This window comes from Lichenostomus cassidix, chromosome 5 (genome assembly GCF_008360975.1).
Source record: "Lichenostomus cassidix isolate B80296 chromosome 5, HeHo_3.0, whole genome shotgun sequence".
NCBI classification, from domain to species: Eukaryota; Metazoa; Chordata; class Aves; order Passeriformes; family Meliphagidae; genus Lichenostomus; species Lichenostomus cassidix.
Genome location: NC_139486.1, coordinates 18,326,160 through 18,470,338, shown reverse-complemented (window position 1 = coordinate 18,470,338; position 144,179 = coordinate 18,326,160). Strand labels below are relative to the sequence as shown.

At 37.6% G+C, this 144,179-nt stretch overlaps 1 protein-coding gene across 8 annotated transcripts; it reads left to right on the top strand.

Annotated features, from left to right (window-relative positions):
* The first annotated feature begins 46,908 nt into the window (after nt 1–46,908).
* FLRT2 (fibronectin leucine rich transmembrane protein 2) lies at nt 46,909–109,741 on the top strand. Of its 8 annotated transcripts, XM_085061608.1 has the most exons (3): nt 46,909–47,041; nt 47,460–48,380; nt 101,973–109,741. In XM_085061608.1, exon 3 carries the CDS (start codon nt 102,378–102,380, stop codon nt 104,361–104,363), a length of 1,986 nt encoding a protein of 661 aa, XP_084917734.1. In that variant the 5' UTR covers nt 46,909–47,041; nt 47,460–48,380; nt 101,973–102,377; the 3' UTR covers nt 104,364–109,741. The 8 variants fall into 8 exon arrangements, with proteins under 8 accessions (XP_084917734.1, XP_084917738.1, XP_084917733.1 ...); XM_085061612.1 differs by having other exon boundaries at nt 46,917–48,131; XM_085061607.1 differs by having other exon boundaries at nt 46,917–48,380.
* The last annotated feature ends 34,438 nt before the right edge of the window (nt 109,742–144,179 follow it).

The window sequence follows — 144,179 nt, the reverse complement described above, 5'->3', positions numbered from 1 at the left end:
AAAGACACTCGTAAAATGCTTTCCAGGAAGCTAGGCTACAGTGAGTGTTTTGTGATAAAAAAATCATCAAACAATATCTTGAAGCATGGAATTTGATTATTCTCTAACACAGAAGTAAACTGATATTACACACCCAATATAATCTATGCAACTACCTTATCTATGCTTTGATTTATGCATAATTCCAAAGCAGGAAGACCACAAAGGAGCAAAAACTTTAATTTAGGATCAGTCTGATCACTGGCACATTGCAAAAATAAAGCTTCAGGACTTGATCTTGGGGGACATTTGAAACATTAACTGCAATGTGAATCAGGCCTTCCTTTGAACAGAATTCAACTATGTTTGTCACATATTTATTCATTATATGCAATTTATAAGTTTTTTCCTCATTTAAAAGAAACATCTTTTTCTCCAAGCATCTTAGTGACCGAAATTTCATATCAAGGGCCTCAAGCACATGACGTGTGTAATAGGTGTCTCCAAACACCATTTATAAACCTCCACTTGATAACAAAATACTGAGTACACTTGGTAGTTCTGTGCTATACCTAGTCAACAGTGGTATGTCAGTAAAAACCACAACAATTAAAATACAGGCCCAGAAATGCTTTGCATTGGGAAATTTTTTCCAGTTCCAAGTCAGGACTAAAATAATTACTGGATATTTTAATAATCAAGCTATACTCCTTATTGAGCAGGGCAGCTATAAATAAATAATATCTTGTACATTTTATTATTTATTTTATGCAGTAAGAAAAATTTTATCAAAGTAACTAGGCTGTTATTGTTGATTTCTCTTCTTAAATGAAGGAGAGAATTTTTCCTGAGAATATAACATAGAAAATCAACAATAGCTCCATCACTTCTCAAAGTCTCTGAGCTGGATCTCAACTTAGAAGCTTTTATCCTCTTCCTGTGAGGCCACCTCTGGACAGTCCTGGATTTTTGCTTCTCTGGATCTATTTGATTCCTCTGATTTCTCCCACAAATATATTCACCTCCCTACTCAAAATACTGTCTTTCAAAACTCCCAGACCTTATAGTTTCAATACCCCAGGAGCTTTTCATGTTGCTGTTTTAGTGGTCCTGTGCTATGTTTGGACGGGTTGTTTGTTGTTGAGGTTGTTTTGGTTTTTGTTTGGGTTTTTTTGTTTGTTTGTTTTTTTTAATTAGCCTCCTTGTTTTCTCACATTTATCTAAAAGAAGTTTCCATTTGCATCTGCATTTGGTATAGCTTAGAGTGTTTATAGTACTATATCATCATGGACAAAAGGAGCTAACAGAGACCTGAGGAGGCATTTCTTTGTGCAGTTCAGATGTGTTACTGCTTGCTTCACCCACCATGTAAACAAATAACAGCTTACACCCTCCTTCTTACTCCAGTTTTGTAGGTTTTGCCCTGAGTTGTTTCCTTGACTCTCTTCAATTGGGCTAGCAATCACTCAAGCAATGAGCTCAAAAGTACTCATGGCTGAAAGCCTAACCCCTGCAGTTTACCCTTGTGCCTTCCAAACCACAGCTTTGTTCATATGTCTGATTGGATGCTTGCTTTTTTAGCAACAGCATGTGTGCTTTTGACTCAGTTTGTGATCTATATTATTTACTTTTTCTGCTGACCTTGCATATGCCTGAAGGTTTCCAGATCTTATATTTAGCAGCTGATTGTTTTCACCTAGATTTTTCCATGTAAAACAGTTTAAAAAATGTTTCAGACATTTATACATTCAAAGTATCAGAGAAAATCTACTCTCTAAACCCAAGTATTTTCTAGAAGACTTGAAATTGATGTTTTCCTTACAATTCCTAAAATTAAATCCATCACTTATCTCAAGACTCACAATTAAGAATTAATTGATTTATTGACCAAAAATAACAAAAAAAAAGAAAGTATTAAGGAACAATGATATACATTGCTTGTCCAACCAAACTGAACAGAGAAAATGCTGAGTCGCAGTTTCTTCACAGGGACCCAGTCTTGGTCACTATGGATATAATACTCAATACCCAAAGTGTCCAGTCCTTGCTCAGAGTAAGTATCATGTGACAGTGATATCCACCTGCCTTTACATTAAGGAACTTTCTGGAGTAATAAACAGTGTCAGTTGTTACAGAATTGTTCATTGGCCAGACAGTTATTCTCTACCTCCCCTGTCATAAAAGCACAATTCAGATGAAACATGCCTTGGGTCTGTTCCTGCTTAGAGAGTGCCTTTAGGACTATATTGTGTTGATGAACTAGATTTTAATCTTAATTGTAGCCCTCAAACTCAAAACAATCTCATGAGATTTCAGGGATGTCAGCATTCACAGCAGCAGCAACATAGAAACCAAATCACTCCTCCCCTCCCCCAGGTACAATCTGGCTATGGCACTCTCAATTCTATTATCACTTCTGTTCTGGCCAAAAAAATGCCAAAAAATCTTTAAAAAAAATCACAGACATTAGTTCTCAGATACTTCCAGATGGAGTTTTGGCTCAACATCTGAAATATTTATTAACTGACCAAAAATTTTCTCCTGCAAGACAAACATTTTTATTTTTCAATTGTAAAATCAAGTATTGAAGAAGTTTGAGATTAATGCTATGTGCTGTCACAGGTTAATGAAGCAGACAAGGTTTAAAATCAATCATCCTTACTGTGAAAATATATTCATTAGTACATCTAAAGAAAGCACATCATCTTTAATTCAGAAGTCAATTTAAATTAAATTGGCATAATAGTTAGATAAAAGATTTCAGGCCTTAGAGGACACTGTTCAATGGTAGGGGTAGTAAAGAATAATTTTTACGGCAATGGAACATTCCCTACAATGTCTGGGTTTGCAACATCGGAAAAGCAAACATGATCCAATCAGTTTTGACAGGGTGCTTGCTACGTGTGCACAAACTTCACTTTACTAATACTGATCATCAGGTTGATCCCATACAAGCCATCCTGGAATCTGGAGAAGGCAATTCTGTTCACTGCAGAAAACTGCCAGCTGAAAACTCTGGAGATACCCTGTTCTATTAGCAAACAAGTTCAACCTTACTTGAGATTAATGAAATTACAGTAAGCAAAGACACAGAAAGCATCAAGGCCAAACGGGAGTAACAGTCTGTTAGTCCAGGATCCCAAAGAATCCACAATAACATTAGCTGGGTTTATGTTTTTAGTTCAGAAAATTCATGATCAGCTTTTCAGCCTTCATACAGAAAGGTGTGGAAGGAAAGGACCTGTTCAGCAAAACATGTTAGAAACAATTCTCACCTGGCCCTGCCTGGTCACTCTGATTCACAGTCACATCACCCTATTTTTCAGCTCAGAGGAATGCAACAGGAAAGGAGGCTCCTTAATAGCTACAAACTATTAAACTATAAAAAAACTATATATTATAAGACTCTAACAAGCCCTTTAGGCAAAGCAGCATCCTATCTACTTCACAGGTAACAATTCATCTTAAGAGGAAATCCAGGGGAAATGTGTCAACCTACAGGTTAATCGTGTGACATTTTAGCACATTCCTAATAATTCTTCCCAAAACTGGTCCTTCTTACTCTTGATTAATCACATTTCTCATAAATGTAGCTAAAATCAGGGTGAATGCTGGGCTTTCTGTTGACCTTGAGGGAATCCCAGGAAATCACAATGGATTTCTTTTTGGATGTGAAAACATAGATAAAATGCATATCTCACTCAAGAAACCCTTTTTTAAAAAAAGAATATTAAACCAAAAAACTACACTTTACTCCTTTAAAATAGCCCAATTGAGTGAGAGGAAAAAAAACAAACACGTTATAACTACTCAGACAAGATGTGACAAACACAACTAGGAATGAAAACATCCTTAAGTGGAGCCTTTTTCTGAAGTAACTCCAGTTGTAGATTTTTTAAAGAACAAGTACTACTGAGCATCTCTTAAATAGATGGCAGGAAAATCATTCTGGTAAAGAATTTTAAATCCTGCAAGTGATCCTTTAATGACATTAGATTATCCCTCCATTTATGCTTAATAATCCATAAAACAGTGGATAATTTACACCGCTGAAACCTCAACCTGCCATAATTTCCTTTGCAGTCCTTAGTGAGTCAATTACACAAATTCTTTCTTACTTTTTTCTTTAACTGACTGTCTCTAATGCATATTGATCTGATGATATACAGTACATAAATCTGTCTTTCATCTGTGGAGAGGGAATGAAACAAAGTTTACAATTGACAAGACAAACTTGAGTAGTTTAACCTAATCAATCTATCTAATCAAATGTCACTCACACTTACTGTCAAAGTGTTGAAGCACCTCCTGCATTTAATTCATGAGCAGTATTAACAGTCACCCCAAAACTTCTGAGGATAAAAGGTGGGCCTCAGGTCCAAACTAAAAATTCAAAAGGCATGCAACAACATAAATCAACATAAATACAAGTGTATAATAAAAAAAGAGTTTCACTCTTTTTCATGTGCACATATGCAGAAAAACCTTTTAGATAATACAAATTAAATTAAAATCAATATAGTAGTTTCTGAATAACATGGAACAATTGAATGAATACAACTAATGCTTCTTTTCTGATCCAAGCTGATTAAGACTAAAGACAATTATTGTCTCATGAATATTTGACAACTTGTAGGAATACCCTGTATTTTGCTTAGATTTCCTCCTATTCATCTACCTACATTAGGCTGCAATTTATTGTCAATGTCAGAGGTGTGATCAACGAATAAATGGGCAGGAAAGTCAATTCCATTTTGTCGAATTATTAAGTTTGGGATCAAAAACTCTGAAGATACTTTTGTTACTAAATATGCTTGTCCTGGTTTTTTTTAAACTTTTCTTAGAAACTGACACTTTTCATATGCATTTAGAAAAGCCTCCTTGAAATGAAATGTTCTCTACATTTGCTTTCTAACTATGTTTCTGCTGGGATGGATCACAAGTACGAAGAATGCATGCAGTAAGTATTTGTGTCAGATGCAAACTAAATTACTCACAAATAATTCTTGACATTGTTCAAGTAGTGTTAAGTCTGCATAATGACAAAGACTGGAAAGGACTTTGTTTTTAGCTGTCATGATCCATTACTACAGCATGTATCTTTCCAAGGTGTTTAAGATTATGAACATCTCCTCTTCAGCAGCTGCACTGGGCTTGATTTGAGCCATTAGATATTTCCTGGATGTGTATTAACACAGCCAAGAGACATTTCATACCCTGTTCATGCAGTTCTGAGAAATAATCTGAAAATATTTTAGCTTTTTGAATAAAACAGGGGCTTAGATTAGCTTTCAGGGAAAGTAAACAGCCTCAAAGCAAAAGTTAACTCAGACGCCTTAAAAAGCAATTCCACAAATAGCAAAACAGTAAATTATTTAGGATTCATTAATTTAATTTGAAGGCTACACTTTCTCCAGAATGTTCAGGGTTTCAGAAGAAATTCCCAACATAAAAATGTTTTTATTAGTAGCTTTTGTCCCAAGGCATCTCTGAACTTCTGAACTCATCTTACTGGTGTTTTGGTACTCAGAGACACACTTCATGCTACTGTCTAGAGGCAGCTCATACCTTTCTCTTAGTGCCTTAATCTTCCCAGCTTCTTCCACTGTAGAGTAGATATAACAATGTCTTATTAAAAACCTTGTACCTCCACAAACCTGGGCCATGATCTCCAGCAGCCTCAACAGGTACTACTTTATTTGTAGGGGTCATGTCTCTCCATCAAAAAAACCAGGTCAAATCAAAGGACTCAATTCTGTCGTCAAATTTGTAATCTGTCACTGAAATCAGCTTCAAGCATCTCACTAAGAGGAATTCAAAGCATTGCACACTTTGTAATAATTGCAGAATGACTCTACCAGATAAAGAAATAACAAAATGTCAAAATAAACAACTAAACCACCATAAGGACTAATATCAACTCAGCTGCAGATATTTTTCTGCCCCATCCGGTGCCAGAGGAAGCAGGTTTCCTCTTCATGCTGAGTACATAGACTTTTGACTCATATTACCAGGAAGGCTGGAAGGAGAGGCCTCCCCTAAGCTTCTGAACTCATCTGGTATCTACTCACACAAAGACATCAATGTTCTGAGATAAATTAGCCCCTGGAATGTTTTTGTTTTCAAAACACTGTTCTGAAAAGGCAGTGTTTGCCACACATCTGGAAAAAGTGCTCATAGGTTAAGGATTAAAATGGGAAAGTCTTGAGAAAATAAAACATGAAAAGGGGCAGACTGGGTGGGAAAATTGCTGCAGACTAAGTGAGGGGATGAAAGAGAACTATCCTATCAGGAGGATGTCTTGCAGAGAAGCTTACAAAGATAGCATTTTTTTCTGGGGCTTGGAGATGCTCTGCTTAACACACATCACTCCCCAGCAGAGTGGGAGGACAGCTAACTTGAGATTTTATATGAAAGTGAAATCTTTGAGATATAAATACATAGAGAGGATCACAGAAATTTTACACAGGGTTGTTTGGGTGTTTTGGGTTTTTTTAAGACATCCCTTTTTGCTAGAGAAATGCCTTACTATGTTCTGGCTGCAGGTCATAAGGGGTGAGAGAACAGAAAGATACAGAGACCTTAAGTGCCATTTTCTTCTGGCCTGCTTTTTGTCTGTGGTCTTCCTAACTGTACTTAGTAGTAAACTGTGAGTGTAAACAAACAATATGTGAGGTGTACTGTAGTACATTGTTTTCCCATAATCAACAATGCAACGTCTGCTGCAGCCTTTTCTCCAGCCTATCACCAGACCTTAAGCCTATATCTGAAATTCAGCTGATGGTTATGAATGCCTTTACAGTCCTTGTAGTCCTTCCAAAGAATAGTCAAATGCACTTTACTAAAAATGAAGTTGAAGCTCATTTCTAATAAGCATAATATTACCATTGCTAGAAAAATCATCTCACTTACATTTCCAACATGGCCTTCACAATTGATTTCATACAATCTGATCATTCCCAGCTGCAAAGACATGTATGATCTTTCTGTTATTTCTGTACATACCGAAAAATAAAACGAGGATGCCATCCAGCATTTGTATAAATATGCTCTGTAATGAAGTGGAGGGAAAAAACATGCTAGTGCTATACAAATACAAAACCAATAGGTTGTCTGGTAAGGCATTAATTAATAACCAGTAAGCTCAAGGATATTTACCAGCTTGCAGATATTACTGCAATGCAAGAAAAAAATTTCATGCATGAGCAAGACTGAAAAGAAAGAAAAGGTCAGAAAAACAATCTCCTTCCATCACAATTATGCCAGACAAGTTATCAATATATGAAAAGGACTCCAAGTGCAATGGTAAATCTCAAGAACAGTTCTACCCATTCTGTGAAATGATAAATTTCCATCAGGAAAACAACTTAAAGCATGTATCAATACAATGTAAATAGAGAAAATAAAATGAAGGTGAAATCATAGTCTATTGAAAACTTTAGTAGAGATTAGTGGTTGTTCTACAAGTGAACAAAAGACTTTAGGGCAGAGGTAAGTATTAGATTGTCTGCATGCTATAATCTAAGGATTTTAATTACCTATCATTGACAGAGAGCCCATCATTTCAGTAAAACATGCATTTGATTTGAAAGTAGCAAGATACAGTCTACCATTTTTCTTAACAATTTGTTCTCGAAGTATGCTGGAAAATGCTGATCTGGATATCCACAGAATGGCAAAAACTTGAATTTCAGTCTACCATATATGACAGATATTTCCAGATAATTTCATTATATGCACATTTTTAGCTTATGAAATCAAATATATGTTCTGTATACTTCTTGAAACTTAGAAAAGAGCATAAGAGGTGTAAATTTTCTGGAAACTGGTCAACACTTACATGTTCTCTTTACATTACATTTCACACAGCTTTTTCTTCTGGTTGTGTGTTTACCTAATAGTGCTTTTTTATCAGAAATTTATCATATGATACAGTGTACACCAACCACAACTCACTGAAAATCAAGGAGCAGCAAAAAATGATTGAAATTCATTGCATATCTGTCACATGTATGTGTTCATATTAAGGGTCCTTCACACATAAATCTCTTATTTTATGAAAGAAGGGAAATGTTACTGAGCTCAAATGTTTATGATACAGAGAGAAATTCTGTTTTGAGCTGTTTCCCCCTCTTAATTTTATTTGTTTTACAGACCCAGTCAAGATCTGGTCTGAAGATGAGGACAATGTATGAAAAAGTTGTTCCTTGTAAGCATTGCTAGCAGAGATTAAACACCAGCTGACAAGCCAGAGAAAAAGACCATTTCCATAAGTCTAATTCCAGTGTGAACAAGTGGTTCACTGTGAACTATGAAAACCTGAGATATTCCTTCTTTCACGTGCAGAATAGCTTTTTGCAGAATGAAAACTAACATGTTAGTGGTTTTAAACCTCTGCTAATAAGTAAACCTCAAAGATTTTCCTCAGCTGTGTTAGACTAGTATAGTATATTTCACTTCAACCAAGTGCATAATATGGATAAATTAATCTCTTTTTCATGCTACCACAGAAAAATGCAAAGGACTTAAATCCATTCCCTAGCTTTATCTGCACTGAGATGCAATGTATTCTGGTGACTGCCTCAAACTCTCTTTCAGTATTAGTAGAGATTCAGACACAACAGGACTGACACAAGCAAGGATACCCTGTTTTGAGACATACATATTCACTCCACCCCCTTTTCACTGCTGTGAAGGCAGAAATTGGATTAAAGTCAATCTGTCCTGCACCTCCAGAAAAAATATTTGTCTCCTGGCTGGCAGACATGGAACATACCTCTTAATCATCTGTTTCTTGCCTCTGTTATAGAAACTGGTTAAGAGCATAGGCCAAATACTCCATGCTTTAGTTACCTCCAAAAGGTACAAATCATTCCACAGAGCAACCAGAAAAACTAGAGTTATTGAAACTTTTCCAAGGCTTAAGCCAGGGCCTTACCATATAGGGGGTTGAGTTGCAGAAATGCTGAACACCATCTGCCCCATCCACACCAGCAGAAACAGCTTTTGCTCACTGTATTGAGAATTAGGTCACTGCATTGTAATCCTTGATTATTTAGGAAAAATAATTTTTCCTTTCTTGCCCAAGAAAAAGTGATGCACCAAACAATGACCTGAAGGAAAACATTTTCCAGAACATAAGAAGAAAGGCATCAAGATTGTTTTCCAGAGCACTGCATGGGGACAAGTGACATATATGCACATCAGGGACAGCTGTCACTGTAGAGCAAGGACCACTGTCCCCTCAGCAGTGCCAAGGAGACAGGAGCCTAACACATAGGTAGACCCACTGCTGGCAACAGGAGCCACCTGCATGACAAGGAGAAAACTCAGTCAGTGACAAAAAAAATCTGGGGACAGAGAAAGGGCTAGAGACAGCACAGCATGCCTAAAAAATGGGGTCATACAGGACTAACAGGGTGACCTCAGGAAAAGACTAAATTCACAAACCTGAGCTTAAATGGTAATATTGAGACGATTTCAGGGATGGATGCCTCAGAGGAGGTGGGTCAGGGCCAGTAAAACCCATTAGCATGCTCTGAGCCCTGCTAGTGTAAGATAGTGTTGCTGTTCTTACTGCAGTGGGAAGGGAGGGATCTGGGGGGGAAAAAATTAACCCAAAAACCTCATTTCTGTGTCTACCTCCTCTTAAGCTTAAGGTTTTGTATTGTTCATCTTCTCTCTGCTGAGGGCACAAGATCTACAGCTCTTCTTAGAGAAATTAAAAGGAAAACACAGATTTAGCCCTTTAAAAGAGAAAAGCTCAAATGAAAATAGTCCTGCAGCTCATCTCCCTAATGCCTAAATTATTTGAACAGCTGTATATCAAAGCTAACAGAATTGTCTTCTTTAGTTAGCTGTGAACCATTTTAAGTAAAAGTCTGAAAAGGTCAAAACATATTATATTTAGTCTATACAAGTGCAGATTCAATGACACGTGTGGGGGAAATATTATTTAATCTCTCTCTATTTACAGTGAACAACTGCATGCACAGCAGCTTTTCCTGTACTTGGATTGTTTGACAATTAATTCCCAGAAAGTATACTTTAACTGGTGATAACATCAATGGGAATGGCATTGTTGTCAAGGGTTCAGGAGCTTACAGTCTCATTTCATGTCTGACTGGGTATGAGCAGTCTCAGGTTACAGTTTAACTGTAATTATGGACTGTAGACCTTCAGTGTTTTCGGCATGAGCAGACGCCACTACAGTTCAGGCCATTGCTAATTTTTCCCAGTGCCATCATTACTGCAATGTGACTGCATGGGATTGTTGGAAGAAAACAGAGAACATGAGGCAGTTCCCCATTATTATACTGTAAAGGCCAAAAATATTATCACAGGTGCTAAGATCTAAAAGAAGTTTCAGTTGTGTTTTGATTTTGAGGTCTTTTCCTCTCCTAAAATTCCATTTACAGCCCAGATCAGATGAGAAATATTGGCCATAACCCATGATTGAAATCAAAGAAACAAATATAATGATTATGCCTTTTAAAGGAGGGATCTTGGCGCTGTGCTGTGTTCTCCTCTTCATGAAAAACAACTGAATGATGCCAAATCCCTGGCGATGGATCTGTAAGAGAAACTGATTGCCAGAGAGAGATGGAAGAAGTGCCTGCCACCTTCCCTGAGGATCACAACTAGTTTCTTGGTTGGCACTGAAGCAGAAAAAGGCAAAATTATATTTGCCATATTTACTTGGAGGATTTTGACATACCCAAAGAAGGAATTCACTTGCTTCTCTTTTAGCCATTCTTTGAATAACAAGAAAATTTCCACCACTTTCTCACTTCCACAGTTAAATCCAGTTGTGCTCTGGTGTTACAGAATCACAGACTCACAAAATATCCTGAGTTCGCAAGGGACTCACAAGGACCATCGAAGTCCAACTTCCGCACAGGACAGTCCAAAGAATACCACCACATCCCTGATAACATTGGCCAAATGCTTCTTAAGCCTTGTCAGGCTGTGACCACTTCCCTGGGAAACCTATTCCAATGCCCAGCCACCCTCTGGGTGAGGAGCCTTTTCCCAATATCCAGCCTAAACCTCCTCAGACCCAAGTTCAGGCCATTACCTCAGGTCCTGTCACCGGTCATCACAGAGAAGAGATCAGTGTCTGCCCCTACTCTTCCCCTCACAAGGAAGTTGTAACTACAATGAGGTCTCTCCTCAGCCTCCTCCAGGCTGAACAGACCAAGCGACCTCAGCTGTATGCTCTCTAATAGTTTACTGTCTTTCTTATATTGTGGTGCACAAAACTGTACACAGAACTTGATGTGAGGCCTCACCAGGTCAGAGCAGAGCAGGACAATCCCCTCCCTTGCCCAGCTGGCCATGCTGTGCCTGATGCACCCCAGGACACAATTGGCCCTCCTGGCTGCCAGGGCACTGCTGACTCATATTCAGCTCGCCATCGACCAGGACCCCCAGGTCCCTTCCCACAGTGCTGCTCTCCAGCTTCTCATGCCCCAGTCTGTACATCCAGCATTCCCCAGGTGCAGAATCTGTCACTTGTCTTTGTTAAGCTTCATACAGTTGGTAATTGCTGAGACCTCTGATTTGTTGAGGTCTGCTTGAAGGGCATCTCTTTAAGGGAGTCAACAGCTTCTCCTAATTTTGTATCATCTACAAACTTGCTCAGTATCCCTTTGAGTCCTGCATTCAAGTTGTTAATGAAGATGTTGAAGAGGATTTGGCCTAAGATGGAGCCCTGCAGAACCCCACTGGTGCCTGGATGGCAGCAGCACCCATTCAGTGTAACCCTTTCTGCCCAACCCGTGAGCCACTTGCTCACCCATCACATGATGCTTTTATGCAGCTGAAGGCTGGACATTTTGTCCAGAAGGGACAAAGGGTATCATGAGACACAGTATCAAAAGCTTTGCTGAAACTCAAGATTGCATCAACCGGTTTCCCTCGATCAGCTAGGTGGGTTACCTTGTCTTAAACGGAAATCAGGTTTGATAAGCAGGACTTTCCCCTCATGAAGCTGATGAGTGTGTTGTCCTTTGGGTGTTTTCCAATACCCCCCAGAATAATCTTTTCCATAACTTTACCAGGCACCGAAGTGAGACTAACAGGCCTGTAAAAATTAAAGCCATCTGAGTTTTTCCTGAATCTGCTGTGCACTATGTCTCAGAAGTCAACCCCTGAAATATTTCAGAGAATCAGAGAAAAAGATTTAGGCTGCAGTTTGAAGGAAATGTAAATATAATACTTCATTACCTTTATTCACACAAAATTATCTGTTTATAATGAAATAACAGAAAGAAAGAGCAATGAATAAAAAGTAACAAGATAGAAATACTTGTATCACTTCCCTTCCCTGTTTTAGGACCTGACAGGATTCTCAAACTTTTCCTGTAGATGCTTTTCCCCTCCTAAGAAAGCTGCAACTCATAAGATTTAGTATGACTCCAGAAGCTTTTAGGACAAATAGTAGATATCAAAAAATCTTGAGGGTGTGTTAGTGGATTCATGATAATCCAAGTAGCTATAGGGAAGGATTTTCCTACCTGAGCAGAAGATGGTACAGGGACATGAGGTCCAGCATGCTGGTGGGCAGCCACACTTCAGAGGAAGGAGGCTTGAATCAAATAAGGCAAGGACACATTGATTCTGAAATGAACTGACAGAAATTCATCTTGCCTTGAAGATCATCTTAACAGTTTTCCTAAATTTTTAATACATACTGTATTCACACCACTTTCATGTTACTTTTATGACAAACACAAGTGATAAACTTGTTTTATTGCTCTTCAGAGGTACTTTTGTGTCCAATTAGTTGGTACTACAGTTTGTTCTAATTAGCCTGGAAATACGCATCATAGTTAATTATACTGTACACCATTCGAGAGGCTGGAAATAATTAAATATGTTTTCATTATTCAACTGGCCTGGAAAAAGCATATACATTTCAAGCACTAGTCCTGAAATGCTCTTTCAGATGCTAGCAATCAGTTACATTAAAACTTTCAAAAAAGCCTGAATATGCTGAATACACAGCAACAATCAAAACAATGAGCCCTATGAATTAATGTAAAATATACTCTTCCCTTTAAGGAACTATATATCTCTGTGGAACATCAAACAAAGCAAAACAAAAAACCCCAAAAAACACAGAGACTGTATGAAAAATATAAATATAATAGCAATGAAGAATACTTTACATAAACAATCGTATATAAGCAGTGAAGTTAATTGAAACTACAAATACAGAAATCTTTGAAAATCAATCCAGCAAATTTTTTTTTCAGGTTCGTCAAGTAATTAAAATTCAACAGTTTCACTACAAAATAGTGCACTGTGATATATGAACAGGAGAATATCTTTATTAAACAATTTCTTTTTTGATATTTCTGCCCTAAATGTTCTCTTGATTCAGTTTTACTTTTACCAAAGGCCTGTGTCTACAAAGGATTTAGGTGACTTTAAAAAAGGGGTGCACAAGCTCCCTGCAGAGAGCATTCACAGAGCCAGAGCCCTCACAGCAGCACACTAAAAGCTAGTCATGGGGTCTGGAATAACTCACTGTCCCCCAGCCCAGCAATCACTAGATAATAATTAGCCAAGAGGGAGACTCTGTGGTCAGGAAGAAATCAGAAATATCACCCACACCTAGGTGCCAGTGGAATGTACCTGCCATATCTCACCTCCAGCCCTGAGCATTCTCCTGGAGGGAAAATCAGTTTGTTCCTTTCACTGAATTACATGACGGGTAAGGTTGGAAGGGACCATGTTGGGGTCATCTGGTCCAACCTCACTTTCCTTATGCTGAAGTGGGCAGAAGTCATATTTTACTTTAAAAATAACCCACAGAACCAGGTCATCACTATGGAAGTGTAAGCTTTTCATTTTGGACAGCCAGGTCTGTCCTGAATTGTCTGAAATCTATATCATATATCTGAGATATATCATATCTATATATATATATATAGTATATCCACGACCTCCTCAGTTGGGCTGCTCACCTCTACTGCAGGTGCACCAAGCATTGGACACTCTGAGACAGTTTCTTGTGGAATTATCACTCTTTGACATGAAATCTGAATTGAACAGTAAAGAGCTTTTAGGAAATCAGCTCTTAGAGCTGTGGAGGAACTGGAAGTTACATTTTGGGAAAATTTTCAATGTACAACAAATCTTCCAGATTCCAAACCCTCCAGGCAGGTAAGTTTTAACAGGGGTGACATAAGGGAGGGAAAATTGCTGTGGCTGGTTAAACTTTTAAAGTGTAATTTACAGAGTAGGAAAAAAACCCCACAATAGAAACAGAAAATGAAAGTAGTAAAGTCAAAAGAAAAACTTGTGAAAATGGTAAAATGAGATTTTTTAACATTGTGGTGATTTTTTTCCCCCTCAAAATGAAACTGCAAATTGCACCCCATATAAGAAATGTAGTTTTGGAAGAATAATTAATTTCAACTGAATATGATCCTCTCAAGTTTTCTTTGACCTGGACTATTTCTTAGCTCTTTTAAGAGATTCATTCTGAACAGACACAAAATTCACATTTAAGCCTGCTTGTTGTCAGAGCATTTAGAAAGGTTATCAGGTGAAACAGACAACTAGAAGAAAAGTTGTTTCTTCATCAGGTACTTCAAACTAGCTCTTACAACCTATTATCTCCAGTGGTTTGGGAAACCAGGGATATGCTTACTGTGAACATCAGCAGGAAATAATTTGCTTTGGCTTGTCTTTACAAATGAAGCAAAACAGATACAAAGTTTGTTGCTCATGAATTTGCAAATTTGAAATAACCCATTCCTTTTTGAAGCTAAGACAAATGAAATTTAACCACCTTATAAGATATTTTTCTATTTAAAAATGTCATTTGTATGATCTGACTTTTTCTTATAACTTGACAGCTATATTAAAAAAAAGAGAACTTTAAACTTGAAACAAATATGCTTTCACTGTTGTAATTTGAACTTCAACCAGTAACAAATTCAAATGTCAACAGTTAAATGTATTCAACCTAAAACAATATCAAGATTAAAAGAGGCATTTTCTCCTGTTCATTATGTTAATTTGAATTTCTAAACATGATTGTTTCAAATTATTGACTTACACAAATTAAACATATTTTTACTTAACTGAAAACATTCATGAACCACAACACTCTTTTCTAAAATTATGCAAGGATGTAAAAAAAGTTTTAAGTACATTTTTGTTTTTATTTTACTGCAATGAGAGTGAAGCTGTGCAAAAGCCTCCTAAACCAAACCAAGCAAGTTTTGGTTAGTAAGGGAAAACAAAATAGTCATGCCTTAAGGATGATACCTTTAGCTTTAAATACTTTTATTTGCTATTGCAGTAGAAAGACACATCTCAGGTGAATAGGTGTCTATTCAGAATCTAACTGAAAAGCCCACTGAAACATTAATATTATTTTCACTGACCTCAGAGGCTCAGTGTAGTCTGATGGCCTAACCTGCTGATATGCAACTGTGTGTGCTTTCACTTGCCCATTTATAGCTCTAGGAACATGCAACAGATTGTACTGAAGCTGCTTTACTTTTAAGTGGAATGTCTAGAGCCCACAAACTCATTTATATGAACTGTTATTTCTGTGCCCATTGATATGTAGGAGAAACATTCTAGAATTAATAGAAAAAATAGAGATGATAGTATTATTTTTGTAGAGTTTCTATCTGAATAATGATGATGTGATTTACTATAGCATAACCACAAATGTGTAATTTGGTGATTTCCTCCTAAAACTATAACTTGACAGCAATGCTAGATGAGCTTGGTATAATAAAAATCACGCAGCTGCATTTATTTCTGTCATATTATATTTAAAAAACCCTGCAAGTGACAAGAACAATAAAATATTATCAGGTTCTAATTGTTCCTGCATTGAAGGCACTTCACAAAAATTGAGGCTGCCTGACCTAGTCCAGTAATGTCAAGCAGAGCTGATTGGCAAATTTACTAAATGTTCACATTTCCTTTAATGAAAGGAAAATGAGGACAAACTGAGCATCACATTAATACATTCTAGTCCAGCAGCTCTATGCAAAGTTGAAAACTTCAGGAAAAGGTTTGTACTTTGACCTTTGGCTGCAGGTCAGAATTTCTTACACACCTTGGAGTCCACAGAGATTTCCTGAAACAAAGAAAATTTCTTACACAAAGTCCTAGGTAAACAACAAAACTTTAACACTTCAGTGTTAAAAGAGTATTTTTAAACCCATCTTTTACTCTCAAATGTACTCTCAAATACGATTTCATATATTTTAGCCTTATGTGAATTTCAGGCTAATAGCCTTTTTGGTGTTTTCTGGGGGACTGAATATAGTATTATTGATTTCAAGCAGCTTGGAGGATGAGAGGCTGCTGAACTGAGGCCTCTGCAACAGCAGAAGGTGGTGTTGGTGTTGTGGCAAGTAATACAGTAGCAGCAATTTAATGAAGCATTTCCTTCTGTACATTAGCTAAAAATTAATTTAGAACCTGGGAGCCTGATTCTAATTTCAAGAAAATCAATGTTTAAACACCCACTGAATTGTACAAGTGAGAGATAAACTTCCAAATTATTGACTGCTGCTGCTTATGTCATCTGTTTGTAGTTCAGGTGTCTGGTTTCTTTAGGGATTTTAGAAAGATTCAAAGTCTTTCCTTATCTCAAACACTGAGCAAACTCAGACAGACTCAGACATAATCTGTACCACAGGAGGACCAGTCTGACAAGCCAAGGCAATGCATCACTCCCATGGCACTCTGGATTTTTATAACACATGGAATTACACTAAATAGCTGACGCTTCACCTTTGCTCTCCCAGCTGTTCAGAGCAAGCAGATCCAGTTCTGACTGTGCTAGATCATCACTGCTTCTCCATACTATTAACAGAAGGATATCTTACCTAGACAAACAGTCATGGCTCCAGCTTCTCAGTCTGCTGGTCTTTCAGGATTTCCCTATTTCAGTAGCATGATCATAGACATGATTGCTCAAGGCTAGGAAAAATCAAGACTGTAGGAGGAGGAAGTATTTGTCATTGAAATGAATGATAATGCAGCTTTCTGAGACAGAAAGGAAATTAAGTATAAAGAACAACCAGTTTCTTGTAAACGCTTGTCTGCTTTTTCTAACTGCAGTTGGTTCAGCTTCAGATAGTTCAAAATTGTTTCCCCTCAAGGGTGGGTGTTCACACCTGTGTAACATCCAGGTTTTTCAAAACAAAAGGGGTAATACTAGTATAAATCTGATCTATAGTAGCTAGGACTTTCCACGTGTAATGTGAAATCAAATTTGCACAATTAGAACACCATATTTAGAGGCAATAAAGTCAGTTCTTTTCCTCATATTCTGAAGATTTTTGCTCTAATTTTTTTTTTATTCAATTCCTTTTGGTACGTGATATTAAGATTAGGTGTGCCCCAATTTAATAGATCAGGGTAGTTCTGTATCAATCATCAGAAAAGGCAGGCTTATGCTTATTAAAAATTTTGAAGGAGATTATATAATTAGCTGCAAAGCATGAGCAGAAGAGATAATTTCTTTGCAGAGCAGACCATAATAAAAATCCACTCACTTTTTTGTATTAAAATATACATCTTGTAAATTGTTCTTTTGGATGACTAGATGGTGAAAGTTAAGCAAACTGACTGAGGCAAGGAGAATAACAACATAATTCTAAAGTAAAACATCACCAAAAAAAATAGGAAGAGATTCTTTAATCTTTTTAATGGACCTGGTTGGTCCAAAAATCATAATAAATTTTTTAACCTCGTCCAATGTAAAATAAGCCTAACTTTTGTATTGTCTGATTCTGCCTGTTTTATTATTTTACCTGCTATATTTTTTGTGTAATTAGATGTTTCAGTATCCTCAGCAGCAGTAAGTTCTTACCTGTAATGATTGCAAGTAGATATGAATATGTGTGGGAGGAAAATGAGATTCTATGTTTTGTAAATAGGTAGTTTGCCTTTTTATTGTTTGTTTTTAACCTCAATTCACTGCAACCTGACAACATTTTTCTGACAATCAAAATATTTAGTTGTGCTAAATTTTGGATGTTTATTCAGATTTTTTGAACTCCAGAAAAAGGGTAATTTTGTTGGGTAGAACAAAAGTTACACAGAGTCCTGTTTCTTGCTTTCAGGATTGATCAAGAGAAGTGAAGAAGAGTAGTTTCTCTACAGAACAGTATGGAAACACAGCAAAATTTATTAAAGACCTGCTTTCTCAGTACAATCTAACAGCTACCTCTGATCTGAAGTTCAAGGTCTTCCTGAGTAGCAGGTTTTAACTTATGTTTATTAGCCTTTGATAGATTATTCTTCTTTGAGTCTGCTTAATGAGTTTTTAAATTTATGTAAATTTTTGGCATCAGCAAATACTTTGGCAACAAGTTGCACAGATTAATACTTTTTTTATGTATGAAAAAACCAAAACGTTGTTTGGTTTGAGCCTACTATATGAAAACTTAATTTGCTTTCCATTTCTTCCTGTATTTAGAGAAGTAGTGAATAATCATTGAATATAAACATGCCTTCCCCAGGCAAATAATGCTGCTTTAGATCTCTGTAATTCCCTCCCTTGTTTGTGTCTTTTCTGTTTTGTATAATCTTAATCTATTTGTATGTACTTAATATAGAAACAATTTGTTTACTTAATCAGCTTTCTATCCTTTCAATGCACTTTGTCTTTTTTACTATATCCTATTTTATGTTAAGAAGATCAGAAATTAATTAAATATTGAATCTTTGGGCACTTAAACAACACATATGGTACTAAAATGATGTTTTCCTTTTCAAACTTAGTTCCTTTGCTAATACTTCCTAGCACTCAATTGATTTAGGTTTTTGGGGTTTTTTAATATCAGAACTGAACAAGAAAAAATATGTCAAGGCTTATAAAAGACTTCTTTACTTTCTAGGGAGGAGACAAGGAGGAATAGAGTTTAACATAAAATATGTAAAATTTAAATCTACAGGATCTTGAATTTAAAAAAAAAACAAACATTTTGTCAAATTAGATTCTTACTATAAACTGAATTATCTAAATAAATGCAGACAATAAATAAGTACTATATTTAGTTAATTTATTGAAAAGAGTTGAAAAATAACTGCATTAAATGACCTTGGCAGACTCCCTTTCTCACTGGCAATTTCAGACTGACTTTTCCTATCAATGTTATATTTGGATATACTTTTCAGAAACTGTGATGGGTTTAATTTTTTGCCTTAATGCAAGAAACCTTCAGTTCTCATAGGAAGTTACTGTAAGCAATAAACAACAAAAAAAAAGCCCTTTGTGCACTCCAATCTCCCATTTTGCAGAATGGAGCTAGATGAATTAGGTCATGCCAACATTCCCATGTCTTTCCTGGGAATACTGCCTTGGTCTCTGGAGTGCTTACTTGGCTCCTTCTCTTCCCTTCCCCACCACAGAATTTACACCTCCAGCCTGTGCACAGGGGAGCATCACCCAGGATATCAAAGCTGCTCACATCACCCCCACACACAGCCCAGCCCTGTCTTCCTGGCCATTTGCCTCTCCATACCCAAACCAAGAAGGAAGCACTGGCCCTCCTGACAAATCATAAATGTGATTCCTATTTTTGAAATAACTGATGATTTTAAAAGGATTTTTTCCTTCAGAATCTCATTCTGAGCATTCTGACTTTGTGAATCCTATTTGCATGAATGATATTTGGAAAGAAGTGTAAATGGCCTTTCCATTTTTATGTCAACCACACATTTAGACAAAAAGAATAAAACGATTTTTCAATTAAAAAGAAAGGGAAATTGGTTAGGTGACACTCAAGTTTTATCAGGTCTGCAGTGATCTGTAGAAAGTTAAATATTTGTTTTGCAAAGCAAATTCCACAGCATATTCATCACCACTGTTCAGCTCTGTGAGATAAAATTTAGCTGAGAGCACAAGGCAGAAGTCAGGGCTCTGGCATGCCATTAAAAATGCAGGTACTGAATCCCTTTCTGACCTAGAAAATGTCACTTAACTTTAAATCCTTTGCCTACCAGATTTAAATAGGCAACAATTACTTCTACCTCTGTCACAAGGAGCTTGTGGAAATTATGTTTTACCTGGCTAATATGAGGGTGTGCAAAGGAAGTGGAGATGTACTATCGTTTTCTCTCAACCTCAGGATGCTTAGTCATGTATGGTGGTGTGACATGATAGGGACAGCAAATAGGCTAAATGCTCATCTGCAATAGTTATTATGATTATTACCTCTGCATTTTTGTTTTAACATAGTAGCACAAACTGAAATTGCTGGTAGATTCCGCCTGCTGAGGGGCTGACCTTGAGCTTGACAGCATTTCCCTGTTCCTTCCACCACATCACAGCCACCATTCACACACCTTTTTCCAAGGAATGGGCCAGACACACAACTTTGCTGTCATCTCCTTGGAGAGGGTCTCTGTGGCTGCTGGCCACCTAAAGGTAGAGGGAGGATGTAGATGTCCACACACAAACACAGAGCTGCTGAACACAGGTTGTGCTTCAGTTCTGGGGAGACTGAAGTAAATATTTCCCCATTTCCCTTGCGCAGTCAGGGTTACCCAGAAAAGATGTTTTACCTCCATGATCTTTCTGACAGTGAAATCTCTTAAAACAGGGGAATGAAGGCTTTAATGGAGCAAGCTGGCATTAGTTTGTGTTTACCCTAAAGCCTCAGCACACTGTTCCAGCAGCATAAAAGACTATAAAATTCAAATAGGTTATATTTACAGCCACTGTAAGGCCTCTTTACAGTGTGCAAGTGATAGAAACAAGAAGCAGGTATGCCTACAAAGTACTTTGAAGGGAGACTTCTTTTATAAATTGGAAAGCATCATAATCTTTCAACTCACTGTCTCAAGAAGGTTTTTTCAGCCTTTCCTCCTTTTGTTGTGAAGAAAGGTTTGGCTGCAGTCACTTTACACTTATGGCTGACAAGAATATATGGCACTGCCATCCATGACAGTATCCTTACTAACCTGATGAGCATGCTGGGGAGGCTTGCTCTCGCCAGATCTTTCACCACCCCAAAGGCTGTCAAGCCTGTTGTCACTCACATGTTTTGGAGTGTGGCAGATCCAGCATGGGGGTTGTGTATGTGGGAAGCTGAAAAGTTACAAGAAATAGGCATAAATTAGGAACAGTAAGGAAAAAAAAAAGAACATAAGGAGGTCTTTCTTACTGGTAGTATACAATAGACTATAAGCAATGATCCACAGTGTGCTAAAACTCTCTGGTAAAGGAATTTTAAATGCTGTTGTAATGAACAGTTATGCTTAAGCATATCTCTAATTTCCTTAGGCCAGATTTGAAATTCTTTATTCAGTCATTAGTGCAGGTCTTGGAACTGCTATGAATTTTCTTTTTCTTCACTCCAGATAAAGAATTGTAAATTTGGCCTTTTGTGTCCGTATGATTCATTCCTGCAGTGTCAAACTGAAATCTTTAATGTTTGGGTTTGATAACCTATTGTATACAAGCAATTTATCAAAAGTGTTATTAAGTTAAAGGCTAGCTGATTACAAAAGATTTTTCTCTATGATTTACCAAAAGTGACACAGTAACCAAACACACATACTCAGTTGTGTGCAATTCATCTATATGACAATTTTATCTCAAAAAAAGGAACAGAAAGGGGATAAATAGGTCAGACACTCTGAGCTCTACTTTCCCATCAAAAGTTAAACCAAAGAGCTGCTTATGGAATGAAGAAGTGCTCAGGCAAATCTCTGGCATGACAGACCCTAATCTCTTCTCACCAAAATCACTACAAATTAGAGGGCAGCTCAGGAAAGCCAGGATGCCAATATCAAAGAGCACAGAAGAAAGCCACTCCCAGAGTCCTAGTTATGTAAAATGCAGGGTGCTATTTGGAAGCCTCACCCTTAGAGGAAATCTGATATGTATAAATTAACTTTCTTAAGGGAAAAGAACCTTGATAACTCTGTCAAGGAGGACTGTAGATCTGGATGTTGGAAATAGGAAGCAAGGGTGGCTGAAACACCATGGTGCAGTGGTTCACACTTTATGTTTAACCAAACTTATTTAAAATTCCTTAAGCAAGGATATGTAACATCCAGAAGATTACATGCCCACAAATTGTTAGAAAGGCTACAGGGAAAAAAAAAAACCAACAAAAAAAACCCAAAAAACCAACTATAAAGAGTAAGCTGAAGTGCCTTAATTTACTGAGTCACTAAGATCCTAAGACTGTACTTAGCCATGATGGTCAAGCCAAAAAATCAGCCATCAATCATCACTGTAACTTTTTGTTGTTTCATGGGCCCAGAGCACCAAAGCATTAAATGTTCTCTACCAGTGGCACACCTATTTAGCACTTTGCAGGAGTTCTGCTCCCCCAGTTGATTTAAAAGACCACGATGTATGTTTTACTCAAGCCTTGCAAGAAAAATCAAGAAAAAAAATAGCAAAATAAAAATAAATTAGATAAACAAACACGGATCTCCTAAAAGTTGTGTAAGGATTATATACGCTAAAATAACTTCCTTTCAGAAGATATGAAAGCACTGATCCTTCCCTTGTTGTCATTGAAGTCAACAGTACACTGGACTAAAAAGATGCCATAAAGTGCCTGTAACCTTATCATTCTGTCCCACCACTTTTGTGCTGCAGTTTATTTCAGGCAAGCCAATCTTTATTTCTGACCATATTTATTTAAGAATTAGGGCCACTGGTGGTAAAACCTAATAGGTTTTGTCCACTAGTCCACTAATGAGCTATTCCAGGGGAGAGAACTTGAAGGAAAATTAAAGAGAATACTGACTTGAGATAACTACATACAACCAGCTGTCCAGTGAAGCAAAAGACCTAAATTTTAACCTGTAAATTGGCTAAAATTTCTTGGCTTGAAGGAGAAAGGATATTTGCAGCATGAGATCACATGATCCTCTGAGCAACAGGTATCTTCCTAGGAAATCTGACTATGCAAAGATAGAACAGCAGTGAAAAAGTAGGCAACTTTCAGAAGTCATACTTTAAATAACTATAAAAACTTTCTCTACTGTACTTTCTGTGAGCCACAAAATGTCACCACATTTTTTTCAATCCCAATTATGAAATTATAGTGTTATTAGTTACTAAACGTTGAGCCAGTGCTTAGCTAATGTTGAATGCATGCTAGCACAGTTCATGAGAGTGATCCCTAGAAGACCCCCCTCTGGGAGATAAGAGTAACCAGAGCTATTTAAAAGTGAAATGAAGCAAGCAGGTGATATAATTTATATAAATATGTTGTACATAATTATCTCACTCTGCTGAGGTCCTTGATAAGTTGATATTTTCTGCCTGTCTCTCTTTATCTATGCCACCGTGCCAAAAGGAGCAACATTTGTGTCTAATAGCAATATCCTCAAAGGTACTAAGGCAATTTTCTTTCCTTTTGTACTTCTGAATATAGTCAGAGATATGTAGAGAAGCAAAGTGGCTAATTCCTAAGCTTTGTTTAAAAGTAATATTCAGATACTATCTGTTTACTCACGGGCACAAAATAGAAAGTTTTCTCTTGAGAAGAAGACAGTGCAGAGATGGCTCTTCAGATATTACTTATAGCTTAGGAGTTCAGCAGCTCTAGGAAGAACATTATCTCTGTGGGATCAGAAGTTCAGAGCAAAGTTCAAGATACAGCTTTTGCTACACAGAAATTTGGAGCTTATTTCATTCTTTCACTACTTAGTCACTGTCACAAGAACGTGACATGAGAGCAAAACCATTGTTTCGGTAGAGAACCCTGACTAGAATCCCTATTTCCATCTGTCTGTGGTGTCCCTGACAGTTGATACCCCTTTTAATTGTCCCTAGACCCAGAAAGTGATGTTGCTTGGCTCATAATGAACACGTGTAGTGATGGTAAACATTGCTCAAAGACACAACAGCAAAATAAAAATTTGCATTCTTATTTAGAGAGATTACAAAGATACTGTACTAAGGCGGCAGAAATAACAATATCAGAAATGCACTGGGCACAGAGATTTACCTTTCAGGAGCTTTATAAATGTGTTAAGTCTTCAAAATGGAGTTACAAGTTCTTTGTGGAAAAATTCTAATGAATGAATTTATAAATGTATTTCTAACTTCTTCCTGGAACTCATTAATTATTTCTCCATTTTTCACAGATGCAAACCCTGGTGAAATGACTTATGAAGCTTGGTCTATAAAACATAACTGTCATGGCTGCAACAGTGAAGTATCTATTTTTCCTTCCTTCCTTCCCTCCCTCCCTCTCTCCCTCCCTCTCTCCCTCCCTCTCCAAGTTAATTCCCATTTGCTCCACCCCAAAGAGAGAGAGCTTTCAGTGCTCCAGAAACAGCTGTGGCTGTTCCTGCTACAGCATATGCCTTGTGCTGGCTGTTGTCTGCTTGTGTCCTTGGTAAGAGAATTTTACACTTATCCTGTCATCTTTCTGAGGCAGCTCAAAACACACTAAGAGGAGAAAATCAGAGTTCAAATCCAAGTCAAGCCAAACTCTGAACTAATGATTATCCAAAGTAGACAAACAAGAAAAGATGTTACCACTGACATTCACATTACCCCATTTAATCTTATCCAAATACTCAAGGAGGGTTAGAAAGAAGAAAATAAAGACCTCCTTATACTCTTTTCTTTTCCTTCTTAACCTGAATGACCAGGATACACCCTGCAAACAGTGAGACCATACCAGATGGATGGCTTCCATGCAATGCTGTCAGGGTGGGATGCCAGGCTACATCAGTCAGGCTGTGTTCTGTGATCCCTGAGGGTCTCAGCCAGGGCTTGAGATCTGATTTACTTGACTAGCACACTAATTGTCATTACATGGAATTCTGAGGATAAGTAGGTGAGTTTTAATGGTGAAATATAATGCACTTTTTAAATGTTTTGTAGATTGGTGTCACCTACTCTTTTTACTCACTAACTCAGTGGTTCCTGATGCAAGTTTCCAGATTCATTTGAGGAGGTTATCCTTAAGGCTACATTCTTTTTTTTTTCCCCCTGTAGCAACACAGACGTCCAAATTTCAGTTTTAAGCACCATAACATTGACCAAAGGAAACCAAAATATGATCTTAGAATCATGCAGTAATTTGGAGCAGAAAGGACATCCAGACTCCAGCGCTCTATTCTTGCTGTGAAATCAGTGCTCCTGTAGGGAGTCAATGACTGACATATGGAGGGATATGTCTGTGGTTCCATACATGTGAGATCTTTTACTGAAAGTGCTTTGATCGAGCTTGATTGTTCCTTTTCATTCTGTTTAATAAAACAATACAGATGGAGCTCTCCAAACAATGAAAAATTGCTCTTCTGTGTGCCTAAGTGAAAAATACTCCATGGAGTTTTTAATGGGATTAGCTAATGCACATAGAAAATAGATCTTTCCTGAGAACCATGTCATATCTTTCAAGCAGATATTACAGACACAAGGAAAAGGGAGCTGGAGAGAATCATGTTCTTCTTAGTAGTGAATGGTTGTCATTTGTTGCTTGAGGTATCAGATGAAAGGAGAAAGGTTCAGCAAGATCATAAGTGGCATGGGCCCAAAGCCAAAATACAGACATCACAATCTTAGACAGAGAAAAAGATGGAGAGTAGGAAACTCAGGATATGACAGACCCAGTGACTATTTCATTTCCTTTGAAATGAAGACTTTTTCTGCTTTTCATTACAGATCTCAATGAGTATTTCCACTCTCTTTTTGTGGGACACTCAATAACTTCCAGTCAATTAGACCAGACTACAGAAAGACTTCTCTCTTCCTGGCTTCCTGTGACCCTGGTGTAGCCATTTCCTAAGTCAATACACTTCTCTTTTAATAAAACCAATAGTGACCTTTAGAGCTGAAGCCAAAATACATGTGGTGAGGTGTAACATTAATAATACTTCAGTGGATTACCTTATCTCATTCTATAGTATTAAATGTGAATTTATTTGACGAACACAATAGCAAAGACTTGACCCAAAAGAGACCTGTCAATAATCAGGGAATATGCTGTTTTCAATGCAGGTAACATCATAAAATCAGGAATAACTCTGCTTAATATAAAGACTGAGAGAACATAAACTATCCATGAATCAATCAATGAGGTCGTAGTATGAGTTGTTCACTGATTCATATGCCATTTTTATTTGATTTTGCTCTGCATTAGATACCTTTATCTGCTATTTTTAATTCTTGCTTGAGAAACTGCTCACTCAAATTTCATGTGCTTCCAAAGCCAAATATAGACACGAATTTCTTTGGATTTTAGACATATGTATGGTGTTAAAATTCACAGTGATGCATGTTAGGGAAGGATACTGTTCTCATTTCACACTTCTGACAATCTGGAGCACCTCTTTTTACTTCAGTGAAGATACAGTAGTTCAATCATAAGAGAATGTGGGTCCTAGATTTTAGTATAGCTTTGTATCTTTGAAGGTGCATTTTTCTTCACCCTAAAAATATGCATCCCCCGAATAAAAAAACTTTATACAACAATCTGCTCCTTAAAACAAAAGAACAAGAACAAAAGTCAGTATTATGCCAATGTATTAGCCTCAAGCATCAGACTTCATAAAATATTTTGAATCCTAAAGGTGCAGAACTACATTAGAAAGGTAAGGTACCTTTGAAAATACTCTAGCATTGAATCTGCTTTTTAAAAATCATTCTCAAGTTAGGATCATAGTCAATAAGGAACTACACAATAAACAGCTACAAATAGCTATGAACTCTTTACAAAAAAGAATCCTGGCTTAAGCAAGCAGATGGATTTGGCTAATGTTGCACGTTTCGTGCATATATAGGAACTTCTTAAATATAAGTGTGATGTTTGAAGAAAATGCCTAATTTACCCATGCAAAGACTGTTAAGGCTTCTACAAAGCAGAAAATTAGTTAATGCACTCAAAACCTTGTTCTTAAATTACATAGCATTGATAGCAGCACAAAGGCAGTTATTCAAGTTTACATTTCTTTCTATGCCTGATAGCAGTGCTGATGAATTTAGTGAAAAACCATTCAAGATATTTACTAAAAGTGTGGGGAGATGAAGGTAGTCACAAATAGCTTTTAATTTTGTTTGGTGAATTCTTGTTTCTTCAAATTTAACTGGTCAAAGTCTGCCCAATGGAAATTAATGAAAACCTCACCCTACAATTCAGATAGAATTTTAGTAAAAACTCCCCTAGAAAATTGATTAAATTAAGCAGGAGAAAGAAAAAGAAAAATTACTAAATCTAGGTAATGAACTCTTTACCAAGTATTTTTAGGGCTTCATCTTGCAAGAGTTCATAGTCTGAATCTACGTCCTGAACTCTTGTGTTAATCTGTGCCACAATGGACCTATATCACCAATGAGTGTATGAAATGAATTCCATCATTCTTATTTATTTTCTGTCTTTTTTTCATGTTAATTGTGAATCTTAGGGACACAATGTTGTATTCCCAAGTATACTGTAAAAAGCAAAAGTGCAGGAAGACAAAAAAATATAAAACCTTCTCCTTCTATACTCAGAACCATGGCAAGAGAAGCATTTCCTTGGGCCACTGCCATTATCCCAGCTCTACAGCTGACACCAAAATAGCACAGTAACTGGATACACATAAATATCACAGATAATTATATTCCCTTTAGTTAATTCCAAAACCACAGCCATACTTTTGAAATGTCACAGTGGTGCTGGCAAATCAACACTTTCCATGCATTTGACTGTGCTGTGACAAATTCTCAGGTCAGCCAGGGCTACCCTGGCCCTGATCTCACCCTGCCCCAAATGATCCTGCAGATCACAGACAGTGAGGAGCCCCTGTGGGGGCAGAGTGCTGCTTGCTTTAGCTGCATTTACTCATACAAACTCTTCCTAATGCCTTGCTGGTTCATAGAAAGTTGTTGCACTGACATTTGCTATAACTTTCTGCTTTGCTGAGTCAGTTTCCCTTGAAATAAAGATTTGTTCACATGTGCATCAGTTGTTAGTCCAAGTGGCCTCATATTTGTTATCCTCTTTGGGGATATACTATGTAAGCTAGCTTGCATATTTTCTCTTTCTTCTAAATTTATTTCTTGTACTTTGTATTTCTTTTTTAACAAAGAGCAACGCGATAAACCCTTATTTTCTCTTAAGTTACAAGATCTCCCAAATTCTTCTTTTTATTTTTAAACTCAGACTTAGTGCTGTGTTTAGTCTCAATTTTCTTTTTTTCTTTTAGAATTCTTGTTTTAAGATATAATGTTACCTATTTTGAAATAGAAACAGGTAGGATTTTTGAAAATTATTAATGAGGTAAATATTTTTTTATTTGTGGGGTGCAGTTTAACAATTAGCTGAAAATGGACCATAACTGTGGCCACCCATTAGGCAAAATTTCTGATGGCTTCATGTCTTTACTATTGAAAGAAGGACTTAATAGATGAGTTGGGTGACATTAATGTTCATCATTTTAGAATGAATATTACTATCTGGGAAATGTGCATGCATAAATTGGAGGTTGATTGCAAGATTTCATTTAGAAACAAATGAAAAAAAAAGGGTGAAAATTATAATTCTAATCAAGATGAAGTTAGTCACATAGAAAGTGGGTTGAATTAGTATTGGAACATATGATCATTCTAATATGTAATAAAAAATGGCTTGCTTTGTCTTGACTACAGTTTCAGAAAGCATTAGTTGGATTCAGTCCCACACCAAAAAAGCTTTTGGCTGCACTGCAAAATCATCTTTGTATAAATCAAGATTTGAATGCAAACTGAAATAGCAATTTAATCCTAGAGTAGGTTTACTTATTGTGGTTAGCTACCTATTTACAGTTTAGCTGTGGGAAAAATAAAACAGAATCTATAAAAACATATTGTACATAAAAATTATAGTTCGTATAACAGCTTAACTCTTTCTGTATATAAAATTTAACTGTACCAATATGTAATACTAATATACTTAGCAAAAATCTTACATAGAGATCGTACTCATATGAAAGCCTTTATCATATTGTGTAATAAAATACATAACTACACAGCAATGAGTTGATAAAGGCTTTCTATCAAAATGTGGAATTTTAAAAGAAAAAAAAAAGAAAAAAATAAAAAGAGAAAAACCAAAAAAGAAAAAAACGAAAAAAAGAAAAGCCGCTGTTAGATCTTTGAGCAAAATGAATGATACTTGCTGAAATATTTTTTGGCCAGAACAATTGCATCTGGTTTTGCCAGTAAAGCTGGATACATTTTTTTAGCTTTTTTCACACTTTATCTATATATGCTGCAAAACTTCCCAGAGGAGTCCAGGCCAAAGTCTTCCCAGAGTCTTAACTAGGATAGCTTATATCTCCATTACTCATCTTCCTTTGTTCTTTGTGCTTTATCCCTCTATTTTCATTGTACTTCAGATTAACTTGAAACTTGAGTCTTGCTTATGTTATAGCCATGATCTAAGCCTAAGCATTTTGTTCAGGCTTTGGTTTGTTCTTTTTTTTTTTAAATTATTAAATAGGTGTACTATCAGGAGAGTTTTTTAAGGCAGTAGAAACTGAGATTAATAGATTTATGGTTCTTTATCCTGCAGGAATTGCCTCTGTACTGGTGGTGTTTCAACAGACATGTTTCAAGTGGTACAATTCTGGGAGCTGACAAGGTTTTACATAGCTCACTTGGCAAAAGAGCAAGTTACCGCAGGGTAAGAGTGTGAAATTACAGCAACGTGGTAACTGCCAGGTGCATGTTCTTACCCTGCAGAAAATATGGTGGAGCTTTCCTTTTACCTGCCAGCTTGTCAAACAAGGCATCAGGGCACAACATGCAGCGTGCACTGGATGTGAAAATCTTCCCTGTAGAAAGCAGAGCAAGAGCCATGGATGAGAAGAGTCATTACAAGTAACTACAGAACTGCTGGGTTTACAGCTAACTACAAAGAGGAATGTGAAGTGTAGCCTTTAGTTACTTATTTATAAACCCCATACTCACTCCTCAGCACACAACTTTTATCACACTTCTTATATTTCATCAGTGTCTTTGGCCCAGAAAGTCTCACGGAATGCACAGGAGCTTAAGCAGTCAAATGCAGACATCTTTACTCAGGGGTACAGAGGAGTAGCAAGAAAACCAGCTGAACATTAGAAAGTGCTCATACAAAGCCTGTTCCCTCCTATAGGTAATACCTTCTCACTCTGCCAGCTCCTCCACATGTAAATCACATCAATTTACACTCCATTTCACTGACTTATACTCTAGTAAGTGAGTGTAAGTAGGTCTTAAGGTGTCTAACTGAGCATAAAGGACTCTAAATTACACATTTTATGCATCACCTCTGAACTTAGCTCATAGGTTTTAAACAAAAGCAGAGTAATAAATCGATAGTTTGGAGGAGGGAGGACATGAAATGTATGTCCATTTTGGTTTCTCGAGGTTATCACTGTATTTCATCAAAACTAATAAAAAGGTCCTGCCTTTTACTTGAAACACTACTGAATTTAAATAGAGATACATACCAAATTCTTAAAGCAATTATTTAAGCAGGTTAGAGAAAAAAAAATGAAGACACTAAATAAATCAGGGTTTATCTTATTTTACTGTTTTTTTGGTTTTTTTTTTTAAATCTCAGTTCTGAGCTGTCCCTGAAAATAAACGTTTCAGAGAAATGCATCTTATTTTCTGTTTTGGACCATGCTCTGAAATCTCTATTGTTAAACTTCATTTTGATTCACTGTCAATTCTACGATGGAATATGCATTTAAGTAAATTGCTAATGAGATTTGTGGCAAATCTTTGAGGCTAGGAATAGCATCTTAAAGTCAGTAAAATAGTATTTAGAAATGGTGGAGTCTATTTATTACCAAATTACTTACTCCTGAGGTCAATTATTGCTACAAACATTTAATTAAATGGTGATGTAAACTTGATGAGCCTACTCAATACAAGCAAAGCCTGTTCTGCACTTTGAAAAGGTGAATAACAGAACTATCCCTCCATCATTCCAGTTAAAATTAATTGGTCTCCTGGAAGTCTAGTTATAGAAAATATGCAAACTCCCTGGTTCATCTTCCCCAGAATCTCATCTCCATTAACTTTAATATGTACTAAGAATGAGGTTTCTCAGGGCAGAATAAAAGGACAATGTACTTTAATAATAGGAAAAATCCTGAGGGTTATATCTTGTTAGAGGAGGGGGAGGGTTTAGGATTTGTTTTTGCTGCCTTTTTTTTCTTTCCCCTGAGTTAAGGGGAGGGTTTCTTTAGGGTATGGTGTGGAGCTGGAAGGGAAATAGTAGTTAAGCTGAGAAAGCTGTTATTATTAGTGCTCTGCCTCCACAGTTTTAAAACAGATTCTGGTACTTATGAGAATGGGGAATTGCATTGCTCCGTGACTTCCTCCCTGATAACGAGTTAATTAGATGCCAAGTGCTAAATGCTGGATTCTATGCATTCAAAGGGACACTTATGAGAACAAAAGCATTTGGCATCTAAATAGCCTGTGTTTGCTTCTGGAAACATTTATTTATTTTAAGGCTTCAAAATAATGACAATCCATAGAATATAGCACTCATGCTTTAGAGTATATATTTCATCACAAAAGTCTTTTATTTCAATTCATTCTCAGAAATTATAATTATACACCAAGTTCACCCCTCTAGTACTGTGCTGTACAGCTATGAAAATCAAGAGTCTCTTTTATGCATTTGCTGAACCAGAAATTTTCATGAAATGCCTTTGTTGAAAGAATGCCCAGTATTATGAATGACACAATCTTTTGGTCTTCATTCAGACAATATTTTCAGAGAAATAAAAGACATTTTCTGGTGTAGAGCCCATCAATTTACCTTTGGTTCTGCTGGTCAGAGTTAAGAACAATTAGGAGGGATGTTACGGCCCAAGCAGCTGAGATAGAACTCAGTGCCCTTGAGAATGTGGAGGATTGGGATGCAATGGGAGAAGTGCCAGAAGAAAGTGAAGAAGAGATAGATTATCCCAGCAACCTCCCAGAAAAGTATTACAAATAGTATGGACCGTTATCTCTCTCCAACCACTCGACGCTTGCATATCTCAGAGTTAGACATTGGTAAATTTAGACTGTAAATTACTTGTATTCACTTTTCTATTTGTTCTGAAAACTTGTAAACCCGCCTAGTTATATGCCCTTATAACCTGTTGTAGAGCCTTTGTTCACGGCTCTTCAGACCTCTCTCCAAACTCTCCTATCCCCGATGTAACCCCAAATAAAGCTGAAGAGACCTCATCTCGTTCTCTCGCCTGAGTCGACTTCCAGAAGCCCAAATTCATCTCCTGTGTAGCTCAAAACAGCCCTTCTCCCCACTGAAAGAACTTTCCTGTGGCATTTAAAGCACTTCTGGTTATGACTTCAGAAGTAGCCGCCACAGAGGGAGACTTTGTGAGTGTCAGAGCAAGGAAGACACACTGAACTACTTGAATCCTTGAAACTGTTGCATTACAAATCTGTCTTGTTTAGTATCTCTAACAATAACCTGAAGGAGGTGATGAAGTGTCCTTTCTTCAAGTTTGCAGGTGACATCAAGGAGGGGAGGAACAGTCAATACAGTTGAGGGTGGAAGGACCCAGACTTGCTGAAGGAATGGGGCCAACAGAAGCCTTATCAAACTCAGCAAAGACAAATGTAAAGTCTGCACATGGGAGGCAGAGCCTCTTGCAGTGTTACAGACGAGGATGGGTTGGTTCCAGGCAGTTCTGCTGGAAAATTCCTGGAGTTTTCAGTGGTTAGCAAGCTGAGCATGAGCCATCAGCATGTACCTGCAACAGGACGGGTTAACTGCATTCTGAGGTGTGGGAACAAGAGGAGAACACATTCAAGAAATCAAGACAATTGCTTATTCCAAGCATGAGGAATGTGGTCCCAAGATGAGCCCTGAGGGACATCACTCATCAGGAGCCTCCCAGGCATAGAGGTGAGGCTCACCAGGTTTGTAGTTCCCTGGGTCTTCCTTTTTACATTTTTTTTTTAAATTTTAATGATGATTCTCTTTTTCCAGTCACCACAGGCTTCACCTGACCACCCTGATTACTCATAATATACGGAAAAACTTTTTCCCAGTGAAAGCAGTCAAGATTTTGCTCTGAATGACTACACCTCTCTCTAGCACTTGTGCAAGATACTATTAGAGTTGATACACATCATTCTGAATAAAATCTTTTTTGCATGCTTATTTGCCACCAAGGAAAATAAACTACTCCAGTCACAGCACATTTTGGAATGTCCTTGTCAAAGGCATTTGTGCCAGCTAGCCTGTACATATTTGCCACGTACTTCTTCATGTCTGCCCATCAGAAACATATTTCACAAATATTTGTGATCTCTGGTCTCAAGAGATCTGGTTCACTGAATTTACCTTAAATATACTTCTTTCTCCCTGGTTTTGCTGCATTTTAAATTGGAGTTATCTTAAAATTTTGTTTATCTTTGAATAAGCAAGCAAATGAAATTAAGGCCTTACTTATGACTCTTCAGCTTATTTCATTTCCATTAGAATTAAAGGGAACACTATTTAAGAGGTTAGGTAGTAATTGCTGAAAATTCCTATCTAGCAGCTTGAGTCTCACACATAAATATACACAAGAAACTAATTTAAATGTCCTTAATAGTGATTATCCCATTTACCCCTTAATACTATGAAAGTATTACTGGAATGCTTTAAGAAATGCATTTTATTCACCCAATAGGCCAGAAAATTTTCTCTGGAACCATTCTACATTGTGTAAACACATATCCAGCCACAAAAGTATATTCTTCTATTTGCTCATTATACGTTTAACAGTTTTTTGAATTCTGATAACTTTTCACCTACAAGTCCAGCATACCTATGAAAAGCAATGGTAAACCTGGATATTGCTACAAACCTCCAGAAATGTGCACAAACTTCCAGTAGGCACACAATTAATCACAGGATCTGCTGAGATCACTGCAGCAACTTGCTCATAATTCAACTTTTATCTTTTCAGTGCCAAAACTCATCTGCACATTTTTAATAGATCTAAAAATTAATGCAGTATAATACAGCTATACCCTTTTCTGAGATGTGGAGGATGCAGAACATCTGCCATCAACTTTAAAACAGGTATAACCAAAACGAAGGATTACATCAGTGAGAACAGCTGCTTCCTCAACAGAAATCCAGAATGGAAGGGTGAAGGATCATTCCTGAGAAAGCACACAACAATACTGCCAGCCATGATGAATTGTGATTTGTATGGATTCTTTTGAAAAACTGCATTCCATAAGGGTTTGCCTTCAGTTTATCACGTTCTTCTGAGGAGACAGGAGAGGAAGAATTTCTGTCCTGATAATACAAAGAGACTCCTTCCCCACACAGCATTCAGTGATTAGCCACTGAACAAGACATCCAGAGCAGATGCTCTGCAATTCACACTGGCTTAAAAAGGGCATTGATCATTCATTACTATCTAACTGGATTTAGGATTTGTAAAAGGCTGAAATACGATTTGACAATTTCCACCAGCCTGAGTGGGAAACAGTCCTTTGGTGACAAGATTCCTTCACAGAGCACTAACACCAGGTAAGCAATCGAAAAGGGCGTGCTGACATGTTCATCTGGTGTAGAACACTTGCCAGGAAGTAATATTTTGTCTTCTTCACACTTCCAAAATCATCTCCCAGATGTACAGTCTGTGCAGGGTTGGAAGGAAGAGTCAGATCTTTTATTAGTGTGCCAGTTTCGCTTAGTTGGCAGCTGGGGTTAAACCATGACAATTAGAAAGCTGCAGACTTGTTTAATCCAAACACACTACGATAATATGGAGAGACAAGTTGTGTAAATGTTGAATTTGGCTTAAAGATTGTATCAGCACAGGCAGATCCCTGGCTTTGAAATATATTTATTTGTGTATACATTGCATTTGTACACTGTACACTGTCTGTATGAAGATCTCTGCCTACGTTCAAAAGAAGTAAGGAAAAATTATTTTCACAAAATACTGTGTTGGAAAAGGTAATAAAGTAAGAAATCTTAATTTGCATTTAACACTGAAAAGTGATTGGTTTGCCCTGGATTTTCATGGTTTGAGAAATATATCCAAGTGAAAAAAAAAAAAGTCCGCTGGTTAACAACAAACTGAATCTAAATGAATAGGAAACAGCATTCAGATACCCACTGGTCCCAAACTTCCCTCCATCCCTACCTCACATTTTCAGTTTTCATTGCTTTTATTTTCCTTTCAGTCTTCTTCTCACACTACTACTGAAGGCTTCACAAATAGTGTAAATTATAGAGTTCCCAGCATCTTTTCTTTAGGGAGTTCTTTTTGTAAATATCTTTCAAATCATGTATGGTGCTATGAGCCATCTTGTCACTATTTCCCTCTGGAGGGAGGAGCTGATGAGAAGTGAGAGGTCACAGACATGTAGAAAATACAATATAAGGCAGATGAATTATTTGGATGAAAGCAGTGGGAGTTTATTAATTTTAGAAGGTCATTATAATCCTTCCTCAACACATGACCAAAATATAGTGAAAATAAAATGTAAAACAAGTCACAGTCTTCTTTTTTTTCCAAAACGCTTTTGTGCTCTGGTGGATGACCAGAAGGTATCTACTGAGTTTCAGAGACAGCCAAACCTATTGTTTACCTGAATATAGAGAAGGACTTGGCATATGAGGCCTGAAACATTGTTGGGCCCATTCCAGTTAAAATTTCTTTCACCTCAATTTGACTCAAGAAGAAGGCTTTTGGTGGCAACACTGTAGAGCAGTAGACCTCTTCTTGATCAGGAATTATGCCACAAGGTCCCAAATACAGCCAGTCAGCCTCTGGCTCCATACTTCTTTAGCTTACAACTGTCTTGGGCTGGTTACTCTCATAAACTTCTCTGGCAGTCATGTGGCTGGAGTAGGAAAGCCAGAAACCACTGAATTTGAGCTGTTACTGTTAGGTGGAGAGGCTGTAGCAGTAAGCAGTTCAGCAGACAGTAGCTCTAAATGATGCTGTCAGATATTCAAACTGGAACAGAGCTTTTGCTTTCACCTGCCTTTACTAAGTGGACCTCAGACTGAAGACTGCAGCTGTTCCTGGTATACCACATGCTGTGCTTAGATATGAAAAAATATTGGTGGTAACACAGGAGGAGAAAATTTTAAAAGACATAGCTTGTGGGGAGGAAAAAGAAAAAAACCATTAATACGTAATTTCTAGAAGATATCTATGGGGTATGGCCATTTCATCTTCCACTTCATATGGTCTTTGCCTGTAGGCAGATTAGGATGAAGTTAAAAGTTGGCATCTTTTGCTGTCTGTCCTACAGGGGCAGAAACAGCTGTATAAAATGCAAGAGCAGAGATTAATGGGGGCATTTTCCCTGACCCTTTTTCAATTTCTTTTGTAAGTTATAACAGCACAACCACTTGTGCTTATTACATTGCACTTTGTGATTTAGGGCTTGAGATTCTGTGCTAAGATAAAAGGAGGTTCAGAAATGAAAGGGTAGGGGAAAGAAGAAGGGAAAAGGATTACAAGAAGAGAAAATCAGGAAACACGAGAAGAGATGTCCTTTGAAGCAATAAATAAGTCAAAGTTAAGAACTAATACTAAAAAACAGTTAACCCACAATATACGTCAGCATAGATGAATAAAACAGCAACCTCAATTACAGAAGTGGCAGCAATGGTGCAGCCCAATCTATTGTCAGAAAGGAGGTGTAAGGTAGCAAAAGGAGTTAAATAACAACAAAGAAGAGTCAGTCAGTAGGCCTGAGTGTGCAATAGCATTTAACAGCACAAGTTAAATGTCAGGAAAAAGCAAGCTGAGAAAAAAAATGTCAGAATTTTCCGCAGAACCCCAGAGAAGCAGAGAACAAGGGAAGTCAGAGCTAAAGTCTTGTCTGTAGCCCTGAGGGCCAGGAAAATGGAGTTCCTTCTAGTTGCTGGAAATCAGTTTTTCACCAGCTGCCCAGGCAAAACTACGGGCTCGTCCTACTCACATTGTGTTACTAGCTGTTTCTAGTTGAAGTTCAGAGGTTTTTCCAGAGCCATTTCATAGTCTATGCTGATGAAGATCAGGAAATAGACTAGAAATAGAATTCCTCAATCTTTCAAACACTGGTGGCTGCCAGGAGCCTTGGATAAGTACCTATTTCTTGATTGTTTCTTGAGAATGAATGGCAGCATTGATAACAGGTGATGTATTCTGCTGTTTTGGATGAAAAATAAGAGAGTGGCAGCTGGGATGTGTGGGTGGGTGATGCTGTAGTTGACAAGGAACTGGTAACCAACAAAAGAATGGAAAAGAGGAAAAAAGATTTTGTTACTTAAGGAAGTTAAGGAGACGAATCCATTTTGTTTGTGATGAGAATGTTCATGTGTCATAATCTGTAGTAAGGTACAATAGCTGAAAATTTGAGATAGACAAACTCAAATGTAAAATTGGCATTGAAGATAATTAGCTATCATTGTGGATTATTGGGTTATGTTGCCAAGCTATATGTTTTTTCTCAGTTAAAACTTACTAACTTAATAAAAATATTTAAAAATCAAATCAGGCATACTCTAGCAATACTTCACAGACTCCTCAGATGATTCCATTGCTAGTTTAAAAATATTACACCTGTTAAATATTGTTTTGTTTAATTTCATAATACAATATGTATAAAGATACAAAGTATTTCTAATATTTATAAAATTATTGAAAATAAAACAACATATGAAAAATTAAGAAGTCTGATGAGGTATTTGTCACTTACTTGGCTTCTGCTCTTTTTAACGCTATTTAGTACTTTGCACACTCTGTCAGAAGTTTCAGTTTTAGCGAAAGCAGAAAAATTAATTTCAGAGAGATATTAACATAAACGGAATTTCAGCAGATTTCTTGTTACCTGACAGTATTTCGAGTCTAAAGAATTACCTAGCTCTAAATAGTGCTTTGTTCACCTGAGCTCAAGTAAATAAAGTTCCTATGCCTCTCAAACCTGTCTCCATGAGGTAATGATACCACTGTTAAGCTGCCTGACTCTCTGCTAAATGCAAAACAAATAAACAAACCCATCCACATCTGTTTTCCTTTTATATAAACCACCATAGTTTCATTGATTCCATTATGCCAATGTACCTCAGTTAAGAATCTGAAACAGAAAGTATATACTACTTTATCCTTCTACAGTAACCTTCCGTTTGTTAACCTTCACCTACTCTTAAGAAGGCTTTCCTTGTGAAAGAAAGGATGCTCACTTGTCCCATTTTACAGATAAGGAACACAGTACCTGTACAGACCAAAGTTAATGTTTCCACATTTATTTATTTCAAACCAGCCCTCTGAAATTTTATTTCTTTATCTAATTTGTAAAGCATCCTCTGTAATACAGTTTTGTCTGGTCTTTTAAAATAAGATGTAGTAAATGATGAGACAGGTACCTGGGAGGAAAAAGACAAGCATAAGTAGGTGTATGAAAAGGAAAAAAAAAAAAAAAGAGAAAAAAGGGAATATTTTAATTAACTAAAAATAAAACATGATGCATAATAAAACCAAGACGGAATGAAAATCATCGGTAACAGTCCTTATCCCCTTCTGGCCACCAATCTAATCATTATCAGCTGACATTTTTACAGAAATTACTTACAAAAAGGGATTTGGAGTGTTTTTGAGGTTTAGGCTATGTAAAGGATAATGTCCAGAGCATAAAAGATGGATTAGGAAAAGGTGTGAAGGCTGTTGTGGTGTATAACAGATCCTCAATACTGAGATTTATCCTGCCTTGCTGGGGCACATTAGTCTTGTAGATAAAGAGTAATGTTGAGTATAAACTCTTTCTAAATGCAGCAAAAAAAGCATTATCAATATTTCTGGGTTGAAGCTGCTAGAAGGTTACAAACACAGCTGGTAATTAAAAAAAAAATTAAATGCAGAAAGCAGGTAGCAAGCAGTAATGGATGGTCCAGAAGAAGTAAATGAGGAAGAAGACAAGTGCAGAAAGACGTATAGAGCATTCAAAATGCTAAGAGATGACAGACAGCTCAATGCAGATAAATGAAGTGCAATTATGACTTTGATGAGCCTTCGTGACACAAGACTATGCTTTGTTCGAGATAAAATATGAGGAATATAGATGAAAACAGATGAATAAAATGGGAGACAAGCCATTGTGCATCATTAATGACTGATAAGAAACAGAAAGAAAAAGACAAATCAATGCATTTAATGAGTCTTAATAGTCCAATTGGCTATGGATGTGGGTTAGTACATGCATGCTTCATAAAATATGATCATTAGAAAAAAAGTGAGACACAAAAGGAAGCTTCTTCATGTACTATTAAATACAAGGTGTCTAACTGAGCACTCAACTAGGAAAAAATCATCAGTTTCTCTGACTTCTGATTCTTTATCCATAACTTTTTTAATCAAGATATGTAACTTGAACAATTGGCCAGGTGGTTTATGGATTTTTTGCACATTTCTCTAAAGTGCCAAATAACAGCCTGGCCAGAAGTAGCAGGGTGTGGGCACAGCTATACTGAATGCATTGCATCAAAAGTTGTCAGTGGGATCTGTCAGTGGGAGCCGACTCAATGAGTTTGCTCTGCAACAGCAGGAGACATTTTTTGTCCATTTATCTCCAAGTATAGAATTCCAGATTTGTGATACTAACCAAATACATAGAAAGCAATTTAGTGCTCTCTCCTTCAGTAAAAGTACAGAAGAGATATTCCCAAAGGATCCACTCCCATGTCTCCAAAATCAGATTTCCTAGGAAATTTTAAATTTAATATTATTCCCTGCAAGCCTGAAATAAGCCTAGGCAAGTCAAATAATACTATCAGAGGATGAGCTAAGTGACAGTAGACAATGCCCTGAGGACACAGGCAATGAAGAGTTCACAGGCATTGACTCCAACACACTCCTTAGCTCAGGTATCACACGGCACAAACATGATTCAGCATTTCTAGGCAGTTTAAAATATCGGGAAAAAAAAAGGGGGGGGGGGGGGGGGGGGGAGGGAATAGAAACAAACAACCCAAAGCGAATAAATGCAACATTAGCAGTAACAAAAAGCAAGATAAAACCAGAATTGTCGACTCCAGTCTTCTCTCAGTCACAAGATTGAAAATCATGAGAATAAAAACCTGCATTTCTAATCTGGATGGCAATCTATGACATGATGTGGAAATCTAACCCAATTTTCACTAGGAATTTCTCTTTCTTCCAGTAATTATTTTGTTCAGTTTGTATTGTTTCATTAATAGGTTTGTTGGGGTTTTTTTTTACTTTTTTCTAGTTTGAGGATTTGCATTTCTGAAAGTTAGAGACCTTTTTTTTAACTTTAAATTGGAGCTGGGACTATTGACTCATTTTCAGTGGGGGATCAAGCAGCACTGGTTAAAGTTATTATCTCCCCCAGTTGTCCACCCATCCCTTTCCTTGTTTTCCCTCAACAGGAAGAGCTTTTTTAGACTGGCAGCAACCCCTGATAGTTATCAGTTTACAGCCTAGCAAAAAAAGGAAGCTGGAGATTGACCCTGGTCAGTGTTAGTACATATTTTGCTGTCATATGCAGAAATTAAAGAATACATCTCAGAAATAACTGTGGAAAAAATGTACCTGCAGGTACAAAGCTAAAGTTTTGATCAATAAGTGCCTAAACCTCCTCAGTTTAGAAGACTGCAAAAGTCTGCATGTCTTAAGCAATAGCCTTACTCTAGAAATGATCTCTGTCAAATTATCATCAAGTATAAGAAAAATTTTTTTTAAAGTTCAGAATTATAAGAGTGTATCTCCTCTCTGAGACTGTCCAATCTTATGCACAAAAATGAGAAAGAGGAAGAAAAGAGAAGCACTGATAGCATCTGAAATCGGCTTAAAACTTTCTTACATGGAGATGAAATATTCTCTCTTTCAAATATGTAATGCAATAGAATACCCAGTGTGATTGGTAAAATTAACTAGTGTCATAGGAAAGAGCAGGAACTTGTTTGTGAGTTTATGAAGGGGCCCTTTAGAGAGCTGATATTAGGTATTCATCAAGTATTACATGTTTTTAGTAAGGCAAGTGTGCAGTTACTGGTGGCTAGTGCCATAAATCAAGAGTCCTGAGGGAACCCATAGACCCTGACTGGGTCCATCCTTCCCTGGGAGCCCTCCTTCCCACTCCTCTCCAGCCCTGCTATGCTGCAGGTGCTCTGTGTCATCTTGGTGTTGGCACCAGATCAAGTCACTGCTGGAGGTCTCCAGTCCTGTCTTCTGGATGGACACCCAACAGGCATGATAGCCTTCTTTCCAGGTTTGCCTCCAGTCCTCTGGGAACCCCGAGCCTGACTGTCCACCCAGGCATGTCTGGGAATGTTAATGAACCCTGTACCAAGCCCCCTTTTTGTCCACCCTGCCTCCCTTCTGCAGGACTGGCTGACAGCACTGCCTTTTTCTGGGGTCACCCTCGACTTCCAGCTCATCCTCCCTTTTTCTTGCTGTTCCCTACAGCAAGTCCAGCAATAAGCTGAAAATTTTGAGGATGCTAAGACTGACCATAATGGTGTTCAATAGCCAACAATGACCCTTGAGACCAGGGAAATCCAAGGACACTAACTATAGAAGTATGTGGTTAGCCTATTTTATTCAATAGTGGTTAAGAGAAATTGTGTTTGACAAATGCAGGAAACAAACTCCAAAGATGCTCCTATAGTGAAACCCCAGCTTCTCTGAGCCTGCAGAAATCTCTCTCTGATGAGCAAATGCTGACGAATACGCATATGCTTTAAAATGAAAATGAATGAGCCAAAACCTAAAACTCTGCTCTCCTTAACTCATTGTTTGGACTCACTAAAATTCACCAATAAACGATTACACACTCAAGCTGCTTCATTCTCTTCAGGGAGGATTTCACTGTCTTCTCTAACCCTACCAAAAAGAATAGCCTAACTTCTTAGCATTCTTTTTGCCTGAGGCACAGAAAGGAGGATCATTTTATGATGCAGGTAAAAAGTTCAATTTATCCTGGGGGTGTATTCCTGGCTCTTTCTCATACTACTCCACCTAGGACATTGTAAGTGTGGTATGTTTAACTAAATAATCTCATGGTAGATTTCAAGAGCAATTTGTCACCACCAAGTAAGCAGAATTAAGTGAATAGAAAACTCATCATGAGTTGAGGAAGGGTCTGTTTGAGTCAAGAGCAAAAAAGCAGACTGCAATTATTTAATTATTAATTCTGCAAGACAATTAAATATGTCTGTATATATATGATCCAGAAAATGAATTTCCCATGTGCTGTTATCTTTGCATATAGTTGGGGGTTTGTACAAAATGGACAGTACTATCTCAGAGGCTGAATGAATATAGTATATATAAAAGGGAAAATTGGTCTTTTCTCAGGGCTTGCTCGAGGTCTTGAGAACTACAGAGACTGCTGAATGGAAAACACAAGAATTCCACAAGAGGAATGGAATTTCCTAACAATGACTCTAGCTGAATTAAGATCACCCTAAATTTGCAATCCTGATGGAATTCTGCAGATTGGTTTTCTCACCAGAATGTTCCTTCAGCATCACATTGGTAAAACAAATTTAGACTTTCCCAGTCATGCTACACTATAGGAATGAAATAAATCTACAGGCACTAGCCAACGTATTCTTCACAGCACTGATTAGTAAACAGCCTCATAACTTTTAGCACTGCATTTCTACTCCAACATAACATGTGTCCCTTATGAAAGCATATCCCTCCCCTTCCTGTCAGCAGGCCATGGTTACCTGAATGGGTACTTCTCACTGGTTCAGTAGACCTAATCAGAGATCTTTGCTCCTCCTAACAACATTTCTCTTTAGTCTAAAAAGCAGTGCCTTCCTGTCCATAAAAAAAAAATTTTGAAGTGGCATAAAATCTCTTTTACTAAATCATAAGAAAAAGTTTTAGGTCTGACCAAAATTAATCTGGTGCCCTGTGTTTTGAAAGAATTGAAGTTGTTGACTGCTGTGACAACCTTCCTATCCCCCTCAGTCCACAAATCTGTGATGTGGGTGCTTTGCACTGCTAAAGAGCAAGACAAATGGTTTCACAAGATATTTTCACTGCCTCAAAATCCTCTTGAAGACCTGAATGCTTACTGCCAATTTACCAGGATTCAAAAAAGATACCATCTGCCTAGTCATTCTTTTTGGTTTTTTTCTTTCCTTTCAGGTAGTCTGTACCATGGTGACACGTATTTCTGCCCTCTAGTAATAGCCCCTAGAAAGGACATGATGCACCAGCATGCAAATATTACTGCTCATTTACTTCTGAGTTTGGAGGTGTAATCATGCAGCCTCTGCTTCTTGACCTTGATGGTCAGGATAACATCTTTATACTTTCTTCTTTAGGCAATTGAAACCAGTTTTCCTTTTCACCTATTGTTTTAGAACAATGTGTTCTAAAATAGACAGAAAGGACTAGAAAAGGCTTTGCCAAATGATGTTACCAATTTATCAGAATCTTAATAATAAGGGTTTAATCCACAAAATGCAAAAATCAATAAATTTCAATAGCAAAATTGCATTCTCCCTTGTATCCTATTACACATAATTAGCTGATATTGGAATTGAAAGAGGGTTAACAGTTGTCAGATAGAGCTCAAAGTATTTTGAAATACAGTAGAACAAAGTTTGTTAGCCTTGCATAAAGTGATGCATGCAAATCAAGCAAATGTAAAGCTGAAGTTATGCCATGAGCCTTGAGGTCTATGTTATAAATGGTAGCATTTTTTAATATTCTCTCTTTAAATAATATAGAGAGACTTTGACCAGGCTAATTCTTTAAAAATAATTTTCTCCTGTCCAACTTTTATATATTCTCATAATTCTAACATTCATTCATGTTTATTGAGCTGAAAGAAAACTGGCTCCTCTTCGATCATTTAGAGGCACTCTGTCATAGTTGTAACCATCCCCTTGAAAATACAAAAAGTTACAGAAATTGACTTGACAGAGACAAAAGTGAAAGAATGATTTGTGCTTGCCAAACCTCTGGATGATAAGGTACAAATAAATCTGTTTTTTTAATCAGCAGAAAATTAGAGTGAGTGAGCTCTTAAGCTCCCATGGGAGATAGCGTAGATAGCCTTGTGATGAGAAAGGGATGCTTTCTCCACAGCAGATTGATAGTCTGCCTTCTAGGCTTCTCCACTTAGAAAAAAAGAAGAGCACTGAATGCATATGGGGCAACTTAATGAATGCTGCGTGACTTTCACTGAGGTGTTTCAGCTGGGTATAGCAAGAGTTTGTCTGATAGAAGTGCATGGATTGTTTTCTCCAGAAACATAAAGGTGCAGGGACAGAACCAGGGATGGAAGATGCTTCTTTATTTTAAAAGCTGGCTATGACAATGAAAAGGACCTTAATGATTACACTTAGAAAATGCGAAAGAAAAAACTTATGTCAGCTATTTGTGTGTTATTCGGAAAGTTTTACTTATGCCTTCCACTCTCACCATGGTAAGTAGTTAGGTCAGTCATAAATTAATTTTTTTTTTCATACATGTGTTGATTTCAGTTTTTCTCATTATTCTATTTTCCTTTGCATTTTCTATACATGCAAAAATCAAACAAAATCACAAAGAAATGATGCATAATAATGTTTACTGACTGCTGGACTCTTATGTCATGATCTAGCCACTTTAATTACCTTAATTTTATCAAATTCAACTAACTGTTGGTTGGATTGATCTATATTTGTGCAACAGTTGTAAGCATGGAAACTAAGGTGAGAAACATCAATATATACATAGAATTTTGTTTTCTTAAGATTTTTTGCTTAAAATAAGATGACATAATATCTAATGCAATTTTTTATAATTTACTTTGGTCAAAAACTTGGTCAGAAAAGTAAAATTTTTATTTTTTGCAATATAAAAATAATGTTGGAGTCCAGTCTTCCGGTCTTACCTATTTATCAGTTTCCAGCATGTCTATTGGCTGGCATCTAGGTAGATCTGTTTTAATTTTAACAAAATTTAACATGAGTCTCTTAGGTGTTCAGAACAAATATCAACAGATTTTGAGCAGCTTATATTCTGGTTTCATTGGAAATCAACTTGAAAAGTAGGCCCAAACAGAGAACCTTGGAACATCCTCCTCAGTCCTGAAGACAAAAAAAAAAAGAAGAAAAAAAAGGAAAAGATTGATAAGACTCACAGATTTCTGTGTCCCTTGGGATCAGGCAGTGAAGGATGGCTGAAGGCAATCCACGGAAATAGTTTATCATGAAACTGTCAAATATGAAATGCAGAAATCCCTTGAAGTAATAAAGGGAGAACCTGCACTAGGTCAAGGCTATGAGGTGCAGCAACCCAAAGCATTATGCATACAATTACAAGGTGATACCTAACAGCATACAGAATGCATTGAAAGAAAATAACAGTGTGCTGAATGGAAAGGGGGAGGAAAGAAATCAATTATAAGAAACATCTCAAACAAGGACAGTCTAATGGCACAGCAAAGTTTTCTAATTAATTTTATTTAGAAAGAAAACCGAATTCCTAAATTCCAAAATGGTAGAAATTTACTATTTGAGTAATACAACAAACTCTGCCAAACTTTGTTTCAGAACCAGTATGGTATTTTAATGTTAAGCTCACCATAAAAGCAAGAGCCCAGAGAAAGCACATATTGAGTATTTGTGTTTCCCAGCCTAATGTAATTCTAGTTAAGTGCTTAATTTGTTTCATTGAAGTGGAAAGGAAACTGATTTATAACTTGATTTTGTTTAGAATTCAATAAAATATAACAATATATTAATAACGCATTGTCTCCTATTCTAAATGTCCTTTCCTTTTCCCTTTTCCTTTCCCTTGCCTTGCCTTCCCTTGCCTTGTCCTGTCTTGCCCTTCCCATTCCCTTTCCCCTTCTCCTTCCTCCTCCCCTTTCTCTCCCTTTCTGCCCCTTTCCTTCTCTTTCCATCCCTTTCTCTTTCTTCCACTTCCCCTTTTCTTTTCCTTTCCCTTTCCTTCCTCAAAACCTTTTTTAATAAGCTGATTTTCCAAAATTTGATGAAGAATATACTTAGTGATTTTTCCCTTCTGTCAGCTGCATGAATTTAAGGCCTGAAGTAAAATTTTACATTACTGACAAAAATTGAGATTATTCAGTATGATTTAGACCAACCTCCCAGTTACAGAATTATTTCCATTTCCTTTTACCCTCTCTCTTGCAAGCTGCAGAAATCAATCTAACAATATAGCTTGAAGAAAAAAAGAATTAAAAAGACACTTTCATTTTTATAATATTTCCTAATGGCACCCCATCTTACATTTTCTATAAAATAAGTGAGGTTGTATTATGGATGAGTGGACCATAACTCCAGGCTAGCCATCTTGTATGATCACAGATAATTTAAAGAGAATATATTTCTACATTCTCCTTTCAGTTCACAGCTTTTCAAATATGCAAAGTGGTTTGCTAGCAAATAAATAAATAAATAAATAAATACATCCTTGACACTTTTATAGCGTGGTGATGGTGAGGGGGAGAATTGTTTAAAGTCCAAGTAATCAGACTATTACCAAGATTACGTGGAAAGGGGGATGAGGGGGAAGGGTGTGCAGCAGTTTAAACAGAGCGTGCTGGAAGGAGCGAAGGGGAGAAGTGTCCCCCGGTGGCCGCCGAGCATCCATCCTAGCGCTGTGCTCTGCTGCCACCTTGGCCGCGCCGCGGGACGTGCAGGCGACACCCGCTCCGCGCCCGCCGAGCTCCCGCTGCGCACCTGCGGCATCGCTTCTCCTCCCTCGGCCGGGACCAGTCACGGTCCCCACTCACACCACCCGCTGCTACAAACTGGACAAGGATATATTTAATGTCTAAAGGGTCAGTTTTGGGGGGGGGGGGGTTGGGTTTTGGTTTTTGGTTTTTTTTTTTCAGTAGGACTGGGGGTTGTTCTTCAAAGGACGTTTATTTGCCTGCTGTGCTTAAAATCGGAACTTAGAAATGTAGGTGGGAGGAGAATTTTTTTTTCTGTCCTTTTGCTTACAGTAGGATTCTTCTCCTCCCTTGTCCAGCCTTATCTCACACATTTAATGAAGAAAGCACTGAAATTCCCATTCATACACACCTGCCTGCCTCTGCATCCTTCCTACAGCGTAACCACGGGGGCTTTGGAAGGAGCTCCCAGAACACCAGCTGCAGTCAGAGGTCGTGCCCCCCCCCCTTTTATTTTTTTTTTTTTTGAGGGGGTGGCGGGTGCAGAGAAGAGTGACAGAAGCATCATAATGCACTGAAAATATATATAAATTAATATTAGACAACCAATGGAGTTTGTTAATCTCGTTTCCCTGCTGTTTGGATGCTGTTTTGACATCGGGCTCTGGGTTGGGGGTACCGACTTTGAAAAGCTTTCAAGTACTTCATTTCATCTTTGAATTGCACATGCTTTTCTCTCAGTTTTAAGACTTTCTTGTGCCAGGTGGAAACATGTTCTGACATGCTGGAGTTTGGTGGTGGTAAATATTGCCTTTGACTACAAACTGCATGTGTGAAAAAGGCTTTTTTTTTTCTTTCTTTCTTTCCTGAAAATCTGTTTCTTTCTCACTGGCTCCTTTCTCTGTTGTAGTTAATAACCTGTAAAAGAGCTGAATCTGGAGATCTGAGTGAAATGGTACTTTTGGAACTGCACTTTTAGCCACACCACGCTGAGGAGAGTGCAGAAGCTCTGTATATGTGTGTATGAGAGGAATTCATGCCATGCAGATGAGTTTGCAGACTCGGTGACAAAGAGGGACCAGAGGTGAGTCCCCAGCGATCTGCTTTGCCAAGAGGATTTTTCTGGCCCCTAATCACAGAAAAGCATCCAGCCCTCCATCTGCTCCCCAGAGCTGGCGGCTCTCATCTGTTTCAAGTGAAAAGAACTAAGAATAGAAAACGGCACGTAGTAAAGAATACCGAGCCAAGTAGCCGTGCTGTCCTGCATTCTCCCCAAATCACTCCCCGCTGCTGGGGTCTCGGTGCCCGGGCGAGAGAAAGAGCTACAAAGGGTTAAGCTGCTGACTTGCTTGCTAGGCAAAGTTTGAGGAAGAATATGTCTGAGGCTGGATACGCTGCAGCCCCGCGTTTGAAATCTGTCACCCTCACTTAGGAGCGCTGCATCTCTGGTTGTCACCGGTGAATAATGATCGCACGGCGATAAGATCGCTCGGCGGCGGTGCGCCGGGGCCGCCGGGGGAAGAGAAGACAGGAAATTACTAGGCGTTTAGCCGCTTCAACGGGGTGTTCTTCGGTGTCATCGGTGGGTGTCAGGGTCAAATGACCGGCTGGAGAACAGTTTGGGAAGATAATTTGCTTCCTCCTTTCCTTGAGAGAAACCTTCGGTGCTGGTGACCATTGGCAGCTATGGAAAACAGAGACCTCGGTGGTGATCCTTAAAACAGTACCATGCCGGAGCCCAGCTGTTCTGCCACTTTCTCCCCTTTCAACCTGCCGGACCCGGTGGGCTTTGGGTGACCTACCGAGAAGGAACCCACTTCTGCAGGAGCAGGTAACGCCTGATTAGGTCCCTTTCTGGACTGACACGATCTTGACCAAAACGTGCCCTAGTATCGTTCACTGATTTGAAGTATGGGCTGGTTGAGGGTGCAGGGACAGGCAAAGAAACAGGGTAATTCTGCCTAATCCCTCTGAGACCGTGGAGCAGGGCAATTGCCTGCCGCCTTGCAGAAGTTTTTAACATTCCCACTTTCCTCCGTGACTGGGGAACAGAGGGCAGAAGTACCTGTGATCGACAATGGTCAGCTCTGACTTCTGTGCTGACACCAGGCTGCTAGTATTGGGGACGTGGAAAACAGAGGGACAGGTGGGCTGAGTATGAGAGATGGGTTTTTTTGCCAGAAAATGCACTGGTTGTCCATCAGTTTCATGAAGGAGATATATAAACCATGCTCAAATAAGAGCTCTGCAAAGTATGCAGAGGCTTAAAATTAAAGGGAAAATAAAAGGAAAATAAAAGGAGAGTAAAAAAGAAAGAACTTAAAAAGTAAAAAAATACCTAGAACGGCCTTCGAAAAAGGTTGTTCATTTGCCTTTGTACTCAACGAGGCTCCTGATCCTTTTATCCCTCGGGACCAGCTGGGGCTGCGAGCAGACTCGACTTCAGAGCAGCCCCTGCTCCGAGCCGGGGATGCAGGCTCTGCCTGCGGGACTGACCCCTGTCACACCCTGTTCTTCCCGGCCGGCTGGGACCTGCGGAGGGCCCCGGGCTGCCTCCCCCCCCCCCCCATCCCGGGGGCATAAAGCAGTCCCCAGCTCCCGGGAGTGGGGTCTCGTCCTTAACTCCCTTCCTCTTGCTGAGTCCCCTAAAAATGCCGGGCTACCTGAGCTCGCCTTTCCGTGCTCGCTCCCCGCCCCCATCACTCCGCAAAGGTGAGGGCACAAGTCCTTCTCCGAGCGGGCGAGCAGGCGGCTCGGCTCGGCTCGGCTGCGGGCTGTCCGTACGCGGGGACTCTCCTGAGCCCCCCTGGCGGGCAGGGGCTGGAGGGCAGGGCGAGTGCGGGGGCAGGAGCTGCGCCGAGCACACCGCCGCTGGGCTGACCCTCGCCGGGGCTCCTCTTTACGGTACGGCTTTAGTGAGCCTTTGAAGTCGGGAGTAGTTTAGCCCCCCCAAGCGAAGGGCGAAGGAGGCGCGGAGCTAATGGCGAGTGATTCAGCTTTTGAGGTACGGCCGAGCAAACACGAGCCACTGAGCAACCAGGGGTGAGGGGGAAGCCAACACCGAGGCATTTCGGTTCCCTTTTCTGTTTCCTCGACACATGGCATTGATCAGCTCCCTCTCCTCCATCCCTCCCTAGCCCCTTTCTTAAAGTAACTCGCTGCAAAAGCTGTGCTGTGCGTTTTCTTTACTAATGGAGGAGTTTGAAGCAAATACTCTTCGCACACCCCACGTCCTACCTACCTTGACGGCTGTATCCTATCGCCCAAGTGCTTCTCGGTATTAAATAGCCTTGTCTTTAAGTGGACTTGCCAGGACAAGGCAGTAGCCTACTAGGGAGCTGGACGGCGGGGGAAGGGTTACTCCGAAACTGGCGCAGACAGCCCGGCATGCACACACACACACTCACTCATATGCACACGCACCGAATGTGCACAGGAGAAACAGGGGGGTGGGGGAAGTGGGTGTTGTTACCGCTTTAGGGTAAAAGGCGGTTTCTCCAGCGGTTTTTAAGTCTTTGTGACTGATGATGAAAATCAGACAGAATACTAGAGGAGGTCCGTCTCTTCCCTGAGGGTTGGAGATTCTTTCATTCTGTGTTATATTTGTTGCATACTGCTACTGCCTATCTAAAAGTTCGCAAGGGAGGAAGGAGAGGGAAAGAAGAGGGTGGGGGAGGCGGGCTCGGCGGCGGCTGCACATGAAATATCGCCATGTTGGTGGAGAGCACGGCTGTAATTATTGCTAGCGAAGGCATCTCCCAGAGCCGCAGCTCGGGGAGTTTTTCAGCTCACTTCCCGGCTTCCCTTCCGATGCGCTCCGATACACTCCGAGAGTCCCCGGAGCAGCGGTGCTGGGGCAGTCCCGCCGCCAAGGGCGGCGATACCCGCACCTCCCTCTCCCGCAGCGCCGGCTCGGCGGTGAGGCAGGGCGGGGATCGGGGGCTGCGCAGCCCCTATATCCCCCGGGCAGCGCCGCCCGCTTGGCTCCACTGCGGGGGGGGAGCCTCCCGCTTCATTGCTGAAAGCGGCGGAGAGGGCGAGTCCAAAGGGATGAAGCTCGCTAAATTGTCCTCAGCAAGCTAGGGGTTAAAAGCGGCCGGGGGTGGGGGGTGCGGGGGGGACGGGGAGGGAAATAAGGAAAGAAGAAAAAGAGAAAATCTAGCCTGACTTTGCCTCTTGGAAAGCTTTAGGTTGCAGCCCTGCCTTCCAAGCATTCTTTAAACTAGAAATGTGGGAGGGACTCCAGGAGAGAGAGAGATGGCTATCAACTGAATTCATTACTGTAAACATCTCCCTGGGGTGTCAGGCAGGGAGGAAAAAAAGGCACGACTTACATTAGCAGGGAATAGTGAGATGTGAGGCATCATTACTGCTAAGATCAGCCTGCAATCCCGGCTGGAGGCAGGCGCAGGACTTGGAGAGAGCCAGACACACACACTCACACATATACTCACATATATGTGTCCGCTGCCTTCTCCGACTTCCGAGGGTCCTGGGTCGCCGTGCCTGCTCCTCATGTGATCCTTTCATCATTTCCAGAGGACAGAAAGAGACAAAAAAAAACCCAAAAAACCAACAAACAGAAAGAAACCCCAAGACCAAGCGTAGCCGAGATCCCTTCTCGTTTATTTTTTACCGGAGAAGGAGGAACGGCGGGGGAAAGAGAGAGCGAATCGAGGAGAGAAAGTGCGTTGGGAATGCCAGAGCCGCGGGCTGCGCGCCGGAGGAGGAGGTGGCGGAGCAGGGGGTAGGACGATGCCGCCGCTCGTAAGGGCGGAGGAAGGCGCGGGAGGCGCGGGGGTCGCTCGGAGCGGCGGCGGCCGGCGGGGAAAGGGCCCGCGGGGCCGGCCGGGAGCGGCGCCGGGCGGAGGGCGGCGGCGGCCACCACCGAGGAGCGGCGGCGGCAAAGTTTTGGTGTGGGGGGCCAGAGGCGCGGAGGGGGATTACGATCGGTGCCGGCGAGGGATTCCCAGACGCCGCCAGGTACAGTTGGGATTTCATTTCTCACTCTTTTCCTTGCTGGTAATTCTAGCCCCGGGCGATCTAAAGCCGCGGTGCCCTTTGCCTTCTCGCAGATGGCAAAGTTGAGGAGCCGGGATCAGGCTGTGTCAGAAACACCGCCTTCGCCACGTTAGAGCCCCGTGTCCGCGGCGCCGGGCGCACACAAGTACGGATTTATGAATGGCCGGCGGCAAGTGCTAGCAGGGTCCCCGGGCTGTTTAGCGCCAGCGTGTGCTCAGGAGCGGCGCTCGGAGCTGGCAGCTGCAGCCAGGTCCTGCTCCCCGGTCGCGTTGCACTGCCGAGCGGGAGGGTGCCGAGCCTGGCCCCCACCCCAGGGGAGGGGAGAGCCCAGGACTACCCCTGCGGCAGGGGCAGCGGCAGAGCGCCTGTGTGAGCACCGCCAGCAGTTCTGTTTGGGAGGTGGTTCGGAGAAACGGGACCTTTGGAGGTGAGCCTTGCTTGGAAGAGGCAGTCGGCTTAGTTCGGCGCTGCCAAGTGTTAAGGAATCTACGGGGAGAGTCGGGAGCTGCGCCCGGCAGGAGGATCCATCAGATCCCCAGCAGCAGCCTCCGGAGCGGGGCTGGCGGTGAGTGGGTGGGGGCGAGCTTAAGAGAATCGGATCAGGACTTCGGAATACAAAGGGGCCGCTGACGAGTTAGACGGGGATCTGACAAAATAAGAACAAATACTGCGGGGGGCTGGGTGCGTGGGGATGGTGTGTGTGTGAACGAAAAATAGCAGATTGCAAAAGGAAGTCAAGCAGCTGAAAAGACCTCTCTTGAACATGATATAAAACCCCATAAAAGATAAATAAACAATCAGCAAAGTTAAGAGAATGAGATTCTCCACCTTCTTTTCGGAGTGGGAAGCAGTCAACAGGAGCTTTTAATTAATTTTAATGGAGGAAATCTGTTTTAAGGCTTACAATAAGCTAATAAATCCAAGGCACAAATCCGTGTAAATTCCTGTACTGTGTGTGGAAGGTACTGATTAGATTTCTTCAGATGCTGCTTTTTGCAATGCAGAGCTCAGCCAAATAGAAAGGGAGAGGTTCCTCGCATGAGGAGCAAAAAAAGATACTAAAGCAAGTCAGACGTCTCCCTCTCTACCTCCCTCTCCCTCTCTCATTCCTTCCCTTTCCCTTCCCCTCTCTCTCTCTGAAAGTCAGGGGGTGTGTTAAAGAGAGGTTTATTTACTGTATCTAACTTCACGGTGCTTGCAGGGAAATTAAACCAGTTTAGAGGTTGAGACTGATCAGAGATTGGCTATAATAAACCCAACAAACAATACAAAACCCCCCACAAATTTCCATGGACTTAATTGTTTGCTTCATTCACTGAAATGGCCTTTACCCAAGAGCACCTTTATATATTTGTAGTTTAAGAGGAAACTAAGGAATTGATTTTAGTTATATGTATTTTTGGAAGGAGCAAAGTCCATCCTGCCATTTTTTCAAAACACTTAAAAGGTACTGTACCCATACCTCCGTCCGCCTTTCTTTCCATTCTTCTTTGAAAGAGTCAATATATGCAGTGTTATCACTGATGCATAAACTTTGCGGAATGAAAGAGATATAACAGATGTGATTTAAAGTCACTAATTCTATGTGACAAAAGTAATGTTAGAATGTTTGTGTTAATCTTGTTTCTGAAAATTATGTGAGGAGAGATTTCAAGAAGCTGTTTCAATGGTTATTCTGTATCCTGATGTGGTATTGAGGCAGTTAAGAGAGTTCAGGCCTGGAGCTCTGTAGGTGAAACAAGTTAGAGCACTGTGTAAATACAGTGTCTATAAAACTACCTGTGACTAGAACAGTCATCAGTGTCTTTCAAAGTCCAAGGCTTCAGCAAGAAGTGGTGCTGGAATGCACCCAGCATTCTTAAGAGTCGCTCCTCACACACACACACACCCTATACTTTGTATAAGGTGATCTTATCTGTGTTTGGCTTGGAGAAGTCTGGATCTAATTTGAGCCACTGTTACAAGTCACATTTATATCCTGGCCTGCTGGATAGTTTGATTTAGGATGTAGACATATCTCCTTTGCGCAACCCTACACCGTCGCAGTTGGAATCTGCATTACATAGGCTATGCTTTCCTTCAAGAATCAAGAATGCAGCTTGCATTCAACTGCTTAAAATAGCAGTATCTGAAATGTGGGATGTCATTAGGGCTGACTTCCCTACCCTTCTCGCAGAAAAGGAGGAGAGACATAGTTTTACCAAGTGAGGAAAACAAAAAGGAGTTGAAACAAGTGGAACTATCAGGCTTTTCCTGTACTGAACTTTCTATTTAAAGGATTAGAAAGAAGGCACACTTAAGATAATACTGTTTCCAGGAAGGTGAGAGCTTTATTTCTTAATCATTTCTGTTACCTCTTTAATCTCAAAATGAGTTCATTTTTGTCTAGGATACTTTCATGTAACTTTCAGGCTTTCACTAGGCAGATTCAAATCCAGTCCATTAGTGACCTCTATCTGTGAGAAGGGTGTAGTCAAGGGTGTTTTTTTCCCTTCACCATAGTGGATTGGAAAAACAGACTATAAATTGTTTTAGTCTTTTATACCTGCAAATCACCTGGTTTTTAGGTTATCAATCTCAGATCCATTAATAACAATGTGATTTCCTAGTGTTTTAAGCAGGAAAACAAAACCGAGCTGCAGTTCCAAACATGAATCCAGAACTTTGAAAGAGCTTTGAATCTGTTTCAGCTATTTCAGTGATAATGTGGTGAATATTTGCAAAAATCAGAAAAATAAGAAGCAAACAGTGCTATTGGACATCAATACTGAAGGAATTGCATTTATATTTGTCTGATGTTATAATGCTTATAGTAAAGCAGGCTGAACTGTGTGAAATTTTATTGCCCCTCAGTGCTTCAATAACTGAAACTTGAGAGAAACACCCAGATGAAATATACTATGAGTAGAGTTTAGAGTAGCAGGGTGTTTAAAAAATGAAAAAAAAAATTCCTTCTCTGTCTATATTAGGAATACATGTCAGAGATCAAGGAAAAAGGGGTTTTTCTAAACAGATGGGCTCTTTTAGGGGATTATTAAACCCAGCTTCCCAATACTAATTTGTCTCTTGTTTATATCCACAGCTATGTTCCATATTTTAGTTAGTGATTGTAAATGGCAGTCAAGGACTTGATCAGCAAAATCTTTGGGTAGATGAACACCACTGTTTGACATTTCTCAGATTGTATTTGATTACCTCAGCGCTTGGTAATATGATGTTTTTAGGTGTTTCCTTCCCTCCCCCTTGGGCAGTCTTTTTAGGAGTATTTCTGCCAATGCTTTTTATTTATTTCCTCAAGAAACCAAAAAGAGTTGGAACTTGCCCCAGAGGTATAAGAATTAGTTTCTCTTTTTTTTTTTCTTTCTTAAACAAATATTTGTATTTTTTCTCTTTTAAAAAAACTAGTAGAAAAGAATAATATACAGTTGGGGGTTTTTTGTAAAGAAGGCTAATTTAACATACACTGAAGATACGAGTTTCAGTTTCCCTACAGCTATGTGTAACCTACAGCTTTCAAGTAATTGACTTCTTTTAAAGAAAAACAACCACAAAAAGATCATCATTAAAATGATGGCATGTTTTATTCATTTATTTTAAACAAACTCAAACCTTAATCCATAGATGATACTCAGGAAAGAAGTGTTTGAGATAAAAGCTGTTTTCTGTTTAACAAATTATATTTTGATCACATCAAACAATATGCCCCAGGAATACTGCAATTTAACCTGATATTTTCAACCACTGGTGAAAGGTGTTGGGACCTTCCTACACCTTTCCTGTTTTTTTTTTTTTTTTTTTAAGTTGATGATCTGCCTAGTTAACAGGTTGGTTTTTTGGGGTTTTTTTGTATTTGATTCCTTCTCCTGACATGGCCCCTTGAACTGAATCAAAATTAAATGCTAGCAACAAATTAAAACAAATCCATCATACTCTATTCAGCATTCCTGAAAACTTAATGATGCAGAATGGCTGTAAAATTTCCCTTTTAAAAAGAAATCTTGTGTTCTCTTTCAGCTCTACCTAGAAATAATCTTCTGTATATTTTACTTCAAGCTATAACTGCTCTATTGAGTTTGGAGGGGTTTTTTTTTAATAAACCTTTTCTAGCCTAGTTTAATGCAAAGATGTATTTACAAAGGCATATGACACAGAAGATTGTTTATCATTCAAAGGTACTCTGTGAAACTGATTAAGTCCTTGAAGAAAAAACTCTCTTTTGCTATGCAGGATCATGTTGTTGCCAGACTTGGTCCTGCAAACTGATGGCTTTACTTTGGCCCCAGGTGAGAGGTATTTTCTTCTAACAGGCCCTGCCTGGTCAGTATTTTGTAGGATCTGCTTCTTGCTTAGCAGAATGCTAGAGGTCACAGATAATATTCTGGCCTGTCCTTCAAGTTAACAGGCCCCTTTCATAGCTCTTAATCACCAGCTAACTATTCACAATATAAATTATCATTGTAATTTTATGCAACATTTGTGGATTACAGTCAAAGAAGAAGAAGAAAAAGAAAAAAATTCACATGTAGTTCAGGCAAAAATCTGTAGATCACTACGATGGTCTGCAGTGTGTTTTTGCAAATCCTGGCCCAGGCAGAGACATATTGTGAGCCACAGAATATGTAATTTACTTCCTTTTATTGTAATTTATTTTTTAATATATCAAAGTGAAAACGTTTGGATGAAGTAACAGAAGCTCTGCTCTTTGGCCAAAGTTCTTTATTGTGTCCAAATTATCATTGGTAATCTAATTACCTTAAAAATATCATATAGATATCAAGCTAGTTCCTTCCTAAAAACATGCTAGATGACTAAACTATTCTGAAGCTATTCCACAATCTCTCTTCAGACAAAATTATCAAGATTTTTTAATGTCTGAGATCTTGTGGGACCATTACAAGCAAAAGATTTTGAATATCCGTATCTGATTTATTAGACATTCATTATCATGTGCGTCTGTGTTCAGGAAGGTCTGGGCAGGCTGATGCTACACACTTCTCTTGTAGTAGATACTGTAAACTATATGAAAGTACTACATGACCTCTTGAGAGCAGGGAAGGTCAGAGCTCTGAACGAAAAGCCTCATCAGCACCTCCTGAGAGCAGAAATCAGTGTGCTGCAGTGTTACTCCCCATTCCCACTGGCAGCTTTTGTCATTCCTTCAACAAAACCAACAGGTCAAATTAACTAAAGAGTAGAGAGCTTTTTCTGACAGTACTTCCAGCCCTGCACCACATAGCTGCACTAGCAGCTCATACCTGGCCAAGCTGTTCCATAAGAGTAAGCCAGGAGACATCATTTTTTAAAGGGTTGCCCGTGTGGGAAAGGGACACAGTGCTCCAGCAGCACATCCTAGGACTGCTGGGAGGCTTTGGTGATGCTCATGCAGAGCCTTCAATCCTCACACAGGTGGCAGAGGATCAAAACATGGTCAAACTGCAGTCACAGGATTGTCAGCTTTGTGATTGTAGGTCAGAGTTTTGTAGGTGGTAGTAATAGGTTGTAGATTTGTAGGTTCAGAGTACAAATATTTCTTTGAGATTTCCTGTATGTTTTTCCTACATAGAAAATTATGACATTCACAATGTCATTGGAAACTAATGCCTAAAAAAAAAAAATTTATATCAATATCATACTGACAGAACAAAAGAATTAATATGCAATTTTGAAAAAGAAATGTAGGTGATGTATGTATATGTACATGCCTATATATACAGTTTTTGTATGTGATACATATATAGGTGACTGTGACTTTGATCATAGAGGTCTCCCTCAGACTTTTCAAAACATATATAGTTAATATTAATTCAAAATTTATTTTGTTGGTGAACTGTGAATCAAATTAAACAATAAGAAAAAGACTACTTTTCCACCAGTGTGTTGGAGGTTTCTATACTGGGTAAAAAGGCTGAGGTGCTCCCAAGAGGTATCGTTCCTGAGGTCAATGGAAAGAGTCTGTAGCAAACTTACCTGTGCTTATGAAATACAACTTCACAGCTGAAGGACTGCATTTTAAATTAATGTACTTGATTCCAGACTCAATCCTTCTCTCTTTCAGTGGCAAGTTAATTTCACAGACAGTCTTCTCATGATTAGGTATTCCTCATGTGAGTAATGATTTAAATACCCAAAAGTGATGTCATTTAGCTGTAATTGAAGATGATACAACCCCAACAGCATGTCTCTGGTTATACTAATGTATATATGCTTTCATTAGTAGTTTCTTCATGTATGTATAGGAAAACAAGCTATGTAGGTAAAAGTAATTTAAGTTACTAGGATTGTATCATTATTAGGATGGTAGCAGCATATGTTTTTGTCACAGGCACAGCCTACATAGGTATATTTCTGTAAAAAATGTCTGTAGATGAGGCATCATGTGTGCATATCATTTAATGAATTATGTTTTTGGTAAGTGAGGGGGTTTTAGTGAGCCTGTTTCGTGGCTTAAATGCTAATTGAAACCATGTCAGGTGTCTCTAAATGAAGGAGTATTTGTTAGCAGTACCTTATAATTTCATTTGTGATCTAGGAAGTTTTTCCTAGGTGGTGCTTCTTGTGTCATTGAGAGATTTGCATCCAACTAAATGTACCCTCTTTGACAGTCTTGTTCATCTGGTTTCACAGGCCATCTCACTGGCTCATCTAGGTTTAACCTTACTCTTATCTCTAACCACTTAGCTTTGGAGTTAGTCACAAATGCTCCAAGACTATACATTATTTCTTGAGCCATATCAGCTGAAAACTTGCTGTTAAGTTTTATAACTTGTTATATTAAAAAACCCCCAAAACCCCCAAAAAAACCACTTTGATACCTGAATTGGTGTTATCTTAGATTGGGTGGCTGTTGGACTCCAATTTAATATGTTACTGCTCTATATGTATATTGCATCATGTTGTGCAGATCCATTACTGTAAGCCCCCACATTATTCATTGAAAAAGAGAAAGTGGAGGCGGAAAAGACCTACAAAGCTAACCAATAGCTCACACTTCTCTCTCTAGCGAGCACATAACATTTTCTGTCTTGATTTAAACTTTTTTAATATTTCATCATTTTATGCATTGAACTGCCCATTGAAAATTAGTTTCCAAAACAAAGTAAGTAAACTGAGCAAATAAAAAGTGCTATTATCCAGCCTGATAAATTTCTCCTCCTTTAAAATAACTTTAGTTGTCTAAGAACAAATTTCCTCATGTTGAAGATGAGTATACAGTTAGGGACTGCTAAAATTTAACAGAATATGATCACTTACACACAGCCACACAGAGTCATTCTCATCTGTATTGCTAAATCCTGTGTATCAAATTGGTATATGCCTAACAGTGATTTTTGAAATAGCTCATTCTGGCCCTGTGCCATGCTGCTCAGTGAAGAGCTGCTTCTTGAACAGCTCAACAGTAAATTGTAAAATGCATTTTGCTGGTAGAAGTCTTTTTTTTTTTTTTTTTTTTTAAATTTGAGAAATTGCTTTCACTGTTTGACAAAACTAATTTCAAAACCTTATTGTTTAGCAGTTGTGCAGAAGAATTACAGTCTTTACTCACGGAGGGAGGTGTCTACCACTATAGCTTTGAAAATGCTTAGGAAAGAAAGAATCATAATGGATACCTCTCATCCTTTTAAGAATGTGCAGTTTGAATACCACAGACAGAGCCAAGTCCCTTATAATTGCCCAGAGATGCCTAAGTATCTGTGGCAGAACATCTGACAGTAAGGTTACTCTAGTTCCTTTATCCATGTTGAGCCCTATAAAAATCTCTTTTTGAAAATCTCTTTTTTATTCATGTGGTATTATGTATTTTACATTATAAAATGCACATGCATGCATGTGGGGACTCACACACAAACAAAATGTAGAAAAAAACCAAAAAGAAAAAGAGATTTCCAAGAGAAGTAGAATAGAAAAAGATCATTTAACAAAATCTATTTCCTTCTGAAGCTTAGTCAGCATCTTTCTTTTTAATTATATAACTAGGTAGTGGGGCAAACAGTGATACTGCAAAACTTTGAAATAGAAATTGTGTATGAGTTTTTCTAGTTTGTTTAGTTTGCTACTGTAGTGCTTTCCCCCCACGGTTAATAGAGAACAGTTTTCACAAGCAGTACTCTGTTCAATACAGTCTTAAGAAGAATGATGGAATTTGATTTCTTTTTAAATTCTGCATACAAGGTTCTGTATCCCATCTTGTGTGATATGTTGGAACCATAGCTTTTACTTATGTATAATTCCAGAAAAATACAGTCATTGAAAATTAAATAAAGATGAAAAAAACAACCAAAACCCCCTTAAACAAACCCAAAAGCAAAACCAAAGGAAACCCAAGCCCACAGTTCAGCAAAAATGGAAATGTCAATGCTAACAAGATGGTTGTTTTCTGTCCCATGCTGAATAGTCTTATCAGTATCTATTTAACTTTATATTTAGTACCAAATACAGGTTTGTCTTTTATCACAGAAGTCAAACATTCAGCTCTATTCTCCAATCAGCACAGTGGATCTTTATAAATCTGGAATAAATGAGATGTTAGAGTTGCTGCCAGCAGCTCTGGCAACAGAACTGTTGATCTGCCCAGATTCTCTTTGCTGCAAAAATGTCTTATCAGCAGATCCACACATCCTACATGGTGTGACTGTGAATTCACAGGTAAGAGGACAGAATGACTGAAAGTGGATGGATAGCATGATCATAAATAGGTCATGAGTTACCAACTGTGGAGCTTGATCCCGAGCACCAGGAGAGGTAATTATAAATTTCAGAGCCCTTCAAAGGATAAGGAGGTCTCTAGGTAGAAGAGTTTTAACTCTTCACCCTTCATTTGTCCAAAGTTGAAAGTACATAAATCAGTCTGTACGAGCAGAGATGACTCTGAAATTCATAACCACTCATCTCTGTGACATTGATGGAAACTCTATTGAATCAAATTCATAGGTATTCTAATTATGAACCTCTGATATTCAGAACTTCCCTTAGGCCATCAATATCTCATATGCAATCATATTTTACAAGCTGGCGAATGATTGTCTGGTTATGCACGTGCTGACCCAGAGAAGGCATCCTCTAGTACAGCCAACCAGCTGCAGAAAGATGATCCTTTCTGAGCACTAGGAGAGTAAACACCTTTAAATTTCAGATAACATCAGTGTCAGTTCACAGGCTGCTTAAGTCTCGTGAAGAAATATTTGGCAATCTTGAGAAGGGGTGTTTAAATATAGCCCTTTATATTGTCTTGTGTTGATTGATAGCCAGTGCTTGTCAAAAGGCATTCTTTTTAACTCTTTCAGTGCTAAAAGATTATCTTCTGTTTAAAACAATAGGAAATAAAAAATGGCCTGGAGCCTTCCTATGAAATTTCCCTTCCCACTGTCTGGGGTACTTTTATTGACATGTGTGTTTATTCTGGTAGCAGCATACTATTCTCCCATTTCACTCTCTCTTTAAATACATGCAGCAGCATAGGCTGAATCAGAATTATTAGTTAGCTCTTCAGCTAAGAAGTATCTTTCTTTTAAGCTGGAGTTCATCCTCTTATATCTGTCTGGTGCATTGAGGACAAGTATCCTAAAGTTACTATCAAAACTGAAATGATAATTCTCACAGAAGCTTTTAATTTCATTTAAATATTTCTCATATCTTAATGTTAAGTATTGCAGTATTGTGTGAAAGGAAGATAAAAGCAGGAAAGGGAAAGTGACTAGAAAATAAGTGAAAAACAGGTCGGAAGTGAATAGTCAAAATTGTCCAGACTGAATGATGTCTAGAGATAAACAAGTTTCTGTGCAACAGAAAATCAGAATTTCCTAGTGATCATGGTTTTAACCACCTAAGCTGTTATTCATCTGAGAAGAAAAGGACTGCCATGAGAGGGAGAGGTAGGACAATACACCTTCTAGGAGAAGATAAGACAGAGTGAAAGGATCTGTTGCATTCCCCTAATTGTTTCTGTGGTGGGCATAGCACATTTGAATTATCACACAGTTAATGTCTCAGAGTGTGTTGTCTCTAGAACAGAACCCTTGCTGGTTTTGGGAGTCTGGTTTGGTGTTCTGTAGTCTATTCCCTATTAATATTCTATGTTCTCATTTTTGTGTCTCTAGAAACTGAGCATGCTTACCATATGATAAAACAGATACAGAGTAAAGATGGAATGGATAAAGCAATTAGTGAGAAACTAGTCTTAAATTTTCCTCTCAAGAATGGGTTTATACACAGAAAGTCTACTTTACATGGCTAAATCAAAAGGGCAATAATTACTATTATTTTTATTTAAAGTGTGTAATACAGATCCTGGGAGCTTTTCCTTGTTTGACCTCTCATCTGAAAGCGATTAGAGATCCCATATGTGACAAAAATAAGACTGAATTCAGGGAGCCAGGGGGACAGTGCCATGGGAGCAAATGACACCAAAGTGAGTTTTTATTACTGTCACTTATAAGAAACCAGCTGAAAGAAATGTTCACTGTGCACTGTAACATTCAGAATTGTGATGTTTTTCTGCGTCATCGGTGCATTCATGCTGTCCTGTTGATTAAATCACTGGCTAGGTCAAACATTGATCAAACTCCATCCTCTGGTCTGCAGTATGCTTTTGCCTCTTGCAGCTGAAGGCAGGGCAGGATTCAGCACTGGACTCTGCAAACAGTCAGGGGACAAGAAGTGGTACAGACTGAGGACAAAACCAGCAAAGGCTGCAGAAACTCCTGCACAAGCACATATGGGAGGGTTGGCATTTCTCTTCCCCCAGGCACACCAAATGCCCACAATCAGCATCAGCACCAAGTCGGAGCACTTACTATGAAGGAAGGAGATAATTCATGGTGAAGGCTGTGCTAAAGATGCATGTCCTTGCTTAGTTCGTGAGGGTGTGCAATTTTTTTACAGTGTCAGCCTTCTCCATGAGTGTTGTGGTAGCAATAATATTTGGAACAACATGTATTTCTAGTTATTTGCTTACTTCTAATCTTGAAGAAAGTCCAGTAAAGAATCTGATGAGAATTCAGCCAGTGTAATTGTAAAAGAGAAGAAAAAGCTCAGTGGAAGAATGGCACTGTATGAGTTAACATGTTAGCCCTTCATTCTTTCAGATCAAGCTTCCTGTGAGTAATAAAACACAAGGCAGATGAATTTGGCTGGTCTCAGTCAAGCCTCTCATGGATAGTTGCCCACACGGGAATAACTACTGCATAGATTAGCTCTGTGAATAGTTCCAGGACAGGTGTGGGACTGAACTGCTTTGGCAGAACTGTGCCGGGGAACTTGTGTGTGATTTGCTCAGTGGTATCTGCCTTCCCTTTTCATGAGCATAAAATTTAGTCAAACATATTTTTTAAGTAATTGATTTCAGGAAATTGGAAAAAACTCAAATTTTGTCAGATTAGCAAATATTTTATTTGACAATTCAGACAAATTAAGTGCAAGTGAAAATTAAAATACACTTACCAGGGTAAGAAATTAGTCAACACGTAATTTCTGACAACAAATACAATGTTATGGTTTTTGACTCATCTTTTCTAACAGTCTAAAACAAATAACAAAAAAAGTGCAGTATTTTAAAAGCTTACAAGGGGAGCGAATGACACGGTTTCTCTTGCTGAATACAGAATCTTTTTACTGTTTGAAATCCAGGCATAATCTTTGATGATCTATATGAAATGAAAGGTGGACTCAGGTAAATCCACCCCTATTAACAGAGCCTTATTTTTCCAGTCCCTGTCAGAAGTGAAAAGATTTGTGAGGTAAGGAAGACAAACTCCTCTTTCACCTCCACATGCTCTTCTTCCTCTGTTCTTACAAAGCAGACATGAGCCTCAGTCATTCTGTACAAGTCCTTGTAAAAAGCGCATTATCAGAAACAGACTGTTTCTCCTGATATAAAAAGAGGGAATGTAAACATGAGATAGGAGGATGAGTTAAGAACAGCATTTGATCAAAGAATTTTGATGCACAAGCAGATTCAGAAAGCTGCTTGATATTAGATGTGTAGCACTTGCGTAAATCAGGGCTCTACCGCTTTACAGCAGCTGAATATCCACAACATAAAACAGAAAACTTCTCTGTTGAGCTCCTTGTTAGAGCCATGACTGTAGGCCAGCCTTCCTTCTTCAGCAATAAGGGGAAAGGATTGCAGTCTGGGAGCTGACACTGCTGTTTGTGCCCTGGCTGCCTCAGAATCAATAGAGGACCCTGCTCTTCAAATCCCTCACACAAAGTAAATATTTTTTTCTTGATTTAACTGGAAAAGCTTGGGTATACAGTTGCCTTAGGTCAGGTTTACAGCACTGCTCTAGTTATTTGCCACACAGTTTGGAGCTTCGGAATCATATGTGAACACACTTAAGTAATTTATTGAGGCACCTATTTTATACTGCAGTTGTGATCCTTATATCTGTCTCATAGCAGTTACTGTGCCTGTTGTGACTGACATGTTTTCCATGACATTTTTCATGCATTCCACCATTGCTATAACTAATGAAGCTTGATTTTCACAGGCATGTGACCATTGTGGGCATGTAATATGGCTCTAAAAAATTTACTGGCCTAACCTTCATCTCCTTCTGCTAGAGGACTACAGATATGATGGCTTTATCAATGCAACTGTAGACTTTTGCCACTGGCAGTAAATTTCAAACTTTATCAGTTTTAATTAATTAAATAATTCCTCCTGCTGCAGGAGCTCTCTGTTGCTAGAGTAGGGACAATAATAACTGAGGTCCTCTAACAATTTGTCATTTTTAAATTTCAGTTATGCTTATAGTTGTGCATGTTCTGATGGTGGTGTTGTCTAAGAAAGATAAGAACAGCATGAGAAAATTGCTGTAATGTTACTGGAGAAAATTCAGTATTGCTGCTTTGCAGCGAATATTTATCTCCAGAATTTACAGTAATACTTTTCTAGTTGGTAATCAGTGATGTTTCTTCATTGAGGATTTAGTGGCCTTTTCCAGTACAAATTTCAGTAGTACTCCAGAGGCTGTTAATGTCTAAGAATAAATGTGTCCTTTTGTTAGTCATTGTTTCCTTTATAGAAACTAGTACAGTGTTTTGCAACTAGATATAAACCCAAGTGCATAACAATAATGATCCACATTGCATTCTGTTGTGTGATCTTATTCTACTCATCACTGTATTAACCTAATGCCAATATGTAAAACTTTAGTCAAAGCTGCCATTACAAAAGCGTTCTGTGATGTTCAATAGTGCCACATGTCTTCATATCATGCAGAGAATTATTAATACTCAGCATGAGACCTGGTCAGTCAGAATTGAAAACCTTTAAATTCCCTTCTGATCATGAAACTCAGGGCAGTGGTTTGTACACACAATTATTTATGTGTGCATCGATCGTGTTTATAACTCCACTGACTTGATACGTATGCATAATCTAGATAAGTAATTAGCAAAATGACGTCAATTGTGCTGCATATACCAAACTGCAAATAGCAGTGGTGCAAAAGTTACTCCCAATGGATTGTTCTTCTAGAAATGTTATATACAGCATCTGCCTCTCACCCGTACTCTCTCCCTCTCTCGATCTCTCTCCCTTTGCAACTACTGTTGTAACCTCTAATGCTTAAAGCCCCAGGCATGCCGAAACCTAGGTCTTCCCACCAAGATTAAAGGGTTGTATTTCCATGGTACTGTGATTCTATCTATTTTAACATCTTCTATCAGAGAGAGCTACTTTACAAAGGAGTCCAGGGGTTCACTAACAGATATCAGTACAAAGCTGTCATTTTAGGCTGTGGGGAAATGAGATTAGAGCCAATCTGACAAGAAACAAATCTCCTCTTCCTTTCTGCCAGGTAATTACACAAGTTGAACTTATGATCCCAGTGTATTACCTGCTTTTCAGGCAATTTCCAGGAGGGAGATTCTTCTTATTTTAAATAAGTACCTGTGCTCTGTAATTGCTGGCAGTCATACGGGGAACCTTTCCCTTATATGCATTACTATGCTGCAAATAAAATAATTTGAAATAAATAACACCATATCTCACATTATTGGTCTTAAATAGAGGAGAATATTTCTGATAATTTTTTGCTGTTTAAGTCTTCTGATGATGTATCATTACCAGTAAGGGAAAAGGAATTGTAAAACCTGAAATAGTAAGAAGTAAAATGTGATAGGTCACTCTTTCACCACAGATTTTTCTCCAGTATAAATATAGGTTTATTCTTCTAAAATCTGGAATTACTTTACATCTACATAAGTGAAAATTAAGATACTTACTCCTTATTTCAGATATTCACCTATCGGATAAAGTAGAAAGAAAATGAGCATCCTTATATCAGACCAATTGACAGTGTCACAGCAAAACATATTAAGGCTGTAAATAATCAGAAGCACAGTTCATGTACAGACCTTCATGAAATGCCTGAAGTAAAATAGAGAGTGCTGGTGGTTTATGAGTCAATGATTAGATATCAGTACATTGACAAATCAAATGGGCAACTACAGTGATCTGCCTGTTTATGCATATATCACTTTTTACAGATATCTCCGGGCAGCAAAGGTTGACTCTTGGGGGCTTTGCTCTCCATTGTAGCAATGTAAGTCAGGGATATTTTCTCATTGCTATCTCAGTGCAAATAAAGTATTGCTCCTGAGGACAATTGACTCCACATTACTTGATTAAAAATTACTTAACAACATTACTCACTCAACAGTATCTAAGGTTGCTTTATTTTCCCCCAAAGCTTAAGAATCATGCAGCTGTACTGCAGTCATTTCATGCTAAAACAATTGAAGTTTTTTAGATTTCTCCTCTACCTTCCCACTCTCTCCCAAAAGTGACTAAGACATTTTTACTGTGAAATACAGTTTCATGCTACATGTAACATTGGCTCCTTCTGTTGCCAGTTTGATCAAAAATAAATTTGAAAGCAGTCTCCTTTCCACAGCTGAGGTCCTTCAGAATTCTGCATGCTTTCAATCCCAATGAAAGTCAATTGGTTTTGAACGTGATAACCATTTTGGAAGGTCTTCACATATACTTACAAACATTTCTTTCAGTGGAAATTTCTTTCAACTATATCCATTGGAAGGACCAAATACATCCACCTTTATATTTTTAGGTGTTTGAGTGAGAAAGATTTAATTTCAAAATGTGATATGGCCTAAAATATAAATCTGGGACAGTTTGAAGCAAAAGCTCTTTCTGAAGATCAAGTTTTCTCATGGTAACTTTTTTTTTTTTTTAAATTTAAATTGTAGCAGTATTGCCTGCAAAGTCCACAAAACAACAGCAATAAGTAATAAAAGTAATAAGAATAGGCAGCAGGTTGTCTGGGATGCAATGAGAATTAAAGCAAAGACCAATCTCCCTTGGTAAATGTTGATATGAATAATTAAATGAAAGAGAGGCAAAATGCAGTCTGTCAAAACCAGTTTCTTTGTAGAGACACGGGAGGAATTAAGATTTATTTCATTTGAAGGCTTTTATGCATGTCTCCAACATCTTGGTTTCCTTGAATTGCACAACTTGTCTCTGTGCTAAAACTATCCAAACTAATTTCCCTAATAAAGAATGTTGGAATAATTTTTGCAACATGCAGTTTATCCTGGAAATTTCTCATATGTATGTGATTTTTTTTCCTCAAGTGCTTCCTGAAGACAAAATACTACCATATCATACTGTGTGAGCTTCAGTGGGCTGAAATGTGGCATCCAGTTACTGATTCAATATTCAGCATATCTGACGATGCTATAATATACACGCTGTGATCTGAACATGTAGCTTTGCTTCTCAGTTGGTCTGTACTGACATAATTTTCTTAGATTAGTTTTGCTACTTCAGGACTTGAACAGAAGAATGAATAGTCAACTAGATGAACTGATCTGATTACCTTTTCAGAGTAACAAAAGGGAGACAAAAATTATTATGTGGACGCCTGGAATCTAAGCTAATACATAGAAATTCTGAGTATAATTCAGGCTCTGTACTAAATGTTTTCATTTTTCATCAAAACAATGTAAAAATTACTTTGAACCTAAATGATCTAAACAAAGTTTGTAAAACCAGGATCCAATGCATCTATGTGTATTTTGCTTGTATACTTACAACATTCAGTCTTGAATTCTTCACAGACCCTAAAAAACTCTGTAATATATGTTTGTTTCTTTATAATCAGACAAAAACACAATGAGAAATGCTGAGCATTTTTTGAGAAACTGAAAATCATGGTACTTGTCCCACTAACTGGAATGCCATCTTTACTCTTTTAGCCTTTGTCTCAAATAAGCAGAGTATCATGATATTTTTCTAAAAGCAAAAAATTAATACATAGTCTCCAAGAAGTTGTAACCCTCATTTCTAGGCACAAATGGAATTAGCTTAGACAAAGCGCTAATGTGTTAGTGTTGAAAATGTGTCTGCAGTGACGGAGCAGGCACAGCTGGTGTCAGGAAACATTCTTGTTATTTAAGATAAATTAATTAACCAAGTTTGGTCATTTGGAATAGCAAAAAATGATTGATCAGAGTTGAGCCATACCATAGGATTCATATCTTCTCTTCTGACAGAGAATGCACTGACTACAACATCATTGTCTTCAGCTGGAGCCTTGGGTAAATAGTTAAGAACACGAGACACTGAAATAAGAATCAATTGTACACTGGCAGAGTTTTTGCCCAGGCACCTATTCATAAGATCTGTGATGTATATCTTTCAGATATTATATCTTTAGGCCTTAATTGCTAAACTCTTATTTCGTCATGTCAGGAAACCTCATTCACACAAGAGAAGTACCTACAGTGCAGTTAGTAGCCTAAATCACACACTGTAGAAATCTGTAGGAAGATACTATGTAACTTATATTATTAACTCTGTGTGCATTTGGTACTTCTTTCTTTTCCTGGTCCTCTCTTCCTCCCACTGTGCATCTCCTCAATCTCCTTTCCCTTTCTGATGGACTTCAGTGCAATAAATCAGGTTAAAATAAAACATTGCAGTAGAAGCAATGCCTTGTTGACATAAACTGCTACGTTGCACACAAGATAGGCAGGTATATTTTATATTTGGATACTTAAAGTGGATACTTTAGGTGGCATTAGTAACATCAATATTTATATTGCCATAAGCTTAGCTTGCACCAGTGTCATTTATATAGTGTAATGTTTCCTGCAAGTGTTCTTCCTGTCATTCCACATGCCACATTCATTTCTGGCTTTTTGAGGGTAAACACGCAGCAGAACTAAGCCAAGTGTATGGAGTTTCCAGTATTTTTAATGTTATAGCTATTAAAATAATATCCTTTATGCAGCCATCTGAGGCTCTATGCAATGCCTTCAAACTCAGAGGTTCCTTGAGATTATTAATAGCAATAGCATTATCTCAGTAATGTGAGAACTGTAGCTGTCCAGATTGAATGTCATTGGTAAAATTGCACTGGAAAATATGCCCATCTGATTTGGATAAAAATATAAGTACTACATCGAAGAATCACTCCTTCAATTTCAAATATTTCTCAAGCATTTTGATCAAAATTCTGGGCAGTCACTGTCATGAGAAAACTATTGAAGGTGTCAAAGTTAAGCTTCCACTAATTTTTCAACGTTGCTGCAAAAAGACTAAAAGTAATTTGGAGTTTGCAAATTTTTGTGTTAAGCTTGTCAAGTATAGTAATGTTTTTAAAAAGTAGTTATTTTAAGGAAATATCTGAATAGTTGTTTTGCTGTTGAAAGAAGGAAGATTTAATCTGCTGGGCTATTTGAAGTTCTCCAGAATAATCAAAAATACAAAAAATTTGTTTTATTTTATTTTCTTTCACAGTTTCCAAGTGCTTATGACAGAAAATGTTACCATTGTTAGTCCCATATATAGAAACAAAAGTTGCTAAAGTGTGTCTAGATCAAGTACACAAATATTGTACATTACCGTCATGTTCTTTGGTGCAAATATCCTGACATGAGATCTGTCTTTCTTCAGAAATTTTATTTATAGTTTACTTTATTCAATTTTTGTATTATACTGTCATTCTCTATAATAAGTTAATGCTATGCTGGAACTATTTAAAGGGATTATAGTGTCAGTAAATTTTAAATCAAGCTACTTGCCTAGGCTTATATTACTGAAATAATGATTGATGAGCACTTTTGTGAAATCATGTGAAATCAAGTACATGAGTGGGCAAAAAATATCACCAGCACCACCAACAAAACAGCCTTTAAAAGTTTAGTAACTGAAGAGCCACTTAGAGCCATTGTGCTTTAGTGATTAGAGGAGGCAGAAGCATATTATAGAAACTGAAGTGAAATCCTGGCTAAGCAGAAAATGTTAGGAAAATTATGTTGGCTTCAAAAAGATGGAATTTCACTCCTGGGGCTTATTCCTTCTGACTCTGCTGCTGACTCATTGGGCTTACTTGGTCAAGTAATTTAACCTTTGGTCCTATCTGGTTAAAAATTCTGACCAATCCTGGAAATTTTGTTCAAAGTCGTGTCAGTGAATCATCTTTTGTCTCTAAAACACTTAAAGATGATGTAGTGAAAGAAGATCTTTGTATGAAATAAAAATCTAGATATGTCAAATTCTTCAAAATGGAAGTCAACAGCAAGAGAGTGATTTTACAATTTTATTGCTTTTATTTCTTTTCCCCCAAAAGGAAATATGCATTTTTCACAATATAATTTGTTGCTATTGTAAGGAAACATTCCCAATATAGAAAATTTAGATCAGAGTAGATATTATAATACAAAACCTATTAGGTAGATAAGGAGAATATTCTTAAGTGTCTTTTTCCTTAGATCAAATCAAGGGTCTGGAAGTCAACTACTTGCTAAAGTGATTGTATTCTTTACAGTTAGGAGCTATCCTGCTGAACTAAGTGCTGCAGAATTTATGGTCAGAACAAGTACAAGAAATTTATATGCATGACAAGACATTCTTAGGTAGAAAAAAAATTATGATTCCATGTGCCTTTGTGTGGGAGTGTATAAGACAGCAGCTAATCCTTCAGGAGCTAGGCAGAAGCTCAGAAACCTGTTTACAAACATTAAGAGTTTAGGATCTCTAGAGTTTTGGTCTACCAGACTTTCTGAAGCCTCTGGTGATGGCCACTGCCTCTGACTGGTTCGTCTTGCCCCTTTTCTCCCTTTTGTGATGCACAGTACGTATTTTCCACATCAAGCAATTCTTTTTCTAGTCAGAATCTTGCCATTTACCATATTGTTAAAGAAGTTATACTATCCTATTTTTCATATATTTTTAACACTAATTTTCTCATTCTGTCTAATACCATGTGCCTCTCCAGCATTTACTTTCCAGGTTAGTTCTGATTAATCTGCATATATCTAAGCTACCAGCCCATGTTACTGAGCTAGGTTTTGTAAAGATTTTTTGCACATAATATTATCTATGCAGCATATATTGCTGATTATAATTTTGAGCCTATGCAGCATTTTCTGCTTCTCATTTGCTTTAATGAATTATGAAGCTGTTGAAAGAAAACAGTAGCAATTTTTGACAATGTAGGATTATTCTGTAACAATAGAAATGTTATAATAACTTATTATCATAACACAACAGTGAAAATATACTTTGCAATGATTTAATCTAGATGGGCTGCTAGAAAATACATAATGTGAGAGTTTTTCATCCAGAAGAACTTGTGAGTATCCCAGAAAGGGTACATTTGGACACTTCGGATATGAGATTGTAGAATCATTCACTGGAGATACAATTGTGGGTTTAAAGAGTGGATTTTATTTCTAAAGTAGCATATAAATACAAACAAAACAAACATGGTCTGAGTCACATATTTCGTTATCCCTATTGCAGGGAAACAGATGAGATAATTTTTTCTAACTCATTCTGAATAAGTTAAATTAAGTCTTAGGATCAGGGTTAGAACTCTGTTATTGTGCTTTCAGTGGGGATCACTGAAGCATGCGAAGGCAGAGGGAAAAGCGTGTGGAGGCGTGTATTTAAAAACTGGTAATTCTGTTTCATAAAATTCTGTTATAAATCTGAGAATGCAGCAAGTGTTTAGGGTGCATAAATTTCACCTGGAAGATCTGAAACAGTAAGTCCTGAGGCATACTTCATTAATTGGAGAAGATATGAGAAGGAAGGAAAAGAAGGAAGTGATCATTTCTGGTAGTGTGTCTAGAGGTTCTTTGCCCTTCTCATAAGCACAGATTTAAAACACATTTTGAGACAGATATTTAGGAACATAAATATCTGTGTAAAATGGGATGGAATACAATTTGCATTAGCCAGAGATAGAGGGGGAGTCCTACCAGACTAGCCTGATAGCTGTATTTAACTGGTTTTCTTGAAGAAAATTATAATGTACTTTTTCTATCTGGACTTCAAGTGAACATCTGATCTGCTGAAATTATTTAGTGTGAGGAAGAGAGTGAGAGACTTAGAGACTGGAAACAGTTTTGTAAGTGTAAAACAACTAAAGCGAAGAGAGTTAAAAAAATGGAGTAAATTGTCTCCATAGATATTATTATTAGAATTCTTCTAACATTATCTTTGGTGCTGACAATTATTAGCATTTTCATGTAGAAATTTCGTTTATTAGAATAAAATTAACCAATATATATATATAAAAGACAAATTCTCATTAGAGTACTGCCATACTATCTGAAAACCCTTTGACTGTTCTCGCACAGAGTTATGAAGAAATTATTGAAATACTGAAACATTTAAAGTATTGGTACATTTATATTGTTATTAACAAAAGATTTAACTTGTAGGCTAGGAGAGCAACAGCTGAGAAGGCAGATTTGAATGCATGAGTGAATCACAAAACACTTGAGTGCCTTGGCCAAGATGGAAAGGAGAGGGGAGGAAAAAGGAAAGGAAAGGAAAGGAAAGGAAAGGAAAGGAAAGGAAAGGAAAGGAAAGGAAAGGAAAGGAAAGGAAAGGAAAGGAAAGGAAAGAGGAAAGGAAAGGAAAGGAAAGGAAAGGAAAGGAAAGGAAAGGAAAGGAAAGGAAAGGAAAGGAAAGGAAAGGAAAGGAAAGGAAAGGGGAAAAAGGAAAAAGGAAAGGAAAGGAAAGGAAAGAAGGGCAGAAGGAAGAGAGGGAGGGAGGGAGGGAGGAAGGGAGGGAAGGAAGGGAAGGAAGGGAAGGAAGGAGGGAAGGAAGGAAGGAAGGAAGGAAGGAAGGAAGGAAGGAAGGAAGGAAGGAAGGAAGGAAGGAAGGAAGGAAGGAAGGAAGGAAGGAAGGAAAGATCTTAGGATGCATGAAGTGAAGTATCTCCTGTAGGTAATTAAATTTTGATGGTTAGTAATAAGAAGGGTTAAAAAACTATTTGGAGCATAGAGAGTATTTAAAAACCGTATTTGAACCTAGAGCAGGTACACAGACCAACTACTTTGATAACTAGAGGAATGAAGAAGCTGTTTTACATGAGAGGACTGAAAGCTGGATTTAGCCTGGCAAAATAATAGCTGAGAAAAAGTATGATTGCCTTCTATAAATAAATGGGGGGCAGGAGGAAGATGAGTTATTTTTGCTAAAGGACAAGGTTACACAAGAACAAATGAATATAAACTAGCTATGAATGCATTTATTCTGCAAATTCATAAAAAGGGTTTTAGGATGGAGCTCAAATGAGATGAATGGGATTATATGACATGATTATTTATGATAGCAGGGAATTGGATTCACTGACCCAGGATGCCTCCTCTAGCTCTACAGCATGTGCTTGTACAAATCACAGTTCTGCTCTCTGACTAGTAGATCACCTATTTCTGTAATTAGCTACTTCCTCTGCTGAGATCTTGCAAAACTTTGATTTTTGTTTCCAGCAGTGATGCAGTCAGAGAGTTGGGTTTAAATTTCTCCCCCTCCCCTCGCTTTTTCTCTCCTTTTTTAATGTATTAGAAAAATAATGCTATGCTGCTGCATTTTCCAGTATTTTGGCAGAGAAATAGATCAGGGTGAGTGGAGGCAAAAAAGTACATGAAAGGTAGGTGGTAAATTTTCTGAGCAGGAATTAGGTGTGTGTAGGTATAAGCAGGTAAAACAACCAGTTTTAGGCCACTGTATTTCAAATACAAGCACTAATATATACACGCATGTTACATTTTAATGTTGGTATAAAAAGTATTAACACTTACTTTGATTTAACGTTAAAGAAATATTTTATTTTTACAGACATATAGGAAATTAAAATATAGAGATGTATTTCTCTGTAGATTTTTCTCTTTGTAAGTTCCACTGGTTCCACAGAAATTTCTTGCTCTCTCAGATCACCAAGATGATTTTGTGAGTGACCTGATGCCTTGAAGTGCTGCATTTGCTTAGGTGACCTAATTGGCTCAGGTGGCTTAGGTGCATCTGCTCATCTTGGTGACTCTATTTCTTTTTTGATGAGTCAGGTAGACAGAATTATATTTTTAAGAACATGCATTGTTTATAATTTGCCTAGAAGGGCATGTGTGCAAGACTTGAAGCATTACCTTTATAGTCATTGGCTATGATGTTGCAAGAACTTGTTAGCCAAAAGAAAATGATGAGCAACTGGTAAAGTGCCATATATGAAAAAAATTCCTTAGTAGACAGAAAGTTTATCTCTGCCTTTTGTTTAGTTTTGAAAAATAAGTACATATATCTTTGTATTACAGCTGAGTGACTTGGGGAAGTGATAACAGGACAAAAGGAAATTTTGGGAAAACTTAAACAAGTGCTAAATTTTTTATTCATCCATTGTGAGTTGTGAGGGCTGTTAGTCAGACAAAATGGTTAATCTGTCACAATGTTAAGAATTTCAGCTCTCCCCTGCTAGTGAGCATGTGCTGGATCTGACTGTGGTATTATCAGGCATGCTAAGCAAATATTAAGGAGTGTGAGAGCAGTAATGCAGAAAAATTCAAACTTGTGTTGCATTATGCCCTGTCACTCACAGTGAATGTGGCCTGACACAGCATGGTATTTGTGCCCAGATGGTCTCAAGGGCTTAAAATTCTTAAAAGGAAAGTTTCTTGTGAGCTAGGTTATTAAGAGTTTCGTCTGAATAAGGAATGAAGGTTGTGGCCTTTTAGAAACACAGTGTCCCAGGAGATTCCTATGTCTTTGTCAATTTAAAATGATGGCAAGCAGTAGCATCATACTTACTGTATAGCAGTATTTATATTAATAGCCACCACAGAACAGCTGAAAAACATTCCTTTTCTATCTGGGCATGTCGCCTCAGTACATTAGCAAAGGTTCAAGAACAGAAGATGACAGGCTTTCATAGAGAATCATGCTGTTAAAATAACATTCTCTCCTGTGCCATAGCTTCTGGCACTGGAACCCACCATCCTGTCGCAAATTGCTGACATCAGTGTAGTACAGCATTAATATTATGCCTTTAACCCTTTTGATGCCATTTCTCTGAGTAAGCCTGTATCATATTTAGAAGGAAGAGGAAAAACTTCACAGGAAAATGTATGCATACTCACATACACCCATACAGTGTATTTCTTACACACAAATTTCAGAACACAGACTTCAGATTTTCTTTAAAACTCTCACTGCTTTTTCAAAATGATGGCATTAATGATGACAGCACTTAACTTTTAATTTATAAGTGAATGAAAAATTAGATTCTGTATATTTAAAAAGTTGTCCTTCAGAAATTCCTGATAAACTCTGTCAACATCAATGTATTAATTTCAATAACAGGAGAATGAGAAGGAGGGAAGAAGGGCAGAGGGAAAAGCATTCAGGTTTTCCAATGGTGTTTTTGCTTTGTCTTGGTGACTGTAACTCCTTCCACTATACCAATCATAAATAACAGTTCTTCTCTTTTTAATGCTCTGCAACTTTTAGATTACATCTGTTACTGTGAAGCATGGTCTTTGTGATTTTTATAGACATTTTGTTCTGATGATTCTTTATTCATAAAGAAATAATCTAACTATAGATATGACTAAATGCAAAATAAGAAGACAGAATGGACACACAGTTAACCAAGGCTTCTTGATTTGTAAGAGAGAAAAAGGGTTTGCAGTGTCAATTTACAAGTTGTAGATAAATTTCTAAACTTCACTACAGATGAAAGTGAAGCAAAAACAAACTGTGATTAGTGACTTGAATGAGTATAGAAGGGTTTTAAACATTTGCTGGAAACAGGCAACACACAAATGCTGACTAAATCTGAGTTTCTTAACACAGAATAACACTGTAAATAACAATTTGGAGAAGTCTCTTGCATGTTAAATTAATACTTTAATTTAATTCTTCCTGTTCAACTCCTTAAGAAGTTGGCTTTTTTCTAAAACACAAGGTAGATGAAATCTTTATTTATTTTGCCTGCCCTGCATAAGTATCCTATTCTGCAGCAAAGCCCTTCCAGGTGTAAAAAATACTTTCTCACACCACATACTAGAGATCCCCAGCTACACTGGGTCAGACTGCTTTAAATTCAACATCTTTTCTGCCTTTCAAATGGCTATTTAATTTAAAATCTATATTTTTGCAGCCCCTCATGGCATGGAAATGATACCTTCTGACATTTGTTTGTCTAGAGTTAAATTCAAAGGTGAAAACATAGTAAAAAATTTTATTAGATTTTCTGCTCCTGTGACCACATTCACTGGCAGAAATTCTATTATATACAGTTTGGCCCAAAAGTATTTGTGATATAATTCCATTAAATCTAGCTTTCTGTTTACATCAAATTCCACTCATATTTAGGGGGTCTGATTTGATATGGGATTTAACTTACAAGATGTGGGCTAAGAGAACAGAAGTTGTTGAAAGGTACAACAGCTTAGATTGCCAAAACTGACATATTCACCCCTGAATGCGTCTCATTTTCTTTCAGTGTACATACAGTGTGAAGAGACAGAGGAAAACTGAAAGGATGAACATTTATGCTCCAAAATTGTGTTTAATATACAGCTAGATGTAACAAGAGCTCATCTGGGTTCAAGTATTATCTTGAGTTTTGTTTGCTTGGAAAAGCACAGCGTTGTTCATATATATCTTCTTCCTTGTTGCCTTTGCTGAAGCAAGGACAGATAAATTTCCTCCCATGAAGCTAATTACCCACTATCAAAACAACACACAAACAGAAAGTAAGTATCACTTTGATTCATCCCTGGAAAATAATATCATACCTTCCAATCCGCATCACGGAGGCCTCTGTCACTATTTCTGGAGGTGATGATAGGCTAGTGAGCTTCCTAAGCTTCCTGGGCTTCTCTCACTCCTCTTCACACCAGCTCTATTTTTACCTCTTCAGGACCCTGTTAGAATGCAGAAACCCCATTCCTCTGCAAACTACAAATTTCTGCAGTGTTTTTGCTGTCCCCTGTTAGACTTTTTGTTACTGTTTGATTTCTGCTGAATTTTTTTTCTTATTTGTTAGGTCTTATTCCACCACCTTTTCAGTTATTTCCTAAATTATTAAGTGTATGTGTCTGCTGCAGGGCTTGGGGATTCAGCTAAAGGCTCTCATTAAAGTTAATGGAGGTCATACATAAATGTGTTCAGAATAGAGAAAATTTTTCCTTCATTTTTTTGATGAAGGGTGACATGAGTGTGATCAATTTTTCTTTGGTACCATATTCAGAAGGTTGAGAATAAAGACATTTAAATGACTTCTCATTTTAATACAGAGTAGAAAATATACTAAGATACCTATATGTTGTGCTGTATTTGCCCATCTTGTCATTTCAGTGAGTAGAAAAGATTTAGTTTCAACTTCTTCAATTATTAATTGTTGTAGTGCTGGTTTGTCACACTGAAAGTCTCAAACAATGAGTGTCTCTATTTAAAGAAGAAATACAGCACAGGTGCTACGGAAGCACGAGCCATATTTTCATCCTTCTTTCACACATACATATCATCTCATTCTGTCCCTCACCGTAGCCCAGCAGGACCTTCTAGGGAATAACTGGGTAGTTTCATCTCCATTATTATTCGGGGGGTTTTTGGCCTCACAAGGTCCCAGTTACTCCAAATGGGAATTGGTTTTGGCTGTAGCCAGTGGTAACTGCACTGGAATCAAATTCCTAGTTTCACACAGAGCTGCCATCAGCTGGGAACAGTTGTCAGGTCCAGCTGAGATTAATTTGAAATAATATGCCAAAGTTTGAGGGATTTTGTAGTCAAAGTTTTCAACCAAATAACTCCTCATAATTATATTAATCTAATACCATGTCTACAATCTGTGTTCTTTTCAGGACATTCTTTCCCATCTAAACTTTTATAGGCTGAAGCTAGAAGCAGGTCATGCAGAAGCTCTTATAGATCTGTCTGACTTTGATGTGGAAGCAAGGGCTAATTGCATTTGACCCTTACTGCTTTGGGGCAAATCTGAACTATCCTAGCTCTAAATCCTGATTATTTTCTATTTGTACCTCAAGAAAACCCATGTGAAAATGAGAACTTCATTGAATTTTATAATTTTAAAATACTTTTTTTTCTGTAATAGTAATGAAAAATAGAAATCTTGATAATTTTCAAAGTTTCTTACCTCAACCTTAATAATTTTTTCCAGATTTACTAGATAGATACTTAAACCTATTGGTAACCATGAGACTTGAACTAGGCCATGTGAATAGGACTGTGGCACTTTTTTGTCAGAATACATACGCAGAAGAATATATATTAATCCACATTTGTGTAAATCCAGATCCACCTTTACTACCTTCATGGCTCTGGGGAGCCAGGGTGTTTGGTGGGAACTTGGCCAAGAGGAGCTGCAGTGGTTGATGATCTGTTCTCTGTGTGAAAAAGTGTAAGACTGATTGAAATCAACCCTCAGAGTTCACTGGTTCCAGATCAGTACAAGGAAGATGCTGCTTGCATGAACAATTAAAATATTAGCCATGTCTGAATAGTACTTGAATCCAAATTACAATTAAAAATTTAATTATAGCAATGCAGTACAAAGTTTTTTAATGTTGTCAGTTCAGGACTTATCACCAGAAAATATGCACTGATGAAAAATACATACTAGTCAAATGCTAAACATCCAAAATCTTATTAGAAATCAAGCTACCTGTGGTTGCTCAAAATCTTCAGAATACAGCTCTTCATTTTTCTACTTCAGCTAGTTTGTCTATAGTATTTATCTACCCTAAAGAAATTTTTGGTGAATTGTTCATGTTTGCAACATGCTTTTAAATGTGAAAGGGCTTGTAAATCAAGTGTTGCTGTGCTGCATGCCCTGCTAACAGTGCTTGGTCTGAAAAACTTCCTGATCTCACTCATAGTTTTCCTGCCATACCTCTAAGCTTCATTAATTTTGGACAGTTCTTCCTGGGTTAATATCCTATTTTCTTTGTGTAATCAGGATGTCTAAATGGTTGGTATAATAATTTGCTATTTAGAAAACACTCAGATGTGAACATTACTAGGATTATATGCTTGAGAATGTTATTAAAATATTCAAACAGATATTCAAATGTAGTCCTAGCATTAGTTATCTCTATGTTTTTGTTAAATATAACTACAGAATTTTATTTTTCACATCTAGTATTCCCATCTGGGTTTTGACTCAATAATTACAGTTGTAGTTAATTGCAAATTCTATATCAAAGTTGTCTAGCAATTCCTTTACAAAGTCTTACAGTGAGTTCTTTCAGAAACTTTTATATCTGTCTTATTTACAGCAGACATCTGATATTAGTCAAGAGATAGCTCCATGATTTTTCCCAAATAATTCAATTTCTGACTTTCTTGTAATACAAAATGTTAAACATTGTAATTTCTGTTCTCTTTATTACATAATCAGTATTATCAGACCAAGTACATGCCTTTTCTTATTTTTCTGAAGCTGCTAGTAATGTTCTGAGAACATTTTTCACTTTTGACAGTGGTTATAATAGTTGAAGTGGGATGAAGGCCAGAGCCTCCACATCTATACATTTCATCTCCATTAGTGCAAGAAGAGGCAGTTGTGCTGAGCACCCATCCCTGAGGCTGGGGACACCCTGGAGCTCTTCCTATAAACTCCACTATCTGACATATATCCACATCCTGTTCTGCTCCCACTGTCAGTGAAGCAAGTGAGGGAGGAGCTCCTGCACAGCTCTAACAATGCCTCAATGATTTTTGATGCACACTTTGTTTGTTGCATGTTCTGAACTTGTCTTGCAGTCCAGCTTTTCTCTGGCAGAACAAAGTAGAATAAGCAGTGCTCTTTAGTCACACTTGACAGCTCTGTCACCAGCCCATGGGTTACCCTAGAGGTCAGACGGGCCAGAGCCAAGTGTTTACCAGAGGCAATCACTTGGCATCTGCTTGTGATTGCACTCAGATGGCAAATAGCTGTGCAGAGGCTGCTAGCAGCCAGCAGGGTATGGGGAAATATCAAATGCCTCTAAATTTGGCAAGTACCAGAGTTACCTTAAAGCAACAGGTCAGGTGTAAGAGCAGAGATATGAGAGCATAGGTCATGTGAGATTCAGGCATTTACAAAGCCTTTGTGTCAGCATTATGTTCAGTAGAGAGGAGAGCATTGGTTCTGCACTGGTATTCTTAGTATTGTTAGAAAAATTCTGGAAGGAGCCTTGAAACTGTTCATATTGGTTGTTTTGCCTACTGTTATAAGCTAGAGGCCAGAAAATACATTTTAAAGCCCAGTTTAAGATGAAAAGTCAGAACAGTTCCGGCAATACAAGTAACGTGGGGTTCACAAGTAAGATCAAGTTCTTACTTGTGAATTTCTTAAGGGACACCCCTCATGTGGCCCCCATGTGAGTATAGGTAGTGGAATACTACCCACACTAGGAAGGATAATAATGGCTTCTCTCCAAATATAAGTGGGAGTGAGAAAATGTTTGGTGTAAAACCCAGGCCTGACAATAGATTTACCTGAAAGCATGCTTTTTCATCCTTGTCGAGTGTGCACTTGAGAGATCATGGTGCTCTGAGGAGCACAGAAGAATGCTAAGAAAAGAGGACAAGGTTTATCCATTCCTTCTCCCCTTCTCAAGTGTTCTGCAGTAGTCAATAGTAGAAAATGTCTGAAACCCTGAATTTTTCACCTTAGCAGAAGGGCAAATATATACAATAGGAGATCATCAAAACCCTTGAAACAAGTATAATGCAATCAAGAAATTTAATCTGTTCAAATCGATGTGGGAAATAATATAGTAGATAATCAGGACTCTTACCACAAGTTAATCATGTTTTTCTGTAAAATTTGACTGTTCTTTTTTGAGACTTAATTGATGTACAATTTATTTTCTCCATTTTACACAAATTATTTGCATTGGTCCTAAATACAGAAGGGAAGTCTGCTTGTAGATATTTCATTTGTAACCATAACAGATGCTTCATGATGTGCTGCTCTTTCCATACTTTTTGAGTCCTTCACTTCTTTTCATTCCTGATTCCTGAACTCACCATCTGCAGTCTTTTTCCAGTAAATTGTCCCTTAGCAATGTTTAATAGTAAATTTAGTGATGTCTTTGTTGAACTTAATACAAGCAAATATGTTGAGTTATGTGGTGCTTACTTCCTGGGTACCCAGTACTCCTTTGATACCTAGCCTCCCCAGACCTAGACATTTAATTTTAAAGAAACATTGAAACACATGTTTTATTGAAATCAATAGGTCAAGAGAACGTTTGCACATTTGGCCTTCAGCAAGGAAGTGTCTCCTAGATATTAATATACTTACAGCTGAAATCAAGTCAGACCAAAGGTAATGAACTGTCATGTCAAGGGTTTTCTAGTTTTTCTAACGTTCATTTCTTCTTGAATATGCATTTGCTGATTTTCATTCGGACTGGAGGTTAAAAATAATTTAGCACAGAAGTACGTTTACTGTAAGTGTTAAATGCTCTTGCTATCTCCTGTGGGTAGAGCCTGGACATCCTTAAATCCATTTATTTAGCAGAGAAGACCTCATGCAAGAAAGATGGACTTATTTCCAATGCTCTTTGCATTGATGCTGTTTTGGAAAAATATCAGCACACTAAAGGAAACAAAATGTTCAGCTCACAAATCTAAGGGGAGCTTGGAGCTGCTGAGACACAATTACTTTGATATTTAAGAGGGATAAAAGACCCCTTAGAAATTCTGTTTTGAAAAAATTTAGAATAAAAGAAGTATTCACTTTCCAACCAAATACAGTTCTTTCAGAAATCCGAATGGTCCTTAATTTATGTAAGTCATGGGAGGCAGAGAATATCAGCCAGAAGCCCATCCACGCCTGCTGAAATCCAGAGAAACCTCCTGGAGTGGATTGTGCTTCACATTGGGGAGTGCAGAGATGAGGGAGGGAGAATGTAGAACAACTCTGCAGTAGAGAGAAAGGGAAAGAAAAGGTGGAAATGCAGGCATGAACTTAGGTCATTGTTACAGAATGGGAGAAAGAACATGCAGTACATGGTTCCAGTTGGGTTCTTCATTGGCATTGCATTGGTGCCAATGAGAGCTTCATTAAGGTGGAGGGGATGGAGGAGGCATTGACTGTTTCAGAAAGATGTGAGGATAGACGTAAAAAATAGCAATGCCTGGAACGAGTTAAAGTTTTGGCTGACATTCATTAGTGAGACTGCTGTTAACATGCAGTGGTGTTTTTATCTCTGCTTCCAATTAAATCAAACCATGACTGAGATTTTACACAGTGCATGATGGTGCGCTCCACCACCAGATGAATCTTTAGGATAAATTTTCGTTTTGAAAAGTGAATTAGACCCTTAAATATCCCATGAAACTGATAGAGCCCATTATCTTGTTTATTATTCAGGTCTTTAAAAAGATCCCTTGATGCAGCGATAATTGCTTGCCTGAATCAACTGAATTTATGTAAAACAAAAGTTTCAGCTACTTTCTTGAAAATATTTCTCTCAAGCCTATTACACTAAATGTCATTCAGAATTGTCCCAAGAAACTTGGAGAAAATTGCCTTTTTGCTTTTTTTCCCCCCTAACATACTGAAACTAGTCTCTTGCAGTTTTATGTTCTTGTCATTCCACAAAGTATTAACTGTGTTTTTCTACTGAGCTGTCATTGTTAGGAGTGTAACTATTGCGTGAGCTGCAGAGCTAGCTACATATCTTGAATTATAAAGTGGGATGAAGAAATCAAGTCAAATGATTGGCATTCTATGCAGTTAACAGAATCTAGCTCTACAAGTGATGATATTTGGTCCAGCCCTCCAGGCTCATTGACTTCAGTAGCTCTCTCAATTCACAGGCATAAAAATTCTCTCAAGGTCACACCCAAGGGTAAATCATGGGAACTTCAAAATGGAAAAATTTAAAAAATACTTCTGAAAATAAAACAAAGGGCCAACTGAAACTAATGGGAAATTTTCCATTGACTTCAAAGGGAGTAGAATAGAATCAGAGCCATGAAACTTCATACATGGGAAAGGAATCCATGACTATGATTTTGTAGTAGTTTCTCAAAATTATACTTTTCCTCTAGACCACCTTCTTTTTTCCAATTTTAATAATTTCTGGCTTCTCTTGAAATAAAGAGCATAGTCTTGCAGCATAGTGCAAATAAACCTGCATGAAAAATATAAAATGTGAGAAATAGAGCATTATAGAACTTGAATATTCAAAATTAAACAATAAAATAACTCACAGTAAAGTCTTTTTAACACTATACTAACAATACCAATATTAATTTCATTGGGAAAGCATACAGATGACAGATGTTATGATGAAATATTAGTATATGACATTGGAAGGAAAGTTACAATGGAGGGGAGGTTTATTGTTTTTTTTTTAAGAGAGGAAGAACATTCACATTCTTATACTTCATTATCACATTGTGGCATCAGTTTTAAAAAATAAATATTTCTCCACAAATCTTAGATATGTTTAGAAGCAAACTTGAAATGAAAAGAAAAAAAAAAGAACCTTTGTAAGGTGTTAAGAATTATATATCTCCTTTTTACTTGTTTCTTCAAATGTCCATGTAATCCCTTAGTCAGACTTCAGTTTGAAGTGTCAAAATGTGATACAGTATGTTCTCAGCCAGACAAGCACAATAAAATGGCTGTTTTCATCAAAGGAGAATTTGGCCCTGGAAGTAGAACTTCATGAAAATGAAGAGATACATTTTTCATTCCTTTTTCCTTGCTTTTTACATTTACATGAGTCTTTAGAAGGAATTCAACACTGGATTGTAAGCTGTTGTGTTGAGTTTGTTTTATATAGCTTTCTATGAACATTTCCACCAGAAAATCAATCCTAGGAATTCTGAGCATTGAGCATGAACCCATAAGCTCTCCACATGACTTAGGTTACCAACTGCAATTAATGACACTTTCAGTGATAACCCATCTCATAGCTGTAATGTGCAGAATACTAAAATAATAAATACTTTTTAGAAGATTGCAATATTTGAATCAAGAGCACTCCAGAAACAGAATAAGAGGTGATTTTTTTTTTGCTACTGCAATTTATATCTCCATTTGAGGACTAAGATGGCTCATTCAGTCCAATGAATAGTAAAAAGAATTACAAGAAGTGGTGAAAGACAGAAAAATTGCTTAACTTTGGCACAAAATTGCCCACATGATATTGTAGAATCAAGCAATTGGGGTAATCTGTAGCATCAGCAACGTAACGTTAATTTTTTTGCTTATGGAATAAAATAGCCGCCATGAATTCTACCATGTCTCTGTCATTCAGGCCACATTAAAACCTGCATGCTCTATAATCTAGGCACTTTAATCCATATAAATTTCAGTATTCCAGGTTTATATTTCTTTTTCTTTCTTCTGTGCAAATTTGACATAGTATATGCAGCTATTTCTTCTGGCTTTCACTCTGCATTGCTATTTGAAAACAAAGAAAACAACTTCCCTCTGCAGAAAAGGCAGACTTGCAACTTTTCAGCATTTAAAAAGCCTTTTTTCACTGTCTGTCAGAGAGAACAAGGTAAAACCAGCATGGTCAGTTTAACAGTTGATACATAAAACAAAGATGGATTTGAATAGTTGCCTTGGCTTTCTGCAGTGTATGTTTGTGCTGTTCTGTCACACAGCACAATAATTTCCAAGCTGTCTTAACAACATCAGGGGAAGTTGTGTGCTTGTTTTCCTGTATCTTTGTAAATCATACTGTCCATTTACATGCTTTCAAGGAACAAAAGAATTTCTGCAAGTGCTTTCATCAAATCGAGTTCCCCACTGTGACACCAGTCTTCTTCACTCTACTTGCCTTGAATGACTGTGTCTGAGGTTGGTAGTAAAGGCTAAAAGGAAAAAAAACATACCAAAATAACAAAGCTGGAACAGTCAAACCACAGGCCATTAAGGGCCATGTCTTCAAAGCCGTATGTCTAAGCAGCAAGGACATGTGGTTTCATTGATTGAATGCAGACTGAGAGACAGGAACTTGTAACTTTTAATTTTGCTTGTGCTCCTGTCTCAGTTTGCAACACTTAAGCAACTTTATTTAACTCTGCAAAAGATCTAGCATTGTCTTTTCTAGAGTCACAGCACTAGTCCCAAAGGCCAAGGCACATTTAGGACACACTTTGAGTTGTCCTCATTCTGGTCTTCTCCAAGGGGCAAGAAGGCAGCCTGAAGGAAGCTCAGAATAACTGCCCAAGCTAGTACAACTATGTGTGCTAAATCACACACTTATGTGTAATCCTAAAGCCTTTGGCCTTACTCTCTCATATTGCATATACTGGGTCTTATCCTGTGTGACTTGGTAAAGTCTGAGCTGCTTCTGGTGTTGGCTGTGCCAAAGCAGTTTCTGCAATATTTATATTTACCACAGTGCTGTATGCAGTTCACAGCCAAACCCAGAACACGCAGCCTCATGTCTCAATTTTTCAGTCTAAACTGAAAAATAAAAATGCTGTCTGAATTCCAGGAGGAGGATAATGATGCTTGTCATGGCGTGACTTTGCAAGGGATCATTAACTAACCCTGGGAACAAAAGCAGCTGAAGCGCAAACTCTTATCTCCCTGGAGAAAACAGGGAGGGATTCACTGCAGGAAGGACAAACCATACATCAGCTCCTCACCCAGGTATTGCCTTCCAGTGACAGGGGTGCCTGAGAGAGCAGGAGTGTGGGCTCTGTGACCCAGGAGGTCAGCTCCAGGCCCACATTGCCAGAATGTACAAACGAACCAGGGAATCAGCTCAACTCCTGCTGACAGCCATCTGCTCAGGAGCATGGGCAGTGCTGCTGTTCCGGGACAGAGCTTCCAAACCCTAACTGATGAGTAAGTGAGCACTGGGGTGGATATAATTGACTGTAGCTAGTATTAGCAAAACAACAAAAAAACTTAACTAAGACAGCACATGACCATATGAGGCCCAACCTTTTGATTCCTTATTTTGAGCAGGGAAATCCAAAACCTTAAAAGTTTAAAAAATGTTTCAGAAGAGGAAAATGTCCTGTTTCTACCATGATACTGGCTAAATGAGGTCTGTGGTACTGCTCTAAACCCTGTTTCTTTGCTTGTTGAACACAAGCAGCAGAGAACACTTTATCTTGTTAATTTTTGTTACCTTTGTAGTGAGATATCTGGGACAGCCTACCCACACAACTTGATGAGGAATGCTGTTTTTAGGTGCTTAACTTCATTTTACCTTTTATTATGCTCGGGAGAGATAGAGTTGTCATAAATATTTAAGTGAGAAGTCAGGTAGGATAATTGAATTAATCAGTGATATTTACTTAATGCTCATATTGGGTTTAAGAAACACATCCACTGGTTTGTCTGATTATAGGTTCTGACTTGCAGCCTGATTTTACTGAGAATCTTAAGATGCTAGGCATGTCTTTTATGGCATCATCTCCTTCAACCAGTGGTTCCAGAAGTACTTCAGGTAGTCTTCCCTGACATGCAAAACTTTGTGATTATAGGTATGAGAATAAGGATTGCAAATGTAAATGCTAACAGCTGTCCAGGCCACCACAGCATTTCTTAGAAAAATTAATTCATCGAGTAAACAACACCATTTAGAAGTGTAGGGGTATTCTACTTCCTCTGCATTAGGAGGATGGTCTCCTTTTCCATTCTGTCTTTATCTACTACTTCTAGCTGTGAGGTAGTTTTCATCCAAAGGGCTTGTCACAGAAAAAATCAATGTCTACCAAGTAGAGAGACTGAAGAGTGGAGTTTTTTCTATCAGTGCAGTGACACTAGTCTCTCCAAGCTCCCCTTTTAGAGGCATGCCTGACTGCTCCTGGCTCAATATTTAATCAAAGACTTGGTGTCAGGAAAGAGAAACCATCACACACATTGCCTCCTCGTCACACCATCTCCTACTTCTCCTAAGGAACAGCCTTAAATTGCCACCTCATTTTTCACCCTACTCGTAGCCCATTCTAATGACTGATGGCTGGACACTACTGTCCTGGTCTGGATTAGAAAGGACAATGAGAAGGTGAATAATGATGTGTACAATGACAAGCATGACTGTGCCCAATATATCCCGGGATATAATTATTCTTTAGGAATAAAGCAGTGTTTGAACTCTCATGGCTGTGTTAACACTCTAATGTTTACTATGTCCTGCAGTAAGTGATGCAAAAGCTGACCTGAATCCCTGAAAGAAAGGCTGCAAATACAACATGGAAAAAAAATTATCTTCTGGGATCACAAATTTGTAACTTCATTTTTTAGAGAAGAAAGTAAACTTGTTTTCTGTTACCAAGCATTTACTAAGTGGCAGTACCACAGCTGTCAAGAGACCATCTCTGGATTTTATTTATTTATTTTTAGGACATTCAAGCAGCAGAAAAATAGTGATTGCTTAGAAAATGGACTTTAAAAATTGTGATTGCTATTACTTTGGTTAACAATGGCAGAGAGGAATGGAAGTTTTTGAAGTGTTCATCCACAGAAAGGTGAAAGGTTGATCAGGATGGGTGTTGATATATTATGGGTGGTGGCAGAATGAAATCAAGTGCAGGATCGGAAAAAGAAAAAAGTGGTTATCCTCTATTTTTGTTTCTTTTTATCATTATATTTATTCTGAAATTTTATGATAAGTGTGTAATTTAGAAAAGGAGACATTTTTTCTAAACTCTCCTTACACTGAAGCACAAGCAAAGTTATGGATTCTATATGTTGGTGGAAGATGAGGATCTTTCTAAATATCTTACCTCAAAGGAGGTGAAGTGAGATGGTGAGCACGTCTTCCTTCAAAGGACTGTGTTTGACAACCTTCTCAGCAGTCAAAAAGGAAACGACATAACCTAGAAAGTTCACAGACTTCATGTAGACTTTATATAGCAGCTGATTGGATGACCTCTTTCACCAAAGTTTTACTGAGAAGAAAGATCCCATTTATATCATACAAAGAATACAGATGGAATTGAAAAAACTAATGACTTTCATGTAAAAATTGAATTAAAATTATAGGTGTGTTCTAACTGAAACACCAGATTCAAAACAGTCTGAGTTTCAAGGCAATACAATTCTATATACAGACACTGTGGCTTGGGTTTTTCTCTATAGGAAAGGTGCAGAGGTCATTGAAGAAAAGAATCCAAAACACGATGATATGTTTCAGTTCCTTCTGTGGTCACTACTTCACTCTATAAAGTTTTCAGTCTTCTAAAGCTAAAGCAGAACATTGCTATTTAGGGAATCAGAACTTAGCCCTGGAAGCACATTTTTGCATCATCATTTTACCATTTTATTTTCATACTTGCCTTACAAACTCACGGCCTCAAAAGTAGAATATACCAGTAAAGTCTCCCTTTTTTGCATTTGGAATGCTCAGGAGTAAATAACATTTGCTTGAGAATACATTATTTGGTCAGTTTAGGTTTAACATATTTATGGTCATTACTAACTATCCAGAGTTTCAAAATGCAGAATTTGAGCTGTTTCAATGACTTCTAAGCTATCAGATACATTACAGGATGGCACCATATCTAATTGCTGTCTCAAATACTCTGAAAATGTGATGGACAGGTCCATGCATGCTGTGTTTCTGTTGTTGTGCTTAGTCCATAGTTGAGACCATAAGGTATGACTGACTAAAACAAGAAATTCTCAGCTGACACAAATCAACAGTCCAGCTAGCTTAGTGTTTTGTCTCCAGCAAAGACGAGAAATTGTTGGAGATGCTTTTTGCCATTCAATTTCCCCTTGTACACACCCAGAAGTGCCTGAAACAGTGGAACTAGACATATTTAGAGGGTGCATTCCTTTCTGTTCTCTTTAAGGGAACCTGTTTAAAGACCAATAAACTGCAGAGTCCTTTCCACAGAAATTTTCACTTCGCTATCTGCTGTGTAAAGGATTATTTTTTTGTTACCTGTTTTACAGATGTCTTACTAATTTTAATGAATCTCAGTGTCTCTTGGTATTCAAAATATTATTTTCATGTAAGAATTTTCCTAATTCAATGCATCTTGCTAGACAGTGGGAGTCAGGAGCTTCCCACATGAAGACTGGTATTTGCAGTTAATTTCCTACAGGTACCTATTCAAATCACCTTATGTTTTCTTTCATTACAGTGCAGCTTGGTGATTTGTGGGAAGTGAACTCAGAAAGTGACCAGAACAGCCACAGTGACTGTGTTCAAACATTCAAGGCTTAGTCAGTTCTTATCTATGCTGTAAAAGTACTTGGTTATTAGTAATAATAATGAACACTATTGCTTTGACAAAATTTCCTCCTTCATATAAGCCCTAAGCAGAAGATTTGAATAATCCTTTTTTTTTTTTTTTAAAGGCTAATGCTGGAAATATTTTTAGTGAATACAAAAACAGATTTTTTTTTTTCTCTTGACTATAGGATGGTTTTCTGCTTCACTGGAACAGAGGAGGGCAATATCTCCCAAGAGACTCAAAAGCCTTGAAGGTAGCTGCTGCCAGGGTGGGTTAGTTTGAGCATGTGTTTGGATAGAGCATGTGGCAGCATCTCTCAGGATGTATGGTATTAACAAATGCAGTTTATTTTGATTCAGCTAGGAAGGAAAGAATTTCTAAAATAATACTTTACAGTAAACAGACTCAGCCGCTGTGGGCTGAGGTCATAAGCATCAGTAAGTCTTACCCATTGGAATAACTATAACTGTTTTATTTTCTGTCCTTTGCTACTTCACACCACTTTTTGAGTTAAGGTCAGCTGTTTGCTGTGATGGGTCAGAGATGTCTGGGTAGATTTGGAGTGAAATGTCTGATAAATTCTTGCCAAATCCAAACTGAAGGCTTGTGGGAGTGGTGTTGATGACGGGTGAAGCCTCAGATGACTTCCCCCCCTTCATATTTATTCTAATCCTCAGTGCCACTTGTCTAAGCTATGTATTCTGCATAACACAACACAGATGCAGTAGCCCAAAGACAGAGGTGGAATAAAAAGGGATTTGCACTAAGAGAAAATTTCCTTGGTGTAATCAAAGAAACATCTGCAGTTATTCAAGTTCTCAAAATCCCTTTTCCAGGCTGTTTACAGGCCCTTCTGCCATTCATTTCTCCATAAAGCAGAGGATTTTGATATTTTTCCTCATCTGCTCTACTTCCACATCTGCCTGGATGTATCCAGTATGCAATGAAACAGGAGGGTGCAAACCCATGACTGCTGTTGCGCATATAGCAATAGCAGTATTTCCTTGCCATCAAAGTTGATTTGCTTTTTAGTTCCCTATTTTACAACCCCCTATAAAAAAAGGAACATGTATAGGTCAAAACAGATGAGCAGAGGTGAAATGGCTGAAAATACCATGGATTGCATGTAAAGCTAATACTGTCTTTATCCCCTTCATCAATGAGTTATGCCAACTGTATGCCTCATTAGTGAAAGTGTAAGTAAAGAACCTGTGCAATTGGTATGTAAAGTTTTGGTGTGGACATAAAACAAAATCCAAGATCTCCCTTACACTTACAAAAATACTTGTATTAGGAACCTAACTCATTTTTAGTCCAAAGAAAAATCCATCAGCAAACCCCCGAATCCCATAGCTGATCTTTATATGAAGTTCATTTAAAGTACCCAGAGGTCTGCATAGAAAACATGAGTGTCTTCTTATTTGATTCATGCAATGACCTGAATAAATAGAGTGCTCTGCAAACAGAAGAAAACAATGATTGCATTTTTGAGCAGGCATATTTTGCTGCCTATAGAACAGCTTTAAACTCTATCTCACTTTTTTTTTTTTAATATATATTTCTCCCTCTAGCCATCTCTCAGGTTTTATTGTGTCCTGCCTCTCTGCCTTCCTGAACTCATTTGAGATGTCTACTTTTGTATAAGCACAAAACACTGATAATACTTTTGTGATTCCTTGCAATAACAACTGTGCTGAAAAGTAGCACAAGGACACATATTGATAAGGACTCCACTGCCTGGAATGATTTGGCACATGTCATATGGAAAATTTGCATTTGAGCTGAAGGCCAACTCCAGGCTTCTGCACCTCTTAGGACCCACTTAAAAGCTATTAAGGGTTTAAGTGGTTTGAGAGTCTCTTGCTGGCTGTCTGCACATGGTTAAAGATCACCCACTATGAAGCATTAATGGCAGAGGACTATGGTTTTGCTCTACAATTGGTCGGTGCTATTTGTGGGCCTCCTGGCAATTTTGATCTACTGATGCAGCCACACACAGACCTCAAAGGTAAAGGGAAGAAGTGGAAAAACAAAGCAGAATTGCTTTCTGTGTTCTTTTCCATCTTTGTCAGGATTCGTTCAACATGAAGGCTTTGAAGTTCACGGTTGAAATAAGCTTAGGCAAGCTCTTTAAGAGATGTTTTAGAGCAGTTATTGAGAAAATATAATGACAGAAGCTTTAGGACAGAATACCAGGGCTTTATTCTGCTCTGAGCTGCTTGTTCATAAATGCTCAAAGATGGCAGGCCCTTTCCTGTGTATATCCATTGTACACTGTGGAGAAAATGAGACCTATTGCCATTACTGTATCCTCTTTTCTCTTGATGATCAGAAAACTTGTGATTCTGTATATCAGGTGAAACTATTCACAGAGAATATTCAGTCCTACAGTCCTACAGTCATCAGCATGATGCAAAAGAAAAATTGGCTGGAGCAACACATTTCTAGGTTCTGGAAATGATGTCCATTTGACTCTGCTTTGTCTTTGAGTACCTTCCGTGTTGGCAGCATCTCTACTCCTTCAAGGAAAGAATATAGCAGAAGGAAGACTGAAAAGTGACTTAAATCATAACTGCAGATGTAAACACCATTTCTTCTTCTTGCTCTGTCTCTTCTTCCCCAGGGAACTGAGCTGCTGCCAGAAATTAGGCAGATAGCAGCTTTTTGGTTGATGTAAACTGTTGCAGTCAGTGTTTAAACATATAATCGGTACTCCTTCATCCTGCAGGAACAGTTCTCTTGCTGGCTAATACTGTCAGTACATACTGTTTTGTGATCCCTTAAGAGTTCTCATGAGATTCTTGTGGTTTTAATTCCACAGCTGAGTATCACTGGGCTAGAAATGTCTAATTACTATTCCTAGCTTGCTCTTAATTTTTTTTGTACCTAAAACTGAAACTGCCCCATATGAGATTCTGCCCCAAATGAGATTCTGTCTCATATGAGATTCTGTCCCATGCAGCCATTTTTTTCTCAAAGAACTTTCAAGGTTAAATGGCAGATCTGAATGGCTCTTGGGGAAAGATAGTATTGTACCTTTTCACTAAAGGAGAACTAAACCAGAGCAAAGTGCCAGAAAGTTTGCTCTCAAGACCTGGGGAATCACATTCCCATTTCTGCAAAGAAATTCTTTAATCCTATCATATTTTCTCCAATCCTTTTAATCCTCAGGTGTATACATTCTTAGGATATGTGCTTCACCAGCAATACTGAAAAGAGATAACAGGACTCTCTCACTGAAAATAGTTATTATCATAGAGTTACTGGAATCTTGAATGACAATTAGCAAAAACTAAATGGCAGAACAAGAAAAAAGTACGTGAGGTAAAAAATCTGTTAATATATCCTCGGTAAACTTTCTTTCCTACTGCCTCTGGTGCTTCTTTCCTCTGTGTACTCAGAAAAATCACTGGGTTTACTGCTGTCCAGATAAACAGTGTATGGATGCTTTGTATTGCTATAAGATAGTTACAGTTGCAGCTATATCTTTAGTGTTTAATATTACTGTTTTGTTTTTTTTTAAATTCTGATTATGTGTGGGAGCACAAGTTGTTTCCTGTACGAAGTGCTCTGTATCAAATCTGGAACAGTGAGATTATTGCACTTTCCCACCTGTGCATACAGAAAAGTGTAATTGGATCACTGGGAAAAGATAACAAATCCAGATCCCCAGGCTCTTGTCAGGCACTGTTGATGCTGAGATATTGTACAGTTGATAAATAATTCAGCTATTTAGCTGAATAGGGATTTCAGAGGCTTAGCTGTACATTCCTCATCCATCATTTTAATATCTTTCCCCTTTTCTGTTAGCTGGCTATCTGATGGCAATGATTTAAGATTTTGTTTGATAACCTTCTGTTTGCCTGTTACAGGGACTGTGTCATATAAGCGACTTCTATAGCTAGGGAACATCTTTTGTTCACTGGCCCCACAAGTGACCACTCCATACATGACAGGTTCTGTGAAGCAGTTAAGAGTGCAAACAACTTAATTAATCTTCCTTGATAGCTCCTTAGCAGTGTTTATGGAGTAGTTCTTAGAACTGTGAAGGAGCAGCATGCTAAGTAATATTAAAATAGGAAGATCTCCATCTGCCTTTGTAGGAAAAGATGAACGTATGATGACACTTTCAACTTTATTTAAATCGAGGTGCCTATGAAGTTGAGGGGCAGCTCATGCCATATTTTCTCTCCAGGCCATATGCTACAAATATGGAAGATAAGAATATGGCAGCCCACGCTCATTTGCCTAAGATCCTAAATAAACAGTACCCCACAAGGTAATATGACACCATACAGGATCTCATCAATGATGTAGCACTATGCAACACATTTAAAATGTGTCAAAATGTTGTCTCCAAAGAAGCAATGTTTAGCCACTTAGGTCACTAAAAGCAGCTTTTTCAAATTCTCCACAGACGCTTTGCCAGGCTGCCCACATATCTCTAGATAAAAGCAAACTGTTTGCTAGAAACAGTGTAGAATAATTTATAGGTAGGGACCAATTTGCTTGCAAAGAAACAGCAGGTGGCCATCATTTTTTCTTAGTACAAAATGCATTATGCTAACAGCAGTACAGAATGTGTGTGTTCCAAAAAGGGAATTATTTGAAATTAGTTCAGTATTATTAGTTTTTCTCAAACACTTGTGTCCAGTTTAGTCAAGGAAAGCTATAAGCCCTCTGGAAAATGGTCAAGAAGGCAATGAAAGATTATCTTTCTTTTTCTTTCACTAAGTTAAGTGCAGCTGTCCAGAGGCAGATAATTTCACAGTTTTCATGGTTTTAAATTCTGGAATGTAAACACTGTTACTGGAAAAAATGGAATTGTGTTCAACCTTACATTTTTGGGTAAAAAAGTCAATTTTTTATTCTTCCTTTATCCTTTTTTCTCTCTGTCTCCAGTCACAAAGGATCAGAAAACATTGGACCTTAGGCACATTTCCTATTGAAAACATTATCAAAACTGACAAATCTCCATGCAAGTTTTTGGCTTCAGTGAATCATATATTTTAGTGGAAATGTATTTTGTTGAAATGTTCCAGATAGCTCCTCATGTGGGATTCTTTTTGTCTGCCATTTCCAACTTTCTCAATCCAACTTCACATCATCACATTGTACATTGATGAGTTTATGGAGTCCTAGATGAGATCCATCAAAACTATTTCACCTAAGATACGAGAATAGTTTTGGGGGATGAAAGACTAGGGAATTAATTTACTGCCATACTAAATATATCATTCTCACTGCTTGACAAATTTGTTAAGTTTTGAATGCTGCAGCATTACACTGGTGAAAAATTAGAGTAGGCCTTGGGGCAAGGTTAATAAAGACACCAATAACCCTTTGCTAGTAGGTGCAATACTTCATTTAATATGAGTCCTGGAGGTGATCATCTGTTCCTCTTTGCCCACTGGAGTGAAAATATCATGATGGTCACCATCTGGAGGAAATTTTCAGCAATCAGCAATTTTATAATGAAAGCAGGGATATTTCCTTATAAAAAGATGCTCGGGCTGTCAATGACTTTGGGCTGCATTGAAGTCCTACACAATTCAGAAGCTCACATTAGTTAAAAAACTGGAGTTCTGCAGCTTTTTTCCTCCGTTGTGTGCTTTGAGGGAGTCCTATCTACTTTTGTACAGGCAAATAAAGATTTTGCTTTTTAATTTGCCGTGTGTGTCCTCATTAACTTTTACTCGAACAGCTACAGTTAGGTGAAATACTAGGTTTTGATGTTTCCTACATTAGAATTCAGGACTCCACAGGCAGGACATTCCTAGTGGCAGTTTTCAATTTCTAGAGCTCTAGGTGAAATTATCAGTAGCAATAGGCCAATGATAGATTAATTCACGCAGACAGTCATTCAGATAAGACTGAATGGTATGACAGACCAAAAGATGAATTTGGGTAGATATGTTTTCCATTAGTTGTTCTATAGTATTTCATTTATGGGTTTTATTACTAAAAATAGTTTTATTTTTAAGACTATTTATTGACAAAATTTGTATTTACTCATGTGTGCATGAGCAAGGGTATTTTTTCTTTGCCACAGATTGGAAACACAGATATCTGGGGGCTCAGTTTTGTTAATTTTCACAGGTGATGTAGTCTTGATGAAGCTGTTCAACATCAAATTTTGAGAATAACTTCCTTCTGTTATAAATCAATGACTGTTAAACACAGGAATGAAGATAACATTAGTCTAGGTAGTCTCCACACCTGAACTTTGGCACTTCAATACCCATTTATGGAGGAATCTTGGGAGCTGAACAGGATGTGTGGCACAGCACAGTGCCTGATAGGATGACTGTCAGCCTTGAATTCATGGCCCCACCTGAGGCAATAATTCCATTGATCTTGTAGCTATTTCTTGTAGCCCTGCTTCCTGGAGAACAGCAGTCACTCTAATGATTATGTCTTGTAGTAGGTTTGCTCTCTTGACCTGTTACTGGTTTCTGTTAATCTGTACAAGGAAAAATCTGTTCTACCTGAGCTTTTTTCCCACAAATCTATGGTTTTTTGTCTATTTGTTCTCTTTTCTCCCCCTCCTTCTTCCATGACTCCTCATGCCTATGAAGTAATTGCACTGTGTAGTAACCCACAAGTAATAAAAGTCTTGAACCATGAAAGTGAGAATAATGCTTTTATAAGGATACATGAACACTAATTTTCCCAGTAACAGAGTCGTCCACAATTCAGCTTGTCAGGTATCTAACAAAGACTTTGTCAAACAAGTCAGCAATCACAACATCTTCGAGAAAGAAGTGTGTGCATGTGGACAGGCAAAGTAGAAACAAAACAAGTCCCACATTTATTTATTTATTTGTTTAGTCAGGGGAAAGTTTCCTGCTGTGTTAGCTCCCCCTCCTGGCAGTCAGGAATTGGGCTGTATTAGAGTCCAGTTGAACCTTTAAACTGCCTAAATTTCCAAAGACAAAGCTTTTGTTCATTTTAATAGCATGCTTTTAAAAAGGGGTTTCCTGAGGCCTGTATCCCTCTGAGCAACATGTCTACATAATAATTTACTGGAATGTAGCTAGAAAGAGAAAAAAGTCTTGGAGGACCAGAAGATTACTGGAGAACAAGAAGGAGAAGGATGGCAGATGAGGTCTTTACACCCATTTTTACAAGATGTACCACTCTCTAAATTTTCTTCTGTCTCGACCAAGGCAGATCCAAATCAATTCTCCTTGTGTCCTCAGGCTGCCTGATCTGAGGTTTTGAGAATAATTATAAATGCAAATTGAGAGGTAAAACCAGAAACATCCTGATCAGAGTAGAAAAAAGCACAAGAGTTCAGTTGTGTGCATATGCCAAATCATTTTGCTAGCAATACTGCAAAGACAATAATATATTTCTCTGCCAAAATCGGCTCGTATAGACTTCATTCTGTCTGTAAGAGTGTACAAAGACACTTTAAGGTTTCCTTCCTATACTAGCTGCTGATCATTATCCTGTCATCAATACTCACTTTAGAAGAGGGCATCTAGGATGGTTTCTTCCTCTTTGTCTCTTTTTCTTTACCCTCTTTTTCTTCTTCCTTACCTCTTCTTCTTATATAATAAACATGCATAACTATGAAGCAGCCAGAGCAGCAGGCAAGCAAAAGGGCTTCCTATGAAAGCAATTTGATTCCTTTGGGTCATTTTCCCTATGCCTTTGATGCAGAGATTGTAGACTCATATTAAAATTCGAACACAAAGTTCAAGCCCAAGTAACTCATAGAGAAATATATACAGTAAACAATTACCCGAGGCTTCTAATCACTTAGAAAATAGAAAAAAAAAAACAAACCCCAAAACAAAACAAAAAACCTGAAACACCAGAATATCCATATATGTATAGATATGAACTCCACTTATATGGAAAAAAGGGATTTGTCAGGAATTATTCTGTATTTTTTTTTACCAGTTGATAGAAGTACAGGGATACTTTCTTAAGCACTAGGAGCTCTGTAGTAGGTTTCATAGGAATGGAATTAGATTTGTTTTCTGTTTGTCATTCAATTCCAGACATAATAGCCTTGTACTTACTGTATATTATAATTATATAGAGTAAGATTATGACTTGATTATAACCTTGGTCTGCAGTACAGCCAAGAAAATCTATGCCAAATGTTTTAGTGCTAAATAAGAGTCACTGACTGGTAATAGTGAAAAGAATAGGTATGACCATTTGGTTTTGGTTTTGCTGCCTTCCAATTTATGTTGCATGGCACTCAGGTCCAGAATAATGGATGAACTGCTAGGAAAAGTGGTGCTGAGTGGTTAGACTATCAGAGAAAAAAAAAGCCTTGGATTCCTGTAACCTATTTTTTATTATTTTGGAAATAATGTCTTTTCTTGAAGGAAAGAATAGCCAAGTATTCTTAATTTTATTCTCTCTGAAAAATTTATAGCCTTAATATAAACCATGGTTAGGCTAATGAAGACAGACAACCTGGCTTCGGTAACACTTCAAAACTCTGTGTTTATAACATAGGTCTGTAAGTATTCATGTGCAGGCTTGGCTCCATATGCTATCTGCTCCCTTTATTCTCTGTTATCTTCACTGAACATCACTAGATTCTCAGGTAGCCACAGGAACCTTGGCTGCATGTTTGGAAGGCTGCAGAATGGTGGGAAGGATGGTTCTGAGGGTAGCTTTGGAGATTCTTTAGACACCATAGGCACAGCCACAGAGGCAATGTGCTGGTCAGTGAGGCAGGAAAACGTTCCATAAGCAGACTGCTAGTGAGCTGATAGTTTTTTTCCCTAGATACCACAAATTTATAACTGTGTAGCATTTTCAGTGATATATTAATAATTTCATGGCTATGCACAGCCAGGTGATGAAGGCTGGAAGTTGTATGGATGATTCTGACCAGTAAAGGTATGACTAGTAAAACACCTTGACCTTCCTAATTTGCAACCAGGTGTTTCAACCCTTAAATATCTTTAATCAAAACTCCTTACCTTTTATCCAGTACACAAAGCCAGAATTGTTCTTCTCCAGCTAGCATTGGTTATGCCAAAATGGAATTTAAACAAGTCAGGTTTGAAAAAAGACAGTGAGATAAAAATGTTATTCAGAAATGCCTCTTAAATTATGAAAAGGAATATTTCCATTGATTGCAGGGACTCAGGCTACTAAGCCAAATTTTTGGACTTGGCCACCTAACATATAATATTTTCTCATCTATTTCAATGAGCTTTTCTCAACTTCATTATATCATTCCTTAAATCCTAGTGGGATTTAATATCCTGGCTTCAGTAAGGCAAGAAATGTCTTACACACTTGAAAGATATGACTTGAGTCTAAGGAGGATATAGTGAGAAATAAAAGAAATCAAGTGTACATGGGAGGAAATAGAAACAGAAATTACCAAAGTGGTGATGGACAGATGTGTTATTATTGAGGCATTTGCTTGTTGATTTCTTTAATTTTAAGTTTATTGTGACACTTGCCTTTTTCTCTTCCTAGATTGGTTTATAGAACTTTCTGACTTCCCAATAAGCAAAGTTACTGCCATCTATAGCTTGTGAGTCAACTCCCAAGATTTACAATCACAATAGCTAAGGGATGCTCTTAATTCCTCCACTTCCAAATTTCTGCTTCTGCAAACAATCAGTAAATTTGCAGAGAGATTCAGTTCAGAACTTGCAGTCATATTGAAAACAGAGAGCTTGCTTTAGGAAGCCAGCGTGCCAGGAATGGGGGAGAAGATAAATGATTCTACTTGCCTTCACTTTTGCCAATTTAGTAAAGGAAAAATTGTACATGCTATTCCAGCCTTCTGGAATGTACCATTTATGATGGTTTCCTTCACAGAGTTTCTTTTTCTTTTTAATCAAATAGGTTGCCAACTCTTCAATCTTTATAATGTCTTTGAGGTAGAGATTTCTGACACAGAGACAGAACTCACTTTTGCATTAGGGTCCCTGAGATTTGCTGAAAAATAAAGCAACTATGAACTCTGTTATAAGTAAGTATTAAGCAGTTGGAAAGGTTACTGAAGTAAAACCTTTCCCAAAAAAGTTATTCAAATACATTCAGTTTTATCCTTGTTCTCCCATTCTTTACCTCTGCCACACTGCAGTAAATCCTGAAGTCATAAATATCTAGTTGGATATGTCCTTGTACTCTTACTTAGTACAATCGAGAGTAGTCCCAAATACATATAATCTGTAATGATTTTTATGCTGTCAGTTTATTAAGGATGATGTCTAGAGTACTGGCATTAATAAAAGGACTACGTTTCTTACCATCACAAGGGAAAAAAATAGGAAAATTTTAACAGAATTCTGATAGCAAAATCCATGTAACAATAACAGGACAGAAATTCCAGAATCTGCCTAAGTGACTGTCCAATCAAAGCTTTTTTACTTGTGATATCTAAAGAGAAATGCTGTGTGCTTGACCCAGTTTGCTTGAATCATTGCTGAGATCTTTAATTCAGGTGCCACTGATTCCTGATGATTTTTGTCTTTTCTTTTATACCCTTTTTATAACCTTTCTTTTCCCTCTTTACAACACTCCTTGTACCTTAGCTCCACATGTTTATAATTCTTGTAGTCTACCTGACATTTAGCTTAGTTTGGGAGTTTTGCAAAGCCAGAAGACAAAACATTCCTACTATCTCAGAACTAGAGGCTCCAACCTTGGACGGAGCCTTCTCTTTGGAACATATTTTTGTAAACTAGACTGTAGTCTCATTTAGGAGAGGTGTAATTAGAATAGGGGGACAATTACTTCATTTATTAAGTTTCTTATTGGGAGATTTTAGGTAGATATGCTATTTTGCGAGGCCCATAAAAGTGCTATATGCGTTGTGTGGGTGCTTCTCAGTGTGTTTCCACCTTTGACAGGTGTGCACCTAGGATCCTATTAAATACTGAGGTAATATCCCATTTTCCCTTTACTGCTGTGTCTGCTTCATATTTTTACCAGTTGAAAAGGCATCACCGCATTTACTTAGGTGAGAGGTACCCTGGGCAGAGTACTAGAATAAGTTGAATGCATAAATCAGTTTTAATATGACACTCCTTTTTAGGAGATTCCCAGAAAAACAGGAACTGCAGCTGCCTGTGGCTGCATGTTCTCAGCTGGGCTTTCTGTTATACCCAGGAGTCAAATAAAACCTAATCAGCAACTGGATTTACAATCGGAAGCAAACTCAGTGTGGGGTATTGGCTCTGTTAGGAGGTACAGGCTGTCCCTTTCTGATGATGATGGAAAAGAAGTGAGAGAACAACTATTATTACTCTGTGTGGTCCTAAGCATCTCGGAGGAGGCTCTGCATATCCATTCTCATTTTAAAAAGAGAGTGTCATGACGGATCAGAGCGCTGTGATCTAGATGGGAGCCAGGCCGTATTAAAGGCGGATCAACTGTCACACTTAGGCTCATGTTAGAGTGTAATCCTGTTAAGAGTTTCTCTACAGCATCACGTCATCTGGCATAATTGAAAAGAAATCACTCTTGACTGAAATATGCCTGTGAGAGAGAAAACCATGAGCAGTGAGGTACCTAACCTTACTGTTTCTATAAAAGGACAATACACAGTATAGCTTTTTTACAGTATCACATTTACAAACCTTTAAATTTTGAAGTCATGATGATAACAGGATTTTTCAGGGCCTCATTTTTTATCTGCAGCTCTTTGAAACTTGAGGCTGATACGTGATGATGCTCTAAATAAATACAGTAATCTGCAAGTGCAAGGTTGAAGGGTTAAAACAGTTTGACTCCTAAGGATAATTTCTACACTGCCAGTCCATGGGATTCCCAAATGTAACATTTGGGAAATGGTATAAACTGCACAGCTCTATCAGAAGAACATGGTTTTATGCATACCCAAAGTAAATTTCTTTCTGAATGATCTGGATGTTCTTAAATTACTTAAATAAATATAACAAAAAATAAATAAGTTTAAAAAAAAGAAAAATGAAAGGAAGGGCAACCACTGTTTTAAAACAGGATTTCTGTTCACTGAAATTCTATTTTCTTGAAATCCCAGCCAATGAGTTTTGATCTGGATGAACAACACCTGGAAAATTACTCTGCTCATGTCACTGCGATTGAAGACCCTGAGATCTGCACATGCTTTGTACTTGCCAAGGATTATATCCTTCATTAGATCCTACTATGTATAATGCAAGGGTTTTCTTCAATCATTAAAAGCAACATACAACAAGAAAAGATAACATCAAACAACACAGAACCTTTTGTTGCATGCTTTAAGGAGTGGGAATGTTTCATTATAGATCATTATAGAGTATAGATTTTGTTACAGATTCGTTAAAGATAATAGATGTATCAAACACATGTCTTACAGCAGGGCATCTTAACATTTGTGAATTACCAGATTTGTTTAAAAGACTCTACTCACAAATCTCTAATTCATCATAGTGAGGTACAATAATCTGGCAGTGTGCATTAATTTGGGCAATATATATAATGGCATTACAGAAATAGAAGCAGAATATTCCAGAGTCTTGAAGGAAATGAAAAAACACAGAGTGTGATTAAATAATACAGGCCAGAGTCTACTTTGTCAGGCATCAGTGAATAGCAGTCAATGAAGTCAGTGATTCTGCAAAAGAAAAATAATTGCCTGAGCAAAAATTTCCAGTAAAAAGGTTTAGGTTTTGGTTTGTTTCAGTTTAAGAATTTCAAACAGACTGTGAGAGGACAAAGACTGAAGGTGTAGTATGCAAAAGCAAGTGATAGATCTAGCTTTTGCTGAAGTCACTGAATGTCCTTCAGTCATTGCAATGACTTTGCATCAAATCTATTTCAAGACTATTTAACAGTAATATTAAGCTAATGTTTAATATTAATGCCTTTTTTCCCCTTTTTTTTCCAGAAATCCATAAAGAGCTCAGCCTTAGAATAGTCTTCTAATGGTCTTGATTTTCCCTATTAAACATTTCATGGTATTCAGCTTTTTTTTTTTTCTCTTTCCTTTTACAGGCAGGCGAGATCTGGCAGATAGCTGATATGAGGACTTTGCTGACTTCAGAAAGCTGACAGACACCAACAGACTTCAGTGAAATATCCCTCCAAGCACAGAGACTTCGGTAGCTTTCGAGCAACCTGTTGTTCTGCAAAGACATGGCTACTGGTTCTTTCAGCACACATGGAGGAAGGAAACAAACTTTGTAACCCTGGCTAATAAGACTGGGTTTTCCTTATCAAAAGTAGGAGGTAGCCAATTATAAAAGGATTATTTTATGCTTAGCCTCCAGGACTTCAACTCTGGCCTGAACACTGGACATAAATAGAAGCCAATTTTAATGACCTGAGATTTTGTTACCTGTGCTTTATTATTGTTATCAGTTCTTAAACACTTTGGTACTTTATTTCTTTAAATTAGAAATGGGTTCATGGACTAAAATGTGGCCCACAGATTGGGCTCTTCTCATGAAATCATGGCTTATCTTTTCCCTGGGGCTCTACATACAGGTCTCCAAAACTTTGGCCTGCCCGAAAGTGTGCCGCTGTGATCGAAACTTTGTCTACTGTAATGAGCGAAGCTTGACCTCAGTGCCTCTTGGGATACCGGAGGGTGTAACTGTCCTCTACCTCCATAATAACCAAATTAATAATGCTGGATTTCCTGCAGAGCTGCACAATGTCCAGTCTGTGCACACAGTCTACCTGTATGGCAACCAATTGGATGAATTCCCCATGAACCTGCCCAAGAACGTCAGGGTTCTCCACCTGCAGGAAAACAATATTCAGACCATTTCTCGTGCTGCTCTTGCTCAGCTTTTGAAGCTGGAAGAACTGCACCTGGATGACAACTCCATCTCCACTGTTGGCGTTGAGGATGGGGCATTCCAGGAAGCCATCAGCCTCAAGCTTCTGTTCTTGTCCAAGAATCACTTAAGCAGTGTGCCAGTTGGCCTTCCGCTGGACTTACAAGAGCTTCGAGTAGACGAAAACCGAATTGCTGTCATTTCAGACCTGGCCTTCCAGAATCTTACAAGTCTGGAGCGTCTGATTGTGGATGGCAATCTCCTTACTAATAAAGGCATAGCTGAAGGCACCTTTAGCCACCTCTCCAAGCTCAAGGAATTCTCAATAGTTCGGAATTCACTGACTTACCCTCCTCCCGATCTTCCAGGTACACATCTGCTAAGACTTTACTTGCAGGACAACCAGATAACCCATATACCACTTACAGCCTTTTCAAACCTCCACAAACTGGAACGTCTTGATATTTCCAACAATCAACTTCGGATGTTGGCAAAGGGAGTATTTGATAATCTCCATAACCTGAGACAGCTCACTGTAAGGAATAATCCCTGGTTTTGTGACTGCAGCATTAAGTGGGTCACTGAATGGCTCAAATTTATTCCTGCTTCCATCAATGTACGGGGTTTTATGTGCCAGGGACCAGAGCAGGTCCGAGGCATGGCAGTCAGGGAGCTCAATATGAATATGTTGTCATGCCCCACCACCACCCCTGGTCTGCCACTTATCATCACCCCAGTCCCAGCTACAACCATGCCAACTACATTAGCTCCCAGCTCATCATTTCCCCCCTCAAGTAGTAAATATAATCCTCTCACTCCCATCATAGCCACACTCCCCACTGTGCCTGACAGGGAGGACAGAGAAAGGGTGACACCTCCTTTGTCTGAATGGATTCAACTCTCCATCCATTTTGTGAATGACACTTGCATCCAAGTCAACTGGATGTCACTTTTTACCGTGATGGCATATAAACTCACATGGGTTAAAATGGGCCATAGTCTGGTAGGAGGAATTGTTCATGAACGAATTATTAGTGGTGAGAAGCAGCAATCGAGCTTGGTAAATCTGGAGCCCAAATCCACCTATCGGATTTGTTTGGTTCCACTGGATTCTTACAACAATTACCGAATTGGAGAAGACACTGTCTGTTCAGAAGCCACAACCAAGGCTTCCTTTTTGAATGGCAGCAACATCCCTTCCAGCCACGAGCAGACGACTTCTCAGAACCTGGGCTCCCCATTTCTGCTGGCAGGGTTGATTGGGGGTGCAGTGATATTTGTCCTCGTGGTCTTGCTCAGCATTTTTTGCTGGCATATGCACAAAAAAGGTCGTTACACCTCCCAGAAGTGGAAATATAACCGTGGCCGTCGGAAAGATGACTACTGTGAGGCAGGGACCAAGAAGGACAACTCCATCCTGGAGATGACGGAAACCAGCTTCCAGATTGTCTCCTTAAATAATGATCAGCTCCTTAAAGGAGATTTCAGACTGCAGCCCATTTATACCCCAAACGGGGGCATTAACTACACAGACTGCCACATCCCCAACAACATGCGATACTGCAACAGCAACGTCTCAGACCTGGAGCACTGTCATACGTGATAGTGAGGGAAGATGGGGGTCTCTAGGACAAGGAGAAAAAAACTCTAGAAAAAATAATCCCCCCCAAAAACAATGAAAGAAATTACATTTGATAAATGTTACACAGATGCATTTATGCATTTGAATACTCTGTAATTTATACGGTGTACTATATAATGGGATTTAAAAAAAGTGCTATCTTTTCTATTTCAAGTTAATTGCAAATGGTTTTGTAACTCTTTGCTTTTTAAATCTTTAAAAAATATTGCTGAGTACTGTACAGGGTTGTACAATAAGAACCCAATGTCATGGCAAAGGAAAGAATGACTCATTCTTCAAACATTAACCACTTTGCTGTCGAAGCTGTCTGAGGGATGTTAAGTTTCTTGATGTCCTGGAATACAGGAAAATAAGTGCATATTAAAGCAGGGTCACTAGGAGCAGACAAAAGCAATTCAGATAAAATGAGTACAACCCCTCTGACTTGAACCTAGCAGTTGCTATTGAGCTTCAAACACTTGGAAATACACCTGTTCCTCTTTGTCAGTTCTGCATTTCTTACCTCCAACTGAAAGCTGGAGTTTTGAGTGCCCAGAAATGCTGCTTTCTTGTTTGATTAATTTTCTCTCAATCTACATGGAATAGGAAAGGTAGAAAGAGGTCAGTGTCAAACTCAAAGTGACCTTGATTCCTATTTGCAAAAATTGCTCCGAAAATGTCCCCCAATACTAGATACTTTATCATAGAAACTGTACATGTTTTTCATTAGGATTAAGGAGCTTTAGGCATTCTCTGACCCTTCTCAGTGGGAGGTGAAGGTTATATAACAGAATGTAACAGAGAGTTGTCATTAAGTTGCACCTCGTTTTAATAGGGAAGCATTTGTTGACTCGGCATGTTCAGGTAAAGCTGGAATGAGGGAAATTGTGAGTGCTCCCAGCTCTGCAGTATTCGTGTACAATTTCAAATCTAAAAGTGCATATTGCTGAAAACATGGTGCAAAATATGACAATGGAGAGGTTGCTATTAATTTTGTTGGTTCAAGCTTTGTTTGACTTTGGGGTCTGAGTTATGTTCACTATGGAGAAATAGGAGGAAAGAAAAAACAAAAAGAGAAAACAAACAAGAAATATATTGTAAAAAATTATTTAATATTAGAAAGACCTCCAGGGCTATTATGAACTGAAATATGTTCAATGGGAAAAATCGTATACAAATCCTGACAGTTTTTGTTTGTTTTGCTTTTTTTCCCCCCCTAATTAAAGTATACAGAGACTGGCATTAGCTAAGCATTTGATTGACTATGGAATTTTGAATACACAAGTACATAGTGTCCCTCTGAATTACCTTTCTTTTACCCTAAGCATTTTTGAGTTTTCCATAATGATTTCTGCTTCACAAGTAGTGCAATACCTGCTCAGTTCTTGAGCTTTATATGCACGGTGCAAAACATCATGCTTGTATTAAAACCATGATGCAGCTCTTAAAATTATGTAATGTTTCCACCACTCTACTAACTCAATGACTGCCAAGAACTGTGGATTTCTTGCCAGCTCAGTGGTGGAGTCTAATTCTTTGGGTTTTTGTAAATTTTTTTTTTAATGTAGCTAATTTTCTCCTGAGTCTGGGGACAAGCTAAAGCTCACATCACTTAACAAAAAAAAAAATTGAGACAAAATTTCTCTGAGGTAGTAAGGAAGGAAAGAGAGAGCTTTAATTTAGAGTTACCACCTAGGGATAGACAAGAAGTTGCTGCATGTGGATTGGAAGTAAAGGCTGAAGCACTTTCACAGTGGAATGGGACTTTTCACTTTATGAAGCTCTCTGTGCTGGAAGAGAGGGTTTTAATCCTTTCCTTTGCTCTTTTCACTCAACCCATTCTTGAAACTCAGCAGTCTATGAGCATGTATTTTTTACAATTCAGATCACATGATAACACTTATTTTCTGCAATGACAAAACGAACCCAGTTATGACTGATGGTAGAGTACAACCATTTTATAAGGAGCCACATCCTCCCACCAACATCTTTTAAAATCACATTTTGAAATTTCACTCTATTCTATATATTTGCTATTTTCCCCATCTATAGCAGGTATTCTAAGCAACCTGTGTGGCTATTGTAATAGTTAAGTCACTAGAATTTTGCTGATTAAAAGTCTACCATATAATTTCAAATGGCATAATTCTAGGTTGAAATGTCTATGCAAAGTGGGAGTTTTTTTCTGTGATCTAATTACTGAACTTGATAATAAGGTTGATACTTTTGGGCTTTGGTTTTTGTGGTTTGGTTTTTTTAAAAATTTGCTTGGTTTTTGTTTTGCTTTTTTTTTTTTTTTTGTTTATCTGGTTTTGGGGTGTTTTGTTTTGTTTTGTTTTGTTTAACATATTTTGGGTGCCACAGCTCAAAAGACAAGCAGCAAATAGTTGTGCTTCTTCATGCTTCTGTTGTATGCTGGAGTCTGCTTGAAGTATAGCCAGAGATTCCCATTGGGTGTGGACATAGTATTTCATTTCAATGAAATAACTAGTTGTACATTTGATTTCAAAAGGCCTCCTTTCAAAGTACATGCTTGCTAGTGTTTTGTACTTCAGTGACTGATGCAGGAGGAATCTTCTGTTCTAGACCTCAGTATACCGTAGGCACCTTACTCGTAGCAATTCACTTGTTCAGGGAGCTTCGCCTGCACTGCACATGAATGATCCACAAGTCCAAACTGGTGACAACAAATTTGGTTACTGACCTAATAGGGTGAAAACAGAAGGAATTCACAAACTTCCTTTTGATCTTGAATGATGAAACATATATATATATATGTGTATATATACACACACACACACACATTATTACTTATCTAGATCAAAAATCAAAATGAAATTGAAGGTAGCGTATGAAGAAATATATATATATTTGCACGGGACACTGACAGAAGTTTCTTTACTATAAATACTCTTCTGAAAAAAAAATGTAGCAAGCCACTTATACCAAAATTTGCGGATAGAGCTGGGAACATTATCTACAAAAATTCAGAGTTGTAGTCAACTGAAGGGTCATATGTTTCATTTGAAGAGTGTTTCTCCCAATTCTAATTGTTCTTTAGCTCCGAAACAGTTAATGTATTTCAGCTACCACAGAGTTTGGGACTTCTCAAAATTCCAGTCAGACAAACATCTGAGATTTCATTTCAGGTTCCACCTATATAAGTACATGATGAGCAAATTTCACTGAGTAAAGTATTTAGAAAAAGTCAGAGTTAAAAATGGACAATGATCTTTTGGCAGAGTAAAGTTTAAGATTAGTAACTTTCTCCTTGGGCTTTTTAAAAATTGGGTGATCTTCACTTAGGGCAAATATTTGACCATATATAATAACTGAAGGGTATAGGGCAGAAGTACCAAATATGTGCATTTACAACTCACCCAAAATGTTCGCTTTTAAGTCCTGAACAAGTTCATTTCATCTGGGGACAAATTATTTATTTTCAGACAAAATCTCACCCATCTTCCATTGACATAGATGTGCAGAAAGATTGGTGAGTGAAATAAAATAAGAGTTTAAGTGAAATTGTGTTAAAGGAATACCACAATGCTGCTGTTCCCAGTGCTTGGTTCCTTCTGAAGACATATTTTATTTTCAGGTATTCTCTCACTTTAACAAGTGTTCCTTGCATGTGGCCTGCTGGCAGAAACACCTGATTAAGGCATGGACTTTTTGTTAACAGGTTCTTACTGGGACATTATTAGTGAATTTCTTTTTGAGAATATTTAGGGCGTAAGCTACTTTGAACTGAAAAGATATTAACAGTTTTTCCTGTAAGCCAATAAAGGACCACAGTGAATGTCATGTAAAACAGAAAAATGAAGTTGCATATGCTATTTGCTACTAACATAGTTCAACTATATTTTTCTCTCAATCGTTCTTTTTTTCACAAGAGAAAATTTCTCCCTCTGAAAAATTTATTCATTTCAATTTAAAAGAACAAAAACTTTATCCATATTGATACTATTGTTTTAAGAGTCTACATAAGGCACTTTATTAATGACATTGAAGTGAAAGTCCAGTCTCAGCTTTTGACAGTAAAGTGGTTAATTCCCATTGAATTCTACATTTATAGTACTTCACCTTAAATTTAACATGGAGATATTAAACTTTTTTCTTTAGAACATGAGAATAATGGTTTTACATATGACTTATCTTTACAGCTCAGTGGAAAAACAAACCAGAAGTGAGTGCCAAAACCAAAAGTTACTGGCTCTGAACCTCATCAAATCCTGCCTGATGCTCTCTTCTAAACACAGAGATAATCCTAGGAAGCTGATGATCACTCCTTCCCTGAACTCTATTGAACAGGGCACTTTGTATCCCAGATGATACTACAGGCAATATTGAAGCATTTGGCATTAAACTTATGTACAGTAGAGAATATTTTGCTCTTTAAAAGGACGCTGGCTAGTAGTCCATATGGAAAACTAGCACAGAAGAGATTTGGCAACCTTTTATTACACTGGGGCTCTGTGGAAATGTGCCTCATGAGAGCTGAATTCTGATCCTCTCAGAAACAGATAAGCTACTAAACAAATTGTTATCATGAGTTGGTCCCAAATATCTGAAGATGATCTTTCATAAAATTGATTTTAACTGAGATATGCACACTTGATTCTGTTCTGTGTTTGGTATACTTTCTATCTTTAACATGGAAAAATAGATGGTTTGAAGTCTGCGTTATCTGTTTTCTGCAATCTGCCATGTTGCACGCATTGTTAACTTCAAAACCTCACTATACACTATATATTATCTTGTTGACATATTCAGTAAAGAGTTATTTAAAAAAATACAACAATCTTGCTGTATTTATATGAGCAAGTTAATTAAAATAAGGATGTGGGTATCTGAAAAGGACAAAATCATCAATCTTTTGTACTTTCATTCATGGAGATATTTTCAGATGTTCTACTGTCTGTTCAAGCCTCTCTTCCATTTCTAAAAGACAAATATCATCTGTCTCTCAAAGATTTAAATAATTTGTTACCTCAGTTTCTCAGAGTTAATCTTATCTTTAAAAGGTTATCTCTGATATGCATATAGAAAAGCAATGTAAAATGGGAACAGACTGTACTCCAGTGTTTGCAATTAATAGATACACTTAAGGAGCTGCACATGTCTATAACAAATACATATATGTGGAAGCTGTGACTCATTATATGCATAGCCATTTGATAAATGCATTTGACATTCGTCCATGACAATCATGAATCTTTTAGCTATTATTATCTATTTAATCTGTTTCCTTGATATGAAATATGATTTTTTTTAACAGTTCTCCCTTCAAAATTGATCTTGAATTTTCAGAATGCACAACATTCATACATAAGCCTTAATAAATTTTTGTATAAAGCAAATCTTATACATAACATATATGGTAATATATACTATATATATAAAAAGATGCTTTAGCTATTTAGAAATGGAAATTACCCTTCTTCTAATTCCATATACAAGAACTAATTTCTTGCTTTAGCAGAAAGTGAGATACCGAATGTTGCAAGCTATGTCATTTCAAAGCTTAGAAATTTAATATTGCTGAGTGGTTCTTCAACAAATTATCTTACTCTTCTTCTTAACCCCTGAATACTGTGTGAAACTGCCGAGGGCTGCTGTGCAATACATCCACACCTAGTCTTGACCCTTTTCCCCTGTAATAAGCTTCCCTGCATTTGATGTTTCTACTGAACCACATAAGACCCTGGTAACTAAATCTTCTTTCCTTACCACAGGAAGGGGGACAAGAAAAATAATGGAAACAATGAACACTTGGCATTGGTTATGTATTTCTGACAGTGAGGGCATCATAATTTTCAATTGACAATATTTTCTGTCAGAAAAAGAAAAGTTGACAACCACTGACTTCATCAGGTAATCTTTTAATAACCCAAAATTATATTTAATATAGTAAAGATAAAACTTTATTTTTAATACTTCTAAGCTCAGTTATCTGGAACTGTTCATACACATGTGAAAGTGTGTATAAATTTCTTGTGTATAGAGGATTTAACTAAAAGGATCTCCCAAAGAAAGAACATGGAGGAGTATTTTTCATTATTGTTCATTCAAATTTTTTTAATATTTCATTTTAAAAAGAGTTCTTCCATTGAAGAAGAGTTATGGTACCACATGGAGTAACTGTATTGCACCATTAAACTATGGAAAAATTCTACTTGAAATTTTAATTCTACTTGAAATGCCACTGTCAGCAAAGGCTGACACTAAAAATCACTAAAATACTTCCATTACACAGAGAGTGACTTGGTGAATTTTTTTTGCAATAATTTTCATTCATAAAACAAATTAGTACATTTTTATGGTGAAATCCTGACCCCACTGATTTCAACTATAAATCACAATAATACATAATAGAAGAATTATTAAAAGCATGCAATATGACACATTGTATAACAGGTCACACTGTGCATCCCCAAATGAAATACATCAACTGATTAAAGCAGTAGGCCTAAGTCTCCCTTATGAAAAGCTCGGAGAGCTGTGTAACAGAATGTGCAGAATATGAGGGGGGAGATAACTATGTGCTTAGGAATACTGGGCAATATAAAGCCATGGAAGATAAGGACATTTAAAGCCACAAATGGGCCACTGAGAATAGAAGGGTTTTTTTCACATAAACACGTACTATTTTGCTTATAACTCCCTATTCTGGTTAAAGTGTGACTGAAAAAATTTGTGTATGAATACTGAGAGTTTATAGTATAGGTACATTTTGGTGGGGACATCTTATACAGAATAAGAACCTTGAGTTTGTGCACCTTGTCTACTATTTATCTTCTCCATGTAAAAAGGATTTGGATGAAGAACAAAAGTTGTATTGGTAACACTATCCTGTTTTTCTTAACATAGAATGTCTTGAAGAATTAAGGTAGTATATCAACTATTATGCAAAACTCAGATGTCCATGTGTGTTTACAACTTTAACATCCTCTGTGCAAGAAGCCTCCATGCTAAATTACATGTTAATTACATGCTAAATTAGTGTTAAGCTGAACACAACAATTCTAGTAAAGCACAGTTGCCAGAAAGATTCTGTCCAAATGGTGTATTTCTTGAGTGAAATCAATATTTCCACTCCTCTAAACGTTGACCATATAGATAAATGAAATTCTATCTGATGAGGATTGGAACAATGTGTCCAAAGATGGATTACTGTAATTTTCCTACCTTGAAAATACCTCTTTGTGATGAAGGAAAGGCTGTGAAGATGAAATATAGCAATAATGATGGACAGAATATAGAGATAGTCTTCTTCAATGACATTTTTATGGACATGATAAAAGACATATGCAATATACATATATATTTGGGATACTATTTTAAAATTCCTTTACAATTTTCAGAATCTTCAGTTGAGATCCACTTCTAACACATGTGCAACATTCCAAAATATTTAAATTTTCATAAATGTCTGCAATCCCTTTAAATGAGTATTTACAGAGAGTGCATAATGTTAGCTCAAAGATTTAACTGTGGTAAAAAAAAAGAAAAGAAACTAAAGAAAGATAGAAAAAGAAAGAAAGAAAGAAAGAAAGAAAGAAAGAAAGAAAGAAAGAGAAAAAAAAGAAAAGAAAATTTGAGTGTTGATGTGAAGTCAAGTTCTGCAGTGTTTGCTAATGTGAACAATATCATTTTTTCAAGCAGGGTGTTAGCATGTGTTTTTTAGTTAGGACTATATTTCTTTCTCTGTATTTGACAGCTTTTCCTTGTCGTATGAACTATATTTTAATTCACTCCTCACTTTCTACTTCATGAATCACCCAGTTTTTTATAAAGGATTTTCGTGCAATGTCCAAAATGAGCTCTTCTGTTATCCATGAGGGAATGCATTTGTGTGTAGCAACCCAAATGAGCAGTGTTCATTGCCACTCATTCTCCTCAAGTCATTAATCCAACTGTTTGAAAAAGATCTTTCTGAGAGGAGCCACACAGCCAGTGTGCTATCACAAGGAAACTTAGAAATTTTCTATGTAATATTCTTCCAGTGTTTCATTTTGGATATTCTGTATTTGTAGCAAACATGCAAGGAAATCTGTGTGCAGCATCAGCCTTCTCTGTTGCAGCAGCTGTAGTGTCTCTGGCTTTGTTCCCTTTTATTCCACTCACAACTGACTGGACACAGGAACAGCTCACAGCTTGTTCCTGCTGCTCATAGCCTGCTCAGGTATCCTGACTCCATAATTAAGTGAACAGTCACATGTCAAATTCAAGCTTAGAAGCTGCAGGGCTTGGAACCCTGAGTGTGTACCTGGACATGTGGTAGCCAACAATTCCAGTCCTTTGTGCTCCCTACATGGCTCCCATCACATCTACGACCTCATTTCTGAGACATCTCTAGTGTAAAAAGAAGATTACTTCCCTTTAGATCTACAAACATATCCATTCCATAACATTTATGTCATTTCTGAAGTCATTAATTGTAATATAAATATTATTTCTCCCAAGGTTAGGAGGAAAGGATGACGTCTTCACCCATTTTTCATGTGTGAAGGGCAAATCATCCATGGAAAGTCCTGAGGACAGACTCCCTCACCAAGGATATGTAATCTCCTTGGGCTAACCAGGGTCCAATGCTTTGTAGTGCTTCCACCTCCATTCTCTCTGCCAAATATCATGGAATCAGAGAATATGTTGAGTTGAAAGGGACCCATCAGGACCATCAAGTCCAACTTAATAATATGTTAGGTATGTAGTAAAAACTACCCCTGTCCACACTTATACCGAAGTTCTGAAGATTCAGAACCTCTACGCTTCACTGTAGAAAGTAACTTCACTGTGATAAAGTAAAGCTTTAGCTGTTAGTTTACATACTCTGTTTTTGATAGGACTCCTGTCTTTGTTGCTCAAGATGGAAACAAAGAAAGGCAGAGCATTTCATGCAGACTTGTGAACCTGACATTCCCCTCTTTTACACTCCTGCCTTTGCAAATTAAAGCATATTTTACTGTGGGTTTTCAGAGTCTGTTTTAATCCATAATATTATATACATATTGCTGGGTATATATCTCATATTCAGAAGTATCAAGGCATAAAGAATGCATATTATCCTACAATTTGTCAGTAAACTTATTGCTTTCTAGCTAGAGACCATCCCTACTAGTAAATGAGCTGATACAAGTAGTGAAGTTGCTTCTAGTTTATGAAATTACAGTAACAGACTACTCTGAACTTAAAAGCTATTTTAGTATTGGGGGCAGAGGTGGAGAAAGAGAGATGGAACTGGAAAAGAGATGGATCAGAAATTCTGCCATTAAAAAAAGTCTTTTAAATAAATATGGGCCAAAATAGAAGAGTTTTATTCAGACCTGGGTTATATATACACCTTTTTGGTAAATATTAAGATGCCAAAATTTCTTCTGTTTTTTTCCTCTATTTGTGGGATTCAGTTAGGGGTTGCTGTTTATTTTAAATGACTGAATTGATACATCATTAGTAATTTTTTGCCCGAGTTAAGAAAAATTCTTTGTTTTATACATTTTCCAATTACTTCTTTTTTAAAAATTTTATTTTTCTTTTTTCATTTTTTCCCCACAGGAACTAGTGTCTGCTAAGTTGCAGTGAATTAGGAAAGTTGCATGCTTGTTAGGTAAAACAAAATACCACAGCAGACATTCTTCCACCTTGTTATAGAAGATAAATTGTTTAGAGAAGCTTTTCACCAAGCCCAAATAATCCAGCAAACAGTTTGATTAGGAGAAAAAATATATCAGTGTTTGAATGACTGATGTTAATTTGAAGCAGTAAAGAAATTTGCTGTCAGATGAATGCTTTCTCTGCATTAATTCTAAAAGATGACATGTTCTCATTTGAATTTAGATTTAGACAGCTGATGTAGTATAAGTGAAATAACCATAGAAAATAAGAAAGTTATGAGTAAAACACTAACAGCATTAGTTTAGTGCAGAGTATTACATGCCTGAAATAAGTTAAATTTCCTCAAGTTATAATTTATTGCTTGCTGTAAAATACAGTTGTATTTTCTAATGAACACGGTGACCTTCAAAGCTTTATGATCGGGGTATTTCTCATAATTATTCAAAAACTGTGTTTCAGAAGCCATCCTTCAGAAAGATCTTTTAGCCATGCTAGATATTCTGGTGTTTTATCTGCTTCCAGCCCTGTTGGATTTGCTTGCAGGTTTTTTCCTTTTTTTTTTCCTGCTTGACCACCGTGTCTGGAGCCAATCACGTGAGGTAAATGCCATATTTTGACATGTGCGGGATTTTCTCAGGGCAGCCAGGGAGGAGGCAAATTAGGACAGATCCTTTCTGATGGTGACCCATGAGCAGTTTGCCACACAGAGTCACCTGCACAGCTGACACAGAGCCCTCAGCAGGTGCTGAGAAGGGGGAGGATGACAATGGTGTGAGGGACAATCATGCCTGTCACCTCTCCTCAGCATCACACCACCTGCCATGTGTTCCTGCAACATTCCATCTAACACACGTGCATCAGTGAATGGATCCCTGCCAATGAGCTCTGGTGTGTTTATGAGCCTCTTGAACATGAGTGGCACAAGGGGAGACTGGGATCTGCTCTGTGAGTTTTAGATCCATATTTTCCAGCTTTTCACCAGCTACGTGCACTAAATTCTTGGAAAAGTGTTAGAACCATAACTTAAACTGAAAAAAGTAAAAGCTCTTCACTTTGCAAATTCAAAGTTGATGCTAAAGGCTCTATTTTCATATTATGTAAGAATTTATATTAATATTTTTAATAGGGTATCCACATCCTTAAAGAGTACTTGGATGCATATCTTTATAAAAAAGATTAACAAAATGTAAATTGAATGGGAATTTAAAAGGACTGGAATAATCTGTAGATCCTGTTACAGTCTTCTTCACAGGAAATTATTCTGTTTCACATTTTGGAATGAATCCTAAAAAATGTCTTTTCAGCCAAAAAACCTTGCAAAACCACTGTCAGATTAGAATAATTTATGTAGAAGGTCATCTAGGTCAGTTATGATTTCTTCTGTAGATCCACATATAAGTTTCCAACCTTTACTGTCATCTAGTGCATAGAAAATACAAATTCTGACACCAAAATGCTAATGGTCCTGATTCTGCATACTTGCTGGTTCTTGCTTATAATGGGAAAAAAAATACATCCTTTGCTCACCTGGAGATAAGCTCTGGGTAAAAGCTAGGCTTTTTTTATTATTTCTCAATATACAGCTCTGCTGAAAAACAGTAGATTTACCTACAGGCATTTTAGAAGAAGATAAGAAACTTCTTTAACATTTTGAGAGTTTTCCTTAATATATGTACTCCACAGGAATTCAATAACAATATACAAAACACAATGGAATTATATCATCACGATAGCCACATTTCTGCTTAAAAACATTATAGGTAAAAAGGAAACCATGATTGTACATAAAGCCATGAGTTCATTATTAGTATAACTGAAATCTTAAAAGTTTAGTCAGAGAGCTAGCCAACGTCAACCTATACCAGAAAATCAAGAAAATAAAGAGCATAAAGAAAAGATACCACTATGACTTAAAACTAACCCAACCCAAGGTAAAAAGAAGCAAAACAACCCTCCATAACAAAACAGAAGTGTATCACCATTTCATAGATGTTAATGGTTTTGTTGTACCTTTCGCTGTCCTTTGGGATCCTTCCAGCTGTTATGGTACCATGTAGTAAATCACAAGCACCCAAATTATTTCATAGGGAGGACTGTGATAAAATTGTTGTTTTCTTCTGTTTAGGATCCGCTGGGGTAATATTTGTTTCTTTTTTAATGTTCTTTTACCCCATTGTTTCTTTTTTTATTGCTGTGCAAGTCCACAGTACATTCAAATTTACTACATATGATGCACTTGTCATACCCCCAAATGAAAATTTTGTTCAGGTCTGCATTTCTTTGACTAACTGTTGATGAGTTGTTCATAACCATGGCATCTCTGGTGCCAGGCTGTGACTCAGCTCTTATGCCACACCACTCTTCCTCTGTTCTACTATTCCTACTTCCTCTACTGCTTCTTTTTCTTCCTCTTCTCAAGGACTCTGCTGAAATAACAGACCTGTAATTCTCTACATTGCTTCATTACATCACACTCACAAATATCTCAGTTTATATAGAGCAACTGCTTTTTACAACTATATATTAAACTGGCTATACCATACAAAGACAAGCCATATTAAAACCAAATACACATTGTTATCCTGTTATGAGACAAAAATACTGTAACAGCTAAACTAGGTCAAAGCAAAGTTCCAGGCAGATCGAGACAAAGTCAAACAAAGTAAGCTTGACAAGCCATAGTGCTGAGGCTTCAAAAACTCAGTACAGATCCTGTGGCCTATTTCTAGCAATGAAAATACTGTTATACTAAGCTACAGGCTAGGACACATAGTGCACATTAACAATGATGTAATAAATTCCCTGTACATCCTCTGTATCCTAGTATAGAGACTAACACCTGCACATTTGTAAGAAAATACTAGAGATTTAAAAACATCATCTTAACTGTAGGAGTACATACAGAGTTTCTGAAAGTGTTTAAAAACACAAAAGTCTGGTTAAAAAAAAGTTGTCTTTGTTTTCTACTTCTATTGCTCTACAATTTATGGTTTGTGACTTAGTTTAAATGAAACCTCCTGAAAGACAATGTACTGTGGGAACCCATGACAGAGTAAGTAATAGTTTCTGCAGTGATTCTGCAACCCTTAACTTAGCAAAAATCAGTTTCTGAGAAGCCTTTACAAGCTGTCAATTCCACTTTAGAAGACACTATCCTTTTCAGTATGATGGTTTGCTTCTCTAATGAGATTACATTTCTTATGAGACTTTCTTAAAGTCCTATGCTTTGGCTTATTTTTCTTTTCTGAACAGATTCTGAATTTTTAACCTTATTAATATTTAAAGTAATTAAGTCTCATTTTGAGATATTGCTCCCTAAGTTAAAAATAATCATTGCTTAATCTGAAGTGGAAATATATTCCTGATCACTCAATACTTCTCTAAGAAGCATGCTTTTATGTGGTTGTATGTTATGTGCCAATTGCTCTCTCATCTAAAGGGATAAGGGTCTGAAATCTAGCTTAAAGTTAGATGCATTACTAGACATATTTTAAAGGAATATCATATTCAAATGGGATGTTAGTGCATATAATAAATAGTGCATATCTATTCTATAGGGCACCTTCCGTATTTTTATTACTTAAATAGAAACTTTAGTAGGTTTTCTGAAATGTTCTGATTTCTTGTTTCCTTATTTTTCGAAGGGTAATCTTTCCATTACCTCTTTCTTGTTTGGTAAACATCTAATCATATCTTGTCTGTCTTACACAATAATGTGTCTACTTGATGCATTTGTAAATTTTTAATAGGATGATAGGCTTTGTTTTAATCTAATTAAGGGTTATCAGATGGTTAAATCGACTTGCCTTTACAACAGTAAAAAAACTTCCTCTCGTAAAGGAGGAAAACCCAGTCTCAAAAGAAAACATTATGATTTCATTATTGCTATGCATTTTCAGACTTTCTGCTGTTAAATAAAACATCTCTGAATAGGTAGTACTGAAATGAATGAACCTTTATAATAACTGCTTTGTTAGAGCTAATATAACTGAAGGCATATCTGTACTTCGGCTGTAAATATCCTTATATTGAATTTTGGAAAAAAAAGCTAAAGATAAAAAAGCCAATATAAATTGATTGAACAGCCTACTGGTGTTGCTTACGTTCCTCAAATGATCAAATGAAACAATTTGAAGTTGTTTTCAAAACAGGCTTTTAATATAACAAACACGAACTCCTGAATATGCTTCTTTGCCTCTGATCGTTGCTCAGCTGGATGTTCTACGAATGTCTTTTCTCTTTTATTCTTGAATGTGACTTGTTTTTCCATCCCAGATACGATACAAAAATAGCTTATTTAGGCTGGCAGAATTCTGGTTTTAGCTAGTGGAAGAATGTATTCTAATTACACTTCTATGCCCTTCTGATCCATCCAAACATGGCTGTAAACAGCATTAGATAACTTTGTCAATTTCACTGCAAAAATTTTTTACAGTTTGTTTTCTAAAGGTTTGCTTAGTCTTAAGTATTTCTCAACTACATTTCTGAGTCTAAACTTTACCTATTTTAGCTGCTTTTCTTTCCCTAAAAAAAAAATTCTTTTTACTAGCAAACTTTTCCTTTTGATACTTCCATAATTTCCCTTATGCCTAGTGTTTACACAGTTTATATGTAGAATACATAGTATTCTGAGTATAGAGAAGTATTACAAGTCTGTATCTGTTCTGTTCATTCCTTTTCCCTTTTGCTTTATCTCTTCTTTTAATTAATTCTAACTCTGTAGAATCTTTAAGTGAACATATCACAGAATTCTTCCCCAAAATGTATCGCAATTTGCTGAAAAGCTCAAGTTCCCAGACATGGTTCTCCCTCCACAATAAAATCCTTGCACAAGCAAGTGATGAAACTGATGTGCTATGAATTTGTTTACTATGTCCAATATTCTTCTCCACTCTTCTCTCCCCTCTTTTTTCATGTCCATTTTCATTTTGTCCCTACATTTAGTTCAGTACCCACATCTAGCATAATGTCTCCGTTGTGCCTGAACAGCTCTTTTAACTCTTTCCATGTAATTTAGAACAATTTAAATATTAATCTTTCCAATTAATAGGTAAAAGCTGATGAAGTAGTGATGAAGGGACATAGTGATAAGCCAGGGCATGGACATGGACCGACCTTGGTGGAGTTCTATCCAGCTTTCCTTGAGAATGGGCACTTATAGTCTGCAATACCTCACCACCAATTTTCACACATTTTTAAGCATCTGTCTGATTGTAATACCTCTTATTTTACTACTTTCTTAAAAAAAAATCAAAAATGTTAAAACCAGAAAAACAAAACAAAACAACACAAACAGGTGTGACTGACAATCTGACAGGCAGACACGAGACACAAAATGTTTGTGTTCTACATAAAGAAAACAAAAATGGTTAAGTGATGCTGCAAGAAAATCATCTAAGGAATTACACTAGGCCAGCTGACTAGGGAATAACAGGGTATTGCTATGATGAAAGTGCAAGAAAAGCGAACAAATTAGATTTAGACTTGTGTTTACAGCAGTGCCACATATTAGAAAAATCAGGGTGATTGCATAAGCCTCACTTAGGGACAGAGTCAGAAAATTTTAAAGTCAGAAAGGATAAGAAGAACAGAAGGAGAATAAGAGGATATAATTCACCCAGTGCATCACTTTATTCTTCTTTCAAAACCTTAGCAAATGGATGGCATTTTTGAGAGCTTCTTTGCATTTAAAAAGATGTCTTTGCAAAGAAATTTTATAGCCTATAATTTGGCTTAAGTTAATCAAAACAGATGTGCCCCAAATGGTAAGATTTAAACGTAGATTTTAATTAACCTGTGTGTTGAGGGACCTCTCAACAGAGGTTTGATTTGAGGCTTTACTGTAAGCTTGTTTATTATGCTATGTTGTGTAATGCAGCATTGAATTCAAGCCCATTTTCTACACTTCAGAATATGTTTGCTTTTGTGTTTTCTTCTTTAGTTAAATTTCAAACTAATAACAGCACTTCTAAAGAAATACAAACAAATATCTATGTTAACTTTTTGGAATTCCTGAGGAACTAAATTGTAGCTTATATTTGCCATAGCTCATCAGGAGACTTGGAGCACCTTGATCTAGGATGGAATGGGCTGATTTAGTGAAACATTACCAAGTTTATAAGTTAAAAAAGCTATGAATCAAGACAACAAATATCAAACTTTAGTATAAAAATAATAACAATTTTAAAAATCAACATTTTGTCTGTTATTTTTCCTTTTACTGTAAAATATTTGGTAATCAGAGAGATTTTCAAACTTTTTTCCACATTTTTAATTTTAGAAAAAAAAATTATGTCAATTACATACTTCTGCTTGGTTCTAATTTTAGAAGATGGCAAAACACCAGTATTGTCATTTATGGCACTGGTGATAAAATCAAAAGAACTGTAAACTCAAACAATCTTCAGAAAGAATATAATACTGATTTGTTTTTAAATCATAACTCATTCCACTGAAAGAAAGCCTAGAAATGTGGAGAAAAAGTAAATTGTTGTCTCAAAGTTGTATATGAATTTTAGCACTTTGATGCATCTTAAATTAAATGGAATGCTAAAACTTTTAATTTACATCAATTCACAGAAATATCTAAGAAATATTTTTCTTTTAAAAAATCAATCCCACAACAACATCTTTTGATTCTGACTTTACTTTAGTGTCCTACTTTCACAGCTTTATTTGTTCCTACAGTTAAGTAAGGTAAATTCCATATTTATTTTGACAAAAAATATCTTTGCAATAAAGTTCTATTAAAGACAATTAGTAACAAGAGTAGGTTCCTATGTCATGCCTCCATTATTCACACTCTGCAGCATGGGGAGTCCAAAGAATTTTGCAGTCCAAAGAATTTTCTTTGTCATTGATTTTTGCCTTTCAGATTTTTACTGAGTCCCCTGAGACTTTTCTCTGGGGACTAGAAATGCATTTTGTGTGGTGGCCCAAGTGACTAACTCTAAATTCATCTGATGCTCTTCTAATCAGGTTCTAGACTTTCAAAGATTCTACCCAGTTCTGTGTGCTCTTTGTAGCTGCTTCTGTAAATGACTTCTACCAAGATTATCATGGGATCTCTCTAGTTCAGTTCCTAAATGTAGATTCAGCACTGGGCAGACAAGGAGACAATATCTTGATCTCCCAAATTGTCCACGGTGAATGCAGATTTGAACACTTTGAGCAGAGTGTGACAATATGAACTTACCAAACCCAATGAAATTTTCATGGGTTGACATGGGTGAATCACTTCAAAGTTACTGGCAAATTTTTTGCCTTGAAAAAAGGAAATAGATGAAAATCTGCCATTCTGCTCAGTCATTGACAAGTCATATGGAAAATGCATTTTCAAAATATTCTTACTGTGTCTCAAGGACTACTTAGTTTTGCCTCTGTCCTTATTTACCATGTCCAAACTCCCTGACTTCATATTACTGGGTGCAGCTTTGTCTGATAGGATCTTCATCATAGCCTGCAATTTTATTAAAAATATTTTTCTATTGATTATGCAAAATGTGTCCTTGTAGAAAGAGACATCTCCCAGAGCAGAATTATGTTCCTGAAGGGGCATCCTTTCCTTGTTGGTGAGCACCTGACAGAAGAGGGCTTTGGGATGCCTCTGCTTTCCTAGAAAACGTGTTTATAACCTCTTTACATCTCTAATAGCCTTCCAAGCTATTATTGTTCATTGCATGAGGTAGAGCCTGACTGTGCCACTTCCTGTCATTGTAAGTAGAATCATTAACCTCTTCATTTTCTCACAGGCTTCTCCCCTGAGAATTTTGCATCTTAAAGTAGGTTTCAAGGATTAAAGGTAGCACCAAGACCTCCACTTCAAAAGAATTCTTGGAACTATTCTGGCTGTACCACATCTTCCAGGCCCTTTGGCCTTTGGTCATATATTATTATGTCAAATGTACTGTGCATTTTAAATCACCACATAACACTCTGAATATATGAAGTTCCTCATTTAATGTAGTGCTGCTTCACAAAAAGTATTGATTGAGATGAGAAGATTTATGTTTTATCTCCCTGTATGGGTATATAAACTCATGAACCACACAGATTCCTGAAGTACCTTGTAGTAGCCAGGAGCAAATGAGGTAATACTATGCTGCCATTGAAATCTTTTTGGTTGCATATATTTCAATTTAGCCTTAAGCATTTTTAATGAAAATGTCTATTAAATAATTTATTTCTGGATAATGGGAGACAAATGTCATCATTTTATACTTCTTTAATAGACCATAAAAATTGTTTTTTCCATTGTTATCTGAAAGGGCAAAGAACTTGCTTTAAGATACCAGGTAGCAAAATTTCTTGCCAGGCTTAGAGACAAGGTATTTTTCTCCATCTATCCTGATCCATAAGGGCACTCATAATGATGATGGAGACCATCAAAATGCCTGCTGGACCATCTGGGAGAGTAGCTTAGTGTGACTTTCCTGGAAGCAAATATCCTTTTCAGATTTTGACTCTGGTTACAGAAGCTGCATGCTTACCTCATCATGACTGCCAGCATGAAGAAGAATAACTTTTTAAATCAGAATCATAATGTGATAGCTGTAAAAGCATAATGTGTGTCTAAGAATCTACATGTCTATCTCTGACAAAGCCCCTCATCTTTGTAGCACCTCTCTGTATATGAACAATTTTCTGTGAGCCATTTATATTTTATGCCTGCAAAGGCACATTAAGACAAGGTCTACCTAGACTTTCTTTTCTGATACATAAAATCTTCTTGTGGTGTGTGCTGGTGCATCAACCCCTCCTCAGGGCTGCATTATGGTCTCTGATCTCCACACCATAACTACTCTGACCTTCCAGTATTGGTGTCAGTGGGTGGACTGTAGTTCTCAGCTATTCTTGGCTTGCTGGCAGTGGCAGCTTTATCTGTGCAGTCATCCACAGCTTCTCTGGTTTTAGCCATTCCATGTTTGTTATGGAGAGAAGTTATAATATCTGTCAGTGTGCTTGCAAATAAGTACTAGTAAGAGTACTTACTAGTACTCACACCAGTGGAAGTCCCCCCACACTTCTTACTTGAAGTAATTTTTTTTTGCTTTTCCCCAGCCATTTCCTCCAATTCTAATGTCTTAATAACAGTCCCCATTCTTCATGATGTATTCCTGGACAATAGCAGCTTTTGTCTATTCTAGCTTTTCATTCTCCCTCACAGTCCTATACTCTACATCTATGTTCTCAACAGATATATCATGTCTTGTTTAGCTGTCATTGAGAGCAACCAATTTTTTCTCCTTGTGCAGCTACATTTCCAGCTGTGACCATTCTCTTGGGTAAAGCATTCCTTAGTCATGCAGAGGATTTTTTATTTTGTAAATTCCCTGTTCTATCTTATCCTGCAGAAGCATACTGGATGAACCTTACTCTTTTTCTCTTGCCTGTTCAGTAGAGTGAGTCCTGACAGTGGTACAGGCTCCTTGACAGTACCTTCAAAACACTTTTTCATGCTTATTTAATAGACTAAGGTTCAAGAGATCGGGCAGTAGGAACAGAAAATACCTTGGTTGCAGACCTCGAACAATTCCTTTGGGACCTTCTGGTTTTAGTTGTCCTGTTCACTATAGTGACACACTGTTACTACCAAAAAATGTTTCTTTCTTAATCTCCTGATATACCCTCTTATCTATGCAGCTCAAAGAATAGATTTTTTACCTTTCAAATTTCTTGCATCAATATTTAGGGAAGATATGAACTTGATAAAAATTCAATTTCAAGGATCAACACATCTGTTGATTTAAAATAGCTTTCTGTTAACTGTATGTATTTTAATATCCACAGGCTGAACCAGATTATGGTAAAATGCAAATAAACACTGTTTAAACCTTTAAATAGACAACAGTGTTACAGACCCTTGTAAAGGACTGGTAGCAAATTAACACTATATTGAATTATGCTGACATCAGATTTTTCTATCTATTGTTAGTATTGAGCTGAAGAATCCCTCATTCAAGACAGGTCTCTTGGAGCATAATTACTTTTTGAGAGCTTCTTCCTGGACAGTATTATGTTCTTTCTAATTCACACTGAACTTTGATTGTTTGTTTTACTTTTATTAGTGTAAGTCTTCTAGGAGCTCTTCAAGTCCATAATATTTTGGGATTCCACAAGTCTTTCCTTCCAAAATAATTTTCTCTCCCCAAAGTTTTTTCACCTGTAAGGATCAAAAGATATTTTTGACATTTTTCCTATTAAATTACAGTGGTGCTTGGTTTTATTTTAGATTCTTCGGAAATGAAAAGTCACCTGTTTTAGAATTGCCTATTTACATGTCTTTCATTCTTTTACTAGTAAAGTGCTCTCTTCCCCATTTGCTTACTGAATGTGTACATTCCAATGTAAAACATCTCCACATAAAAAGCCTTAAATTTGAAACCAGCCTGCAATTTGAAAAACATACTTAATTCAAGGTTATAGTTGGAAAAAATGCCTGTCATTCATTACCAGCTCTTAACTGAGACGAGGCATGACCAGTCATCAACACTTTGAAATGATGATGACTTGGGATAAAGGTTGTCCAAACTAATCTTTGCAGAATACTCTAGCAACTCTCGACAAGCACTGGACCTGCTTTTTTCTGTGAGAAAAGAGAGATATTTTGTTGGAAATATGATTTAAAGTCACCACTTAACTACTGCAAAATTATTGAGGTTAAGTGCTTAGATTAAAATTCTTGAAACAGGACTTGAAATGTGTGGATATAATTATTGAATTATAAAAAATTAGTCTGGGAAGTATATTCTAAGCCCTGTAATACTTCTGTCTCTTCTGTGTGATGACATTCCAGATAGGCGTCCATCCAATGCTTTATATTTAGTGGTAAATACCATGTCCCAGGGAATTGCATTTGGAGTTTATTAGCATTCCCCAACACCTTGTCTAGCCCTTGCTGAAACTTAAATACATTATTTCCTATCCTACTAGCACTGGATATGGGAAATGAAATAACATATATTGCTTGTTTCTGCATGGCCTGTGAGATTGTAAGATGACTGGAGATTGTAAGAACTCCTAGCTTTTCTAAGCTCTGTCATGTCTTTAAGCAAGGTCAGTTTTTTCAGTCATTGCTGTTCCTGCCTCTAAGATCTTTTCTTTCTCTTCTTTTCTTTCCTGATGAATCTGTCCAAGCAGCTTGCTTGCTTTTTTTTACTTTGGAGTGCATTACAACAAAACCATGTATAATATTGAGATGCAGCCAGTGCTAAGAAAATCAGAGTTATGTTGGTCTTACAGCTGTTGCTCAAGTTTGTCATTATCCTTTTCACAACACAGCATTGAAAAATTGATTCCTGTTCAGCTTGTGATAGCATCCTCTCATGTTTTATCCATGTGTTAAGTGGTCCTTGAAAGACTTCTGGTGAGACAAAAAATTTCATTTAGTTATACTGACCTTCCCATGTACATTATATTCTCTCTTAATTCTAGTTGTTTTTATACTTTGTTTTCCAGCATGAAAGTCAGACATGTTGGTCCTTAGCTGTGTATGTCCTTAGTAGCACGTTTGAAATTATTTGTATTTATTTCTGAGAAGTGTCTTTCAAAATTATTTAATTTTCTATTACCTTTTGTAAATTTAATTTCTGAGTCTCTGTAGGACTCATAAGTTAATATTGCAAGGCTTGGCTATTTATTACTGTTAATTTTATCTGTAATTTTGTCTGTTTATTTTAAAAACTCAATTTGACGTTCTGGTCAAAAAAGTTCTGTGATTTTTAAGAAGTTTCTGAGCTCACATGTTCTTAATCTTCTAATCTGCATTCTTGTCTATGTGTCCTGAACATGAATATGGATATATCCCATTGTGCCACTTCACTCCTCTTTGTGCTTTGTAAGTCCACAAAATCGTGGAATCCTAGAATGCTTTGGGTTGGAGGAGGCCTCAGAGATAATGCAGTTCCAGCTCCCCTGATGTGGTCAGGGTCACCTTCCACCAGACCAGATTGCTCAGAGCCCCATCCAGCCCGGCCTTGAACACCTCCAGGGATGGAGCATCCACAGCTTCTCTTGTCATTGCTCCAGTGCCCCACCACCCTCACAGAAAAAAATGTTTTCCTAAAATCTAATATCTAGATCTACTCTCCTTCAATTTGAACCAATTTCCCCTTGTCCTATCAGTCCATGCTCGTGTAAATAGTTTTGCCCCATCTTTCCTGCAAGTTCCCTTCATGTACTGGAAGGCCAAATTAAAACTTTATTCTTCTGTCTTAAAAAATACAATTTAAAATACACAGTATGATCCAAACCTCCTGCATAATTCTTACATAATAACAGAGAATTTTCCTCTACATAACTGATTAAATTTGAGAAGCTGTGTTTAAACTGTGTATTTTCATTAATAGCATATTACCATTAAATGCAGATGCTAAACTTCCACAATGTAGAATTAACAATAATTGGCTAAAGCTGTGTTAGTTTTGTCTTTTATATGGTTATACTGGGGGACAGTTTAGCAGATGTCTGAATTACACTTTGTTAATAAAAAAGGCAATGCACATTTTGAAGAGATGGTTTTTAGGATTCATTTTTGGATTAATTCCTACACAAACAGAGCACAGGCCTTAGGCAAATCCAAGAAATAAAATAGGAAATAAATTGGAAAGAAAGGCCCATATGCTGTGTACAAATCAGGTCTATTATCTTTGCTTACCTTATGGCAGAGATAACATTTATAAACTATCTTTATAGCTGAGCAGAAATAAAACCACTATGTTAACAATACATTGTATCTTATCTCTCAGAAAGAGGTGAGGACTCACCTTTTTCTTTAGGAAGAAATAACCACAAAACCCCACAAAACTAGGTGTGTATATTTGCCATGTTTATTAAATTGCCATACAGTGTAAACATAACTGGAAGAAATATCTGCTTCTTCTTCCTGGAACAAAGGAATCTGCTCAGCCTGAGCAATACTGGCTCAGCACCTGCCATCTCTCTGGGCTTACCTGAGTATTAGAATTCAATTGGGCTGTTAAATTATTAAATCAGAAAGCTAAAAAGGTCAAAACGAATATTCCTTGAGGTTGAAAAATATCCAGGCTAGGTCAAAGTCTGGTGACTTGAAATATATTTTGATGATTAGGATGAATGTTTGGTTGGTTTGGTTTCTTTTTCTTTTCTTTGATTGTTTTAATATAACTTTTCTCTGATTGTAAAAGGCTTCCTATTTCCAGATATGCTGTTGAAATCAGAAAATTCTTCTGCCCATACCTATGAGAAAATCAAATTCACCTAAGCTTTTCTGATGGTGTTTTAATGTGATATTATTCTCATTGTTTAAAGTTAATCAAGGCTGGTGACATGGTGATACATTGGGGGATTATATATCTCATTTTTTTCATTAACAGAGGCAGACATTGTTGTTAAAAAACCATAAAACAAAACGATAAGTTTAAAGTGCTGGAACATCATCCTGTTTCTCTCACATATTCCCTGTGCTGGTTTAGCCAAGTGATTCAAACCTTTACTGTAGTATGTAATCTAGAATTAGTGTGCATAAAGTATTGATGTAATAATATTTAATGATCTTTATTATTGTCTTTGACTCAATTCCTTTTCTGTAAAATAGGGACAAGACAGTGATATGCGGTGCAAAAAAGAGCTACAAAGATAAATCTATTAACACCTAAATTATAATGTAAAATGATTCAAAGACAAGCAATGAATACCTTCATGACATCATCTGTCTGTGTATACCTTAGTATACAAGTACTCCCACCATCTACTGCTTGCAACATAATGCAATATTAACCCTGTAAAAGAAACTGTTCTCATTTGGATTAATGCATCTTTTTTCACTGGGAGTTTTTGGAAAATTCCCATCTTAATCTAAGCACACCAGTATACTGTAAAACTAGCAGTAATGTTTATCATCTCTACCTAAGAGCCAGCAAATCCAGCAATGATGGAAGGTATCTGGTTTATTTGTTCTTCTCCTGCAGTACACTATTTATATTGCGATCCATTAATAAATGTGACTGAAAAGCAGAGAAGAAGATCACCCATTTGAATTCTCCTTGCTGCAAAATTCTATTTCCCTTTTGGAGACTGAGAGTGAGTTTATGCTTTTTATGAGCCAGAGTGTCCATAGAAGTGAGGGATGCCACAGAGGATGTGTCAGGTCACAGGAACAGAATAAAAAGGGCAAGCTGGGAACATCCAGAAGGAGCAGAGAGGAGCAGGCTCCTGAGAGCAGTAGGGAGCAAATACACAGCCAAGCCAAACAAAGCACAGAGCGACAACTGTGTGGAGTGTGCTATAGCTCAGAAGCCCTGGAAATTTCTGGGGTAAGAGAAAGAAAGGAAGAAAAATCCACTCTGCAAAAATGTGTGTGTGCGCGCACGCGTGTGTGTGTAGTTTTAAAATCTCTTATTTTAATCTGTCTGTCCTGTGAGTATCACATGTTCTTCACATTCTTTAATAAAAATATGCATTAGATCTTGTCAGCAGAATCCAGTGAAAGAACAAGAAGCAACTGTCATAAACTGAAATACAAAAATTTCTGTTTAAACATTGAAAAAAGAGACAATTTTTTTTTCCTATGAGTGCAGATGAACAGTGGAAGAAATTGTCCAGAGAGGCTGTGGAGTCTCCATTCTTTGAGATAATTCAAAGTACAACTGGGCACAGACCTAACCAACCTGTTCTAGGTGACACTGTTTTGAACAGGGGGTTGGAGTAAGCCAACTTCAACCATTCTGTGATTGTATCTTGGGAGAAGTTCTCATGGGAGAAAAGGGACATTGACATGTTTATTTCAATCAAAAATATTTTTCCCTTTGTTTATTTAAGGAAAAAGTGTGTATATGTCTATCCTTATACCCTGTCTGACAGGTGCTTCCACAACATAATCTAGAAGTAGTTAACATCCATGTGAATTTGCTGCTGCATCAGTAGGTCCAGGTGGCTTCCACAAACTGTAGTCACAGAGACAAAGCAGGCAGCAAAGGCCACTAGAGGTCATACAAACTATTTAAAAGAACATGAATGAGGTAATTTATACTCCCATTGGGAACCTTTTCCCCTTCCCCCTGTTCCCCTTGCTTGTCAGTCTCAGGTCACCTTCCTTCCTGATGCAAGGCTGTGGTCAGGTATGTTTAGCTTGTTTTCTTCCTAAGCTTGATTTTCAACTGTAGTTTAGTCATGTGGAGAAGATATCACTTTATGGAGAAAATTCCACTGTGATCACAGGCCATGAAAATGTCAAACTGTAGTAAAAAATATAATGTCATGCTAGCTGAGAAATGTTTTTCTTGCATTCCAAGTATGGACTCAGTGAATGAGCAAGATAGAATATGGGAGAGCGAGAATGAGCAGCAATAGCCACAGTATTCATCTTCCCCAAACAAATTCAATTTTATCAATTAGCTTTACAATTTCCAAAATCTGCTTCACAAGGTTATATAGCAGGAGCTGAGATGAAACAGAAGTGACAGTCTTTAATGATAAGACCCCCCCACCCAAAGCTTTATCATTACTTTTACTCTACTCTAATATCCAGCGTCCTGACTTTCAAATTTGTAGTCTATTTTCTCACTACTGTCCCTTTTCTATACTTGCTTTTTGCTTGTCAGAGGTACATGCAGACAGAGTCTCCCCTCCACCCTTCTGTTGGCTATTTTGCCTAGAAAGGCTATATATGGATTTTTATTTAATTCAGTATGCCAAACTGATTCCTTCAAACATGGCAAAGAAACATATGTGAGGAACGAGGAAGACAGAGCACTGCAGACTTGCCAAGAACTGCAGTGTTCATTCCCTGCATTCAGTGCACAAAATGGCTAAAAATTCTATTTAGAAAGAAATGAACAAACAAACAGGATCACTTTAATCTCCTAATTTATTTTAGCTAGAGTTATCATTTGTCAAGAAGATTCCTAATAATTAGTGCTCTGGACATTGATTCAAGAAGTTTTTTTCTCCTGTTCCTTCCTAAATACTTTTAGTCAAGTCACTCCAGCTAGCCTCATGTCTGGTATGCCAAATATGGTATTTCTCTACCACTCTCTACATCAGTTCAGTGATGACAACAACCCAGTGTGTTGGTACTACTGATGAGATTCATATAGGTAGTAGTAGATGAGATAAGTCTTTACTGTTGTACTACGATGACTAGTTTGGAATATTGCAAGTTATTCATTAGGACAAACTTTATTAGCCCAGTTTTTAAAGAATGGTTAGAAAGAGGGCAAACACCCCCCCAAAAACCCCCAAAAAAACATCAAAGAAGAGTTACTGTAGAACACCTGGTAATCAGAAAGGATCCAAAGTCACTTTTATGGCCTGAATTAAGACTGGAACTTGAGCTTCCTGCTGTCCTTAATGAAAGCAAAAGCTCTAAATATCAGGCCCCTTAAATGAGTCCTTTTCAATCTTTTCAGTTTAAGCTTCTTTGCATTGGACTTTGTAGAAGCACAAAATAATTTGGATATAAAAGTATGTGTATCATACCCATTAATATCTTTTGTTCTTACCAGTGACTGCAGCAAAATATTTCCTTGGCTGAAGCCTCCAGTAAGAGAGCTAATGATCCATTAAAACATCTCTGCTTTAATGCATGCTTTGTATTGCACCACAGGAATTCCCAAAGGAAGGAGGAAGAAGCATAGGATTTAGTTTTATGCAGCAAAAAACAATGGGACATGGATTAATTTCCTTTCCCCCTGTAGCAAGGGTCTTTTGGACATCAAAACAAATAATTTGAAATTAAAATCTGAAGAATAAGCTGATTGCATATGGAAGGTTACCAGATGGTTTTTAGTTAAATAGTTGATTACAGGAAAAAGAGTTATATGAGTTATCATTTGCAGATTTGTAGTTTCCGTTGTAACCAAAATAAACAGTTTATGAAAATGTAGAGTGGGATAAAACTTTCTCTTTAATATAAATCACGTAGCATATGGGTTCACTGGGTATGTAGGATTCAGTTTCCTGCACTTTACAGAATGCATTTTTTGTGCAGATGCAAGTTAGATAACTCCTATTCCCTCTCTTTTTTCTTCGCTGTATCAATTCCCTCCCTCCCTCCCTCCCTCCTTCCCTCCCTCCCTCCTTCCCTTCCTTCCTTCCTTCCTTCCTTCCTTCCTTCCTTCCTTCCTTCCTTCCTTCCTTCCTTCCTTCCTTCCTTCCTTCCTTCCTTCCTTCCTTCCTCCTTCCTTTCCTTCCTTCCTTCCTTCCTTCCTTCCTTCCTTCCTTCCTTCCTTCCTTCCTTCCTTCCTTCCTTCCTTCCTTCCTTCCTTCCTTCCTTCCTTCCCCCCTTGCTCTTTGCTCTTTCTCACTATTTATTCTGCAAAACCTCCTTTTATTCCAAATATAGAAACTAATTTTTGTATCATTTTTCAGAAAAAAAAAAAGGTAAGGAAATAATTTTGGAAACCTAATTTTCTTACAATAATTTTTTTTGTTGATCTGTTGTGGCTGTATTGAAAGATGTGTTTTAATAGCTTACCAGGACATCTTCGTTTGCTCAGGCACAGGAGTTTTAGGATAGAGAGGCCTGGGGAAGTGACCCTGCACAGCCTGTGATATCAGTGTTATGGGAAGCAGGTCTGTCATTTCTGTAGAGGCAGAGTGATGAGGGGATGAATGCTATTTGTGTGAGGGATGGCTGCAGATGATCTCATTAATCTTTCATTTTATGGACACTGGTTTCAAAGGCAGACAAAAGTGACTCAGAATGTGCAAATGGCATAAAGGCTAGTCTCTGGCCGTTCAGGCTACAAGTGAGCATGGTACAGAGTTTGCTTAAATGTCACACTGAGCCATTATCCCTGGCTCTGAAGAGCTTTGCAACCCTACTGAAGCCTGGAAATAAGGCTTATACAAATACAAGGCAAGATTCTCTCTTTTAAGTCCAGGTGAGAAATATTACTAATATTTCCCATTAGTACATAATACTTGGATTTCTACATTACAGGAGGATATGGACAGCTGCATTGCAACCTGATACACACCGTAGCCAGAGGTCCAGAAACAGAACGACATGGACCTTTATGGATTAGGGACAACATTCTAGTGCTGAGGTTCCATTATTTCTGCACATTGCACACAGAATAAGTCCAAGAATTTTCATGAAATTGTTTCGTAATCCGTGTCATATGCAAGTGATGAGAGCTTTAATTTTACTTTTATTCTTACCTTCTGCTTTTTTAGACCTTTGTTACCTTAATACATCTCTGACAGTATCCTTCTGCACCAAATGTGCAGCACACAGATGGATAACTGTGTTATACAGTGCCACTGGCTCACGGGTCAGGCACAAAGAGCCATACTATATGGAGTGACATCAGGCTGGCAGCCAGTCACTGGAGGGTTGAACAAGGCTCCATCCTTGGCCCAGTTCTCCTCAACATCTTCATAAATGACAGGGATGTAGGAATCAAGGAGTACTAAGTTTGCCCAGGTACAGAATCCAGCACTTGCTCTTATTGAACGCCACACGGTTGGTGATTGCACATCTCTTTAATTTGTCAAGGTCTCTCTGCAGGGCCTCTCTATCTTCAAGGGAGTCAACAGCTCCTCCCAACTTAGTATCCTGGGCAAATTTAGGACTGAGCATGTCATGACACAGTCACTCTGTCCACACTTGCCTGAAGATGAATATGTACAGAAGGAAAAATATATTTTTCTATGTACTTCAGCATGTCTCAAAATATCTTGAGTTTGTACCTGGCACCTGAAAAACAAAAATAATCTCTAAGATTTACTCTCCCAAGTGAGACTTAATCCCATTTTAATCTTTGAGAGTCTTTTACCGAATAATGATCTTTGTTATACATTTTCCAGTTATTACATGGGATAAGCCTTGTAAATATTTGAAGTTGCCAGAGGACATCCAGCATATTGAGGACTTTGGTGAGAATTGCATTTTCTCTGTGTCACTACCAATTGAGCATCAAATAACTGGGTTAAATAATTATTTTCTTTGTAACCCTAACTTTACTTCCATGGGAGACTTTTAGGGTCTTTTGATTTCCTTACCAGTACCACACCAAACCCCATAAATTAGGAATTGTACCCCCACACTAGAAGCTTATCTTTCCAATTCAGGAAGGTGTAATGTGTCTATTTATGCACAACACCACTAACAAAGAGTCTCTTACTTGTATTGTCAGGGGATCAGCCCTGCAGTGTTTTTCTTATAGGTGAACACAACAAAAAACACTTTTAAACACTTTTTATATTTTCCTTATTCTTCCAAGCACAGTATTTACTTGCAGACAGATATTGGCAGTCCTTTATGTGTCTTTTCAGCTTGGGAGGAGTACACAAAGAATCTTTTTACTCTGTTAAAGCTTGTGCAAGTCTGCATGGAATGGTTATTCTCTGTAGGGAAGGAAAGCTTCCATATCTAAGATCTTTAAAACTCAGAGAAATCAGAGTAGAAAAAGATTGGGATTATGACCCGCCTGAAATCAGCCAGAAATATGTGATTTACCTACAAATAATCCCCCTGCAAATTCTAGGAAGCAGGCAGGCTTTTGTAAATGTCTGTAGAACCACTTTCAGCTCATATTTAATAATTGGTTAGATATCAGGTTGACCGTGTCCCTTTACTTTCATCCAACACAACCACATTCTGTGTAATTTTAAGGAGCTTCTACATCATTTCTACAGCCAGATAATAGATTCCAGATTTATGAACTACTTTATTAACCATTGGCTTGCATCTCCAATACAATAGCCACCATACCCAATAGGACTGTTGAAACATTTCTTCAAAGCTATCTTGGCATGTCTTATTTACTGCAGGGCTTGAGAAAGCAGACTCTGAACTCTTCTCTAAAACATAATTCTGTTCATCTTTATGATAGATAGGCAATACTTTATTATAAACCCAATGAGGCTGTAGGCTTTAATCATAATTTGTAAAATATTGAGAAAGTACTGCTTTAAAGGGAGTGTGTAAAAATCACACTGGCTGCTATTATGAGTTGTATCTCCCTGCTGATGCATATACTGAATCTTCCTAACATAAAATCTAACACACAGTGAAGCAAGCAGGGCCTCCTACAAAGAATTACTGGTTTGTCACATGATTTACTCAAGAAAAAAAATATACAGCATATGTAATTTTAGCATGCTCAGTATTTTTTATTTCAAAATATATTAAAGTGTTTTATAGAAAGTCCATTGCCTGATTTTTCCTTAGATGGAGCTAAATGTCCTAAATTACTAGGGCTTTGTTTATATCAATGAAATTTGCACCAACAAAACTTTGTCAAAGTGGATATTTTGGTTCAAATCTCTTCTGTAGATGTGCTATCAAAACAGAGATGGATATTTTTATGGGAACACATGGTTGAAAATGTGATAAACACAGTATCATCAACCTTGTCCCTCTGAAGAGTATCAAACAGTAGAAGACAGCAGTGAGTTAAATTACACTAGTACAAAATTATTAAGCAAAACCAGAGTTTTTGCAACCACATTTGACAGCCTTTTTAACATGAATAGAGGACATTGTCTTCTGTCTACATCCATGGTCTTGAGTAACACTGTATGTGTAGATATTGTGGGTATTATCTATACATTTTCATCAGGTTGGCTGTCAGGTGGGGCAATGATATATGAATAAGCAAACAACTCAATTCCTTACCCTTATGAATACAGAAATCTTTCCCATGCCTCCTTTCCCAAAGAATCATATCTAGTGTTTTTTATAAACATATAAAATAGACGTACTTGTACAACTAAAAAGGGGAAGTGCATTTATCTGCTACAGTAACCCTTAAGTATCATTAGAAAATAAATTGTTTTATTTCTCAGAGGCATCAAAGATGAAATTTTATTTTAGCATATAACTTCAGTCATAATCTGCATTCTTCCACTCTCACTGCAGTTGTTCACTCACTGGTTGCCACAGAAGGTCCATAATTTCAGCTGCTTTTGCAGCATGAAAATTTTTGCGCTGAGATAACAATTGTTGACATCCTTCTCTGCCATCAATCACAATATTTGAGAACCATCAATACATGGAGCTTTTAGAGGCTGCATGAAGTAGCAGCAGCTACACGGGTGTATATAAACGCATATATAATTGGTCTACTGCTTGCTCAGGGCCTTATGATTTTCACACACTGATCATTGATTTCCTGCAAAGCTATGAAGTGAAAATGAGGTGAATGAAACATGAGAGAGAAAGGAATCTGCAGATAATCAAACAAATTCATCAGAACACTCTCTCCCTCCTTATTCCCCCATTTTTTCATATGCACACTTAGACCCATGCAGGTTACTTTTTTTTTTTAATGACATTTACTGGTTTATTAAATACATATATGTTTTGAAAGCAAACTTTGTTTTTCCTTCTGTCTCTTACTGTGGTAAAAGGACCTCTAACAAAATGAATTAACAACTTATATAAATATTTATATAGATTCACGCATGGCACTAATAATGGCTTAGCATAGTGCACTGTCAAAATTATGCCAATGTGCTTTGTATGTTATATAGAGACGTCATTTTTACTGGTGATTTTTTTTTTTGCATTGTCACTGGATTTTACGGCCAAGCAGACAACCTGCAGAGAAGATTGCGTGTCCAATTAACCCCTTTTAACTCTATGCAATTACTGTTCACATCCATTATGCTTTTGATGAAGAACAAGCATTAACAATCACACCACGATCCAGTACAAAATTAAAACTTTAGCAGCAGTAGTGTATCAGCTGCAAGGATATAAGAAAATCATGAGAATAAGATATTGAGTTATCATACCAGCCAGCGCAGAATTTTTACAAAATGAAAGAACTTATGCACCACTGGGCTGATTGTTTGGGCAAGCAAAGAGGGAATGCAAGGAAAATGAGCTTCAGTCTGTAGCTCAGGCACAGACTAAATTGCTTGCTCTCATAAATTCAGCTATATTAAATCTAACTGCTTACTTAGATTCATGCACCGTTAGGTAAGAATTACATTGACCCCATCAGAACCCAGAGCAGTAAATGCCCAGGACGTGGCTTCTCGGACATTCTTTTTGTGCCATGAGTTGAGCTGCTGACAACAGAGTATATTAGAAAAGCATCCTAACAAATCCATGTCTTGTTTATTATTTCCAGCGGAGTTCTCAGTTTCTGAAAGCAATCTGAACAAATTATCCTCAAAAGCCAACATTTATCTAAATGCAAGATGAACTTATAAAATCTCTTATGTAAGGCAATGGTAGAAATACACTGCTTCCTTTGAGACCAGAGTGCACCAAAAGAGTAGCAAGGAATTAGAAGCTTAACTGTTCTTTTTTGACTTCGACAGTAAAAAAGACCTAAGAATGGAAGTCCAAAAACTCTTTGTGCACCCAGGATATTTGCAAATATATTTAAGAATTTGAGGGTCTTGGGCTGAAATCTTGGGTGCTGCACCCACTGATACTAAAAAACAAGGCAGAAAGGGTGACCAGCTGAAGGACATCTCCACTGTGGGCAGTATTTGCAGTACAAGTCAAGCTGACAGGTCAAGATCAGCAGAAGCTAAGCTGACATATTCATTGTGCTGTTAGGAAATGATGCTGCAGGAAAATCTACAGGAAATCTCTTTGACACAAAAGGTATGCAAATTTTTGTGAAATTTTAGAAAGACTTACAGGAACCAAAGCCATTGAGGGCATGTTCCTCCATAGAACATTTTTGGTACTTCTCTTTCTGTCAAATCAGCTTACCAAACCATCTTGCCCTGTGGCTGTATGATCAACAGACTTGGCACAAAGAAAAACCACAGTAATACATGCCTAGGAGCATGAGGGGAAATATAATTTTTTTTAATGAAAGTACTAATTAAATATTGTAACAAACCAAATAAAGTTGAAGTCTTAGAAACAAACAGAAAAACCTCACTATAGAAGCCTACAAAAAATACTTTGTAATGCAGAAATGGTTTAGCTATTGTATAACAAATGTAAAGATGTAAAGTCCTAAAAGCAATGAGATCTACTTGATGCAGAAAAGCTCCTCTTGAATCCAGAAAATTGGTATCAGCTAAGTAGAATTTTGCATAAAAATATGTAATTATGTGCATGACATTTTCTGGTTACTGGAAAAAGAACTGCGAGGTTTATGGAAATTGTGGCTACCACCGGTTGCACATTCCAGAGAGCATTCTTGGTAAACCACAGCTTCTGCACAACTAGAGCAACATTGGAGAGACAGAAGGATTTTAAGAAAGCCACACATGGAAGTGTAATATGAGCCTGGAAAATCAAGACATGCTTCACTCATCTCATACAAACTTACAGAAAACAGCAAGAGCAGAGAAAAAAATAAAGAGAAGGAAACTTGGATGAAAAGCTAGAATTAAAAAGTGTTACGTGGTTTTGTTGTTTTTTGGGGTTTTTTTAAGAAAAAATAGGTGGCTTACTGGCTTGCTCAGTGCCAGTTTCTGTTGACTTTGGAAGGTAGAATGCAAACTGTTGATTGAGTATGGCTTATACCAAAAAATATAAATGCAGAGTCTCAGTGAGGGAAGTGATCACAGCACCTGTTTGTCAGAGTTCAGGAAGCATTTGGACAATGCTCTCAGGCATATGTTTTGACTTTTTGGGGATGGTGCTGTGCAGGGCTGGCAGTTAGACTTGTTGACCCTTGTGGATCCCTTCCAACGCAGCTCATACTGTGAGTCTGTGAAAGTGCATCCAGAGAATAAGGAGAAATATGAACAGAAGTAGCTTATTTCACAGCTGTATAGAAGATGGACAATATTTAAACTGAAATAGAAGTTACACTTAAAGCTTTCACATGTTAGGTTTTTTAGGCATATTTGGAGCTTCACCTGAGTTATACATTGTTGTAGCTGTAGGATAGGTGCACCTTAGGAAAATCTGTATGCAGACTTGAGTATTTGAGAGCAGTGTATTTTTGAAATGTTTTTAATAAAACCTGGTTATTTCATCTTATCCTGTGTCCCACTCTTCTGCGAGCACGTAAAACAAAGCAACAGTTAAAACAGGATGTTTTTCCAAGAAAAAGGAAAAAAACAACAACCTTGGATAACTAGCAGAAGATAAATTGCTAATTATTAATTATAACTATTTACTATTATTTTTTTCCCTTCCTAATTTCCTTTATTTTATTTGATTTTTCAATGTTCTGGAGGAGTTGCCATTCAGATAAAATGTCATTCAGATAAAATAAATTTCATGCCCTGTAGTTACAATACAAATAAGTAAATTGGCCAGAATCTTAGTAGTCAATGCATATAAGTAACCACATAATTAAAACTAAAATAAAATTTTAAAACCTGCATACGTCTTGTCAGGTAAACTTTAATTGATCATCTCCTTCATAACTGTGTCTTAATTAGATTGTAAGAGCCTCAGGGATCATATTAATATTTTTTATAAGTTTAAAGAACCTGTCCTGCATACTAAAGAGACCTTCAGCATAGTACTCTCGCTTGTATTAGCAAGTGACACCAGTATTAATTACCCAGATAAATTGAAGCTTTTCTTGAATTATATTTTAGAACCTCACAAGCCTGAAAAAGCCCCAGGCAAATCAAGGCAGAATCAATGATGGCTATCTGGACATTTTTACTCTCCCTGAAATCAGCCTCTGCAAGGAAGAGGCCGTGTTCCTTAGAAACTACAACAGACTAACAATATTCCTTTTTGCTTAGACATCCTCTTTCTTTGAATGCTGTCCCTTAACAAAAAAAATTATTCTGACAGATCAGTATCACCAGACTGTTTTCAACTCTCAGCTAAGTTGGTATTCAGGGAGCTTGTGATTTACAAGGCCAGCACAAAATTACCTTGATAGTCACAGGAACAAAACTTACTTAAGTGTAAGAGAGATGACAGCAAGTGAAGAGACTCCCTCTTCTTCAGTGAACTGGTCAGCAAATAGGTTGTGCAGAGTAAAATACAAGTCAAGTCCTTTGTACTTCAGCTTCATTGTCTTAAAGCTGCCCCAAGAACGGCAAGGGTAGTGTGTTACAGTCTCGGTTTCTTTGCAGCTGCAGTTCCATTTCTTTACCTAATTTGTACTTTGGCACTAGAAAAAGATTATAAATGAAGTGTTGCTTTCAAAGTTTCAGACATCAAGATTTTATTCTTTTTATTATTATTATTCTGCTTGGCAAAGGTGGCTTTAATTTGACTTTCACAAGTGCAAAAACCTGTCCCCTCAGAAGTTGATCAAACTATTAATTTTATGGCAAAGACAACAGAGTACAGTAAAATCTTTTCACAAAGCCAGACAGCTTAACCTAATTAAATGGCTGTTTTGACAGGTGGTTTAAAGTGGAATGAACGCTATTGAGAATGGCTACAGAGTCTTATATGATGAGTGTCTGTGTGTTTATGTGTGCAGGTGAAAATGTGACTGTGCGGGGGGTGACAATAGATCTGTGTTCATAAAGCATTTTTTTCTCCAAAAGCTGCAGCTGTTCAAGATTTATAGATTTATTTCAATTAATTGTGCTAGATATATTGACTCAGGTGAATGACTACACCTGGACTATAGTAAAAGAAAGACGTTTATGGAGGTCTGTGATGTCATACATCAAGGCATATGAGATGTACATTTTACAAGGGGAAACGAGCCATGTAGGAAATATATAAACATTGTCATGAGGGATCTGATTTCTGGTTCTGCTCAACATCACAAAAGTCTTTGCCTCAGTAAAATGGTGCATTTGTAGTAGGAGCTAATGAGCATTCAGGTCTCCAAAAGCATGCTGAAAGGGCTCTGAATCCATCAGAACTACAGCAGTTTGGACAGCAAGCCAGATTAGCAAGCTTGATCCTACACACAGAAGACCTCTCCTCATCCATCTCCTGCCTTCCTGAATTCCCAGGCCCTCCTGGAACTACCACCTATGTATGCAACATTGGCATGCAGAGAGCTAGCCAGATGTAGTTGCAAAAATAGTGAGGGACTTAGCAGTTTAGGCCCTATGTAATCTCTCTTCCCAGCTCTGTTTAGTTCAGATAACATCCTTATTATTTTACCTTTCCAAGGCAAGTCTTAAGTAGTTTCATAAAGTAATTTCCCACTCTCTTTATTGTCCTCTAATGGCAATGAAGAAATTTTGCTATATTCTCCCCTACACACATTTCCAAGGAATATTAATTGTTTCTTTAAAGTGATGACAATTCAGGTTTAGTATCAGAGCAAACAATGCAGCAAGGTAACCTGAAAAAACTGTGGTGTGATTTCGGCTGGGTTAACCTACTGCACTAAGAAAGGTGAAAATGTTATACCAATCACCCCAGTGTCTTTGAAAATTTTGTGTGGATTTGGTGTTTTGTTTGGTTGCTTTATATAGTGCTTGTAGCCCTGAGGCTGTGCAGTGTCTACAATACAATATCTTTAAGCTCTATTTTTTAATATCTTTCTAGAAAATGACTAATGATAATTATGAAGATAAGCAGGCTGCTTCAGGCTCAGTGTTACCATGGTCATCATCACAGCCTGCAGAGGAATTTCAGCCCTGGCACCTGTAGAACCTCCTCCCACTCCCTCTCCACTGAACTTGGTTTCCATGTTGCTTCCCTCACATGTTCTCACCTCTTCCTCTTCTCTGGCTAGGAAAAACTCTGTGCATCTTTGTTTTGATTTCATCTTAAATACGTTATCACAGAGGCATAGCTAGCACCTCTAATTGGCCCAGACTTGGCTGGCAGCATGTCCATCATCCTCAGAGCCATCAGGGATTGGCTTTGCTGGACAGGGGGGGAGGCTTCCAGCAGCTTCTCACAGGAGCCCTCTTTGAGGCCACCCCCACTGCTACCAAAAACCAGGCCAAGCAAAACCAGCACACTATTATATCACTGAAAGAGAAGAAATACTTAACCATCTAAACATCACTCAGGTAGGTCTGTTGGTTATTTCTGTTTTCTTATGTGAATGTTAAGGGATAGTGCTGCAACATCGCCTGATGGATTTGAAACGTGGAGAGAATCTGCAGACCTAGTCCTCTCTGGGTTTGCAACTGTCCACCTAGGTGACCTTGGGTCCACCTTCTGTGTTCCCTCTTCACATTTCATTTAGTTTCTTTCATCTTTTCTTCAGATTTAATAGATATTCTCTATAAAGATTCACAAAATTCCTTCAGTTTACTCCCTTTTATAGGACACCTGAAACTATTTCAGCCTGTGATGTCTACCCTCAAGAAACTTTAAAACTCAAGTTGACACTATGAGTGAAAACCACCCACTATGTTAATCAATGTTCTCACCATTCCTTCACTCTTCTTGGTGTGAATGAACCTCCTAGCTGTCTCTGGGGCTGGGTCTCTCACTTCTTCTCTCAGATGTGCTTTGCACCATGGGGTACCAATGAGGAGATCTCTGACGATCTCAAGGGACTGAGAGACCAATGAATTGTGTTAATATGTGACTCAGTTTGCCCATACAAAAAAGAATTACATGAGATCATTCAGACAAGCTTTCTGAAATGCACAGGGAAAAAATGGTTATGTATCCTAGGGAAATTTTTTCATCCGGTCAATTTTAAAAATCCCAATTCCACACATAAGTCATAATTCTTATGTACAGAAATCCTACTTATGTAATATTTAATATGCTAAATGTGTTTTGCAGAATGATTTCCAGAAAAGTAAACCTGAAGTATAAAGGAGTTTATCAGGGCATTTTACTATAATAAGAGCAATATCAGCTTATCTAAAACATTTCACTAAGTTTCAGAGACTTTACAAACCACATTACAGCAGCATGGGAAGCCAGGTTCCAGTCTCTCAATCCTGGGCCTTTGGCAGTTCTGTCAGATAATAAGAGAATTATAATTGTGGATATGGCTTGTGAACTTTTAACCAGCATCTGAGAACTATTCACTTATTTTTGAATTACTTGTTAAGTGTGTTTTAAGTTCTTGAATTGGTAATTAAAATGGAATAAAGTCCAACAAGCTAGAGAAATACATAGAGGTCAAGCAGAGTAAAGACATGCTGATCAAAGGGAGACAGGAAAAAAAGTAGTCATATCAAGCAACGCATAGTAAAATCTCATTATGGAGGAAGAAGAGTCTATATTTTAGATATTTCTGCTTTACATGTACATATAAAGCTACCTCATTTTTATAACTATATCTGAACATTTTTTTCTTTTTCTGACTAGTAATAATTTTGTTCCACCTCACACTGCCATTTGGCTTTCCTCCAAGATATTTCAGCATTTTTTCTCTGTCTGTGAAGATAAAAATCCTTTATATTGAGGCAAAGTTCCCATGTTCTTTTCATGATAATAGGCAGCACCTATTTTTCACTCAGTGTTGTGAGACCTCTGATAATAACGTCAGAAGAAAATCCAAGTAGGACAATATGTTTAAGAATCTAAATTTTACTGCATCTTGATTAATGAAATAGAAGAACACAAACCACCAGCAGGTTAAAATGCCCAGATACTTGCTTTCATTTTACCTGAATCCAGGAAACCATGCTGTCTGCTTCAGGGACTAGAGAAAACTTTGATTTTTTTTCAAACTTGGCTGAGGTTCATGAGCAACTAGCTGTCCCAAAAGAATTTTTCTTGAGCAGGCTCTCTGTTAGCTATGCACAGGGTCTTAGGAGTAATGAGTGTTTAGGGGAAAGCAAAAGTTAAGACAGGAAGAGTGGATGAAAAGGGAGAAAGGACAGAGTCAGGGTTTTGAGTTCTTTCCAACAGGGGTACAAATCAAGGTTACCAACAGGATCCACTGTTTTACTGCCAATGCTTGCGGAGTTCACTGAAGTAATCCCAAAGTATGAGAACTCTGCCAAGGAGTACTGAAGACTCAGTTCCTATAGACTTCAAACAGCAACAACAGGGAAATTTCAGGTCAATACGGACTTGGAACGCAATGCATTTAGTGACAAATTAAGGCAGGGAAAAAAAAAAAAAAGTGTCTCCTTAAAGATGTAAGCTGTCCTTTGTTTTCCATGCCTCCAGGTTCCACTGGGAATGAAAATAAGAGGTTTTAGTGCAGAGGGAAAGGCTGTAATACATTGGAATCTTGGCATAAAAGTAAGAAAAAACAAATTTAAAATGGAGCAAGGTCGAGGCCAGAACTGCAGGTAAGAGGTCTAGAAAAAGGACATTCAAGGAGACAACATAAATGTTTGACCTTGGGCTATGTGCAACTTTCCCAGGAGCTGGGCTGTAATCAAACAGAAATGTCATTTTTTGTCTGAAATTAACTCTAAAGGACAGGGGTAGTACAGTTTTTAAGCAATTCAGTGGATGTGTCCCTTCAACATAGTTTCAAGCATGTCCTTTCACAGCCAATCTAAATGAGCTCTTAAAAATTTGCCTCTGTGACACACTTTCTTCAAAGGGAAATGAAGAACCATCCTACACTTGGTGTTTAACATGACTCTTTCTGGTTTTTATTTTATCATTGTGAAACAGCTATGACTGCTCTATAGTTAAGAAGGCTCAAGGCTTGATTTTCTGCAAGCCATGTTTCAGTCCATCTATTTTGAAACCTGATCCAAACCCAACTTTTTGCAATATTTAGCATAACCCATCATAGCTTCTCAGAATAATAAAAGAAAAATCACAAAAGGAATTTTCAATTGTTTGCTTTTCATAAAAGGAACCTATTTTTTTATTAAGTTTAAAACAATAATCCTAACTTTTCTTCTCTGTTTAACTGAATCAATTAGTTTCCTTTTAAACATCAGGTTTGTGTTGTTGGCATTGTAGAAGTTACAAAGAAATGCCTTGTAGTATATACAGTACAACAGTTGAAAGAAAAAAAAAAATCACCTCAGATATAATGGACCTGATTTTCTTTTACACAGTTCTGGCAGCATAAAGAAAAAAAAAAAAAAATCTTAGAGTGGGCATAAATATTATTTAAAGACATTTTAGGTTCCTTTGTGCTGCCTGAATCTGTGAAGGGGTCTTTATGTAAAAATACGTGTTTCAGGATTATGTTTCTTTATTTAAAGACCTCATATTTTGACATCTAGGACTACTCACAGATTAAGTGTACAAGACTCTTACTCTGAATCAACAGTAAGTGAAACCATCCATATAAAGCTAATAGTTTATTTCCATTACAGTATAAAAGAAATGGCAAAAATTGGGCAAGTAGACTTGAAATCTTCAAGACAGTAAGAAAAAGAGGAGATAAATTTTAATAGTGATAATCAGCAATTCTGAGTTTCTTAACACTCAGGTACTAACAAGGCATATGCCATTTCCCATGCTGCTGCCATATTAATGTCTTCTATCAACACTTT

What these genes read in the sequence shown, in the direction of transcription:
- FLRT2 (XM_085061608.1), top strand. Translation starts at nt 102,378, where the DNA reads ATGGGTTCATGGACTAAAATGTGGCCCACAGATTGGGCTCTTCTCATG.